Here is a 144,179-nt window from a genome sequence, read left to right on the forward strand (position 1 = left end):
GCGCTAGCTCGAACCCAGCAAACCACCTTTGTACTGCCCCGCACCACGCTACAACGTTCCAAGATTTGGTTCCGGCGAGCGACAGCAACGTCAGACCGGAGGAGCGAAGGACAAACACAAACACGCGATGCCGCCCGCTGCTCTCCTGCCCTCCATTTTGTGACCGTCCGCTCCGCTAGGTTGCGCGTGCGGTGCACTGTACCGGCGCACGTCGGACGGGACGGACTGATTCATCGGTCACGGAGGAGACACGAGAGAAGAATCGCAGTCGCCTGCATTGGTCGCAGAGTGGCCGGGGACGGGCATGCTGTAGTCATGAGCTACATTCAGCTGTGTGGGGGGTTCCAATAGCTTACGGAGGAGAGGACACCAACATCTCAATCCTGTGTCATGTGACAGATTCCATCATCCAGGAGAAAAAGGTAGTACATCGTCCCCGAAGATCCCGGCCGCGGGACCACGCCTACTCTTCTCCCCCGACTCAACTGACCCGAAGTAAAAAAAACAACAACTTACCAATAGGCAATAGCTATCGCCAACAACAGACGGTTCATCGTATGTCGTGTACTTACGTGGCACAAAATCATTTGTCGTAGACTTGCGGCATGGTTTGGCTTGTTTTGTGTAGTCCGGCACAGGGAGGCAATCTTATCATTGCGAGCAAGCCAGGTTCCTTCCATTCATTCAGGAGAAAAAAAAAGAGTAGAAAGGCCGCGAGGAAGAGGAGAGAAAAACACATCCAAGTTGAACGAGCGTGTGGCCACGCAACGCACTCGTCCTCTGGACCTACCTAGCTCGACGATTCTTGCTCAGTGTCAGTGGGATTCCCTCCGTCCTCGCATCGAGTCGAGCCTTCACGCTACCCTACCTTCCCGGTGCAGCCACACCGTGCCACCGTGCATGCACTCCTCGCTCGCCTTTTGTAGGAGAGGAGACACGTGTTAGAGATGCAAAATGGCCGCTGGACGGCGCCTCCTGTTGGCGTCGCAGGTGGGTGAGGCGGCGAGCGAGGAAGAGAGGCTAACACGTGAGATCGAGTCGCCAAAGAAGAAACTTCTCTTTTGTGGCTGGGTTCGGAAGCTTCTGTACTGCGTGCCGACGCCGTCATACGGCTGAGACCTCGATGCAGTTTATTTTCGTTTATTTATATTTATTCTTGTTTCCACGAGGACCGCGGAACCACGACTAGCCGGAACGGAACGGGTCGGGTCGGGCAGAGGCACCGAGGACCTGCCTCCCGAGAAACTAACCTGGTGGTCACCGTTGACTTAAAGCCCCGTCGTTCCTCGGTTACTGCGGCATTTTTTTTCAAGAAACACAAGATTTGCTTGCTCTGTTTCTAAATATAAGTCGTTTTATAGATTCCAATAAGGAACTACATACGGGGCAAAATGGGTGAATCGACGCTATAAATATAAGTCGTTATAGAGATTCCAACCCATTAGAAAAATGGAAGCCACCATCTCTTTTCTCTTTAATTACCAACACATAATGAGCTAAGTGCACGTAGAAATTAAGGAGACCATGTGTAGAATGTTATTGGTCTTGATTACCATGTGATGAGGGAGAAACCTTTTTTTCTACTTTAAAATGCATTGCGAAGATAGAAGTACACTCTTTTGTGGACAAATTTTAAAATCCAAACATACACTCTTCACCAGACGGAGGGAGTAACATGGAGGGGAGACGAACCCTTCATTAACGGGAGTGATGCCACTGCCGTAACCTGGGTTGGTTGGTCTCGTGCCTCTCCGACGTCCGACATCAGCGGTGTGTGCGTGCGCTACGAATCGAACAGCTTACGGACAACAACGCAATCTTCTACGTAAAAACATCGTGGACGTGTTTGGTTACCTGCATCGTTTTTTGCCACTTTGCATACTTGTTTCAGTTGGGCCTGCCTGAGCATGTGCAAGCAAAAAAAAAAAACATCTGCATGTTGATTGGTTGCATGCATCCCCTCTAGCCTGCATTTGCTAAAACAGAAGGCCTGCTGTTTGGTTGCAGACTTGCTTGAGGGGAAACACAAGTCCGGTTGTTTGGTTACATCGAGGACAATTGTGTGGTAACCTCCTCCTCGATGTGGTGGGCATACCAAAGGCACACATGAACTACTAACAACTAAACTAGTAGCAGCAGAACAATTTTAGGCACAAACACAAGTCTTAACCACGCATTACAAGTTTTAAACTAACATTGCACGATAAGTTTTAAAGGAATTCCAAGTCTTAAAGCAAGAACCAACAAAGAACGGGCAACATGAGCTTAGGCGGTCGCGGCGAAGGCGTTGCCGTGCTCCTTGCACTTGGTGACCACCTCCACGCCCTCGTCGTTGAAGACGGACACCTTCATGGTGTCGGGGTCAGCAGCTTGAACATCAGCATGAACCCGAGCATGATCTGGTGAACGGCGGCGAAGGTGGCCCAACCCTGATCAAGGGTGACCCTACCGTTGATCACCCTCACTGTCACCCCCCATGCGCAACCGGTGTTCGTTTTGAGCTTGAACTCTGTAGGGATGGGGGGGGAAGTAATTAGTGAAATCCAGAGGCAATGGCAGACTGTCCAGCTTTGGCGCAAGGATAACCTTGTAGAAGTGGTTTGGTCCTGGGGTAGTGGCCATAGTTCCTACGCTTGGGGCTTGGGTGATCCTGCATCGGCATCAAACGTTCATAACGTCTGTATCTGCTCCTGCAATAGGTCCGTCACCTAGCGGTGCATCAAGGACATAATTCTTCTGTGCAGCAATGAGGATAATCCTCAGATCACGGACCTAGTTCGCATCGTTGCTACTATCATCTTTCAACATAATTTTTCTCTAGGAACATATCAAAAATAAACGGGGAGCTACATCACGAGCTATTGATCTACAACATAGTTATGCAAATACTATCAGGACTAAGTTCATGATAAATTAAAGTTCAATTAATCATATTACTTAAGAACTCCCACTTAGATAGACATCCCTCTAGTCATCTAAATGATCATGTGATCCATATCAACTAAACCATGTCCGATCATCACGTGAGATGGAGAAGTTTTCAATGGTGAACATCACTATGTTGATCATATCTACTATATGATTCACGATCGACTTTTCGGTCTCAGTGTTCCGAGGCCATATCTGCATATGCTAGGCTCGTCAAGTTTAACCCGAGTATTCTGCGTGTGCAAAACTGGCTTGCACCCGTTGTCACTACAGGAATCAGCTATTTTGCCGTCTGCCACGGCGGACGGCAAAGGCATGAACGGTGGACGGCAAAGGCCTTTGCCGTCAGCCGCGGACGGCAAAGGCCTTTGCCGTCAGCCGCGGACGGCAAAAGGCTCCGGCAAAGTAAGGTCCGGCAAAGAGCTACTTTGCCGTCTGCTTCCGGGCGGCTGACGGCAAAGGGCCTTTGCCGTCTGCAGCGGACAGCAAAGAGCCTGCAGTCTTTGCCGTCTGCCAGCAGACGGCAAAGACTGCAGGCTCTTTGCCATCTGCTGGCATATGGCAAAGAGACCAAATAGGCATTAATTCTGTTTCTTCTTATACCCATTCATTTTCACAGAAAATCAAACACACATATATATACATGGTAGCAAGTTTCATCCATACATAGTACCAATATAGCATATCCAACACATGTTACCAATAGTAGCAAGTTTCATCCATACATATACATAGTTTCATCAATATTACACAGTTTCATCCATAGTTAGCAAGTTTCACAAAGTCAAAACAAAAACTAAAGACAAGCACTCCATATCTGAAATTAGAAGAAATGACCTAAAACTAAATATCTATTTTCCTAAAAACTATCTTATTACTAAGATCTTCTCTGGATCTTCTTCTTTTCTTCCAACCTACATAACAAAAACACTAAGAAAGAGAGAATGGGTTAGGAGTAGAAATGTAGCATTTCACTTGGTGAAATGCATGCAATGCTATAGGAGCCATCACTTGAGATCAACACCAGAAAGTACTAAATTTTGAGAGATATCTAGATCCTGCAACAGTACATTAAGAGCAAATTTTGTCACTAAATAAGCATTGCAATTATCATAGTACAACAAGCAAACAAACACAAGAGTCATGTCCATAAAGCAAATAGATATACAGGCAAGCATAGGTGCAGAGAAGCACATATAGAGTTAGTAATAAACTTGGATAGATTGTTCAATACAAGCACATTGTAATAGTACCCATAATAACTTAGATAACTTAACTACTTCTAATTACTCAGAAGTAAAGCTGATTGTCCCTATTTTCAGTAAGTGATCATGCAAGAAGACAATTTCTTTTTATGGGTCTCAGTACCACTAGAAGGTCTCAGGACACAAGTTGCTCTTGCAGAAAAGATAAACAAACACATGCCACATATATTACCAATTTCATGGAAACAATAATGTTGGTATCTTTTCATATGCAGAGCCCTTTCTTTCTCCTCTTGGCTTAAGCCATAAAATCCACATGAGGCACCTGCAAGTCACTCCACTGTTGTTATGCTGTACAGTTCAACAAACACAATGACATAAGCACATCTTTTTCAAACAGGAAAATAGAGGGCTGAATTGTGGAGAGCAAAAGGGCGGCCTTGAAACTGATTGAACTAAAGGGTAGAGTTAGTATTATCAAGGCCAAAACCAAAAACAATCCCAGTTCTAACAGATGACATACACAACGTACAGACAAAAAAGGGCCATCTAAAATGTCTACTTGTTCTAGTGGCCAACACGGGATAACAGGCAAAAACATCCACAAAGTCTCTCCTAAACCTCATAGCATTCATTGACAGCTGTCTTGTCAGGTGTGTTCTACTTGTTCATAAAGCATCAATGTCAAGAGCAACATGGATAATGCTGGATACATGGAGAACAGAGTCATATAACATTTCCAGTATCCAAATTTACTGCATTTAAAGCTAAGCTGAACATCTTGTAGGAACAAAAAAGAAAAAAAATAGCTGAGTCTGAATCTGACCATGCTCCAAGACTACACCGACCAGCTTCCTCAGATTTTGACGCGATAGGAGACGGATTGCCATTAGTCGACCAAAACTCTCTGATAATGCATCAGCAAAATTTTCCTAATTATCACGTCTTTCCTGCAAGAAGAATGAAGAACAATCTCTTGGATTACAGTGCACTCACATAGTCGAAGTCAGAAAAATGTAACAGATACATGTCCTGCCACTTTGAGTTGTACTAATAGATAAACTCAATGCAGAGTAATGATTTGAAGAGAACAAAGGCCTGACTTATATATAACACAAATAGGTCTGCATATGGATGTAATCAACATTCAGAAACACGAAGTGAAATTCTTGCAAAATCATAGGAATTGCTAATGATGCTATGAACAGCTTTACTAGGCAAAACAAAGGAGCGCCGGAGGTAGGGGTAGGGGTGTGGGGTTGGACCTGGGGCCGAGCACGGCAGAGAGGGTGAGAGGCGGGGTCGCGCTGGCCTCGTCCGTGCCCTTCCATGGTGGACTGCGCGCCGAGCCGGGAGAGCCGGGTGTGTGGATGGGTGGAGGGCGAGGGGAGGGGGGGCGGCGTTGGGTACGCTTCCGGCTGGAGGAGACGAGGCGCGGTGGCGTGCCGGCCGAAGGAGAGCAGAGGCGCGGTTGCGAAGCTCGGCCCGGAGCTGGTCGGGGTCGGGGGCGGGCAGCCTGAGCGAGTGGGGCTCCGGGTCGGAGGGGTCGTCGATCCTGAGCCCGCGCTCGCACTCGGCGATGACCTCCTCGTAGGCGCGGTTGTCGCTGGCGGCCTCATAGAGGAGGAGGGCGCGGAAGTGGGCGAGCTCGAGGGAGTCGGGCACGAGGTCGACGGCGCGGCGCGCGGCGAGGAGGGCGGCCTGGTGGTGGCGTGCGCGGGCGGCGGGGTCGGTGAGGACGGCGGCGGCGCGGGAGTGGACGGTGTCGTGGGCGCGAAGGAGGAGCGGCGACCCCAGCGCATCGGCGAGGCAGAGGAGGGCGCCGGCGGGCGGATGTGGGGGCGGAGTAGGGTTTGGGGGGGGATGCGCTTCATTCGGCCCATCGGGGGGGAATGAGATCCACTGGTCAGATCCGAAGATAGCCCCCCTCTTTGCCGTCTGCTGGTAGACGGCAAAGAGGGGGTGGACCATTGCAGTGTACTGGCATCCGCGAGCACTTCTTTGCCGTCCGCTGGCAGATGGCAAAGATTCTTTGCCATCTGCCAGCAGACGGCAAAGAAATAATAGATGACAAAGACCTTCTTTGTCGTCTGCTAATTCTTTGCCGTCTGTTGTTTGGTAGCTGATGGCAAAGACCTTCTTTGCCGTCTGCAAGCAGACGACAAAGAACTGGCAGACGACAAAATCCCTGATTCCAGTAGTGTGTATGTGAACGTAGAGCTTATCAAACTCGATCATCACGTGGTGTCTCAGCACGAAGAACTATCGCAATGGTGCATACTCAGGGAGAACACTTATACCTTGAAATTTTAGTGAGTGATCATCTTATAATGCTACCGCCGTACTAAGCAAAATAAGATGCATAAAAGATAAACATCACATGCAATCAAAATAAGTGATATGATATGGCCATCATCATTTTGTGCTTTTGATATCCATCTCCAAAGCACCGTCATGATCACCATCGCCACCTGCTTGACACCTTGATCTCCATCGTAGCATCGTTGTCGTCTCGCCAGCTATTGCTTCTACGACTATCACTACCGCTTAGTGATAAAGTAAAGCAATTACATGGCGATTGCATTTCATACAATAAAGCGACAACCATAAGGCTCCTGCCAGTTGCCGGTAACTTTTATAAAACATGATCATCTCATACAACAATTTATAAATCATCACGTCTTGACCATATCACATCATGGCAAGCCCTGCAAAAACAAGTTAGACGTCCTCTACTTTGTTGTTGCAAATTTTACGTGGCTGCTACGGGCTTAGCAATAACCGTTCTTACCTACGCATCAAAACCATAACGATTTTTCGTCAAGTGTGTTGTTTTAACCTTCAACAAGGACCGGACGTAGGCACACTCAATTCAACTAAAGTTGGAGAAACAGACACCCACTAGCCACCTGTGTGCAAAGCACGGCGGTAGAACCAGTCTCATGAACGCGGTCATGTAATGTCGGTCTGGACCGCTTCATCCAACAATACCGCCGAATCAAAGTATGACATGCTGGTAAGCAGTATGACTATTATCGCCCACAACTCTTTGTGTTCTACTCGTGCATATAACATCTACGCATAGACCTGGCTCGGATGCCACTGTTGGGGAACACAGTAATTTCAAAAATTATGCTACGATCACGCAAGATCTATCTAGGAGATGCATAGCAACGAGAGGGGAGAGTGTGTTCACGTACCCTCGTAGACCGAAAGCGGAAGCGTTAAGTAACGCAGTTGATGTAGTCGAACGTCTTCGCGATCCAACCAATCCAAGTACCGAACGCACGGCACGACGGCATGATGATGGTGATGATGAAGTTACCAGCGCAGGGCTTTGCCTAAGCACTACAATGATATGACCGAGGTGTGTAACTGTGGAGGGGGGCACCGCACACGGCTAAAAGATCAACTTGTGTGTCTTTGGGGTGCCCCCCTGCCCACGTATATACAGGAGGGGGCAAGAGGAGGCCGGCCTAGGAGGGGCGCGCCTATAGGGGGAGTCCAACTAGGATTCCAATCCTAGTTGGAGTCCCCTTCCTTTTCCAATAGGTGAGAGAGGGAAGTAGTAGGAGAGGGAGAAGGAAAGAGGGGGGCGCTGTCGGTGTCAAAACCGGCGGATCTCGGGTAGGGGGTCCCGAACTGTGCGTCTGAGGTCGATGGTAAAAGGAGACAGGGGACACAATGTTTACCCAGGTTCGGGCCCTCTCTATGGAAGTAATACCCTACTTCCTGCTTGATTGATCTTGATGAATATGAGTATTACAAGAGTTGATATACCACGAGATCGTAATGACTAAACCCTAGAGGTCTAGCTTGTATGACTATGGTCATGAATATCCTCCGGACTAAGCTCTCTGGTTTATATAGACACCGGAGAGATCTAGGGTTACATGAGGTCGGTTACAGAAAAAGGAATCTTCATAATCGGTCGCCAAGCTTGCCTTCCATGCCAAGGAGAGTCCCATTCGGACACGGGGGAGAGTCTTCGGTCTTCGTATCTTCACAGCCCATCAGTCCGGCCCATGGCTAATAGGCCGGATGCCCGAGGACCCCTTAGTCCAGGACTCCCTCAGTAGCCCCTGAACCTAGCTTCAATGACGAGGAGTCCGGCGCGCAGATGTGTCCTCGGCATTGCAAGGCGGGTTCCCCTTTCTGAACTCCAAGATAGTCTTCGGACGTAATGATTGTATCGGACCTGACCGTCGAGAGTATAATATTCCACAAGTCCAAACCGCTGACAACTTTTTTACAACATGACATCACGTCTGCCCGGTCATTATTTCGAACCGTTTTTCGTCTACCGCTCCACGTTTCGAGGCGCAGTTTTCCATTGGCACGTCTTGTCGAAGTAGAGATCGTGTCCCCTTATTGCGGGAATCTCATCAATACGGGTATGGGTAACCCAACCGTGTCGTTTACACAGCCCTTGGGAATAGGCGAGTTTTAAGGCGAGTGGGGAGGCGCTTGATATTCATGGCCTTTATAAGGGGATAAGGATTCCCATTCTTTGTTGGAAATATGCCCTAGAGGCAATAATAAAATGGTTATTATTATATTTCCTTGTTCATGATAATTGTCTATTGTTCATGCTATAATTGTGTTATCCGGAAATCGTAATACATGTGTGAATAAATAGACCACAACATGTCCCTAGTAAGCCTCTAGTTGACTAGCTCGTTGATCAATAGATGGTTACGGTTTCCTGACCATGGACATTGGATGTCGTTGATAACGGGATCACATCATTAGGAGAATGATGTGATGGACAAGACCCAATCCTAAGCATAGCATAAAAGATCGTGTAGTTCGTTTGCTAGAGCTTTTCCAATGTCAAGTATCATTTCCTTAGACCATGAGATCGTGCAACTCCTGGATACCGTAGGAGTGCTTTGGGTGTACCAAACATCACAACGTAACTGGGTGACTATAAAGGTGCATTACGGGTATCTCCGAAAGTGTCTGTTGGGTTGGCACAGATCGAGACTGGGATTTGTCACTCCGTATGACGGAGAGGTATCTCTGGGCCCACTCGGTAATGCATCATCATAATGAGCTCAATGTGACTAAGGAGTTAGCCACGGGATCATGCATTATGGTACGAGTAAAGAGACTTGCCGGTAACGAGATTGAACAAGGTATTGGGATACCGACGATCGAATCTCGGGCAAGTAACATACCGATTGACAAAGGGAATTTATAAGGGATTGATTGAATCCTCGACATTGTGGTTCATCCGATGAGATCATCATGGAACATGTGGGAGCCAACATGGGTATCCAGATCCCGCTGTTGGTTATTGACCGGAGAGTCGTCTCGGTCATGTCTGCATGTCTCCCGAACCCGTAGGGTCTACACACTTAAGGTTCGGTGACGCTAGGGTTGTAGAGATATTAGTATGCGGAAATCCGAAAGTTGTTCGGAGTCCCGGATGAGATCCCGGACGTCACGAGGAGTTCCGGAATGGTCCCGAGGTGAAGAATTATATATAGGAAGTCCAGTTTCGGCCACCGGGAAAGTTTCGGGGGTCACCGGTATTGTACCGGGACCACCGGAAGGGTCCCGGCGGTCCACCGGGTGGGCCCACCTGTCCCGGAGGGCCCCATGGGCTGAAGTGGGAGGGGAACCAGCCCCTGGTGGGCTGGTGCGCCCCCCATGGGCCTCCCCCTGCGCCTAGGGTTGGAAACCCTGGGGGTGGGGGCGCCCCACCTGGCTTGGGGGGCAAGCCCCCCCCTTGGCCGCCGCCCCCCATGTAGATGGGATCCCCAGGGCCGGCGCCCCCCCAGGGGGCCTATATATAGTGGGGGGAGGGAGGGCAGCAGTACCCTAGCCCCTGGCGCCTCCCTCTCCCTCCCGTGACACCTCTCCCTCCCGTTTGCGCTTGGCGAAGCCCTGCCGGGATCCCCGCTACTTCCACCACCACGTCGTCGTGCTGCTGGATCTCCATCAACCTCTCCTTCCCCCTTGCTGGATCAAGAAGGAGGAGACGTCGCTGCTCCGTACGTGTGTTGAACGCGGAGGTGTCGTCCGTTCGGCGCTCGGTCATCGGTGATTTGGATCACGACGAGTACGACTCCATCAACCCCGTTCACTTGAACGCTTCCTCTCGCGATCTACAAGGGTATGTAGATGCACTCCTTCCCTCTCGTTGCTAGTAAACTCCATAGATGGATCTTGGTGATGCGTAGAAAATTTTAAATTTCTGCTACGATCCCCAACAGTGGCATCATGAGCTAGGTCTATGCGTAGTTTCTATGCACGAGTAGAACACAAAGCAGTTGTGGGCGTAGATGTTGTCCATTTTCTTGCCACTACTAGTCTTATCTTGTTCCGGCGGCATCGTGGGATGAAGCGGCCCGGACCAACCTTACACGTACGCTTACGTGAGACAGGTTCCACCGACTGACATGCACTAGTTGCATAAGGTGGCTAGCGGGTGTCTGTCTCTCCCACTTTAGTCGGAACGGATTCGATGAAAAGGGTCCTTATGAAGGGTAAATAGAAATTGGCATATCACGTTGTGGTTTTGGCGTAGGTAAGAAACGTTCTTGCTAAGAAACCTATAGCAGCCACGTAAAAACTTGCAACAACAATTAGAAGACGTCTAACTTGTTTTTGTAGCATATGCCTTGTGATGTGATATGGCCAAAAAGGATGTGATGAATGAAATATATGTGATGTATGAGATTGATCATGTTCTTGTAATAGGAATCACGACTTGCATGTCGATGAGTATGACAACCGGCAGGAGCCATAGGAGTTGTCTTTATTTTTTGTATGACATGCGTGTCATTGAATAACGCCATGTAAATTACTTTACTTTATTGCTAAACGCGTTAGCCATAGAAGTAGAAGTAATCGTTGGCGTGACAACTTCATGAAGACACGATGATTGAGATCATGATGATGGAGATCATGGTGTCATGCCAGTGACGAAGATGATCATGGCGCCCCGAAGATGGAGATCAAAAGGAGCAAAATGATATTGGCCATATCATGTCACTATTTGATTACATGTGATGTTTATCATGTTTTACATCTTATTTGCTTAGATCGACGGTAGTAAGTAAGATGATCCCTTATAATAATTTCAAGAAAGTGTTCCACCTAACTGTGCACCGTTGCGAAGGTTCGTTGTTTCGAAGCACCACGTGATGATCGGGTGTGATAGATTCTAACGTTCGCATACAACGGGTGTTGACGAGCCTAGCATGTACAGACATGGCCTCGGAACACATGCAATACACTTAGGTTGACTTGACGAGCCTAGCATGAACAGACATGGCCTCGGAACACGGAAGACCGAAAGGTCGAGCATGAGTCGTATAGAAGATACGATCAACATGAAGATGTTCACCGATGTTGACTAGTCCGTCTCACTTGATGATCGGACACGGCCTAGTTGACTCGGATCATGTTTCACTTAGATAACTAGAGGGATGTCTATCTGAGTGGGAGTTCATTGAATAATTTGATTAGATGAAGTTAATTATCATGAACTTAGTCTAAAATCTTTACAATATGTCTTGTAGATCAAATGGCCCACGTTGCCCTCAACTTCAACGCGTTCCTAGAGAAAACCAAACTGAAAGATGATGGCAGCAACTATACGGACTGGGTCCGGAACCTGAGGATCATCCTCATAGCTGCCAAGAAAGATTATGTCCTAGAAGCACCGCTAGGTGAAGCACCAATCCCAGAGAACCAAGACGTTATGAACACTTGGCAGCAGCGTGCTGATGATTACTCCCTCGTTCAGTGCGGCATGCTTTACAGCTTAGAACCGGGGCTCCAAAAGAGTTTTGAGCGACACGGAGCATATGAGATGTTCGAAGAGCTGAAAATGGTTTTCCAAGCTCATGCCCGGGTCGAGAGATATGAAGTCTCCGACAAGTTCTTCAGTTGTAAGATGGAGGAAAACAGTTCTGTCAGTGAGCACATACTCAGAATGTCTGGGTTACACAACCGCTTGACTCAGCTGGGAGTTAATCTCCCGGATGACGCGATCATTGACAGAATTCTTCAGTCGCTTCCACCGAGCTACAAGAGCTTTGTGATGAACTTCAATATACAGGGGATGGAAAAGACCATTCCTGAGGTATATTCAATGCTGAAATCAGCGGAGGTGGAAATCAAAAAGGAACATCAAGTGTTGATGGTGAATAAAACCACTAAGTTCAAGAAAGGCAAGGGTAAGAAGAACTTCAAGAAGGACGGCAAGGGAGTTGTCGCGCCCGGTAAGCCAGTTGCCGGGAAGAAGCCAAAGAATGGACCCAAGCCTGAGACTGAGTGCTTTTATTGCAAGGGAAGTGTTCACTGGAAGCGGAACTGCCCCAAATACTTAGCGGACAAGAAGGCCGGCAACACCAAAGGTATATGTGATATACATGTAATTGATGTGTACCTTACCAGTACTCGTAGTAGCTCCTGGGTATTTGATACCGGTGCGGTTGCTCATATTAGTGACTCAAAACAGGAGCTGCGGAATAAGCGGAGACTGGCGAAGGACGAGGTGACGATGCGCGTCGGGAATGGTTCCAAGGTCGATGTGATCGCCGTCGGCACGCTACCTCTACATTTACCTACGGGATTAGTTTTAAACCTCAATAATTGTTATTTAGTGCCATCTTTGAGCATGAACATTGTATCAGGATCTCGTTTAATTCGAGATGGCTACTCATTTAAATCCGAGAATAATGGCTGTTCTATTTATATGAGAGATATGTTTTATGGTCATGCCCCGCTGGTCAATGGTTTATTCTTAATGAATCTCGAACGTGATGTTACACATATTCATAGTGTGAATACCAAAAGATGTAAAGTTGATAACGATAGTCCCACATACTTGTGGCACTGCCGCCTTGGTCACATTGGTGTCAAACGCATGAAGAAACTCCATGCAGATGGACTTTTGGAGTCTCTTGATTATGAATCATTTGACACGTGCGAACCATGCCTCATGGGCAAAATGACCAAGACTCCGTTCTCCGGAATAGTGGAGCGAGCAACCAACTTATTGGAAATCATACATACTGATGTGTGCGGTCCAATGAGTGTTGAGGCTCGCGGTGGCTATCGTTATGTTCTCACCCTCACTGATGACTTGAGTAGATATGGGTATGTCTACTTAATGAAACACAAGTCTGAGACCTTTGAAAAGTTCAAGGAATTTCAGAGTGAGGTTGAGAATCAACGTGACAGGAAAATAAAGTTCTTACGATCAGATCGTGGAGGGGAATATTTGAGTCACGAATTTGGCACACACTTAAGGAAATGTGGAATAGTTTCACAACTCACGCCGCCTGGAACACCTCAGAGAAATGGTGTGTCCGAACGTCGTAATCGCACTCTATTGGATATGGTGCGATCTATGATGTCTCTTACCGATCTACCGCTCTCATTTTGGGGCTATGCTTTAGAGACTGCCGCATTCACCTTAAATAGGGCTCTGTCGAAATCCGTTGAGACGACACCGTATGAATTATGGTTTGGGAAGAAACCTAAGCTGTCGTTTCTAAAAGTTTGGGGATGCGATGCTTATATCAAGAAACTTCAACCTGAAAAGCTCGAACCCAAATCGCAAAAATGCGTCTTCATAGGATACCCTAAGGAAACCATTGGGTATACCTTCTACCTCAGTTCCGAAGGCAAGATCTTCGTTGCCAAGAATGGGTCCTTTCTGGAGAAAGAGTTTCTCTCGAAAGAAATAAGTGGGAGGAAAGTGGAACTTGATGAGGTGATAGTCACCCCTTCCGAACCGGAAAGTAGCGCAGCGCGGGAAGATGTTCCTGTGGTGCCTACACCGACTGGGGAGGAAGTTAATGATGATGATCATGAAGCTTTGGATCAAGTTACTGCTGAACTTCGTAGGTCCACAAGGACATGTTCCGCACCAGAGTGGTACGGCAACCCTGTCCTGGAAATCATGTTGTTAGACAACGGTGAACCTTCGAACTATGAAGAAGCAATGGCGAGCCCAGATTCCGACAAATGGCTAGAAGCCATGAAATCCGAGATAGGATCCATGTATGAAACGAAGTATGGACTTTGACTGACTTGCCCGATGATCGGCGAGCCATAGAAAATAAATGGATCTTTAAGAAGAAGACAGACGCGGATGGTAATGTGACCATCTATAAGGCTCGACTTGTCGCTAAGGGTTATCGACAAGTTCAAGGGGTTGACTACGATGAGACTTTCTCACCCGTAGCGAAGCTGAAGTCCGTCCGAATCATGTTAGCAATTGCCGCATTCTATGATTATGAGATATGGCAAATGGACGTCAAAACGGCATTCCTTAACGGCTTTCTTAAGGAAGAATTCTATATGATGCAGCCGGAAGGTTTTGTCGATCCTAAGAATGCTGACAAAGTATGCAAGCTCCAGCGCTCAATCTATGGGCTGGTGCAAGCATCTCGGAGTTGGAACATTCGTTTTGATGAGATGATCAAAGCGTTTGGGTTTACACACACTTATGGAGAAGACTGTGTTTACAAGAAAGTGGGTGGGAGCTCTGTAGCATTTCTCATATTATATGTGGATGACATACTATTGATGGGAAATGATATAGAATTCTTGGAAAGTGTAAAGGCCTACTTGAATAAGTGTTTTTCAATGAAGGACCTTGGAGAAGCTGCTTATATATTAGGCATCAAGACGCCTCATTGGTCTTTCACAAAGTACGTACCTTGACAAGATATTGAAGAAGTTCAATATGGATCAGTCCAAGAAGGGGTTCTTGCCTGTATTGCAAGGTGTGCAATTGAGCACGGCTCAATGCCCGACCACGGCAGAAGATAGAGAAAAGATGAGTGTCGTCCCCTATGCCTCGGCCATAGGGTCTATTATGTATGCCATGCTGTGTACCAGACCTGATGTAAACCTTGCCGTAAGTTTGGTAGGAAGGTACCAAAGTAATCCCGGCATGGAACACTGGACAGCGGTCAAGAACATCCTGAAGTACCTGAAAAGGACTAAGGATATGTTTGAAGAGCTCGTCATAAAGGGTTACGTCGATGCTAGCTTCGACACATATCTGGATGACTCTAAGTCACAAACCGGGTACGTGTATATTTTGAATGGTGGGGCGGTCTGTTGGGAATCGTAGCAGAATTTTAAAATTTCCTACGCATCACCAAGATCCATCTATGGAGTATACTAGCAACAAGGGGAAAGGAGTGCATCTACATACCCTTGTAGATCGCGAGCGGAAGCGTTCAAGTGAACGGGGTTGATGGAGTCGTACTCGCCGTGATCCAAATCACCGATGACCGAGTGCCGAACGGACGGCACCTCCGCGTTCAACACACGTACGGAGCAGCAAAGTCTCCTCCTTCTTGATCCAGCAAGGGGGAAGGAGAGGTTGATGGAGATCCAGCAGCACGACGGCGTGGTGGTGGAAGTAGCGGGGATCTCGGCAGGGCTTCGCCAAGCTTCTGCGAGAGGGAGAGGTGTTGCAGGGGGAGAGGGAGGCGCCAGGGGCTTTGGTGCTGCTTCCCTCCCTCCCCCCACTATATATAGGCCCCCTGGGAGGGGGGCGCCGGCCCTGGATCCCATCTACAAGGGGGGGCGGCGGCCAGGGGGGAAGCTTGCCCCCCAAGGCAAGTGGGGCGCCCCACACCCCTAGGGTTTCCAACCCTAGGCGCAGGGGGAGGCCCAAGGGGGGCGCCCCAGCCCACTAAGGGCTGGTTCCCTTCCCACTTCAGCCCATGGGGCCCTCCGGGATAGGTGGCCCCACTCGGTGGACCCTTCTGGTGGTCCCGGTACAATACCGATAACCCCCGAAACTTTCCCGGTGGCCGAAACTGGACTTCCTATATATAATTCTTCACCTCCGGACCATTCCGTAACTCCTCGTGACGTCCGGGATCTCATCCGGGACTCCGAAAAACTTTCGGGTTTCCGCATACTCATATCTCTACAACCCTAGCGTCACCGAACCTTCAGTGTGTAGACCGTACGGGTTCGGGAGACATGCAGACATGACCGAGACGCCTCTCCGGTCAATAACCAACAGCGGGATCTGGATACCCATGTTGGCTCCCACATGTTCCACGATGATCTCATCGGATGAACCACGATGTCGAGGATTCAATCAATCCCGTATACAATTCCCTTTGTCAATCGGTATGTTACTTGCCCGAGATTCGATCGTCGGTATCCCAATACCTTGTTTAATCTTGTTCCCGGCAAGTCTCTTTACTCGTACCGTAATGCATGATCCCGTGACTAACTCCTTAGTCACATTGAGCTCATTATGATGATGCACTACCGAGTGGGCCCAGAGATACCTCTCCGTCACACGGAGTGACAAATCCCAGTCTCGATCCGTGCCAACCCAACAGACACTTTCAGAGATACCCGTAGTGTACCTTTATAGTCACCCAGTTAAGTTGTGACGTTTGGTGCACCCAAAGCACTCCTACGGTATCCGGGAGTTGCACGATCTCATGGTCTAAGGAAATAATACTTGACATTGGAAAAGCTCTAGCAAACGAACTACACGATCTTTTGTGCTATGCTTAGGATTGGGTCTTGTCCACCACATCATTCTCCTAATGATGTGATCCCGTTATCAACGACATCCAATGTCCATAGTCAGGAAACCATGACTATCTGTTGATCAACAAGCTAGTCAACTAGAGGCTCACTAGGGACATGTTGTGGCCTATATATTCACACATGTATTACGATTTCCAGATAACACAATTATAGCATGAACAATAGACAATTATCATGAACAAAGAAATATAATAATAACCATTTATTATTGCCTCTAGGGCATATTTCCAACAGTCTCCCACTTGCACTAGAGTCAATAATCTAGTTACATTGTGATGAATCGAACACCCATAGTGTTCTGGTGTTGATCATGTTTTGCTCTAGGGAGAGGTTTAGTCAACGAATCTGCTACATTCAGGTCCGTATGTACTTTACAAATATCTATGTCTCCATTCTGAACACTTTCACGAATGGAGTTGAAGCGACGCTTGATATGCCTGGTCTTCCTATGAAACCTGGGCTCCTTGGCAAGGGCAATAGCTCCAGTGTTGTCACAGAAGAGAGTCATCGGGCCTGACGCATTGGGAATCACCCCTAGGTCGGTAATGAACTCCTTTATCCAGACTGCTTCCTGTTCTGCCTCTGAGGCCTCCATGTACTCCGCTTCACATGTAGATCCCGCCATGATGCTTTGCTTGCAACTGCACCAGCTTACTGCCCCTCCATTCAAAATATACACGTATCCGGTTTGTGACTTCGAGTCATCCAGATCTGTGTCGAAGCTAGCGTCGAGGTAACCCTTTACGATGAGCTCTTCGTCACCTCCATAAATGAGAAACATATCCTTAGTCCTCTTCAGGTAATTCAGGATATTCTTGACCGTTGTCCAGTGTTCCATGCCGGGATTACTTTGGTACCTTCCTACCAAACTTACGGCAAGGTTTACATCAGGTCTGGTACACAGCATGGCATACATAATAGACCCTATGGCCGAGGCATAGGGGATGACACTCATCTTTCCTCTATCTTCTGCCGTGGTCGGGCATTGAGCCGTGCTCAATTGCACACCTTGCAATACAGGCAAGAACCCCTTCTTGGACTGATCCATATTGAACTTCTTCAATATCTTGTCAAGGTACGTACTCTGTGAAATACCAATGAGGCGTCTTGATCTATCTCTATAGATCTTGATGCCTAATATATAAGCAGCTTCTCCAAGGTCCTTCATTGAAAAACACTTATTCAAATAGGCCTTTATACTTTCCAAGAATTCTATATCATTTCCCATCAATAGTATGTCATCCACATATAATATGAGAAATGCTACAGAGCTCCCACTCACTTTCTTGTAAACACAGGCTTCTCCATAAGTCTGTGTAAACCCAAACGCTTTGATCATCTCATCAAAGCGAATGTTCCAACTCCGAGATGCTTGCACCAGCCCATAGATTGAGCGCTGGAGCTTGCATACTTTGTTAGCATTCTTAGGATCGACAAAACCTTCCGGCTGCATCATATACAATTCTTCCTTAAGGAAGCCGTTAAGGAATGCCGTTTTGACGTCCATTTGCCATATCTCATAATCATAGAATGCGGCAATTGCTAACATGATTCGGACGGACTTCAGCTTCGATACGGGTGAGAAAGTCTCATCGTAGTCAACCCCTTGAACTTGTCGATAACCCTTAGCGACAAGTCGAGCCTTATAGATGGTCACATTACCATCCGCGTCTGTCTTCTTCTTAAAGATCCATTTATTTTCTATGGCTCGCCGATCATCGGGCAAGTCAGTCAAAGTCCATACTTCGTTTTCATACATGGATCCTATCTCGGATTTCATGGCTTCTAGCCATTTGTCGGAATCCGGGCCCGCCATCGCTTCTTCATAGTCCGAAGGTTCACCGTTGTCTAACAACATGATTTCCAGGACAGGGTTGCCGTACCACTCTGGTGCGGAACGTGTCCTTGTGGACCTTCGAAGTTCAGCAGTAACTTGATCCGAAGCTTCATGATCATCATCATTAACTTCCTCCCCAGTCGGTGTAGGCACCACAGGAATATCTTCCCGCGCTGCGCTACTTTCCGGTTCGGAAGGGGTGACTATCACCTCATCAAGTTCCACTTTCCTCCCACTTACTTCCTTCGAGAGAAACTCTTTCTCCAGAAAGGACCCGTTCTTGGCAACGAAGATCTTGCCTTCGGATCTGAGGTAGAAGGTATACCCAATAGTTTCCTTAGGGTATCCTATGAAGACGCATTTCTCCGACTTGGGTTCGAGCTTTTCAGGTTGAAGTTTCTTGACATAAGCATCGCATCCCCAAACTTTTAGAAACGACAGCTTAGGTTTCTTCCCAAACCATAATTCGTACGGTGTCGTCTCAACGGATTTCGACGGAGCCCTATTTAAAGTGAATGCGGCAGTCTCAAAAGCATAGCCCCAAAAAGAGAGCGGTAGATTGGTAAGAGACATCATAGATCGCACCATATCCAATAGAGTGCGATTACGACATTCGGACACACCATTTCGCTGAGGTGTTCCAGGCGGCGTGAGTTGTGAAACTATTCCACATTTCCTTAAGTGTGTGCCAAACTCTTGACTTAAATATTCCCCTCCACGATCTGATCGTAGGAACTTTATTTTCCTGTCACGTTGATTCTCAACCTCACTCTGAAATTCCTTGAACTTTTCAAAGGTCTCAGACTTGTGTTTCATTAGGTAGACATACCCATATCTACTTAAGTCATCAGTGAGAGTGAGAACATAACGATAGCCACCGCGAGCCTCAACACTCATTGGACCGCACACATCGGTATGTATGATTTCCAATAAGTTGGTTGCTCGCTCCATTGTTCCGGAGAACGGAGTCTTGGTCATCTTACCCATGAGGCATGGTTCGCACGTGTCAAATGATTCGTAATCAAGAGACTCCAAAAGTCCATCTGCATGGAGCTTCTTCATGCGCTTGACACCAATGTGACCAAGGCGGCAATGCCACAAGTATGTGGGACTATCGTTATCAACTTTACATCTTTTGGTATTCACACTATGAATATGTGTAACATCACGTTCGAGATTCATTAAGAATAAACCATTGACCAGCGGGGCATGACCATAAAACATATCTCTCATATAAATAGAACAACCTTATTCTCGGATTTAAATGAGTAGCCATCTCAAATTAAACGAGATCCTGATACAATGTTCATGCTCAAAGCTGGCACTAAATAACAATTATTGAGGTTTAAAACTAATCCCGTAGGTAAATGTAGTGCCGACGGCGATCACATCGACCTTGGAACCATTCCCGACGCGCATCGTCACCTCGTCCTTCGCCAGTCTCCGCTTATTCCGCAGCTCCTGTTTTGAGTCACTAATATGAGCAACCGCACCGGTATCAAATACCCAGGAGCTACTACGAGTACTGGTAAGGTACACATCAATTACATGTATATCACATATACCTTTGGTGTTGCCGGCCTTCCTGTCCGCTAAGTATTTGGGGCAGTTCCGCTTCCAGTGAACACTTCCCTTGCAATAAAAGCACTCAGTCTCAGGCTTGGGTCCATTCTTTGGCTTCTTCCCGGCAACTGGCTTACCGGGTACGGCAACTCCCTTGTCGTCCTTCTTGAAGTTCTTCTTACCCTTGCCCTTCTTGAACTTAGTGGTTTTATTCACCATCAACACTTGATGTTCCTTTCTGATCTCCACCTCCACTGATTTCAGAATTGAATATACCTCAAGAATGGTCTTTTCCATCCCTTGCATATTGAAGTTCATCACAAAGCTCTTGTAGCTCGGTGGAAGCGACTGAAGGATTCTGTCAATGTCCGCGTCATCCGGGAGATTAACTCCCAGCTGAGACAAGCGGTTGTGTAACCCAAACATTCTGAGTATGTGCTCACTAACAGAACTATTTTCCTCCATTTTACAGCTGAAGAACTTGTCGGAGACTTCATATCTCTCGACCCGGGCATGAGCTTGGAAAACCATTTTCAGCTCTTCGAACATCTCATATGCTCGATGTTTCTCAAAACGCTTTTGGAGCCCCGGTTCTAAGCTGTAAAGCATGCCGCACTGAACGAGGGAGTAATCATCTGCACGTGATTGCCAAGCGTTCATAACGTCTTGGTTCTCTGGGATGGGTGCTTCACCTAGCGGTGCTTCTAGGACATAATCTTTCTTGGCAGCTATGAGGATGATCCTCAGGTTCCGGACCCAGTCCGTATAGTTGCCGCCATCATCTTTCAGCTTGGTTTTCTCTAGGAACGCGTTGAAGTTGAGGACAACGTGGGCCATTTGATCTACAAGACATATTGTAAAGATTTTAGACTAAGTTCATGATAATTAAGTTCATCTAATCAAATTATTCAATGAACTCCCACTCAGATAGACATCCCTCTAGTCATCTAAGTGAAACATGATCCGAGTTAACTAGGCCGTGTCCGATCATCACGTGAGACGAACTAGTCAACATCGGTGAACATCTCCATGTTGATCGTATCTTCTATACGACTCATGCTCGACCTTTCGGTCTTCCGTGTTCTGAGGCCATGTCTGTACATGCTAGGCTCGGCAAGTCAACCTAAGTGTATTGCGTGTGTTCCGAGGCCATGTCTGTACATGCTAGGCTCGTCAACACCCGTTGTATGCGAACGTTAGAATCTATCACACCCGATCATCACGTGGTGCTTCGAAACAACGAACCTTCGCAACGGTGCACAGTTAGGGGGAACACTTTCTTGAAATTATTATAAGGGATCATCTTAGTTACTACCGTCGTTTTAAGCAAATAAGATGCAAAACATGATAAACATCACATGCAATCAAATAGTGACATGATATGGCCAATATCATTTTGCTCCTTTGATCTCCATCTTCGGGGCGCCATGATCATCTTCGTCACCGGCATGACACCATGATCTCCATCACATGATCTCCATCATTGTGTCTTCATGAAGTTGCCACGCCAACGATTACTTCTACTTCTATGGCTAACGCGTTTAGCAATAAAGTAAAGTAATTTACATGGCGTTATTCAATGCCACGCAGGTCATACAAAAATAAAGACAACTCCTATGGCTCCTGCCGGTTGTCATACTCATCGACATGCAAGCCGTGATTCCTATTACAAGAATATGATCAATCTCATACATCACATATATTTCATTCATCACATCCTTTTTGGCCATATCACATCACAAGGCATATGCTGCAAAAACAAGTTAGATGTCTTCTAATTGTTGTTGCAAGTTTTTACGTGGCTGCTATAGGTTTCTTAGCAAGAACGTTTCTTACCTACGCCAAAACCACAACGTGATATGCCAATTTCGATTTACCCTTCATAAGGACCCTTTTCATCGAATCCGTTCCAACTAAAGTGGGAGAGACAGACACCCGCTAGCCACCTTATGCAACTAGTGCATGTCAGTCGATGGAACCTGTCTCACGTAAGCGTACGTGTAAGGTCGGTCCGGGCCGCTTCATCCCACGATGCCGCCGAAACAAGATAAGACTAGTAGTGGCAAGAAAATTGACAACATCTACGCCCACAACTGCTTTGTGTTCTACTCATGCATAGTAACTACGCATAGGCCTGGCTCTGATACCGTTGTTGGGAATCGTAGCAGAATTTTAAAATTTCCTACGCATCACCAAGATCCATCTATGGAGTATACTAGCAACGAGGGGAAAGGAGTGCATCTACATACCCTTGTAGATCGTGAGCGTAAGCGTTCAAGTGAACGGGGTTGATGGAGTCGTACTCGCCGTGATCCAAATCACCGATGAACGAGTGCCGAACGGACGGCACCTCCGCGTTCAACACACGTACGGAGCAGCGAAGTCTCCTCCTTCTTGATCCAGCAAGGGGGAAGGAGAGGTTGATGGAGATCCAGCAGCACGACGGCGTGGTGGTGGAAGTAGCGGGGATCTCGGCAGGGCTTCGCCAAGCTTCTGCGAGAGGGAGAGGTGTTGCAGGGGGAGAGGGAGGCGCCAGGGGCTGTGGTGCTGCTGCCCTCCCTCGCCCCACTATATATAGGCCCCCTGGGAGGGGGGCGCCGGCCCTGGATCCCATCTACAAGGGGGGGGGGCGGCGGCCAGGGGGGAAGCTTGCCCCCCAAGGCAAGTGGGGCGCCCCCCACCCCTAGGGTTTCCAACCCTAGGCGCAGGGGGGCGCCCCAGCCCACTAAGGGCTGGTTCCCTTCCCACTTCAGCCCATGGGGCCCTCCGGGATAGGTGGCCCCACCCGGTGGACCCCCGGGACCCTTCCGGTGGTTCCGGTACAATACCGATAACCCCCGAAACTTTCCGGTGGCCGAAACTGGACTTCCTATATATAATTCTTCACCTCCGGACCATTCCGTAACTCCTCGTGACATCCGGGATCTCATCTGGGATCTCATCCGGGACTCCGAACAACTTTCGGGTTTCCGCATACTCATATCTCTACAACCCTAGCGTCACCGAACCTTAAGTGTGTAGACCCTACAGGTTCGGGAGACATGCAGACATGAATGAGACACCTCTCCGGTCAATAACCAACGGCGGGATCTGCATACCCATGTTGGCTCCCACATGTTCCACGATGATCTCATCGGATGAACCACGATGTCGAGGATACAATCAATCCCGTATACAATTCCCTTTGTCAATCGGTATGTTACTTGCCCGAGATTCGATCGTCGGTATCCCAATACCTTGTTCAATCTCGTTACCGGCAAGTCTCTTTACTCGTACCGTAATGCATGATCCCGTGACTAACTCCTTAGTCACATTGAGCTCATTATGATGATGCACTACCGAGTGGGCCCAGAGATACCTCTCCATCACACGGAGTGACAAATCCCAGTCTCGATCCGTGCCAACCCAACAGACACTTTCAGAGATACCCGTAGTGTAACTTTATAGTCACCCAGTTACGTTGTGACGTTTGGTGCACCCAAAGCACTCCTACGGTATCCGGGAGTTGCACGATCTCATGGTCTAAGGAAATAATACTTGACATTGGAAAAGCTCTAGCAAACGAACTACACGATCTTTTGTGCTATGCTTAGGATTGGGTCTTGTCCATCACATCATTCTCCTAATGATGTGATCCCGTTATCAACGACATCCAATGTCCATAGTCAGGAAACCATGACTATCTGTTGTTCAACAAGCTAGTCAACTAGAGGCTCACTAGGGACATGTTGTGGCCTATATATTCACACGTGTATTACGATTTCCAAATAACACAATTATAGCATGAACAATAGACAGTTATCATGAACAAAGAAATATAATAATAACCATTTATTATTGCCTCTAGGGCATATTTCCAACACAGTCAGCTGGTGCAGTTGCAAGCAAAGCGTTGTGGCGGGATCTACGTGTGAAGCAGAGTACATGGCGGCCTCAGAGGCAGCACAAGAAGCAATCTGGATGAAGGAGTTCATTACCGACCTAGGGGTGATTCCCAATGCGTCGGGCCCGATGACTCTCTTCTGTGACAACACTGGAGCTATTGCCATTGCCAAGGAGCCCAGGTTTCACAGGAAGACCAGGCATATCAAGCCTCGCTTCAACTCCATTCGTGAAAGTGTTCAAAATGGAGACATAGATATTTGTAAAGTACATACGGACCTGAATGTAGCAGATCCGTTGACTAAACCTCTCCCTAGAGCAAAACATGATCAACACCAGAACTCTATGGGTGTTCGATTCATCACAATGTAACTAGATTATTGACTCTAGTGCAAGTGGGAGACTGTTGGAAATATGCCCTAGAGGCAATAATAAAATGGTTATTATTATATTTCCTTGTTCATGATAATTGTCTATTGTTCATGCTATAATTGTGTTATCCGGAAATCGTAATACATGTGTGAATAAATAGACCACAACATGTCCCTAGTAAGCCTCTAGTTGACTAGCTCGTTGATCAACAGATAGTCATGGTTTCCTGACTATGGACATTGGATGTCATTGATAACGGGATCACATCATTAGGAGAATGATGTGATGGACGAGACCCAATCCTAAGCATAGCGCAAAGATCGTGTAGTTCGTTTCCTAGAGCTTTTCGAATTTCAAGTATTTTTTCCTTAGACCATGAGATCGTGTAACTCCCGGATGCCGTAGGAGTGCTTTGGTTGTACCAAACGTCACAACGTAACTGGGTGACTATAAAGGTACACTACAGGTATCTCTGAAAGTGTCTGTTGGGTTGACACGGATCGAGACTGGGATTTGTCACTCCGTATGACGGAGAGGTATTGACCGGAGAGTCGTCTCGGTCATGTCTGCATGTCTCCCGAACCCGTAGGGTCTACACACTTAAGGTTCGGTGACGCTAGGGTTGTAGAGATATTAGTATGCGGAAATCCGAAAGTTGTTCGGAGTCCCGGATGAGATCCCGGACGTCACGAGGAGTTCCGGAATGGTCCGGAGGTGAAGAATTATATATAGGAAGTCCAGTTTCGGCCACCGGGAAAGTTTCGGGGGTCACCGGTATTGTACCGGGACCACCGGAAGGGTCCCGGAGTGCCCCATGGGCTGAAGTAGGAGGGGAAACAGCCCCTGGTGGGCTGGTGCGCCCCCCATGGGCCTCCCCCTGCGCCTAGGGTTGGAAACCCTGGGGGTGGGGGCGCCCCACCTGGCTTGGGGGGCAAGCCCCCCCCCCTTGGCCGCCGCCCCCCATGTAGATGGGATCCCCAGGGCCGGCGCCCCCCCAGGGGGCCTATATATAGTGGGGGGAGGGAGGGCAGCAGTACCCTAGCCTCTGGCGCCTCCCTCTCCCTCCCGTGACACCTCTCCCTCCCGTTTGCGCTTGGCGAAGCCCTGCCGGGATCCCCGCTACTTCCACCACCACGCCGTCGTGCTGCTGGATCTCCATCAACCTCTCCTTCCCCCTTGCTGGATCAAGAAGGAGGAGACGTCGCTGCTCCGTACGTGTGTTGAACGCGGAGGTGCCGTCCGTTCGGCGCTCGGTCATCGGTGATTTGGATCACGACGAGTACGACTCCATCAACCCCGTTCACTTGAAGGCTTCCGCTCGCGATCTACAAGGGTATGTAGATGCACTCCTTCCCTCTCGTTGCTAGTAAACTCCATAGATGGATCTTGGTGATGCGTAGAAAATTTTAAATTTCTGCTACGATCCCCAACATTCTTCACCCACGCCTTCTCTTTCTCTCTGCCCTTCCATCCTCGAGCTCCAGCGCCCAAGTCCTCATCTTTCTCCATCTCCGGAAAGCATCCGACCATGTCCGGATCCGGAGGTCAAGGCAAGTGGATGGTCTCCTCGGTCAAGGAGAAGGACATTGCCGAGCTTCGGGCGGCCGGGTATTTGGCGAAGGAAATTGCCCACCGTCTTCCAGCCCAGGGGCAAGTCGTCCCCACCCCGTAGCCTACTGAGAGGGTAGTTTTCCTCCCCCACTTCGTCCGTGGACTAGGGTTTCCACTTCACCCTTTCGTCCGCGGACTGATGTATTATTACGGGCTAGATTTCCATGATCTGGCCCCGAACTCCTTCCTCAACATCTCGGCGTTCGTCGTCGTGTGTGAGGCCTTCCTCCGCATCCAACCCCACTTCGGGCTGTGGCTTAAGGTCTTCAACGTGAAGCCGAAGGTGGTGGACGGCCAGCACGCGGAGTGCGGGGGCGCCATGGTGAGCAAGCTGGCCAACGTCCCCTGGCCAAAAGGCACTTTCGTGGAGACGATAAAGGAATGGTAGAAACAGTGGTTCTACATCACAGAACCCCGCGGCACCAACTGGGCCTCAGCCGCCGAATTTAACTCCGGCGCTCCCATGCGACTTACCTCCTGGGTCGAGAAGAGCCCAAACTGGTGTTCGCCAGATGAGCTGGTAGCGCTGCAGACGCACATTCAAAGCATGGTGGACAAAGATGTCAAACTTGTCGATGTAATCCAGGTGATGCTAGTTCGCCGGATTCTCCTATGCCAAAGCCGAAGCCGCCCTCTATGCGAGTTCAATCTGAAGGAGCACCATACCCTGAAGAGGCTCTTCGAAACCACTCACGAAGACGCCTGGAAGTTGCTCTTTAAGGGCAACGAGAAACCGCCGGCCACAGATTCGGACCGCGGGCACGACATTAACCACCTCGCCAACCAGGTATGTTATTTTAACGCATCCCTACTTGCTTGTTTCAAGGATGATATCTAAGATTTTATTATCATTGCTTCTTCAGGACTGGATGGAGAGGGCGAAGCGGATCCAGTGTTCGGCTCCGCTGCCTGAAGAACTAGTCATCCCGCGTTTAGCGAAGATGCTGGTGCTGGCGCCCTATAAGGCGCCGGAGAAGAAGGCCAAGGGGGTCCGGAGTGGCCCCCGTCGCAAGGGCGCTTCGGATGCGACATCCGAAGATAAGACCCGCTCCTCTGCCGCCGAAGATGACGACGATGAGGAGAAGGGGGAGGAGGAGGAGGAGAACAACCCTCCCCCTGATGAGGGAAGGAAGAAGAGGGCGGCCTCCACGAACCTGGAGGCGGGGACGTCCAAGAAAGGGAAGGGCTCCCTCGCGGATAACTCCGCATGGGAAGTCGACAGCAATCCGGAGCGACGCCCCCGCACTAAGCCTCAAGCTGCATCGTAAGTGCTATGACTCCCGCATACCCATATGTCCAGCCTCTCCTCTTCAATGTATTGACATGGTTAATTGTGCTATTACAGTCCGGCTCACGACAACTTCCAGCGATCCTCATCAGGGGGTTCGTTGGATTCAAAGGCGATGGCCAGCGAGTCTCCGCCGGCCGTTGACTCTCCCAAGGCCAAGGACGACACTGAGGTGCTGTCTGGAAGGGCCGCTCCAGTCCGGGGAGAGGCTCAGGCCGCTGTCAGGGAGGCGCTAGAGGGCGAGACCTCTACCGCCGGACACATGGAGGAACAGATCCCCATGGAGACGGGCGAGGAGGGCCGTATTCAGTTCGGCCCTCAGCCGGATACGATTCCGGAGACCAATATGGCTCCGGAATCCGGCGAGCAACCTCCTTTGAAAGAGGGGGGTGCGCCAATTCCACCGGTGACCCCTGTCCAACCAAGGGCACCGGATAATCTGATGGAAGCGCTTTGAGGCGCTTCCATTGTGGACGAGCATCGTATCCTTATGGGTATGGTGATTGAGAGGGTCCAGTCCGCCAAGAGCGGACTGACCGAAGCCTGCGGCAAGCTGCTGACAGGTTTTGAGGTAAGCGACGTAAAAATCCCAATATAGTCAGTAACCCCAGAGACACTGTCCGGTGTTTGGAAAGAAAGGCCGGACAGAGGATCAATCCTCTATTGCAGGGAACTAACGAAATTTGTATTAAATGACTACGCAGGCGTCGCTGCTGGCCGCGGCCTCACACACTGCCGAAGTCTCCGGACTGAAGCAGAAACTGGAGCGGGCCGAGGAGGAGCTCGGCCAGGTGAGGAGACAGCTCCAGGAGAAGCAAGGTATGTGATAACCCGCTATATATTCGAAAAGAGTAAAATGATGTGAGTTGACCGAAGTGTCATGATATGTGTAGGAGCCACGACCGAGGTTGAGGCCCTGAAAAAGGCCCTGGCCGAAGCCGAGGGGAAGGTCGTCAAGGAGCAGGCTGCCCGTAAGAAGCTCAAGGCCCGGGTCAACGAGGTCCAACAAGAGCTCCAGGACACGGTGAAGAAGTGCGAGACCTTGGAGCGTGATGCGTCGGCTCAAGAGATCGAACTCGCCAAGGCTCGTCAAAGCGCCGAAATGGCCCGGAATGAGGCACAGGGCGCCCTCCAGGAGATCCAGGAGGCCATGAAGATCGCGGTGGGTAAGGCTTTTAGTATGTAAAGCAAGTATGTGGAGAGGAAGTATCTTTTACTAACTCAGATTCGGAGTTCTCCAGGGGCCTTTGCGGATCTGCCACGCAGTGTGTCCGACGCCGCGGAGTTCTTCCGGGCCAAAAAAAGGAGCTCCACGAAGAAGCTGTTCTGGTCGCAATATCTTGCGCCAGAACATCCGGTGCCCTTCAGCGATCAGCTAAAACAGCTGGTCGAGCTACACAGGGTGGCCGAACTGGCCATGAAGGATTTAATAATCTGTCTGTGGCCAGCCGAAGCTATACCCAGCAGCTACTTCGGCCTTGTGAAGCGGCTGGTGGATGCCTGTCCTCGGCTGGGCGTCGTCAAGCGATCAGCCTGCATCGAGGGCGCGCGGATGGCCTTCGCGCGAGTCAAGGTGTGGTGGGCGAAGATGGATGCCATTAAGCTCGTGACCGAGGAGCCGCCCAAAGGCAAGGAGTACCGCACACCTGAGCGGTATTTTGGGGACGTTCTGGAGGGGTCCCGCATTGTAGCGACGCAGTGTTCGCAAGACATTATATTTGAATGAATATGTTCGAATTGTCCCCCCTTGTATAATGAGACAAAGTGGTTATGTAATATAATTTATGTTTTGAAAATTTTACTTCCTGTGCAGCCGTGTTGTATGAAATCTGAGGGTTGGCCAGTCGTCGGCTTCTACCCCCACGTAGGTAGTAGGGAGGTTTTCGGGATGGGATCTAAACAATCTTGATCCAATTATATGGTCCTTGAAGGAGTTGTTTAGCGCAACGAACCAGGCAATCGGACTATGCGGCTTTAACGCCCTCACTTAGCCATAGGAGTTTGACAAATAAGAATGTTGGCGCAGCCTCTAGTATCGAACTAGAGTGCTATAGGCACCCGATCGGAAAGTGTCGATCCTTCGCGTAAAGCGGTAGAAACCTCCAATGATTTGTAACCTCCGAACAGCTGACCGGCTCTCGCCGTATCATGACAGTCAGTTTTCGGCTTTCTCTACTGAGGTGCTCATTTGGATAAACCAAGGCACAACCGCAGTAGTTCTCCCTTTACTAACTTAGCCGATATAGCGGAACGTAAGGTAGCAAGCACAGGAGCCGGGCAACCCAACTATTGACCAAAGACATGATTCAGAGCCGATGCATATAATGCTAAATTCGGGGCGCCAAACATTTCTATAAGAAGTGTTCGGACTTTGCTGTCGTATTGTGGGGCGCTGGGGAGCCCCTGGCAAATATGAAACGTACCAAGGTGTACGGGTTCTAAAAGATAAGTTATCAATGGGAAAAAGGAAAACAGAAATAGAGCAGAGGTAATATCTGGGGCCCTTAAACTTGGGCCACGAACTGTTTCCATTAGAATTGGATTAATGCGTCAAAGCGCATTGATACAAATAGTGCGATAAGCAACCGGCTATTTAACATGCCATAACCAAAGGCGAGCTGCGTGTGGGTCCTGACAACAGGTAGAGTGATCATTGAATTGACCTCTAGAGCTTCCCCCGTACGTCTGTGCTTCTTGCCATCTTGGTATATTTATCCTTTGACATGACCGGTAATCAGGCCGTCAAAGAAGGCCTATGTAAAAGAAACCTGAAAAAAGGAAAGAGGAAAATAGAGAAAGTATATGTGTGTTCGGGATCGGTCGAGCCGAACTGTGGATCACAAGCTAGCTGTGCCTCCGTCGATGCCCATGGAATTTCGAGTGCGTAATTATGTACGCATGGTACGAATGCCACTACTTGATCGGGACTGCGACGGAGGCCAAATTGCTAGTCGAGCTCTTGACGAGCCGAGCTGCCCTATTGCTGCGTAGTCCAGGCCCTCTTAACGGTGTCCAGGGGCTCGGTAGCCGGATTACGGTTCTGCTTGAGAAGGCCGCTCTGTACTTCTGCTGCTAGGGCGGCGGTGTGCTCCTCTGTACGGAGGGAGCGTTCTGTGTTTCCGTTGACCGTTATGACGCCGCGTGGACCGGGCATCTTGAGCTTAAGATAAGCATAGAGCGGCACCGCGTTGAACCGAGCAAATGCGGTCCGTCCGAGCAGTGTGTGATAACCGCTGCGGAATGGAACGATGTTGAAGATTAAATCTTCGCTTCGGAAATTGTCAGGGGATCCGAAGACAACCTCTAGTGTGATTGAGCCCGTACAGCGGGCCTCTACACCTGGTATGACTCCTTTGAAGGTGGTCTTTGTTGGCTTGATCCTTGATGGATTAATGCCCATTTTGCGCACTGTGTCCTGATAGAGCAAATTGAGGCTGCTACCACCGTCCATGAGGACTCGTGTCAGGTGAAATCCATCAATGATTGGGTCGAGGACCAGTGCAGCTGAACCGTCATGAAGGATACTAGTCGGATGATCCCGACGATCAAAGGTGATCGGGAATGATGACCATGGATTGAATTTTGGGGCGGCTGGCTCTATCGCGTAGACGTCCCTGAGTGCGCGCTTGCGCTCCTTTTTGGGGATGTGTGTAGCATATATCATGTTCACTGTTTTGACTTGAGGGGGAAACTTCTTCTGTCCCCCTCTTCGTCATCGTCCTCACTTTGTGATCCCTTTTCCTTGTTCTCGGCGTTTAACTTGCCGGCCTGTTTAAAAACCCAACAATCCCTGTTGGTATGATTGGCTGGTTTGTCTGGGTGCCATGTATCTGGCACGAACGATCGAGTATACGGTCCAAGCTGGATGGTCCCTGACTGTTCCTTTTATACGGCTTCTTCCGCTGACCGGACTTGGAGCTACTGAATCCAGGGTTGACTGTAGTGTCATCGGTATTATCGTCGTTGCTTCGGCGTTTCTGTCTGTTGCGTCGGAGCTTGCCGTTACTGTTTTTGACCTCGGAGGGGCCTGCCTGCTGGCTGTGTTTTTGCTGCGAGCCAGCCAACTATCCTCACCCGCGCAAAAGCGGGTCATGAGTGCCGTGAGGGCCGTCATAGATTTCGGCTTTTCTTGGCTGAGGTGGCGGGCAAGTCATTCGTCGCGGATGCTATGTTTAAAGGCCGCTAGGGCTTCGGCATCCGAACAGTCAACGATCTGGTTCTTTTTAGTTAGGAACCTAGTCCAGAATTTCCTGGCTGACTCTGCAGGCTGTTGAACTATGTGACTTAAGTCATCGGCGTCCGGTGGCCGGACATATGTACCTTCGAAGTTGTCAAGGAAGGCTTCTTCCAAGTCCTCCCAGCTACCGATAGAGTTTTCAGGCAGGCTGTTTAACCAGTGCCGAGCTGGCCCTTTGAGCTTTAGTGGGAGGTATTTGATAGCGTGGAGGTCATCTCCGTGGGCCATGTGGATGTGGAGAATAAAATCCTCGATCCATACTGCGGGATCGGTTGTTCCGTCGTATGATTCGATATTGACGGGTTTGAACCCTTCGGGGAATTCGTGATCCATTACTTCATCAGTGAAGCAAAGAGGGTGTGCGGCGCCTCTATATCGGGCTGCGTCGCGACGTAGCTCCGATGGAGTCCGTCTACGGTTGTCGGCCCGGGCGTGACTAGGTTTGTCACGTCCGAATAGGTAGCCGTCGTCGCGTGTCGAGGAACGTCCTCGCGATCCGTAGATCGATCTAGTGTATCCTGCTTTGCTGTCCAGGTCCTGCCGAAGGCCGTATGTATAACCCCGAGCTATTTTGTCTCCGTTTTTTCGTGGCGGTAGGGCGGGCTGCTGTTCGGCATGAGTTGCCGCTTTATCCCGACCGCGTGGTGGTCGGTCCGCCGCACTGTCCCGACCGCGTGGTGGTCGGTCGGCCGCATTGCGCGAGGGAGGTATGGGCTCCGGCGCCTCCTCGTCGAACTGAGGTAGCAGTCTGCATTTCGGGTAACTCTTGACTGGGCGCTTGAGGCCATATTGTTCGGCTGCCAAGACATCCGTCCATCTGTCAATGAGCAGATCTTGGTCAGCTTGAAGCTGCTGCTGCTTCTTCTTCGGGCTCCTTGCCGTGGCTATTAGCTGGCGCTTGAAGCGCTCCTGCTCGAGGGGTTCTTCAGGCACGATGAAATCCTCGTTGCCGAGGCTTTCCTCCTCCTCGGAGAGCGGATGATAACTACCATCCTCCAAGTCGTTGGGCATGGCCTGTTCGTCGAGACTGACTTGCCCGTTTTCTCGTTCCTCCTGTTCGGATGTTTCCTCAACAGGGTCTTCATTGTTTTCGGCTTCGTCCGGAGTATTATTTTCTCCGGTGCCAGTATTGCTATCCTTTGAACGACGTGACTTAGAGCGGCGTCGGGGACGCTGGCACTTGGGGTGTGTCTCAGGAGGTTTATTCTCAACTGGATTTTCTTTGTCATTGTCGTTAGTTGCTTTGGGTGTATCCACCATGTACACATCGTACGAAGAAGTGGCCGTCCAGCATCCAGTAAATGGCGGGTTTTGGCCCTCCTCCTCATTGGCATCGTCGTCCATACCGTCGATGTCTTCGGAGCCGTAATCAAGCATGTCGGTTAGATCCTCGATAGTGGCTATGAAGTGGATGGCAGGTGGGTAGCAAAATTTTCCATCATCAGCCGCTAGTTCGCACCGGACATAGTTCGACTGCGAGTCTCCCGCCAGGGACATGCTCTTTAACGAGTTTAGCACATCGCCCAAGGGCAAGTGCTGGAAGATGTCTGCGGCGCTGAACTCGAAGATCGATAGACGATCAAGCTCGGTGTCCGCGGGCGCACATGGTTCAGAATTTATAGCCGGAGACGAGTACGGAGTTCCGGTGACGCAGATGTCCCATGAGTTGGAGTCTGTGTGCGGCTCCGATGCCGCGGAATCCGTGGCCTCCGTGGTGGGGTTGAGCTTCCCATCCTCAGATGGCGCGATCTGCTCCGGATCTAAGGCCAGAGAAGTTACGGGAGCAATATCCTGAGTGTGGTCCGATGAAAAATTTAGATCGTGTGCATTGGGGTGACAGGGAGCGGCCACTGCGGTCTCGAATCCAGCGAAGATCAAGTCTCTACGGATGTCCGCAACGTAGTTCAAGCTTCCAAATCTGACCTGGTGGCCAGGGGCGTAGCTGTCGATCTGCTCCAGATGGCCAAGCGAGTTGGCCCGCAGTGCGAAGCCGCCGAACACGAACATCTGTCCGGGGAGGAAGGTTTCTCCCTGGACGGCATCGTTGTTGACGATTGAAGGGGCCATCAAACCTCTTGAGGACGGCACAGTGGAACTCTCAATGAAAGCACAATGTCGGTGTCAAAACCGGCGGATCTCGGGTAGGGCGTCCCGAACTGTGCGTCTGAGGTCGATGGTAATAGGAGACAGGGGACACAATGTTTACCCAGGTTCGGGCCCTCTCTATGGAGGTAATACCCTACTTCCTGCTTGATTGATCTTGATGAATATGAGTATTACAAGAGTTGATCTACCACGAGATCGTAATGACTAAACCCTAGAGGTCTAGCTTGTATGACTATGGTCATGAATATCCTCCGGACTAAGCTCTCCGGTTTATATAGACACCGGAGAGATCTAGGGTTACATGAGGACGGTTACAGAAAAAGGAATCTTCATAATCGGTCGCCAAGCTTGCCTTCCACGCCAAGGAGAGTCCCATCCGGACACGGGGGAGAGTCTTCAGTCTTTGTATCTTCACAGCCCATCAGTCCGGCCCATGGCTAACAGGCCGGATGCCCGAGGACCCCTTAGTCCAGGACTCCCTCAGGGGGGCACGCGGCCTCCCCTTGTGGCCCTTCTCTCTTTTCCACTAATGCCCATGAAGGCCCAATACTTCCCCCGGCGAATTCCCGTAACTCTCCGGTACTCCGAAAAATACCCGAACCACTCAGAACCTTTCCGATGTCCGAATATAGCCTTCCAATATATCGACCTTTACGTCTCGACCATTTCGAGACTCCTCGTCATGTCCGTGATCTCATCCGGGACTCCGAACAAACTTCGGTCATCAAATCACATAACTCATAATACAAAACGTCATCGAACGTTAAGCGTGCGGACCCTACGGGTTCGAGAACTATGTAGAAATGACCGAGACACATCTCCGGTCAATAACCAATAGCGGATCCTGGATGCTCATATTGGCTCCTACATATTCTACGAAGATGTTTATCGGTCAAACCGCATAAAAACATACGTTGTTCCCTTTGTCATCGGTATGTTACTTGTCTGAGATTCGATCGTCGGTATCAACATACCTAGTTCAATTTTGTTACCGGCGAGTCTCTTTACTCGTTCCGTGATGCATCATCCCGTAACTAACTCATTAGTCACATTGCTTGCAAGGCTTATAGTGATGATCATTACCGAGAGGGCCCAGAGATACCTCTCCGATACACGGAGTGACAAATCCTAATCTCGATCTATGCCAACCCAACAAACACCTTCAGAGACACCTGTAGAGCTTCTTTATAATCACCCAGTTACGTTGTGACGTTTGATAGCACACAAGGTGTTCCTCCGGTATTCGGGAGTTGCATAATCTCATAGTCAGAGTAACATGTATAAGTCATGAAGAAAGCAATAGCAATAAAACTTAACGATCATAATGCTAAGCTAATGGATGGGTCTTGTCCATCACATCATTCTCTAATGATGTGATCCCGTTCATCAAATGACAACACATGTCTATGGCTAGGAAACATAACCATCTTTGATAAACAAGCTAGTCAAGTAGAGGCATACTAGGGACACTCTGTTTTGTCTATGTATTCACACATGTACTAAGTTTCCGATTAATACAATTCTAGCATGAATAATAAACATTTATCATGATATAAGGAAATATAAATAACAACTTTATTATTGCCTCTAGGGCATATTTCCTTCAAGCCCTTGTCTATCTGCATTATGAACATCACGCAGTTCAATGGTTAGCATTCATTCATATCGGCCTAACGCTCCTATATTAACCCACCCCACTAACCAAGCACCGCACTCAAACCCCCTCTATTTCACCACCTCTCCTCTTCCACCTCTCTGTTTAACCAGCTCCCCCTCGCCATGAACTCCAACTCCAACCTCAACCCTTTCTCCTGGGGCATTGGATGGAGGGCCTTCTTCCTTGGGTGCTCGCTCGGTGACTGCAAGAAGTTCGAGCACACCATGGAAGTGTGCTCGAACTTCAGCAGCATCGATGTTCGATGACATGCACAAGGAGGCTGATGCTATGATGAAGAAGGCTACACCGGACGAACTGAAGACACTAATTCCGGACCTAGCCAAGGGCGCGATGTCAGTGGACATCCTATGCTGGACCATGAATCAGGCAGACTCCGACGAAGCTGGGCAGCGGGCAAGATGGGCCAAGTACAGTCAGTACAAGGCGCCTCAAGACCAGCGTGTCACGGCGTACTGGAGTAGCACGTTTGGGTCGCCGGAGGCCGACAATGACGAGGTGCAGATGGTGGCCAGGGCGCCGGCGGTAGGCGAACGTGCAAGACCCATCGTTCTTGACAAAGACGATGAGGATGAAAAGAAGATGGCTACCCACCCACTGCCCCCCCTGCGCGCGCGCTCGGCGCGACTCTAGGGTCGTCGCGGCTAGACAAGAAAGTTTGTACCCCAATCCCCCCCCCCCGATGTAATCGAAAAACAACCTATGAACCCTACTAGCCATCGATGCAGAATCGATTGATGGCAATCCTCCACCCTGATGTGTTCAATCCCCTCCCTAACTCTTCAATCGCGTGCTCTAATCTAATCTAGCCTGAGTCGAAGGCAGTGAATGTACAGAGAGGTCGAGGTTTTACTGTCATGGCCGATGCGCTCCGGTGGAGGTCTGCAGTCGCTCTGGTGGTTGCTGCCGCCGTCTTGGATCGATTCGCACTAGAGCTCAGGTGGTCGCCGCCGCCGGTGTGAGTGGGGAAGAGGGGAGAGCGGTGAGGGAGGTGAGGATAATATATGACGACGCGTCTGGAAACAACGCGGTGTCTTGGGACCGCACCCACACGTGCAACTGCCCACGCCCACGTGCCTAGGGTTGCACCGCGCGGGCCTGGCTCCACAAAAATGACCGATTTGAGCCTTCCTCTAGATGCAGGCTCAGAGGTGTTTTAATCTTCGTGCTATGCAGGCCCAAAATGAATGCGGGTATCTAAAAGGGTTATTGTCTTCCCGCATCGCACGGGTCTGACTGAGGTATATGCAGCCTACCAGACGCGTTCCATGTTACACGGATTTCGTCGTCCATGACGAGAAGAGAAAAATGATGAGGATTTTTAAGAGCAACTCTAGCAGACCCCGCAAAAGGCCTCGACCTGTAAAATAACCGCCAAAATGCGGGTTGGCGCGGAAAATCCCGCCCGAACAGACCCCGCAAACGCGGCCGGCCCGCAAAAAAATTTGAGGGGCGCGGCAAAATCTCGGCCCCAACCCACGGATACGCGGGTTTCCCCCTCGCCCCTGCGGTGTCCCGTATCCCAGTGAAGTGGTTGGGGGAGGGACATTTCAGCCCGCGCGCCTTTCCCCATCTCCTTTCGCCGCCCGCCTTTGGTTCCGCCCGTCCGCCGCCGGTGATTCCGGCCAAATTTGCGGGCAGAATCGCGCCGCGGGGGCGTCCCCCACCCGCCAACATTGATACGCTGCACCCCCCCCCCTCCCGGATCTGGTGAGAAGAGCCTCCCCTCGTCGCTGTCGCCGTCGGGGATCGACCGCCGTCGAGCCCGCCCCTCATCGCCGCCCGGGATCATCCGCCACAAGAGCCACCGGTTAGTGTTTGTTTTGTGCTTTGTGCCGAGCGGTGTGCCTAGTTGATTGACGCGGCGTGCGACTCATGTCCATGTAGATGGAATTGAGCCCGTGCGAGAAGTTCTTGCTCTTCGATTCGTCCGATTCGGACAACTCGGATGTTGAGACGATGCTTGCGACCATTCGGTAGCAGACACTAGTGATGGCACTTGCCGTGAAGGAGCACGAAGACGAAAACCGGAAGAGGCGACGAGGATCGACCTCGAGCGTCTTTGCATTCCTCAGAATCGCCATCTTGGGAACGAGATGTTGATGCAAGACTACTTCGCGGAGAATCCAACGTATCCACCGCACCTCTTCCGGAGAAGGTACAGAATACGCTGATCCCTCTTTGTGAAAATTGCTCAAGCTTGCAAGGCAAATTGTCGGTATTTTACTCAAAGAAGAAATGTTGCGGGCTTAAAGGGATTTAGTGCATATCAAAAAATCTCCGCAGCTATGCGGGTGATTGCATATGGCGTTCTGGCTGACTATGCTGATGAGTACCTTCGCATTGGTGAAGATACCACAATTGAGTCAGTCCGTAGATTTGCCAAAGTGATCATCCGTGTCTTTGGTCCTGAGTATCTTCGGGCACCCAACGAGGATGACACAAAGAAATTGATGTCATCTAATGAGAGGAGTGGTTGGCCTGGCATGCTAGGTAGCATTGATTGTATGCATTGGACTTGGAAAAATTGCCCGAAGGCATGGCAAGGAATATATTGTTGCAAGCCTCGTGATGCAATAATTGTGCTAGAGGCCGTAGCATCCGAGGATTTATGGATTTGGCATTGATTCTTTAGCATGCCGGGCACTCTCAATGATATCAATATGTTGCAACGGTCTCATTTATTTGCTAGGCTTGCTAGTGGTGATGCTCTTGCTTGCAACTATACTATCAATGGGCATGAATACACAAAAGGGTACTATCTTGCAGATGGTATATACCCCCTTGGTGCACCTTTGTCAAGAGCATCAAAGATCCCAAAAACTAGAAAACATTGTGAATTTGCAAGGGTGCAAGAGGCAGCCCGAAAAGACATTGAAAAAGCATTCGGGGTTTTGCAATCTAAGTTTGCCATTGTTCGTGGCCCTGCTCGTTTTTTGGACAAGAGGACCTTGAAAAATATCATGACATGTTGTGTTATCCTTCACAATATGATTTTCGAAGATGGGAGAGGAATGAACTTGGAGTTCTTCTACGACAATGTGCGTAGCCGTGTCAAACGTGCTAGAGACCCTAACCGCATTAGAGCTTTTCTTAAGACCTACAAAGAGATTGAAAATGCAAACACCCATTTTCAACTTCAGGAGGATCTCATTGGCAAAGGGCTGGACAGTAACAAACTCATTTTTCTATTCATTTGTATTTGTATCCGGGACAAGTTTTGTATTGCATTATTTAGTTTGCTTCAGTGATTTAAATAATTATTTGTAATGTCGATAATTATTGTATTATGTTGGTATTGAATAATTATTTGTAGTGTGGATGTTTTTTTATTTTTGTGTTGTGGATTTGTTATTTGCGGGCCGGTGGGATGCGGGATGCAGTGGCACAAGAGCAGACCCCGCAAAGCCGATCCATAAAAAAAGTACATTCCGCGAATATCTTTTTATATGAGTCCGTTGGGGGTCTGCATCTGCGGCCGTCCGCGCCAACCCGCAAAGCCCGGTTTTCGCAAACTGCAAACGCGTTTTATGGACCGACGGGATGCGGGGTGTGGTAAAGATGCTCTAATGTCGGGGAAGGGCCGGGGTACAACGTCTGGGAAGATTCCGGCCGCGGCGTTCCTCCTCAGCAGGGCATGCATCCGGTCCAACGAATCTGCAGTCCCACACACGGCACTCTGCTCACCAATCGTGGTTCGTGGGACCCACTCATGCCCTCGCTTATTTTGTGCGTCAATCGATCCACCCACCTCGACGCCTCACGCTGAACGAATCACCTCCGCCACCGCGTTGACTCTTCGTAAAGTTTTTTTTTATTCGTAAAGCTTTGTGAGTACTCGCTTTACGGCGAGTGTGGATTTTTGGAGGCTGAGCTCCGGTGAGCTCGGTATTATGAAAATATCAAAAAGCATATTTCAAAGTTTGAAAAGCATCTGAAAAAAAACGATGGAAGGATAAAATTTCATCAAAAAATGTTGTGATTTGTAGGCAGTACAAGAAAAATAAAATTCTGGCCCAATAACAAAAATAAAAGGCCCATTTAAAATGCGTATTGTCTTTTTTCTGTACACCACATGTAAAAGTATAATGCTGTGAAATTTTGCACATACGTACTATACATGTGCACGTGTGTTCAATAATAAATTAGGATTTTCTGCGCTTCAAAAAAATAAAATTTGAATATGAGCTCACTAGAACTCATCCTTCGTAGGCATTTTTCGCTTTACGGCTTCCTTTTTGATAAAGGCCTCCTTTGTTTTAGATAAATTTTATAAGAATTCTAAAGAATAGAAATTTTGATTTAGTTGTAGGAATGGATTTCTATTCCTATTCCTATGTAGGATGAGAACCATTCCTTTAAATTTTAAAGAAAAAAAACTATTATCCTAAGCTTATTGAAAACAAATCCTATGCATCAAATGGTATCTTTTTTCTGTAGAAATAGAAATTGAGATATATGTCATCACCTTTCCTACGATTTTCCTGCCCTATGATATTCATAACATATGAACCAAAGGAGCAATGTGGCACGCACTGTACTAGCTTATGACTTATATGTTAAAAATTTAAATGCCACTTATGTGATTTTCTGAAATACTCCCTCCGTAACATAATATAAGATGATTTTTGACACTATCTTATATTATGTGACGGGGGGTTCTTATATTATGTTACGGAGGGAGTATTAGGTAATACTCACAAACACGACAAACTTTACGGAAAATCAGAAAATGTGGCATGAATTTCTAAACAACAACAAAGGGGCCAACTGTCTAACAGTTAGAAAATTCGACTACCCCCCCCCCCCCCCCCCCTCCCCCCTTCCCTTCCCACCCACCCACACAACCTTTTGTTGTTGCTTTAAAATTCATGTTTGTATTTCTTTCCCAAACATCCCCCTCTATTCTCCCCCCCCCCCACGTACCACCCCCCGCGACCGACGGTGTTGCCACGCACGCCTCGTCCCTCCTCCCTTCGTCGTCGCCCCCGACCTTCCCTCTAATCCTCCCCAAGTACCAGATAACTCCGGTGAGCATGCACCTTACCTCCCACCCGAATTGTCAACCTCCGACCCCGCCTCTGTTTTTTTCTCGAATATGCACTAGTGTGCATATTATATATTAAAGAAGAAAGGCAAAAGCATGCCTCCACCAAGATTACAAGGGTTTCGTTACAATGGACTACTCATTACTCGCCCACCACTCTAGCCGAAGGAAGAAGGGGTCTACATTCCCTTTGAACTTGCCGGCTAGCGACCATAACCTTCCCTCCGGCCTAACCCTACCGATAAGTCCAACGATTGAAGGCGATGCCCCATCGAAAACAATCGCATTCCTATGCTTCCACAGCTCCCAAAGCACTAGTAGAAAGATAGTATGGAGATCCTTCCGATTGTTGTTGTCCATCCCCTGGTTGTCCCTTAGCCATAGGGCAAGCGAATCATGTGCCATCGGTGACCATTCCAGCTTGCCCAAAGCCTCGCATACCACCACCCATACCGATCTCGCAAACCACACACGTGAGTAGCACATGATTGATGGTTTCATCCTCCTGGTCACATAAGGGGCATGCATCCTGGTGTGGTAGCCCCCTCCTTGCAAGGCGATCCGAGGTCCAACATCTGTTTCTGAGCGCAAGCCAGGCGAAGAATTTGCATGTGGATGGGCCCCTATATTTCCAAGTCAGCTGGGCCATTGGGTCAACAGTCCGGCCCCAGAACTTCGCTGCGTACGCGGATCGTACGGAATAATGACCGTTGGGCTCCCATGACCAGGCAACAGAGTCCGGCACGTCCATCTGCGGCTCCCATGTGCTCACTCTAGTCCATAGCTCCAGGAATTCATGTAGTTCATGTACCCCGATGTTAGGGCCAATCTCCATTGCCCAAGCCCCATCCTCAATGGCCGGGGCAACCATCATTGTCGCCTTGATCCGTGGTGGAATTCTGCTGTATATAGTTGGGGCAATCTTCTTGTGCCCTCCTGCCTCTGTTTGAGGCGCTGCGGTGTCTCTAGCTTCGAATTTTTTCCGTGTGAGGCCTCATTGGCGTCCTCATGCGCCTTGTTGCGCTCGCCGCGACGCCGTCATCTTAGGCATCGGGGCTACGTCTCCTCTTCTCACCCAAACCAACTAATCCAAAAAAAACAGGCAACTTAATTACGAATAGCTATTGTGAACAAGAAAAGATTCGCTGTATGTCATCACGTACTTACGTGGTACAACGTCATTTGTCGTAGACTTGCGGCATGGTTTGGTTTGTTGTTTTTCAGTCCGGCAAAGGGTCGGCAGGTCCGAGAGAGGAGCTGGAGGAGACAAGAGCCGAAGCCAGATGTCAGCAGCCCTGACAGGCCGGCCCCCACGTCCAGCGTCTCGCCTCCACCTGCACCAGGACTGCGACCACAGCGCACCCGGAGGCCCAACACGCGAGTCACTAGACCGGCCTGGGTCCAGTGAAGCCCAGCAACTGCACTACTTATGCATCAGCTCGCTACACTCAACCCATCCAGTGGATCAACGGCGGCGGCACCGGCTTTCCCTTTTGTTCCCCTTCTCTCTGTATGAACCCTAGCTCGATCGAGATCCTTGTAATCGCCACTGCCTGTACTCTGAGAGATTGTTGCCAGTTAAATATATAGATCCCAATCCTTGCTCCTAACATCTGGTATCAGAGACCACCCACTACCCTTCCACCCTCCCGATCTGGCGTTGTTTGTGGAAACAAGGCGCCTCTGACAAGCTCGCGGCCAGATCGAAGCCATGGATCCTACCATGAAGGAGTACATGGAGAAAATCACCAGCTCCATGGACGAGTTCCGCGTCGAGCTCCGCAACAACACAGCAGCGGTGCACGCGAACACCGCCAAGCTGGACGATCTACTCACTTGGCGGCCCGATCTCGAGCGTCATGTCGCCAAGCTCTCCGATGCGGTGGCGGATCTGCAGCAGGGGCGCACGCCTGCGGCGGCGGCGTCCGGTGTGGCGGCAACGGGCCTTCCTCTCCGGGAGCCCAACCTCCACTCGATCGGCGCGCAACCAGAGGCCGCGATCCGAGTGCAGGAGCTGCCTCACGGGTCCATGGACCACGGCGACGCATTCCTTCACCGGGAGAAGGCGCCGGTAACTCCGCCGGCGTCTCTCCCGGGCATAGGTGAGTGCCCGAACCCATCAGCTGTTCCAGCCCTTTCACCCTTCGCGCACGCTAGCCAGCTTCTTGGAGGCCTGGGATAGTCACATCCCTCGATCTGTTTTCCTCAATTCTCTGGTGAAAATCCTAAGCTATGGAAGACCTTGTGCGAGCAGTATTTTGCAATGTTTGCAATTCACACCTCTTTTTGGGTCCCGATGTCCGCGTTGAATTTCACCGGCCCTGCATCGGTTTGGTTGCAATCCATCCAACGCAAAATATCTGAGTATGATTGGGAATCGTTTACAGCATTGCTCTGTACTCGATTTGGGCGTGATCGCCACCAACTCTTAATTCGTCAGTTCTATACCATTCGTCAAACCTCTTCAGTGTCTGATTATATAGAGCGTTTTGAGTTGATTATTAATCATCTTGCTTCATACTCTGACACAATTCATCCTTATTATTATTTGACTCGATTTGTCGAGGGGCTCCGTGTCGACATCCGAGCCGTGGTGCTGATTCAGAGGCCGGCTGACCTGGATACAGCGTGCTCGCTTGCTCTGCTCCAAGAGGAGGTGACCGAGAGCGTTCATCGGCCGCGTTCGCCACCACCAATGCAACGCGCAGCTGACGCCACTCTTCGGTCAGGAGTTCCTCTGCCTCTACCTCCACCACCAGCAAGACCTGCTCCACTTCCGGCTCCTAATGCAGCAGTGGACCGTCGTGGCATCGATGCTGCCCCGAGTGGACAGTTCCAAGGTCAAGGCACTCAGGGAGTACCGTCGTGCTCGAGGGCTGTGTTTCAAGTGTGGCGAGCGGTGGGGGCATGATCACACTTGCCCCACCACTGTCCAGTTGCACGTCGTGGAAGAACTGCTGGAGTTATTTGGCATCGACACCGTGTTTGATACAGGGCAACAACAAGCATCAGAACCGGAATGCGATACAGTGATGGCCATTTCTCGCCAAGCTCTCACAGGAGGAGTTTCGCCTAAGGCGTTCCAACTGCATGCCTGGATCCAAGGCCGGGAGATTCTTATGTTGGTTGATTCAGGAAGTTCCACTTCTTTCGTGGATGAGCAATTGGCCACACAGCTCACTGGGGTTGTGGCTTTGCAAACACCAGGGCGTGTCCGTGTGGTAGGGGGTGGTGAACTAATATGTTCTTCAGTTATTCCTCACTGCAATTGGTTTTCTCATGGCCATGAATTCACAACTGATATGAAGGTGTTACCTCTTGGCACTTATGATGCAATCTTAGGCATGGATTGGCTGGAGGATAATAGCCCAATGACTGTGGACTGGCAAGCTAAACGGATTGAGCTGCGTGTGAAGGGCAATATAGTGTGTCTGTCTGGTCACCCGTCTACAACCACTTGCACTGTGATCAACAGCTCGCAGTTACACAGTTTATGTCGTCAGGGAGCCATCTCTCACATGGTGCAGCTACATCACGTCGAGTTGTCGGCTGAAGAACACGCAACAATTCCTCCTTCAGTCAAAGAGGTAGTTGATCAGTTTGAGGATGTCTTCGGGGAACCCACCAGTCTACCTCCTCGGCGCAAGTCTGACCATCACATTCAACTAATCCCAGGTGCTCAACCTGTCAACATCAGACCCTATCGCCACAAACCAGAGCACAAGACAGAAATAGAAAAGCAAGTCGATGAACTGTTGCAGTCAGGCGTGATACGAAGAAGCAAAAGCCCCTTTGCTTCTCCAGCTATCTTAGTAAAGAAGAAAGATGGTACATGGCGCCTTTGCATAGACTATCGTCACCTTAATGCTATGACGATAGTTTCAAAATACCTTGTGCCAATCATTGAAGAGCTGTTAGATGAACTTCACGGAGCCAAGTGGTTTTCCAAACTGGATTTGAGAGCCGGCTACCATCAGATACGGTTAGTGGAAGGGGATGAACACAAAACGGCCTTCCAAACTCACTCAGGGCATTTTGAGTTTTTGGTCATGTCATTTTGCTTGGCAGGTGGACCAGCAACCTTCATTGAATCCATCCAAGACACTCTGCAGCCTGTGTACCGTGTTTGTGTGCTGTCCTTTTTCGACGACATCCTGGTATTCAGTAAAAGTTTGGAGGACCATGTTAAACACTTGCGCCAAGTTTTCCAGTTGCTCCAACGAGACCAATGGAAGGTCAAACTCTCCAAGTTTTCGTTCGGCCAGCAATAGCTCTCTTACCTGGGTCATGTGGTCAGCGCTGAAGGGGTTGCAACCGAGCCTAGCAAGATTACGGCAGTACAAAATTGGCCGATTCCAACTGATGTTAAGGAAGTACGATGTTTTCTGGGCTTAGCAGGATACTACAGGCGTTTTGTTCGCCACTTTGGGATCATTGCTCGACCCCTTTTCAATCTGTTGAAGAAAGGGACACCCTTTGTCTAGACTGAAAGCACAGCTGAAGCATTTCGTCTACTGAAACAGCATCTCATATCCGCTCCAGTTCTTGCTCTCCCGGATTTCACCAAGCTGTTCGTGATTGAAACGGATGCCTGCGATGCTGGGATTGGTGCTGTTCTGCAACAAAATGGTCATCCAATTGCTTTCATGAGCAAGGCCCTGTGCCCACGGTATCGCGGACTCTCAACCTATGAGAAGGAATACTTAGCCGTGGTGGTGGTCGTCGACCAATGGAGACCTTATCTCCAGCACAACGAGTTTGTGATACACACGGATCAAAAGAGCCTAGTTCACCTGGAGGAGCAACATCTGACGACGCCATGGCAGCAAAAGGCCTTCACAAAACTCCTGGGCCTCCGTTACACCATCAAGTACAAGAAAGGAGTGGAGAACGGCGCAGCTGATGTTCTTTCTCGAGCCACTCATGCAGACTCTCTGAACTCCATTTCTTCCTGTCAGCCAGCATGGATGGCAGATATCATTACCAGTTATATCACTAATCCTCAGGCACAAAAGCTCCTGGAACAACTCGCAGTGCGCCCTGATCCCAAAGGTTATTTTGCTCTGGACAAAGGTATCCTGTGCTTTTGAGGGCGTATTTGGCTCAGGGGCAACACCTCCATGCAACAACAGATCATTGCAACCTTTCACGATACACCCATGGGGGGGGGCATTCGGGCTTTCCTGTGACTTATCGGCGCGTACGTCAACTGTTCGCGTGGCCAAAAATGAAGACTCACATCCTCCAATATGTGAAGTGTTACCAAGTATGCCAGCAAGCCAAACCTGATCGAGCACCCTACCCAGGGTTGCTGGAGCCCCTACCTGTGCCTAAAGAATCATGGGAATTCATAAGCATGGATTTCATTGATGGTTTGCCTCAGTCAGGAAACGACAACTGCATATTGGTTATTGTGGACGAATTCACCAAGTTCGCCCACTTCCTGGCTCTCTCTCACCCTTACACAGCGTCAAAAGTGGCCCTCCTCTACATGAATCACATCTATCGGCTGCACGGATTCCCAGGGGCAATCATATCAGACCGTGATCCCGTCTTCATAAGTCACTTTTGGCAAGAACTCTTCAAATATGTGGGCACCGGTCTGCGAATGAGTACAGCCAATCACCCACAAACCGATGGACAAACGGAACGGGTCAATCAATGTCTTGAGACATTTCTCAGGTGCTTCACTCAAGCCTGTCCTCGCCGCTGGAGTTACTGGATTCCCTTGGCGCAATATTGGTACAACTCTTCATTTCACTCAGCTATTGGTATGTCTCCCTTTCGAGCTATGTACGGGCACGAACCGCGCCAATGGGGCATTACAGCAGCCTCGGCATGTACCGTTCCCGCTCTTCGTTCATGGCTGGATGAGAGAGCCGCGGTACAACAGCTAATCCAACAACAACTTCATCGCGCCCGCAACCTCATGAAACAACAAGCCGACAAGAAGAGATATTTCCGTGTCTTCAACGTCGGCGATCAAGTCTTCCTCAAGCTTCAACCTTACATCCAGACGTCTGTTGCAACGAGAGCTAACCACAAGCTCTCGTACCGGTTCTTTGGGCCTTACCGCATCATCTCTCGTGTCAATGAAGTCGCCTACAAATTGCAACTGCCTGGCCATTCTCAAGTGCACCCTGTCTTCCATGTGTCCCAGCTGCGACGTGCTCTGCTCCCAGGTACTTCCTCGTCTACTGAATTGCCTGAATATTCTGACATTCCTGCTGTGCCAACTTCAGTCCTGGAGCGGCGTTGGCGCAAACGCCGCGGTGCTATGGTGGAGCAAGTTCGGATCCGCTCGTCCAATCCTGCAACTGTGCCAGATTCCTGGAAAGACAAGGAAGCTCTACGCGCTCGTTTCCTGCAGCGGAGGCTTGGGGGCAAGCCTCGTCTCAAGGAGAGGGGGATGTCAGCAGCCCTGACAGGCCGGCCCCCACGTCCAGTGTCTCGCCTCCACCTCCTGTACTCTGAGAGATTGTTGCCAGTTAAATATATAGATCCCAATCCTTGCTCCTAACACCACATGCCGGTGGACGTCCGTCAGCTCGATCGTTCGCGTCGCGTGTGGTCGGCGTTGCAGCTCCCCACCATCGACAGGCCACCACGGACGATGGGGGAGAGCGCCCTTGCTATGTTCCAAGACCTCCGTCTGTCTGTCCGGCGACAGCGGCGTCGGACCGACAGCCGCCCTGACCCCACCCACTGGAGTACTACTACTGTTAATGTACAACTAACTAACTCCTCTAAACGGGATCTGGGGTACGGCCTCACCACCTGTCTGACAAAGATTTGACAGAGCAAAACAGTCACCAGATCAATTTGGTTGCCCATACATACATACGGTCTCCGTGCATCTGGCCATTGATCAGACCCACGGTGTACGCCTACTATGTTATGTTTGTGGTTGGAACAGGGTACGGACAAGAAGGGAGGCAATCCTATCTACTCCCTCCGTCCGAAAATACTTGTCATCAAAATGGGTAAAAAGAGATGTGTCTAGAACTAAAATACATCTAGATACATCCCTTTTTGTCCATTTTGATGACAAGTATTTTCGGACGGAGGGAGTATCATTGCGAGCAAGCCAGGTTCCTTTTCCATTCACAGAAATTAAAAAAAAAAAGAAGGGCCTAGAAAAATCTCTTGTTTCCCCGTAGACACGAGCCGCGCGATCTAGGTTCAACGAATGTGGACCTACCTAGCTCGATGCTTCTTGCTCAGTGGGATCCTGTCGTCGCCTCGATCGAGTCTTCATGCATGCCGCCTACCTTCCCGGCGCAGCCAGCACCACCAACAAGGTAGTAGACGGTACCGTGTGTGCACCCCTCGCTCGCCTCCTTTTTCAACAAGGAGCGTGGTATGGTATACTCGCTTTTGACTTGCGACGGGCGTGTTGGAGATGCAAAAAAGCCGCTGGACAGCGCCGACATCAACATGCATGGAATGTAAGTACGTACGAGGTGAAAACTAAAGCGCGTATCCATATATTTGTCGAGGTGAAAACTAAGGCGGCGAGCGAGGAAGAGGGACTGACACGTGAGAATCGAGTCGCCAAAGAATAAAGCGAAAAGGAAAAAAGACAAGGAAGGTGACAAGAGCCACTCTCGTTTTCTGTGGCTGGCTTCGGAAGCTTCTGTACTGCTGCCATCCCATCCCTCCTCTTTAAAAATGAGCCCGTTGTTTGCTACGGCCCTCGGAGCACGGTGAGGCCAAATGATCCTGGGTTGGCCTCGGCTTGGCTTTTTCTTTTTTTGAGGTGAAGGCTTTGGCATGGCTCGGGTGGGCGCAAACAAGAGCCGCGCAGGTGCGTGTGCTGCGTCACGATGCCGCCGTACGGCCAGAGACCTCGATGCAGTTTATGTACTCCCTCCGTCCCGAAATATTTGTCATCAAAATGAATAAAAGAGGATGTATCTAGATGTATTTTAGTTCTACATACACCCCCTTTTTGTCCATTTTGATGACAAGGTTTTTCGGACGGAGGGAATTGTTTTTCTTTAAATGAGCTTATTTATTGTTGTTTCCACAAGGACCGCGGGCGGAACCACGACTAGCCGGAACGGAACGGGCAGAGGCACCGGACCTGGTGGTCACCGTCGATTTATAAAACTTCGTTGTTCCTTGGTTCCTGCAACATTACAATTTTCGTTTGGAAATCATCAAAATTATTATAAAAATTCATCTTAAGTACTTCCTCCGTCCGAAAAAGCTTGTCCCTCAAATGGATGTATCTAGCACCAAGTTGTTGAGAGATACATCCATTTGAGGGACAAGCTTTTGGTGCTAGATACATCCATTTGAGGGACAAGCTTTTTCGGACGGAGGGAGTACAAAGCATCTCAAACATAAATAACAAACTGAGATTCCGAGACCACCAAACGACCACGGCTGAACGAGCCACTGACGGAGCCGACTTGACCTTGTCGACGACAGCCGGGAAGTCTTCATGCACGTGACCCTAAGGAACAGCGGCCTGGAGTTGCGGTACTCGCGGTTGGAACCCTTGCATAGATCTGAAGCACCCGCCACCAAATCTCGATACATAGAAACCCTAATCTCACCGTCTAAGGAGACGAAAGTAATCTATGCCCTAGCTCCGTCGACTACATCTAGACAGACACACACGAGGAGGATTGGAGCCCGGTAGACGAACTCGAAGAAGAAGCGTCACCATCAACTCGAGCGCCACACTTGCGAGGACTGAAAAAACCTAACCTAATAAACTACTAACCTAAGCGGAGGCATCAGGATTCTCCTCCCTGCCATCGGCAACCGAGCGGTAGGCAGAGGGGATGCGAATCCACGGGCTACTCGGTGAAGTTTGGAGGAGAAACTTTGCCCTAGCTGTCTACGGCTAAAGGAGGAAAAAACAAAGATATCCAAACACAACCTTGCGACATTACATTTTAACTACGTGTTTGTAGTATGTACTTCTCTTTGTTTTAAAGGAAGCTATGAAGCCATCATATGCATCTGGCTTCATTTATAAGCTTATAGATCTTCGAGAAGAAAAAAAAAGAGAAATGGTATTAGCCTATTTGTCACATCATGAATCTATAATGTCAGCAAAATTCAACTCCAAAATTGAGAAACAAAGGTATAACAAAAATTGATACCAACAGTGACAGTGGGCTTCCCCACAAAAAAAGTGGTAGTGCGATGTACTTAAAGCCCAACTTACATCATGTACATAAAGCGAAGTCTTGTACCCATTCACCCCCTATGTTCTCGTGACTCGGGCGATCAGGGTTTCTCGCCTCTTGTCGATGTTGGAAATATGCCCTAGAGGCAATAATAAATGGTTATTATTATATTTCTTTGTTCATGGTAATTGTCTATTGTTCATGCTATAATTGTATTGTCCGGAAATCGTAATACATGTGTGAATACATAGACTACAACGTGTCCCTAGTAAGCCTCTAGTTGACTAGCTCGTTGATCAACAGATAGTCATGGTTTCCTGACTATGGACATTGGATGTCATTGATAACGGGATCACATCATTAGGAGAATGATGTGATGGACAAGACCCAATCCTAAGCATAGCATAAAAGATCGTGTAGTTTCGTTTGCTAGAGCTTTTCCAATGTCAAGTATCTTTTCCTTAGACCATGAGATCGTGCAACTCCCGGATACTGTAGGAGTGCTTTGGGTGTGCCAAACGTCACAACGTAACTGGGTGACTATAAAGGTGCACTACGGGTATCTCCGAAAGTGTCTGTTGGGTTGGCACGGATCGAGACTGGGATTTGTCACTCCGTGTGACGGTGAGGTATCTCTGGGCCCACTCGGTAATGCATCATCATAATGAGCTCTATGTGACTAAGGCGTTAGTCACGGGATCATGCATTGCGGTACGAGTAAAGAGATATGCCGGTAACGAGATTGAACAAGGTATTGGGATACCGACGATCGAATCTCGGGCAAGTAAAATACCGATTGACAAAGGGAATTGCATATGGGATTGATTGAATCCTCGACACCGTGGTTCATCCGATGAGATCATCGTGGAACATGTGGGAGCCAACATGGGTATCCAGATCCCGCTGTTGGTTATTGACCGGAGAGGCGTCTCGGTCATGTCTGCATGTCATCCGAACCCGTAGGGTCTACACACTTAAGGTTCGGTGACGCTAGGGTTGTAGAGATATGTGTATGCGGAAACCCGAAAGTTGTTTGGAGTCCCGGATGAGATCCCGGACGTCACGAGAGGTTCCGGAATGGTCCGGAGGTGAAGAATTATATATAGGAAGTTCAGTTTCGGCCACCGGGAAAGTTCCGGGGGTTACCGGTATTGTACCGGGACCACCGGAAGGGTCCCGGGGGTCCACCGGGTGGGGCCACCTATCCCGGAGGGCCCCGTGGGCTGAAGTGGGAAGGGAACCAGCCCCTAGTGGGCTGGGCGCCCCCCCATGGGCCTTTCCCCATGCGCCTAGGGTTGGGAACCCTAGGGTGGGGGGGCTTCCCACTTGCCTTGGGGGGCAAGGCACCCCCTTTCCCCCTTTGGCCGCCGCCCCCCTTGAGATCCCATCTCCTGGGCCGGCGCCCCCCAGGGCGCCTATATAAAGGGGGGGAGGGAGGGCAGCAACACACAGCCTTGGGCGCCTCCCTCTCCCCCTGCAACACCTCTCTCTCTCTCTCTCTCTCTCTCTCGCAGAAGCTCGGCGAAGCCCTGCCGGAGACCCGCTACATCCACCACCACGCCGTCGTGCTGTTGGATCTCCATCAACCTCTCCTTCCCCCTTGCTGGATCAAGAAGGAGGAGACGTCGCTGCACCGTACGTGTGTTGAACGCGGAGGTGCCGTCCGTTCGGCACTCGGTCATCGGTGATTTGGATCACGGCGAGTACGACTCCGTCATCCACGTTCATTGGAACGCTTCCGCTCGCGATCTACAAGGGTATGTAGATGCACTCCTTTCCCTTCGTTGCTAGTACACTCCATAGATGCATCTTGGTGAGCGTAGGAAAATTTTAAAATTATGCTACGATTCCCAACAGTCGTCACCGACGCAGGTTTGCCTCGTCTCCTATGGCCTTTATGTAGGCGCGGTGGACCTTGGTCCTTGTCGACGGGAGGGCTCCTGCTCCGTTTTTAAGGGCGTGTCCGGGAGCCCTCCGTTCCCAGAAAATCTTCAACTCCAACGCCACAAATCCAGCCCCAGCTTCTCACGATCGATCCTGGAGTGAGCGATCCGTTCGGCGTCACGGCTTCTCGCTCGGGCGAGGGAGCGAGCCTCAAGCCCATGAAATCACCTCTTTGTGGCCCATCAGTAGCAGGCTGGCAATGCAAAAGGTTGGAAAAAGTTGGGCTAGGCCATAAGCCTGGTCGGGGAGGGACTGCTCGCAGGAGAGAGACGACATGCGAGCGAATCAGTACATGATGCTTGGTCGAGCGAGTCACTTGGCGGTGGCAGCACAAAGTAATTTTCTTCAACTCCCGCTTCCTAGTTTCTGTGGAGCTCAGTTTTTCCAACTCCACTGATCCTGCAATTTTGCACTGCGCCGGGTCGCCCGCTTCTATATGGAATAGCCAGGAGTTGACCCGTTCTGGTGCGCTCCAGTCCTGGAGTTGAGGATTTGGGAAGTCGGTGAGCTGCCGAACACGCCCTAAGTGTCACAAGGATCTCCACGCCTAGCCCTCATCCTGGTGGTGCGTGTAGCATAATCGGAGGGCATATGAAGGTAAGTCGCCTGCAGATCCCACATGATTCACTTCATTGACATTTGTCCTCTGTAGATCTATGTGGATCAGTCTTTGTTCTATGTGTTTGTGTGTCTATAGGTTGGATACTTTCGTTCTACGCTTCTCTTCATTGGCGATGGTTACTATCCTGGTGCACTGGTCTTGTGAGGCCCGAGCTTAGCATGACTACTTCCCGAGTGTCATCCAGAGGGGATATGAGGTCCTGTGTCTCCCCGATGAGAGGGCCATACCGTGATCGACCCAGCCTCTCGCTCCTCAGCACCTGCCTCGCGCCCTGGTTGTCCGCTTCCCACACAACCTTCCGGCCGGGCACCCACCTCCACCGTTGACGGGATTGGTTTAGATTATTTTCAGTTTTTTTTGGTGAACTTGGGATAAACTTTGAAAGTTCAAAAAAAAGAATAGCCATGTCGACGGGATGTTCGATCCAAACCTCGAAGGTTTTGCTCTTTGTCACTGTGGTATCCGGTTGTGGTTGCTGGTTGAACGCCAAGGACCAAGTGAAAAGTGGAGATTGTTTGTCACGAAATTGAAAAGGAGGATTGTATCTATTCTCATTCTCACATGGAAAACGGGGCGGAGGGAGCACGCCGTAACTTTTGCGGTTCGGTCCCCCTCGGCCGCATGGAACGCACACGGCTTGGAATTCTGAAATAAATTCAGGACCAATGGGAGCACCAAGATTTGATCTTTGGCGTGCTGGGATACCGCCGTGCGCTCTTGTCATTATAGTATCCGGCTATGGTTGGTTGTTGAACGCTAGTGACGAAGTGAAAAGGGGAGATTGTTTGTCACGAAGAGAAAAAGGAAGATTGTTGCTATCCTCGTTCTCACACGGAAAACGGGCGGAGCACGCCGTAACTTTTGCGGTTCGGCCGCATCTGAGCCTCCGCCGAGAGCCACGAGCTGTCCTTGGCCTGGCCTCGCCTCGGTTGGCCCCAACCCCAACGGAATTACCGCCGCCGCCGTCTCGTCAGAACCGGCAAGACGCCAAACCCGGCGCCCCTCCCCCCCTCGGCCACCCACCCCCACCCCACCCCACCCAGCTGGCCCCCTCTCCCAAACCCCAGAATCCCCCGCCCCTCCCTCCCGCCCGCCCGCGCCAACCCAACCCAATCCCGCGCGCCACACGCATGCCCGGCAGCAGGGCGGCGTCGACGGCGAGGACGACGACGACGACGCGGCGCCACCGCGGGCGCCGCGCGGGCCGTCCATGAGCAGGAAGGGCGACCGCGCCGACAAGAAGCCGCACCCGAGATCACCGCGCGGCGCCGGGGGCGACAGGGAGGGCGGCGGCCGGCAGCGGAGGGCGGACGGGGGGATGCGCATCGTGGTGCCGCTGCAGGGGGTGGTGCAGGGCCGCGGCGGGCTCGTCCTCGGCTCCCTCATCCCCTGCGCCCTCTTCTACTTCCTCCAGCTCTACATCAAGCGCAACCGCCCGCCGCCGGGCTCCCCCACCGCGGCCTCCTCCGCCGCGCCCGCCGCGGCGGGCCCGCTCTCGCCGATCCACCGCTCCCTCTCGCGGGGCCTGCTCTCCCCGCGCGCGCTCCCGGCCCTCTCCGCCCGCGGCGCCCTCGTGCGCGCCGGCGACGAGGACTCGCTCTACTACGCCGGCCTCCGCCGCTGCGCCGACGACCCCTACCACCCCGCCTCCAACCCCTCCGGCGTCATCCAGCTCGGCCTCGCCGAGAACCACGTCAGCGCCCCTCCTCCCTCCTCCCCCCATTCCTGCTCCGTTCTAGAAATCAGCGTCCATAGATAGATTGACGCAGTTGGTGCCTGCTGATGATTGTGCAGCTGTCCCTGGATTTGGTGAGGGAGTGGATGGAGGAGCACGCGGGGCCGGCGATGACGCCGAGCGGAGGCGCCGAGGAGAGGGACCTCACCATCAGCGGGCTCGCCACGTACCAGCCATACGACGGGATACTTGCCTTGAAGATGGTAAGCCTAACGGAACCAGCCCCTGATTCTCATTCTCATTCCTTCCATCCCATCCATAAAAAGGCTACCAATTATGTTAACTCCGGCAACGTCAAAATTAAGTGCTGCCGGAATCTTCCTTTTCCTGATTCCATCGACAGAAACAGCCAGTTTAACAATTCACTTCTCTTTGATTCGCATCAAGTTTTCTACAATCTGCAGTCGTTCGTTCCAACTTGTTTGTGTCCTTGGAGCTGTATGATAATTAGTTTGATAAATACACTTGAGAATTAACTTATTTGTGTCCACTGAACAATATGATAATTAGCCTGCGTCACATTGATAAATACATTTGGTATCTTCAGTTTTTGTCTTTCAACTATGCTATCTTTGGCATTAGTAGTACCACTGCTCTGATTTGGTAGCGTGGGCCTAGGCGGTTACCCACAGTTCTGGATCAGCTCAATCGAAGAACAGTAGTGTCCAGTCAATTATTGAACCTACAAATAATCGTAGCAATTCCGCTAGAATTTTGTGTGGTTAAGCCTGGAGTGAGGTATGATTGTTGACGTGATGTTGCGTAATTTGCTTCGTTTCCTCTTTTGAATTTTTGTGGCCATATACATGTTATCTGCATCTCACTGATATGTGCCAAAGAGTCGCTATCTCATGTCTGTTTGCTCTTGGTTGTCAATTTTAGTTTTCTTGGTTGCAATGATGCCATCTGTCAACTATTGACTTCCCAGACATTGTCATTTTGATCAGCTCATTCCTGAAACAACAATTGATTTTGAAGAGTTTCAGTTCCCTGATCCCGTGTCTTTGTAGCTGCTGTCAACTGTGTGAATCTGAACTGAAGGCATACTTGTAGATAGATCAGACCTTGGAGATTAATCTAGATGATATGTTGCTAAAACAGCGCACAACTCCTATTTTAGAATTGGAGCTGCCTTTTTGTTTTGCTTATTTTTCTGTCTTTTATTATAGCCTTTTAGTGGATGATTTCTATCGAAATCAGTTAAGGAATCTAACCAAGCCATTCTGCATTGTCATGCTTCTATGAAACTTGCCTCTTGACCTCATTTCTGGTGGTTATTTTTCAAGATTAATACTGAAACAATAGCGTATTTTAAAAGGTGCTGTCATGCTGATATATCAGAAAATAAATTTAATGATGAGCCCCTTGGGCACACGTCATGCAGAAATTGTGCTGAGATGCCACTCTGTTTTCCGCATTAATATGTTGTTGCTTGTCCTACACTATTAGCTAGATGGTCATTAAGTTAGCACAAAAAGCTCTAAGTCTTTATTAGTATAGTTTGAATCTGGCACCAGATAATGAAACTAGTTTCCATGGCTAACCTTTTTGTTTTTCCTCATGGGGTAATTTTCCTATATAAACTGTTTGATTTCATTTTCAGGCTGTTGCTGGATTTATGAGGCAAATAATGCAAGAGTCAGTATCCTTTGATCCATCTCAAATGGTGATAACATCTGGTGCAACGCCTGCAATGGAAATACTGAGCTTCTGTCTTGCTGATCCAGGAAATGCATTTCTTGTTCCGTCACCGTACTACCCTGGGTATGTCTATCTTCCTCGCTCTCAGGTGCGTTTATAATCATGGTTTGGTGTTCAGTGCGAAGTCCTGAATTTGTGACTTTGTTTCCGCAGGTGGGACAGGGATATAAAATGGCGAACCGGTATTGAGTTGATTCCTGTTCCTTGCCGTAGCACCGACAACTTTAACATCAGTATCACTGCTCTAGAAATAGCGTATAATCAGGCAAAGAAGCGAGGGGTGAGGGTTCGTGGGGTTCTCATATCTAATCCTTCCAACCCCACAGGAAGCTTTGTGCCCAAGCAAACACTGCGCGATCTTCTAGATTTTGCTACAGAGAAGAACATACACTTGATTTCTGATGAAGTATTTGCCGGTTCAACATTCGGAAGTGGTGAATTTGTCAGTGTGGCAGAGCTCGTGAACGAGCTAGAAGACTTTGACAGAGGCAGGGTTCACATAATCTACGGGCTCTCAAAAGACCTATCTCTTGCAGGGTTTCGAGTCGGAGTCATATATTCGTATAACGAAAGCATTGTGGAGGCAGCTGCCAAGATTGCCAGATTCTCATCTGTGTCGACCCCGACCCAGCGCCTTCTTGTTGCCATGCTTTCGGACCAGAAGTTTATTTCAAATTACCTGAAAGTTAACAGAGAGAGGCTGCGCAAGGCGTACAATCTGCTCGTTGATGCTTTGAAACAGGTGGGCATCGAGTGCTTCAAGAGCAGCGGAGGGTTCTACTGCTGGGCAGACATGAGCAAGTTCATCCGGTCTTACAGTGAGAAAGGGGAACGCAGGCTTTGGGACAGGCTGTTGGAGGAGGCGAAGGTCAATGTCACCCCAGGTTCATCTTGCCATTGCATTGAGCCTGGTTGGTTTAGGTGCTGTTTCACAACGTTGAGGGAGCAGGATATTCCTGTGGTGGTGGAAAGGCTCAGGAGGGTCACAGATGGCCACAAATCAAACCGCTGAAACGCCTAGAGAACTCCTTTTGGGCCTGTAGGGTGTCAAGAAATAACTGCTTCGCCAGGTGCTTCGAAGAAAACGCAGGAACACACAGGGAAAAAATGCCTACCTGTTCCGATAAGAGGGATTCCGTCTTGGCATCTACCATTGGGGTAGGTTTGAAACTGACAATTGTTGGAAACAGTCATGCCTTTGGTGGTGGAACAAAGAACAGGGATCATGTTCATATTGGTCATGTCCTCTCTGTTCCTGTTGAATCCAAGCACGGCAGCTCTTCGGAAGGTTGTAATTGTGTCGATTCTCATCTGCTTCCCTGTAGGTGTCACAGGCGGTAAATTGTCCGTCTTATGGTAGGCGTGGGCCAAGTCTTGTGTTCATTCGCCTGTTAAATCCTGTTATCCTCTTTTTTTTTTGGCAATTTTGTTCTTTGGTAACATAAGTTAGTGTCGAGGAATTCAGTTTCTTCTGTTCTTGTCATCTGTAAAGTATCCAGTTTGTGAATTCAGGTTCTTTCTCCTCTGGCAATTTTGTTCCTTGGTGACATAAGTTGGTGTTGAGGAATTCAGGTTCTTATCATCTGTAAAGTATCCAGTTTGTGACGGCGTTGTTGACGCACCGCATCGCGTTGCGTTGCGTCATCAAAAGTATAACTCCGTCCTAAAAAGATTGTCTTAGATATATCTAGGTACGGATGTACTCCCTCTGTAAACTAATATAAGAGCGTTTAGATCATTACTTTAGTTATCTAAACGCTCTTATATTAGTTTACGGAGGGAGTATCAAACGCTAAAATGTGTCTGAATACATCTGTATCTAGACAAATCTAAGACAAGCTTTTTCGGACGGAGGGAGCATTTATTTGTTCACTAGGTAGTATGATTTTTCAGTTTTGTTTCTTATGGACTAATGTTCCCCAACGGGAAAGCTCAGTGATGAAATTTACTCAAATTCGTGTGGGCTGTAGTAACCTAATTCTTTTTTTGACACTGTTGTAACCTACTCCTTGTATTTCAAAATAATTGAAGTTCTAGGACTGTCAAGTCAAAATTTAAAAAGTTTGACCAAGCCTATGGAAAAATGGGCTAATATCTAAAATACATTCCGTACGCAATTTAATGGCGCAAATTGGGTGTCGCAGATGTTGATATGTTGTTGTGTAAACTTGGTCAAAATTAATAAAGTTTGAGCTAGGACAAAACAAGAGCTTCGGTTTTTTTTAAACGGAGGGAACAAATTTTATTCTGATACTCACTTGTATTCGGTCACTTTTGTTCGTCTTATACAGCCATTTTTTTTGCGTGTGGTAAGTTTTACTGGTCAACCGGTACGTATGATCTCTTGAATAAAATCTGGGACCCATAAAGCGTGGGCGGCCCAGCAGCCCAAACCCACGAGACCCAGACCCGCAGACCGCCTTCCCCCACTCCGCTCGCTTCCAGGCCCCTCTCCGCCCCTCTTCGCCGCCGATTCGTCTCGCCGGCCGCCGCCCCCTCCGCTCCGCCACGCCGCCATGGTAAGCAACCAAACCCCAGATCCCTCCTCAGCCGGCCCCCTCCCCTCTATTCCTCCTGGCCCTGACCGAGCCGATTTTTTCTGCCCCGCAGTCGGTGACGCTGCACACGAACCTGGGGGACATCAAGGTGGAGGTGCACTGCGACCAGGTGCCGCGGACGGCGGAGAACTTCCTGGCCCTCTGCGCCAGCGGCTACTACGACGGCACCGTCTTCCACCGCAACATCAAGGGGTTCATGGTGCAGGGCGGCGACCCGACGGGGACCGGCAAGGGCGGCGCCTCCATCTGGGGCGGCAAGTTCGCGGACGAGTTCCGGGAGGCGCTCAAGCACGGCGCCCGGGGCACCCTCTCCATGGCCAACTCCGGGCCCAACACCAACGGCAGCCAGTTCTTCATCACCTACGCCAAGCAGCCCCACCTCAACGGCCACTACACCGTCTTCGCCAAGGTCATCCACGGCTTCGACGTGCTCGACCTCATGGAGAAGACCCCCACCGGCCCCGCCGACCGCCCCCTCGCCGAGATCAGGCTCAACCGCGTCACCGTCCACGCCAACCCGCTCGCCGGATAGGCAGGCTTCTTCTTGGCCGGCTGCTGGTTTGCTCCTCAGTCTCATGCCTCTGTTGCTAGCTAATCTAGGAATTGGAATCGATTTTACCTGTCTGATTCTGTAATATCATGCTCGTTTGGTTACCTGAATTCTACCTGCCTGCAAAAACATGATGCTAGTCTATACAAGAACATACTGGTGTGGTGACTGATGGTACTGCAAGTGTTTTTGGTTAAATGTTGTGCTGCTGGGTTAGCCATTCGTCTTGCTGGTTGCCACTTGCAACTTTTGATGTTTGAGCGAGGGAATGAATACAAGAATTGCTGTCATCCTTAAGTAGAATTTGTATGATTCAGCTGTGAGAGGGCTTGTCACCTGAATCTGAATTTGAATTTTACCTACCTTGCTGGTTGCGTACTGGTGTGTCCGTGACTGATTATACTCAAGTGTTTGGTTAAATGCTTTTGCTGGCTTGTGATTGTTTATGCCACCTGAAGCACGATTTGCTGCCATCAGCTCCAAAATTTACATGATTTAACTCTCAGAGGGTTTGTGTGGCACACCATAGATATGATGATTTAGCTGCTGCGACCTATGGCCTGTCATGATCTACTCCGTTGTACCCGCCAGTATTCACAGGAGGGGATGAGCATTCGCCGCAGCTCATCCAACCGCGCGGTGGTGATGAAGGGGGCTCCCTCGCCGGCACAGTTGGATCTCCAGCCAGCTAATAGGAAGATGTGCTGATGTTGGTGCGATTGCTTGTCTGGCTATAGAGTTCGTTCTTTTTAAGCATGCAGGTTGATAATGGTTGTGAAAAAACTGACAAGGATTTGTATTTGTGTGGCTTGGATTCAAACACCAGGTCACTTATAGAGGGTCTCTTTAAATAAGAAACTTCTTCAGGTCGATCAGCCCAATTGTTTTACAGATAATCCTACTTTGGCGATGGCTGCGGGCAACTAGGGATGTGACTTCAGATAAAATCCATTTGGGCTATCAGACAATCACTGGCAGATTTCTTTGCCGCATTGCCCATAATGTTGCTCACCAGGTTCTCAACAGTTCAGTTCAACCCGTCTTTGGTTGTTCCAATTTAGCTCATAGGCACACTCATTGCCCTGTTCTTTCTCTGTTATCTCTTCAAGCCCTACAGGGATGTGTAATTCACGCTGTACTGTGTTTTTGAGCTGAATGAAATTTGGCACCTTTTCCCGTTCAAAAAAAGGCAAAAAAAGAGGCAGAGAGGACATTACTTACAACTTCATCTAATCTATGCATGCTTTTGAAAGAGATATATGAATCATAATATATCGGCACAAGTAGACTTTGGGTAATGCCATAAATACATAGTACTAGAATCATATATCAGCAAAAGCAAACTATTCCAGGGTTACAAGTAAAGCTGCAAAACTTACTTGCCACTCAGTTCAAGCAAGCAAAAGCCACTACTGAAGCTGGACACTACAGGTATGCAAGCCAATCAGTCCATTCGCTTATCCCTAAATCTAGTCTCTTGCCAAGCAAGCACTGCACAAATAGCAGAAACGATTTAACGATACGAAATCTTCGACAGCGAAAAGAAGGCAGATGCGGCGGACATCAATTGCATGTCTCTTGTTCTTCAATGGTTGAAAGAGGCATTGTCTATCAGCTGCAAATTGCTGTCAAGTGCTCTTACATTTATCCTACGTAACATGGCATCGCACTTGCCATCTGCATTATTCTCTGACAAGCCCTGGTAATAGAGGGAAATGGTTCTTAGATAAAACAACTCAAAAGAAGTAGTAAACTGAAACAAACTGAGGAATAGAAAGCATGTGTCTCTAAGCCTCTCTGTTTCTACACGAAGCCAGAAATGTATTCAACTGAAATATACTACTCCCTCCGTTCGTCCGTAGTGGAATCTCTAAAAAGACTTATATTTTGGAACGGAGGGAGTAAATAGGAATGAGGATTTTAATTCACCATAATACAAAGTTTTTAATGAATACTTTTATGCGATACAAACAGCTACTTTTGGAGTGTCACTAAAAATCACTATGCTGATTGCTGAAGAGCGTCCAATTTGATTGAAATGCTCACGGATTCAACTCTTATTTGCAAAAGGACACAAACATGTTTCTGAAGTTACCTACGCAATTAAACATGCATCTGCAGTACAAGACCAGAAAATTACTGACCATAAACATTAGCATGGCATCTAAACTCATATATATCATTGCAACCATTTAGTGTCGACCTATCAATTTGCATGGTATGCATGACATCGTAAGTAAAATTTAGATTCAATAAGTTTGATTTATTAGTACAACCCAGCTGTTACAAGATGCCACTAGGTAGAAGCTTAACATTATTAGGTTAGAAATATGTTTCTGGTTTGGTTAGTGTGCTTGCCACATGGAAAGCCAGAGTCAGTTACAGTTGCAAATTCAAGCATGATTGTTGGGTCATTGCGAATATGATGATGCCAAAACAGCATTTTTTGGGGGCTAATTTACAAACATCAGGAGCAGTAGTATGATCCGAAGTCTCTAATTGCAAGTGCATCATGAGATAAAAACAAATAAAATTTTAAAATAAGCCACTACGGTAAATTTTACCGCACAAATCATAGCCATTCCACCTCAAATGGCACCAGGCATGATAACTTGGTGACACGACCAACCAACAGAACAAAAATTTAACATGCTGCCTCATGCACCCTCAGCTGAACTGTGACTCTCATCAGCCAAAAGCGAGAATTCATTACACATGATGCGTGCTGCACATCCCAACAGAATTAAAAAATGCTGCGAAGTGACAGTTTTTTGGAAAACTAGTGGTGTTTTGCTGCCACTAACGCTGTAACACTTGGTGCTTTATGCGATCTGCTGAATGGATCCCACCACAAACAAACTAACTAAAGCAATCAATGGTCAATGAGAAGAACACGGCATGCTGAGGAGAAGTAACTAGCAGAAGCAAATGGTTCAATAAGTAGCTAAAAATGGAGAAAATATATAGTTTTAAATGTGCAAGGGAAAGTAACCAATGCATGTCAAATCCAGCCTAACTCGCGCATACTGTCATGCTGATTACTATTTCAGTAGTATTTCTGCATGACACTGAAAATGAGGACAGCCATATTCACAAGATGAGAAACAAACACTTCTTGCTCATCCTGAAATTCACAGATTTGGAATTGCACAGATGTACTGACCATTAGAATAGCACCTAAACACTGACAACCAATAAGAATGTGTATTATAAAGGGTGAAAAGTAACTTGGCCACATCAGTGTTAATACAGGACCATTTGCCAAAGTAGAGAATGCTAATGTACACACTACCATATAACTAACACTTGCATCATATTGCAATTGCAATGTCATATGTATGGAAATAAAGTAATTAAAGACGGAGGGCAAGCTTACCACTTCAAATAGTTGGCGGGGACAAGGACGGTGGGAGATCGGCATACAGGCCGCCAGTTATGGCACAGCGACCAGTCTGACAGAACCACTCAATCTGAAATGTCTGGAGATTCAGTGAAAAATAATCAAGTACCAGCCTATTCTGTTGTGGATACCCAATTAGGAGCAAGTATCCACCAGATACACCCAAGATGACATAGCAATAATTCACCGGCAAAGGGATTACGGACTTGGATTGCCACTGGTTTGCGCCATTCTCATCCTTGTGCTGTACATCAAAAAAGAGATGGTATTGGAACGCACCAGCTTCATCAGATGCTCAGAGATAGTAAGCATCCCAAGCCTTCCATCTGCTGCCTCCACAATGGCCATGTCCCACTTACAAGGGCCAAGTGGAGGCGGGAGGTCAACAGCGGAGAACTCCATCCTTTGTGCATCGAGCACGAGCAGCGTGTCTTCCAGACAAACCTCCCAGCAGAATGTCGGCGTCGGCAAAGGTGGCTGCCGCGGCGGCAGAAGGGTGAGGCGGCTTGGCGAGGATGAGGCTGCCGCCGACAATGCCGAGGAGAGGCGGCGGGTGGAGGGTGCGGAACCGGCGGAGGAAGGGATGGCCGGTGATGACGCGACGGAAGGAGACGCAGGCCGCGGAGGCGCGCGCGAGGTCGGCGGCCGTGGGGAGGCGGATGAAGATCTCCTCCAGGAGTTCATCTGGGATCGCCGGCTGCGCCATTAGGGTGTAGGACGAGACTGGAAATCAGCAATTTGCAACGAGCAGAGGATGGGGAATGAGAGCAAGGCTACCAATTATACCTGGCCATGGGCAGCCCGGCCCGGATGGCCCGACCCGAAATCCCAGGCCGGGCCGAGCCCGAGCGTGCCATTGGACTGGGCTTGGGCCTGAAAATTGAGCCCGACGAGAAGATCGGGCCGGGCTTGTGAAAAACAAGACTCTAGCCGTAGTCGGGTCAGGTCGACCGGGCTGTGTCGGGCATTTTGGGCTCGGGTCCGATTTAGTAGGCCCGACGGTCGGGCTGGGCTCGGGCATGGGTTTTCAGCACCGGGCTTTTTTTGGCTCGGCCCGAGATATGCCCAGCTATACTCACAATCCTCACTGGTAATTAAGTATATGCAGTATTAGAGAATATATTGGCTATATTGCACACTAATATTTGGAAGATGACAATTACATGATAATATTTGGCAGGAGTAGGATATAATTAATTGGCTTGAGCTGGGTCTGATATAAGGTATGCTATTAATTAGGAGAAATTGCTAACCTTATTTAGCGCTAAAGATTGGTACAATCAAAGACTATTGGACAAACATGGTTGAACGGGTGAGACATGTTTCTTTTTATATTGATATAGATATAGACTAGCACAAATGCCCGTGCGTTGCAACGGGAGTAAAAATACCTCATCCACCTGTTTTAGTCACTAAAAATTGCCCGATCATGTTAATCATGTTCAGACTCATCGAGATCCACATGTTGTAGTCCAGTCTAGTTCAAATTATTCAATCGAACATTGCTTTGAAATAATCAAAATTGACTTTCCATCACAACAATCTGCAACAACAACCAATAAACAATAAGCTTTGACAACAAACAATCACAATACAAATACAGTAGCTAGTAACTTCTACCCATCTCTCTAATTGTCTCTTCCCTTTGTACAATAATGGCAACATCAGTACAAAGCAAAATGAACAAAATTGCTCCAAATCTGAATCCCAATCTATGTATTGCCATGTATAAAGTTTCCCCAAGCAGAGCGTAGGTGCCAAAGAATGAGAAGAAGCCCAAGAAAAAGCAAAAAGGAACACAACAGAGCATAGAACACCACACAGCAGCAGCACATGATCTCGGTCTGAAAAACGGGTGAGGAAGGAACTATTTACCTGATATAAAAAAGACAACTCCCTAGTGCATTAAAAGAAGCTATTGTGGCAATACATGAGTTTATGGTAACCTCATATAGTCATGCGAAAATCTCAAAGCATCTTTGCTTGATATACTCTTCAGGTGATTTGCCAAAATTAGGTGTGCCATTATGCTTGGCAAACTCAACAATCCACTTTGTGTAGTTCCTTACCTACTACAGTATTTGGCAAACTGAAAATAATGTGTAGTGGAGGGCACAAGTGTACGTCAAGGGGGATCATAAGCCAAAGTATGTTTAGTAAATCACCACAGAAAAGCAGAAACCTGAGTGTGCAAACAGAATTGTTGGCAATTGGGATGGGCTTTGATGAAGAACATTTCCGATCCACGATTTTAGATGACCAGCCAACCTACCCTTTTAGAGAAAAGTGGGCATGAGAAATCACAAATTACTTACAGCTTCTCCAGGCCTCTGACATAAAAACAACCCCAAAAGCAGTGATAAATGCTTCCCCCATGAAGCAGCAAGGACAACTTACCATATCTTTAACTTTCTTCTCTTAAGCTCATCTCCAACATAAATACTCTGAAAACAAATACACCAAAGATGTATTTTTACCTTTCCTGGAACTTTAGCACTCCAAAGCTTCAGCCAACCATTGTGTACTTCTACTGAAGAAGACGATCCACCTTTTTTATCCATGTTAATAATGAAATCTTCTTGCCTTTTCAGCTTGAACACGGAAGGCCTTGTATGCTTGTAGCAACTTGGTAGTGACGCAAGTCGTTGCCTACCTCGGGTGCGGACGGGGAAGGCCTTGGCGCCACGTTTGGGCATCATGCACAGCTCCTTCTGGCGCTCGTCCACGTCGAGCTCCACCAGCGGCTCCATGGCGTAGATTGTATGATCTGCTGCTGTGTCTTTCCGCATGGACAATTCAGTGTACAGCTTGTACACACAACACACAGCAGCTTGCTTCAGGAGCACTTTGAGGTCGTGATAGGCAACAGAATTATGTTTAGGCAAAATGTGTGTCATTCAGTTCAAGAAAACACCACTTTCATTTGGCCAACTATCAGATTTTGTTCTAAATAACCAAATTCACACACGGTTGTTCATGCCTGTGAGAAGGTAGCCAACATGAAAATCAAAATCACTTGGGTTTGATCTATCATCCATGCCACATATGCTAACTCAATGCAGTAACATGGAATGACTCCATCTACGGTTGCCTGATTTGCCACCATAGCAAACTCTCCACCACTTAGATCGACATAAAGGTGGTGACTGGAGTTTAGAGATTTTTCTTCATGGGAGTTATGCAGACGGACAGAGGAGAGTCTTGTTGTTAATTATGGGGCCATGCCCGGCGCTCCTACAGATCAGGGTCTCCTTCCCCGGCGAGAAGGGCTGCCTCGAGGGCCTGGAGTGGCTTGTTAGAATAGGCCAGCGACTTGGTGCTCCGGCGGCATAGACCAGACATGATGAGGATGATGGACGCAACCCTGCTTGGTGCTACTGTAAATTCTGTCAAGAAAATGCAATGCATCCCACTTTCAGATGGTTTGTTTAGCTCTATAACAGATGGCCCAAATATGATTGAATTAATTTATTAGCACTTAGCAGTCACTAAATCATGAAAAATAACACTGTTCTTAATCGAGAAGAATAGAAGAGAATTACTAACCTTCAGATTCTCTGTGCCATAGCATCACTATATGACCTCGGAAGAAGCAGTAAATTGGCATGCAGGAAGCGTGCCACGGCCATCAGGTGCAGCACATACACCACCTCATACCAAACACCCGCCACCCCCATGGCTTCCTCATGAACTCAAACTATGAACTAACTGTGAGCATCTTTTATCTTAGCCTCATCTCTGAACATAGATGTAACCTGTACTACCTCAGCATTGTCTTCCTGACTAGGACAGATCACTGCATGAAACGTCACACATGATTAATCAGTCAAAAAGGACTATCTGAAAAATAAACCAAAACATTGTAGGATTGTGTAATAACTTTGTTTCACCAGACGTGCTTTCCATGAGATAAATCCAGATTGTAGCACAAGAAACAAACACAGGTTTCCAGCTTCTGAGGGCAAGATTACCAACGTTTAAGGGATGGAAACCATCAGCATCCTTATCCAGGCCACTGCCACTAAGAATATTTTCCTCATCCATATGCTGATTTACACAATATCATCATATAAAAAGAAAGCTTGATGAGGCATTATACCAGCAAAACATGGACATAAACAATGTTGAATCTTGACCAACAACATGTACTGATAACAAAAACTCAAATCAAATACAACTGAAGTTGGTCGTCTATTACCATCAGAACTAATATACTCCCTATTATTCAGTTATATCAAAACAGTTGTCTAGTATGTAGACTAAAAAGGACTTTATGACATCAGTCTATGAACTAAACCAAACATAATTCTTTTCTAGGGCTGCATCCAGAAAGTAAAACACATTGCTTGTGGTAGTGTTAGCTGAACAAGCAGGCCATGAAGAGATGGATCTTCATTGAATGTTAACACCAAATCCATCACCCCACATCTTCGACGCAGTTCCCAGGCAACTCTGACAACAAAGAATTCATCCCAATTTCCTCACAAGTCTACAATTTAATTAAATCGCCCAAAGGATTGAAAGTCCCTTCTATTGCCTATCAGCGCAACAGCTAGCCCAGGAACGTGTCCAACTGCTTTTTTTCATTTGACGAGCTTGTTCAACAATCTACATCCTTATGTCCTCCGCAATTGACTTGCCATCAACAATGTTCACCACGGATGAACAATCAACTATGAAAGCAATAAAAGTGCAGCTCAGATGATAATAACACGGGATTCTGAAACTAGAATGAGATAGGTAGCTGTAGCTTCTATGGCAAACAAGCATGAATTCACGAGACCTCTATGGTTGTCATGGATGGGACACTCACCTCCATAACCCTGCTCCTATAGCCTCCTTTCCCATGCTCTTGCTCCCCAAGTCCCCATCCCCTGTCTGCCCGCCCCCACTCTCGCACGACCGCGACATCCCTGAATCCGCTCCTTGGCTCCGACGCTCATCGCCAAGGGGTGGAGTAAGATGCGGACAGAACGGCAACGTCGCACGGACTCCGACTTGGATCCAAGTCAGAGACGGACGACAGCAGGAGGTCGGAGGTCGAGGAGGCTTGGGAAGATTGGGGCGGATGGGAAGGGAAACAAGAACAGGGCGGCCGCAAGCCGGGCCGGCGGCGCCGCTGTACGCATTGAGGAGGGCCCTCGTGTTTTTTTTGTTTGCAAAAAAAAAAAAAAAAATTCTGTTCGCCCGTGCGTCGCAGGCTCCTTCTGCTCGCAACCGGATCCTCTAACATTGTGAAGCAAAGTCACGGTCCTACAGTGTTTGCCTAGTGTAAAATGAAGAAGGAAAGTTAGGGACTGTTAGTTGGTTGTTTAAAGTTGATATTTACTGTAGATATAAATAATTAAAATTAATTTTATTTCATCATCAATTTATTTGTATGTAATTACTATAAATGTACACAGTAGATTATCAATTTGCAAATTAATTTAAGTCGTTTTAGCCGTAATCATATGGATAGAAAGAAGAAAAGTTAGGATATTGTAGCTTCTCTTACTTTCCTTCACAATGTTAGAGGATCCGGTTCCCGCAACGAGGCGTGTTGTGCTCACCCGTGCATCTGCAGGCCTTTTCTTTTAGGGAAGGCCTTACGGCCGGCCAGCTTTATCCAATGCTTACATCATCCGCAAGTAAAATCGAAATAAAATTAGGGGGAGGGGGGGTGGGGGTGGGGGTCCAACCACACAGCCGGTTGATCATCCCGTTCTTGTTGAGCTAGCCTATGATCAGGCGTCTTCCTGTAAAAATGCCGCAACGGTGAGCGGGCAGAACCAATCAGTGCTTTATTATTAAAAAAGTAGCAAAAGAGCCCGTGCTTGCATCAGGAGAAAAAAATTCATAATTAACAAAGGCCATGACAACATTTTGCTGCATCACCGATAACATTTTGGCGAATTTCCTTAACATTTTTTAATACACGATTTAAAAAAATCATGACCATTTTTTTAATTCACAAACATTTGTTTTAGTTGTGAATATTTTTTGAATATGCGAACATTGTTAAAAATACGAACATTTTTTAAATCCACAAATATTTTATAATTTATTGAACATTTTATTTAAAAATTCTCTTTTTTTATTTTCAAAAGTTTTTTAAAGTACCAAATTATTTACAGGTTGTTTGGCACACCCCATTTCATTTCATTTGGATTTGGTGGAAATGAAATGAAATGAAACCTCCATGGGGATTTCATTTGGTTGGAATGGAAATCCAGTTGCAAAAATAATGTTTGGCTGCCACAAAGATTTCTAGATTGAAATGACTACCATATAATGTATGGCTGCCATTTGGCAAGAATTGATAAACCCACACATGGTCTAGCTTAAAAATGAACTTCATAATACACAAACATCATCTTTTGAAATATTTAACATTCATGTCAAAATGAAACAAGTTGTGGCACGCCATATTTCATATAAGCAGCTCCATAAAGAACTAATCCACATATTTAAATTCAATTACAACTGACATGTCCATCTCCATAAAGCACAAAATGTAGTCCGACACAAGCAAAACAAAGGTTCAAAGCTACAGTTTATAGCTTGACAACAAAAACTGAAATTTTGCATCTAAGTAAGGTGATATAGCTTGACTCCAGGAACCATTTCTTTTTTCATTACATCTGGCAGGCTTAAAGAGACTTGAACATGACTTCATAGACTGCCAACATGTCATCTTCTAGCTCAGAAAGAATCACCGCTTCCCGCTTTCTTATCTCTGTCTTTCACCTACTGAACTAGCAAATTTGAAATTGAAGCATCAGTTTGGCATCAATGAAAGGTAATGCATGCTCATCAGTTATACTGTTGAGGCATGAAACACACATCATGTTTTGACAGGATCTACATTTTGACAAAGCTATACAAGTGCAAACATACCAGCACTGTACAAGCAATGCCAAAGGTAAGAACAGAAAATAAAACAGCAAGGAATGAGCAAGCGTAATAACAAGAAAATGGCAGCGCACATAAGATAACCAGACAGGCAAAATTATACTGAATATACACTGATTTATGCAGACTTAGAGGTAGTAGTAGAGTGTACGCAGGCATTCCAGTGAACAAGTTTGCTCATTTATTTACTCATTGTCAGTTTGTTTGTTGTACCATTGTTTTGTTGATGATTTGCATATACTAGATGACTCGTTGCGCCAATGGCGCAAAGGCCGAGAGGGAGCCAAGTATTGTGAGAATATTTAGACATCCAAGTCGAAAATCAAATGTGGCCAACACTCCCACATCCTCTGCTTGGAAGCCGCCTTTTCTCACCAGATCTAACATAGATACATGATTCTTCGAGAGCAAATTTCAGAGAAAATATAAAGCATGGAAGGCTTTAAGTTCTACTATTGAGACCATACCACCATATCTTCATTTAGTTTCTTTGGAAATCTAAAGGTCTAAGAGGATGGTACATGTGAGAAGTTGTGAATCCACAACAAAAATCTAAACTAACTTCCAAACAAACATTTCAAGTTTGGAAGCCACAAAGAAGCAGCCCAGATCTCTCGTTGTAGTGCAGGTTCAAGAAAATGGGCTGAATGACCATCATAGCAACATGTAGAAGCAACAAAAACATAGGCTTGGTGTGTAACCGATCATGAAAGATAGCTTGGTCCGTTTCTCCATTGTTGGCTTATATTAAGCAAGAACATCAGCCTGCAGAGAAGAAAAATGGAGGACTGCTTTATTCTGCGGTACATCCACAATAGTACAGCAAATAAAGTAGTTAAATATGCGCTAAGATTTAAGACCTTTTAAAAGGTAAGTAGTGATCTAAAAGGTCTTGTATTAGTTTGAAGAGGGAGCACATAATAAGACTGTAAGCCAGTACATCAAAGTAATGACGGCTTCCAATTGATTTCATCAAACTAATATGACAAAGGGAAGGTGAAACTTCAGAAAACCATATAAATTGACCACGATGTCTTAATTTAAAACTCTGAAATGAAGTAATAAACATTAAGTCTGAATGTTGTCACTAAAAAAGCATAAAAAAAGCAGACCAGCCAGGAGTGCATCATAATCAGTGGTTCATCATGCGCAAACTAGGCAGCAGTAGCCTAATAACTTAGACGGAAAAAATGCAAGAAGTCAAAGCACAAGGTGGGAAATAGGACCGAGCATTGACAGGTAACCAAATAATGAAGGAATATCCCCATGAAAATCAAGAACGGTACATTAGCATCCAGAAGTACATAGAAACAAACATTCCGCTTGGCAGAGTGTGATCTCAGTATGATGTCAATAGCTGGGACTAAGAAGGTAACCACGTAGAGTGTCACACCTAAGGGCGTTTGCTTACGTCTCTAGTCTCTAGTAATACAACTCACTATTGATTGATTTAACTAAGGTATTCTTCAGCTGGGTATTTATAAAGGGAATTCACTATGCTTTTTTACCAGCGAGTAGAGAGCAACTGAAGGACTTATGTTTTTAAATGCAAGAACAAACCTCACCAGGCTGTTGTGCAGACTTATTGTCAGTGGAAGATGCTACAGCTGAGCAAAATTGGCTTGGGATTTCTTCTATGCCTGCTGCTCCCTCCTGCAGCAATTATTTGGAACAACAAAACAATTTACTGTGAGATGAGAGAAGGCACACTAAAGAAGCACATCCATAAGTGTATATCTAATAATATAGATGCTACAAATCAATAGAACTAAAATACTCCAGCAATTGGGATCAGCTAGATCTATGTCTACATCACCAAATCAGAAGTTTAGTTACATGTGGTTCGCTTGATAGCAGTTGCAGGTTTTCATGCGCTGAACTCAAGAACCGACCAGCAGCGACCAAATCTAAGCACAACCATCCCTCACAATTTGAATTCTACCCCAGCAAGTACAGACACGTCCTCTGCAACCTCATACAGGTACGAAAGCGTCATAAAGCACACCGCACTACGCCGCCACCACGACCTCCAAAACATGTATAACGACTGAAATAAGCGGACGCATTCTGTTCACACACAAGCATGACATATAAGTGGGACGAGGCCGAACAATACACGATGGCGTGCCAGATCCAGAAAATTAAAATGATCAGTAATTTAAACACCATGACAACACGTATAGGAAAGGAAATATGCATTTTAGCTAGACAGAAAGCAAGCTAACCTCGATGACAGAACAGAGATGAAACAAAGCAGAAGATCGGGACGCAGCAACACAAGAGATCGCAGAACCTAATAAATAAATGGACATGAAGTGGTCAGTGCACCGGCATGCTATGGAATAGACAGGTAAAAGAAGAGTCGTTCCCCATGTTGGGGATCGTTGCAGAATTTTAAAATTTTCTACGCATCACCAAGATCCATCTATGGAGTTTAGTAGCAACGAGAGGGAAGGAGTGCATCTACATACCCTTGTAGATCGCGAGCGGAAGCGTTCAAGTGAACGGGGTTGATGGAGTCGTACTCGTCGTGATCCAAATCACCGATGACCGAGCGCCGAACGGACGGCACCTCCGCGTTCAACACACGTACGGAGCAGCGACGTCTCCTCCTTCTTGATCCAGCAAGGGGAAAGAGAGGTTGATGGAGATCCAGCAGCACGACGGCGTGGTGGTGGAAGTAACGGAAGGGAGAGGTGTCACGGGAGGGAGAGGGAGGCGCCAGGGGTTAGGGTGCGGCTGCCCTCCCTCCCCCCCCTTTATATAGGCCCCTTGGGGGGGCGCCGGCCCTGGGATCCCATCTACATGGGGGGGGCGGCGGCCAAGGGGGGAAACTTCCCCCCAAGTCAGGTGGGGCGCCCCCCACCCCCAGGGTTTCCAACCCTAGGCGCAGGGGGAGGCCCATGGGGGGCGCACCAGCCCACCAGGGGCTGGTTCCCCTCCCACTTCAGCCCATGGGGCCCTCCGAGATAGGTGGCCCCACCCGGTGGACCCCCGGGACCCTTCCGGTGGTCCCGGTACAATACCGATAACCCTCGAAACTTTCCCGGTGGCCGAAACTGGACTTCCTATATATAATTCTTCACCTCCGGACCATTCCGGAACTCCTCGTGACGTCCGGGATCTCATCCAGGACTCCGAACAACTTTCAGGTTTCCGCATACTAATATCTGTACAACCCTAGCGTCACCGAACCTTAAGTGTGTAGACCCTACGGGTTCGGGAGACACGCAGACATGACCGAGACGACTCTCCGGTCAATAACCAACAGCGGGATCTGGATACCCATGTTGGCTCCCACATGTTCCACGATGATCTCATCGGATGAACCACGATGTCGAGGATTCAATCAATCCTGTATACAATTCCCTTTGTCAATCGGTACGTTACTTGCCCGAGACTCGATCGTCGGTATCCCAATACCTCGTTCAATCTCGTTACCGGCAAGTCACTTTACTCGTACCGTAACGCATGATCCCGTGACCAACCACTTGGTCACTTTGAGCTCATTATGATGATGCATTACCGAGTGGGCCCAGAGATACCTCTCCGTCATACGGAGTGATAAATCCCAGTCTCGATCCGTGTCAACCCAACAGACACTTTCAGAGATATCTGTAGTGTACCTTTATAGTCACCCAGTTACGTTGTGACGTTTGGTACACCCAAAGCACTCCTACGGCATCCGGGAGTTACACGATCTCATGGTCTAAGGAAATGATACTTGACATTGGAAAAGCTCTAGCAAACGAACTACACGATCTTTGTGCTATGCTTAGAATTGGGTCTTGTCCATCGCATCATTCTCCTAATGATGTGATCACGTTATCAATGACATCCAATGTCCATAGTCAGTAAACCATGACTATCTGTTTATCAACGAGCTAGTCAACTAGAGGCTCACCAGGAACATGTTGTGGTCTATGTATTCACACATGTATTACGATTTCTGGATAACACAATTATAGCATGAACAATAGACAATTATCATGAACAAGGAAATATAATAATAACCATTTTATTATTGCCTCTAGGGCATATTTCCAACACCCCATATAAATTAAAGAACGGTCCATTTACCTGAGTTAGAGAGGAGAAGCAGGCAAGCAGAGCAGCCAAGATGGATGAGCATACGAAGGACGAGCGGCCGGCAAAACCAAACACAAAAACAGAAACCAAATAGAGATCAATTTTCAGCTGAACCAGTAGATTCACTCCTTCAGGTATACATCCTAATTGGTCCTACAAAGAACACAAGAAATTAGAGGATGGAACTTGACTGCCTTCTGTATCATTTGAAGGATGAACTTGACTGCCTATTAAAATGATAAAACGCATGATTGCCGCGACACGTGTACTTTTTTGTGGGAAAACATGCTGTTAGGTGCAGAAGTAAAGAACATATTGCACGGATGCTTGTTGGCATGTGTAAAATCATCAGACCAAGACAGAAGAACCATGATTATCATATGTACTGGAACTAAGATTTACATAGTGGCAGCCATTGATCTAGTTACTCAAGGGTAGTGCTACTGTTAAACAACAACTCTAAAGAAAAGTTACTGAATCTACTAAAGTAGAAGAGAATTCAGTTATTTACCTGGGAAGCAACATCACTTCATTTCCAATAGAAATATGACCAGTTCATTTTCAAAGTAAAGATACTCATCCTTGAAAAGTGAAACAAAACTGCAGAAGAGCAAGGTGTCAAAATCAGATGAGAAATTAGACATTGATAGTTGAACTTGGCGAGCATAGCATATGCTAAGATCGGACAATATGATTAAACACAACAATGGAGCAAGTATCACAAGTAAACCAACACTGACACACTTCTGTAAAGATGGTCTGAATATTTCAAAACTAAGTCTTAGGGTTTGGGTTCAGGGATGTGAAACTGCACCAATCATCCAATTTACCGGCGGCGGCAACATACAGCCGGTCAAATGAAAATTCATGGAGTACTACTATCCAAACCACTAACTAAATCAAGACAGTGAATCTCAGACGAACACTCGGCAAGATCTGAAGATAGCAAGCATCTTCAGAGAAACGGAGAAAAGAACAATAGCTACAGCATGGAAGCCACCCTACTTGAGAGGTCGAGCTCAGATCCGTGCGGCTGCTAGTTCTTGCTGCACGCATGTGGACAGAGAAGGAGGAGATCTAGCCGTGGTCAGGGACCCTGTGTTCCTGTTGCTCGTGGCCGGAACACCGCCGGCGTGGGCGACAGGTGCGCTCGCTCGCGCTGGAGCTCGCCCTAGCCCACCTGGTGCGGTGCGGCTCGCCATGGCCTGCCGTCGCGCGGTGCGGCTGCGACCCTATCTCTTCCTGTTAAGCACGGAGGAGCTTTCTCATTCTTGCAACCTACGTACACGCAGAGAACGAAATAGTGATCATATCATACAGAAAATGCATGTAAGATTGTATCTTCAGGCACACATATATCTTCAACCGAAGCAAAGCAAACTCATACATATGCACATGATATCCCTGTAAGGATGTGACAAGAATATCGAGAATTAATATCAAGCAAGAAAAAAGCATGAGTTGCAGATTTAGTGAGGTGAGATGGGGCTGACCTGTAACTCACCAATTGTTGAAAGAAAACTTGTGATCAACTTCCTCCCTTTAGTAACATCCACCTCCAAACTCTGGAATCAAATCAGAAATCCAGATGGGAGGAACGAAAAAAATTGATGTGAATGATCTTTACAGAAAACGAAAAAAACCACGCTTGACATGTTTGTAAATAAAATAACAACATGTATGTAATCCGTCAGGGAAAATGATATTGCAAACAAAAATGTTAAATTTCTTCCTCTCTAAGGTGAAAATCCTCAAAAGGAGTAACCCCATGGTCCCATTCTAAATTTCTTGGGACATATATTTAATGACTAAAGTTTTCAAATTTCTCGGAATATTAATCATAAAGCTGAAGAATGCATGAAACAACGGACAAAATATATCTATCATAGGATTTCCTCAAAGAGAAAAATACAAAGAGAGTATTGGGATAAATTATCGAATCTGTTCAAGTGAAGAATGCATACCCAGGGGTTTTACCCCCCCCCCCCTCCCCGGCCTCCCCAAAGACACACACACATCATGTTCTTGCCTCTAGTGTACAGCTTCTTATGTGAAGGCTGTACCAAAGTACATGAGATAACATGAGGTTAGTTATTTTTCACAGTAATTATCTTAATTGTGAGACATCACTATGCAATATCTCAGAGCCGGTAAAAAAGAGTTACACATTATTGAGGGTTTGTGACAGGATGGTATGCCATCGACAAGTTAAGGTGATAAAAAATTTGGTGTATTTTCTCTTATGGGCAAGGAAGCAAGAGTTTTGCTATTACAAATTTACTATACATACATGTTGAAGTTTTTGCATACCTACAGCTTCGAACTGATTAGTTCATCCAATGCCCTCTCCTCCAGCTCATAAATCATGAAGCCGTGTTGGACCATTAATCTTCTCCTCTAGCAAGCACCTGGGTAAAGATACTAAATCAAACACACACAAAAGTGCCAATGAAACACAGATTCTGCGGCACAAACTGAAGGTACGACAAACATTTGCTGCAGTAGTAGTTTAAACACATGCTAATTGCGACGGAGAACAGGATGGTTCTCATCGTTCTCATTTAAGCCCAGTCATCTCATTCATGTCAAGGGTACTGTAAAACATGATTGTTAAAATTCAGAAACATCAAACTGAATCCTGACTATCACCAAAAAAAGAAGTGAATCCCTGCCACCGGAGATCTTGGCACAACAAAATCGAAGCCGCTCACATGGGCACGCTCCTTAATCTCCACATACCTGCTGCACGCCTCAGGGTCTAGCTTACCAGAACTGAGCTCTTCGCATCCACTAAACACAATCTGATACAAATAGACCATTCCACCACAGAGCTCGGGGAGAAACATGGCGGCGGCTCCTCGCCCTTTCACAATGAGCATGTTTGAGCCAATCAAGAAGGCAAAAAGGAAATGAACAAAACAATTGCAACTGAAGAAATCAGGATGCTCCCTGCAGATAACATATCTCAAGAATCCAAAAAAAATGAAACTACAGTCCATAGGGCAGGTTGCTAAGTATGTGTGGCAGCAAACAAGAACTGCATGATCAGATCATCCTCGATGGCCGGCATGCTGTCCTAATCACATAGCGGTGGTGCTACTAATTAAATTGATAACTATGATGCTTTTATCTAAATATGAAGACAACAAATGGTGTCATGAGACCGAGTTTACCTATGTGCGGAGGCAAACAAATATGGTTTTAGAATGGCTACAACCAAAACTACTTTTGTATTGACTAACAATAAAAAATAATTAGAATGATAACGTGAGAATGCGGTTAGTAGAATCATGTCTTGGAAATTATGCATTTTTTGTATTTTCTGCCTTTCGTGTCAATGTCAAACAGCATACACTTTGTACAATACACTAACTGGTAATTGTCAGACAAACAGGAAAATGACACCACTGAATATGACCTAAACATGAAAAGGTTAATTCATGGAAATTTAACAGACTATCTACAAGAAGCAATGTTCTCTTTCCATCTTTTGTATGTCCGTCAAGCAAGCCATGAGTAACAAAGATGGCAAGTTGGAACAGTACATGAGCATCTGAATATTTCAGAACTAAGTCTTGGGGGTTCAGGGATGTGAAACTGCGCACACGCGCGCGCACAAACAGAGTGAGCGAGTGAGTGCCTGGTTGAGTATTGGAGAGAGAGAGAGAGATGGGGATCGTACCGGATCCAAAGCAACAGGAGCCAAGCTGCGAGAAATCCATCGACGGTGGCTCAGATCCCGCGCCAACCCGACCAGCCCCTCGAACGGAATGCATCACGGGCCCTGCCTCTCGGTCCACCGCACGCGCCGCCGCGGACGTCCCGAGCCCTGCCTCTCGGTCCACAGCCCGCGCCGCCGCGGACGTCCCGAGCCCCGTGGAGTGCGCCGCCGGCCACGAGCGCCGCGACGGCGGTGGTCCCGCTCATGGAGTCGTCCATGGCCGCCCGAAACGCGAAGAGGAGGGAGGGGCTCGCGTCGCGCGGGGGGGAGGGGGACGGGGGAAGGAAGGGGCGGCGTCACCAGGAGGCTAGGGTTCGTGGGAGGGGATCGGGGAAGAGAGCAGCGTGGGTGGGTGGGGGCGCGAGTGCGGGCTCGAGCGCCGGCGGAGGCAGCAGCTAGGGTTTCTCCACGGGCGGGCTGCGTTTTATATGCCTGCGTGTGAAATGACTAAAATGCCCTCGGCAGGGCACGGAATTTACAGACGGTGGCATAGCGATTTAAAGGCGAAATGGAGGCAACGGTCGTGACTACGAGTCTAGGAGGGTTTATATGTTCAATAGGCTAAACAAGGTGGTCAAGTAGGGTTTGTTATCGATTATGAATAGGCGGAGCCAATGTCTGACAAAATGGAAGACCAGGCTGCTGCAAAATTGATGAGGAACAAAATTGATTTTATTGGATTAAATCACTATACATCAAGAATCATTGAGAATCAGCCAAACCCACAACCATAAGAGATCCAGTTTTATCAGGTTCAACAAATAGAGTGAACATGTACTACGATTCATCTATCAAAGACGTGTCTTTTTTGTTTGTAAAAACAAGCGCAGCATCAGCTGAAAGATGTAGGTTATCTATAAAACTGTAGTATGTAGACAGCAGACAATAAGGCTATCTGAAAATAAATTAGCAGAAGGCTATATGACTATCCATTTATTTAATTACAGCACTAAAACAACCATGAGCTTAAATTTGGAACATAAAGAAACAAAACATAAGCTGGTCCACTGTACTACCATGAGCTTAGCCATTCGTTTTGCTGCTTGCCACTTGTAATTTGTGATGTTTGAACATGATAGTGTAATGGTTACGCTGACTGAATATACTACAAGTGCTTGGTTAACTGCTGGTTTGTGGCCTTCAACTGTGGGTTTGCGTGGTATACCATTGGCATGATGATTTAGCTGCTGCAACCTGTTGTGATCTGCACCCCGTGTGTCGTACCCGTCGGAATCCGCACAGGGGAGGCCGGCACAAGGGACAAGCATTTGCAGCAGCTCATCCGACCGCGAGATGACGAAGGGGGCTCCCTTGCCGGCGCAATTGGATCTCCAGCCGGCGGACAGGAAAGGTGTGCTAATAATGTTGGTGCGATTGATTGTCTTCTGAGTTCTTCTTTTTAGCAAGCAAGTTGTTAATGGTTGTGAAAAAACTGACAAGGATTTGTATTCGTGTTGAGTACTGGGTTGGATTTAAACATCAGATTTCCAGTAGAAGTGATCTAAGCACCCCGTCACTTACAACTACTCCCAAGTTGTACTAAATCAGCGACGAGTAATATGGAACGAAGGGAGTAATAGATGATCTCGTTTAATAGTAAGATAAAAGGAAAACATTGGTAGAGAGAACTTGGTACTTCATCCAATCTATGCTTTTGTAAGAGGAGGACTATGAATGATATATCAGCACAAGCAAGACTATGGGTAATGCCATAAATGCATAGTACTCCCTCTGTTTCTAAATACTATAAGCCTTTTTAGAGATTTCAATATGGACTACATACGGATGTATGTAGACGTATTTCCGAGTGTAGATTCACTCATTGGAGTTTGATCTCAATATGGAGTAGAATCATATATCAGGAAAGCAAACTAAAGCCGCAAAACTGACTTACCACTCGGTTCAAACAAAGCCACCACTGAAGCTGGACATTACAAGCACTGCACAAATAGCAGAAACGATTTAACGATACAAAATCTTCGACAGTGAAAAGAAGGCAGATGCAGCGGACATCCATTCCATGTTTCTTGTTCTTCAATAGTTCAAAGGGGCGGTATCTATCAGCTGCAAATTGTTGTCAGATGCTCTTGCATTTATTTTTGTCAGTGCTCAATTAAGTCACATTTGGCCAAGTATGTAGTAACTTCTATTAAAGATTAACTGTTGAACATGCCATACCAAAAAAAGATCAGTCAAGAAATAAGGGAAACTGCAGCAGTCCATACATAATTATCAATCTGATACATTGGGGGTTCGTATTAATGTCTCGCTTATTGAAGATACAGCAAATCAAACCATGCAAAATTGGGAAAGGAAATTAAGAGGCAAACCACTACAAGCTTATTTTGAAACAGAACAGATGAAAACAAACATGGGAAGTAACACACACACGCAAAATGCAATCCAATGATTCCTAACGAGCAACCTTCTCCAATAATTGCACAAGTGGCTTTACTTATCTTCTTCAGCACTGTCCGTTGTGAGTTACCACAGGTTTGTTTGGATGTTTCGAAAGATCTGCTTTGATAGTAGTTGGGTTGCAGTTGCCAATAAGCTCAAGACGGCTGAGGCGTGGAAGGCGGCTGATTCCATGAATTGAGTTCATCTCTTTGAAGTCCCAAACTATCTTCTCAAGCTTAGGGGTGCTGTTGAAGTGGATGTCAGTAATGTCTGATCCTTCGATGCTTATGAACTCAAGATTTTTGAATTCGTCTTCCTGAAAGGTAAACTTGGTTTGGACATATGACTTGTGACGCAGCCTGAGACTGCGTAACCCACTAAGTTTGCCAAGGGAATTTATATCTTCTTCTCCCAAGTAAGTGTCACGCAGAGTTAACTTTGCAAGTTTGTGAAGCTCCTTGATCCAACGAGGCAATCCTCCCATGTTGCCACGAAGATTTAGACTCTGAAGATACTTTGGAGGTGCGAACGCTGTAGGCTCTGATGTGTTAATGTCTGTAGTCCTGTGGCCATCTGTTATTTCCACACACAGTGAGAGAGAGAGGAGGCTCTGGTTCAGCTTCTCAATTGCCTGGAGCAAGTGCTTGAAATTATCTCTCTTGCTTCGGAAGACAACACCCAATTTTCTAAGCTGCAGTAGCTTCCCGATCTCGACCAGACGATCTTCTTTGCCTGAAACATCAACATGGCACAGTATCTGCAGATTTGTCATGCTGCCAGTTCCAAGGGGCATGCACACTGTGGAAAATGACTCCACGTCTTCGTTTGGGTGTTGGGTGCACCCAGCAAGCATATGCTTTAGCATTGGAAGTACAACACTGCTTGTGCCAAATGATCTTACAGCTGTTTCCCGAATGTCCAGTGTTTCCAACTGCTGAAGTTTCTCTATCTGCTTGGGCAATTTGGTAATCTTAGTCCTCCGTAGGTTCAGATATCTTAGTTGAAATATTTCGCAGATGTTTTTCAGATGGTAATCCTTTAAACCATCAAAGCCTTCCAGATCCAGCACTGTAAGCAACCCCAGCTGAGCAAATGAAGGCAGTGTTTCAAGGAACTTGGTAAGGTCATCCAAGGTTTGACCATCTTCAGTATTAGTTGAGTGCTTGCGAATGTTCAAACAGGGGCTGGGGCCAGATGCCTGAAGTGTCCATAGGACTTGTTGCAGTTGGCCTCTATTGTGAATGGATATCCGATGACCGAAATTCGGTTGGAGATCTGCATCCACGAACTTCTCCTCTCTGGCAATATCGATGATGAACTTTGATATGAAATCATTTGCTCTGCAGCTTTTGACCTTCCCTGCAGCACCGATGTCCCTGCGAAGAATAAATCTTTTTGCAAGAAGCACAGTGAAGCAGTGCTCGGCTTCATCATGTGCAGCTGACCCATTTCTTCCGGCGATCAGGTTCTCAGCTGCCCATCGCCTGACTAGGCTTGTTCTTCGGATATTGCCATCATTTTGGGGGAAGATAGATAGATATATCAAGCAGTTCTTGTAATGAAGAGGAAGGCTGTTGTACCACGGCATTAAGATTTGCCGAATATTAATTGCCGGGAGATTCACTACTTAGGGCGTCACATAATCTCTCAAGCTCTCGTATGTTAGGATTGACATAGAGAACATGTAAGAATGCCTTGAGGCATTCGAGATTGGGTGCACATTTTGAGATAATAGACTGAATGACTGGCTTCAGGGTATCATTATTCTCAACAAGGGAAACCCCTTTCACAAAGAAAAAATCGATTAGAGGCTCCAGAGGCGGGAAGACTTTGTTTGGAGAGAAGGAACGGGCTATAGCATATGAGTGGGTGATCACCAGAAGTGCAGAATGACCACCAGCAGCAGTAGGAGGAAAGGCAGATATGATTTGGTGGCATAGTGATTCATCACGGACATCATCAAGAACAACTAAATACTTGGTTTGTTGCCAATCTTCTAAGTCCATCTGGTGAGATGAGATGGATTTGATTATGTGCTCAAATACCCAATCGACATGAGTTTCCCCGACCCTCACCCAACATCTGAAACCGAAGTACTGCTTTATCAAACTGTCCTCGTACACTTTCTGTGCATGATTCAGACTGTCATCACCTGATCGCTGTTGCACAATTCAGATGACCCTGGGCCCTGATGTCTTGTCACTTGGCTTAGTGAACCACAACAGTTGCTTATCCTGTCCTGGCATGCACCTCGTCTCTTGGACCAGTAATACACTCCAGCTGAAAATTCTGCCGTGGCATATTATCTTCTAGCTAGCTCAGCTGGCTGCTCTTTGAGGCCTGGGATCTTCCTCCTGGACATCGAGCGCAGCGCCCATTTCCTTGAGACCGCTGTTGTCAACCCAGGCCTCCTCTTGCCCCTCCCCTGCCTAGACGTCCCGGCAACTGAAACTGAGTTGGGCTATCTCTCATTCCACTCCTCCACCGGAATTTCCTGCGATGGCATCTCATCTTCTAGCCCAGTCAGCCCGTTGCCCCTCAGTATATCCGGTTGTATCCCCTCTCCTTGTTCAGTCAACCAAGATACCAGCATCTCTTTATCACCCTTCAAAATCTCATCTGGGCATTCATCTCTGTAGCCCAGCAAATATCGTATCCTGGGGTCTTCCTTCCCATCGGCATTCTCTCCACTAACTTCATCAAGTTGGCTTTTCCGATTCCCACCTGTAGGATTTTCGATGCCGTACCTATTGCGCCTTTCACCCACTTGTTCAACCCTTCTTCTGAGCCTCCTGATATCTGTGGCGAGCTCGTGACGAGTAGTCAGTGTGGACATAAGCCTTACGAACCGGAACAAAGGACCTAAACGGCCTCTGTAACGTCCGGCACGGGCACTGGCACCGAGCTTATTCACATAGATGTCGATGCAGTTTTGGGATTCGCGGGCGACTAACCTAATCTGCCTCATCCACACCTCTGTTTGGCTGCCCGTGCAGTCATCTTCCATCATGTTTTGGAGGAATACATAAACACTCTCCATCTCGTCCTTGATGTACTGGACGTCGTCGTAGACGCCACCCAGCAGCTTTGCCTCGTCTGCAATGACCCTAGTGAGGCGTCCCAGTAGCGAGTCTAAGGCGCCGTGCGCTGAGCCGATGGCGAGGTCGGCCATCTCTCTCTGTACCTGCCCGGAATGAACATCAGCAAGAATACAACCAGAAAGTAGGGAATATGAACAGGAGCAACCAAAAACGTGAGGAGCCTCTCACCTTTTCGCCGGATGAATTGACGCTGCTAGCAACGGGGATCAGGACGCCGCGTGCTACATACAGGGAAGAAGAAGAAGGGAAAGTGCAAATCGATGCACGACAGATCTGGCTAATCGGTCTTGAGCTAGATTGCAAAACTGGTGTGGACTAATGATGGATGCCAGCTCTACATACACGGTCTTACAGCTAGCACATGGACAAGGCATAAAACCATCCGCCCGCTTGTTTGCTTCAGCCGCAAGCAGAAAAGTACGCACGCCATTAATGAACTCGGGAGAGCATCGGTCATCGTACATCCATTGTTGGCGCATCTTCCACTAGTAGAAAACAGGGCTTTGGTCACAGGGCAATATTCACATTAGTCCCGGTTCAGTAACGAACCGGGACTAATGTGAGCATTGGTCCCGATTCGTGCGGCTAAGGCATTAGTCCCGGTTCATCTGAGCCCTTTAGTCCCGGTTTGAGACACGAACCGGGACTAAAGGGTGCGATGCGCATTAGTACCGGTTCGTGGCACCAACCGGTACTGACCTTTAGTCCCGGTTCGAGCCACCAACCGGTACTCATGGGGTTTGAGGCATTAGTACCGGTTCATGGCACGAACCGGTACTAAAGGTCCCATTTTCAAACTCTACACACACACCCCCCCCTCCTCCTGGATTGCCTTTTCAGTTTTGTAAAAAGCAAAAGAAAATGATAAAAACTTCAAAAATTAAAATCCTTCCAGATGTAGTTATATTACTACATGTACTAGTTAGGAAAATTTAAAAACTTAAATTTGGACATGTTTTGCAAAAAGTGTAGGGAAAATGTAAAACGGCTATAACTTTTGCATACGATGTCAGAAAAAACGTATAATATATCAAAATGTTCAGCAAGATTTTGACTGCCTACGGCCTGTTTGCAAATTTTTAGAATCCTCAAATTCTAAAAGGAAAAAAAAGTTATGCTCAAATTTCAGTTTTTTTAATTTTTGTTTAATCTAGTCAAACTACATATTCAAGAAGTATTAGTGTTACTTAATAATTATTCAAGAATATTAGTGTTACTAAATAATTATTTCAGTTTTTTTGAATTTTGGTCAAATCTGGTCAAACTGTGATCAAACAATGGTCAAACTAATTATTCAAGAATATTAGTGTTACTAAATAATTATTTCAGTTTTTTTGAATTTTGGTCAAATCTGGTCAAACTATGGTCAAACAATGGTCAAACTAATTGTTCAAGAAATATTAGTGTTACTAAATAATTATTTCAGTTTTTTTGAATTTTGGTCAAATCTGGTCAAACGGTGGTCAAACAATGGTCAAACTAATTATTCAAGAAATATTAGTGTTACTAAATAATTATTTCAGTTTTTTTGAATTTTGGTCAAATCTGGTCAAACTGTGGTCAAACTACTTATTCAAGAAATATTAGTGCTACTAAATAATTATTTCAGTTTTTTTAAATTTTGGTCAAATCTGGTCAAACTGTGGTCAAACTATGGTCAAACTACTTATTCAAGAAATATTAGTGTTACTAAATAATTATTGTTTTTTAAAACAATAGTTTCAAACTCAAACAATGAAATGTGTGACTTCATGCTCAAGCTAAATTCCCGAGGGTTAATAGGATTGACATCTTACTATTGTCAGGAAAACAACAAGTGCAGACTTGGAAACGAGGGAGAATAGAACCCGGAAGTTAAGCGTGCTCAGGCTAGAGTAGTGAGGGGGAGGCTTTAGTAACGACCCTTTAGTCCCGGTTCCAGAACCGAGACTAAAGGCCCTTATAAACCGGGACAAAAGACCCTTTTTCTACTAGTGTTCATTACACAACACCGAAAAGACCAAATTAATACAAGTTCATACATAAAGTTCATACAACACTTAAATGCAACAAACAAATAACTCTCTAGCTAAAGCATTTAAATGCAACAACAAATGCGATCAAGATCGCAACTAAAGTAACAATTGATCCAACAGCATAATGATATCAAGCCTCACTATCAATAGCATATTTTCTAATCTTTCTAATCTTCAAGCGCATTTTCTCCATCTTGATCTTGTGATCATCGACGACATCGGCAACATGCAACTTCAATTCCATCTTCTCCCCCTCAATTCTTTTCAATTTTTCTTTTGAATACTCGTTTTCTCTTTCAACTAAATTTAAGCTCTCGACAATAGGGTTGGTTGGAATTTCTGGTTCATATATGTCAACTTGATGGGCATAATTTGTCATAAACACGAAATGCAACAAATAATTTTAAAAGAGAATATTCCACATCCGAATCATAACACGGACGAGGGCCGACGGTGACGGATATAAAAACCATGACACTATGTATAACAAACAACGTACGGGTAAGATAATTATACGAGTAACTATATATCCAAATCACACAAACATGAATTTTTTATATAAAAAAGATAAGAACAAGAGGCTCACCACAAGGTGGTGCCGGCGACGGAACGGTGCGGGCGATCGACGGTGGTTACGACGGAGATTTAGAAGGCACTAAGTAAACCACACCTACATATGCAAACTAAGTGTTATTTTGACCTCAAATTGCATATAAATCAAATACTACCACATATATATAATTCCTCCCAAATTACTAAAACCCACAAATTAATCACTATATAACCCATTGCAAGAGCTAATTTACCAATGAGAGATGAAAGGACAAAGTTGCTAACCTTTGTGATCATTTGAATCGATGGGGGCCTTCAAATCTTGACAAATTTTGGGCAAAATGTGTGATGAGCTCGAGAGGAAGAAGGGAAGAACAGAGAGGAGAGGGGAAAGGGGGAAGAACAGAGCGCGGGTGGACGAAGGGTTTATATAGGATGACCTTTAGTACCGGTTCGAGGCATGAACCGGTACTAAAGGTGCTGGAGGGGCCCCAGACTGACAACATCCTGCCACCACTCTCTTTAGTACCGACTCGTGGCACGAATCGGTGCTAAAAGTTCGGCACGAACCGGTACTAATGAGAGCGGCCCGTCTAGCCGTTGGAACCGGCACTAATGGCCGGCTCAAATTCAAACCGGGACTAATGAGCTGAACATTTGACCCTTTTCTACTAGTGCAAACACCCAAATAACAAGAAAATGAGAGAACATGGTAAGCAAATTCAAAACATCTAAAACTTTTTTTCAACAAACTTTGTTGTGCGTTCACCTACTTCCAAGTTTCATGAGGAAAACGCATTCATAAACGCTATGGAAAAAAAAATCAATGCTTCAAAATGGTTGTTTTATTATGCAATTTATTCAGCTCCTACCATTGTTATTGTCTATACTCCCTCCGTTCCCAAATATAAATCTTTTTAAAGATTTTATTGCAGACTACATACAGAGCAAAATGAGTGAATCTACATTCTAAAATATGTCTGTATACATCCGTATGTAGTTCGTTTTGAAGTCTTAAAAAAATTATATTTAGGAATGGAGGGAGAAGCTAAGCAACCTCCTCACCAGTCGTGTTCACCAAAAAAAGCCGACGTGGATAGTAAGCCCCACAGCGAAAAAACTGGAGTAGGGGAATGGTGTATGAAAGGAGTGGTCAATGTTAGGATGTGGACCTAATCACCAAAGGTTATTTTCCTTTTGTCCAAGAAAATATCAAATATATTTTTTGCAGGTTAAAATATCAAATATATTGACCGGCTCCGACAAGGGAAGGGCAAAGACGGTGGCGCGCATTCAGCTCACTTCAGTGCTTATAGTCGTTGCTAGGTGGTCTACAGATCTGAATGTAATTTTTATTATTTCTGGTGTTCGATGTACTGCCATGATTGAAGATGAATAGATCAAATGTTTACTCAAAAAAAATATTGACTAGATAGAGTGTGACTAGGTGACCCAAGTGTCCAAGCAACACTAATAATCAGTAAACTAGCTACGACCACACTAAGCACAATACAACAGAGATGATGGAAATAATCGACAGGCAAGTTTAAGGAGGCAAAGTTTTTTAGGGTAATTTTCACTAGAGAGGGTTGCTTGGCCTCCATCGCGTTGCAGCGATGCCACTCCTCCTTGGCTTTGAGGGCAGTCTCCTCCTCCATTTACTCCTTGTGTAGGATCCACTCTGTCTCCAAGAGCGGCACCCAGTCTGAATGTGGGCCATGCGACAAGGCGATGGGGAGGAAGTGGACGTTGTGGGTGCCAATGAGGAAAGTGGAAGTTGTGGGCGGCATTGGTGAGGAAAGTGGAGACATGAAGAGAGTGGCCACGAGCAATTGGTACGTGATGGTTTTCACTAATTGGCATGCTTACCGGTGCCTTGGCCAGCTGGTTGCCTACGCCATTGGTGGGGAGAGGAGATGGGCCATGCCGGAGGCTGGCGAGGGAGGTGAAACTTCCCTCCCTCGCAAGCGGTTCGCGGATGGTGCACCTCCTAACCAACGCCCCCATCCTCCAAATACGAAGGCTTATGGCAACTCAGGGCCCATATGACGACTCTACTAGAGTGAACTTTTCGGGCAAAATCGCCATCTCGACGGTTATTATGCTTTTTGGGTAGATATGGCGACTTTGCTAGAGTTGCTCTAAGTGCCCACTGACCACAAAGGCATGTCATCCTTGTCCTTTAGATTTGGAAAAAAATCCCAAGCTCAACCAGTGAAGGTAAATCTTGAGATGATCTATATACTGCCATTACAAATTGTAGCCATGGCCACAGTAGTTGACATCAACCAAAAGGTGAATCTTGATACGATCTCTAGCCATTACAAACTTTAGGCAGCTAAATCAACAAGATTGGAAGCTTTTTGTGGACGCCAACCTCCTAGAGTCTTCACGGTTGCACACTAACAAGCTTAGTAGAGAACCCGGAGGAAGGGGGTGTCAAATTTTGTTTGGTTAGATATTGGATCTAGCAACTAGGTTTACTTTCCTCACTTAGATTGAAGATTGTAGTGTATAGGTTGGAAAGAAGCTTTGAGTTATTTTAAGAGTATGGTGGAAAACTCTTATTGAGAAGTCACTTTCCTGTGGAGAAGAAGGGGTGTATTTATATATGCCCTTCATATTTACAAAACTTTCATGGCTTTCGTGACTAGTATGGAGTCTCCGGAGAATGTGGGGTCTAGAACTCCATATTTGTTGATACGGTGCAAGAGGCATGCATCAGTAGCCCCCTTGAATTTTTTTTAAAGGATATTTTGGTCTAATATTAGATAATTATTCATCCTTTGCATCAGGGTATAAATATTCTAGTACGTTAGCCAGTGATTTTACTTTCTTATGTTAATGTGATTGTGAAAACAAGTATTCACAAAAAGTTCTACGCATGGTTTACCTGCCCAATAAATTTTAGGATTTTATTTGGTAAGCACTCAATTGGTTTACCACAGAAAACATAATTTTATTTGGGCAATCCCGATCAATGAAAGGCAAGATCTGGCTCAACCGCGGCACTGTCCACGCCAACCCCCTCACGGGATAGACATTCCTTGGCTGGTGATTTGACCCCCTCATGCCTATGGTGTTAATCTAGGAACTGGAATCAATTATAGCAATCTTCTTCTGTAATATCATCATCGTATAGTTACCTGAATTCTACCTACCTGCAGGAAAATCGTAGCATACACATACTGGTGTGGTGACTGATGATACTGCAAGTGTTCGGTTAAATGATTTGTTGCTGGCTTGTGCGGTTCTTCATCCAGCCGAAGAGTGTAGCTGCAAGAATAGTCCCCGCTTGATGCTTTGCTGTAAGTAGACTAGCCATTCGTTTTACTTATTGCAACTTCTAAATTGTGATGCTGAACGAACGAACAAACAAACGGATACATGATTTGCTGCAATAGGTTTCCGAATTTACATCATATACAACTGTGTGTTTGTTGCCTTCAACTGTGTGACGTATTACTGAATGCAACTTCTAAATTGTGATGATGATGGACTAATACACGATTTGCTGCATAGTTTCTTTCCTTCCCCTTCTAAATTGCGAACGCCGTGCATAGTTTCTTTCCTTCCCCTTCTCCGTACTCTTGACTGTACAACCCTAGCTTGTAGCTGTACCTATAATTGAACCTTGGTGATGTTTTAACCCCTTCCTTAATGAATGAAAGCAGCAATTTGCCCTGTTTCGTCAAAAAAAAGAAGAGGGTTTTGTGACAGGGTTTGTGGCCTTTCAACTGTGGGTATGTGCCGTCCACCATTGACATGGTGCTTCAGCAAGTGCCCCCTTTGATGCACCGTCATACCTGCTGGAGGGGACGAGCACATTAGCCATAGCCCAACCGGCGAAGCTGGCGTCTGACCCACAGCGACAAAGAGGACTCCCTCGTCCGTGCAGTGGATCCTCACCAAAGTTCTGTAATATGATTTTTCTCGGAATGGATTGTCCCGCATTTTTGCATGTACATGTGCAGCCAAGATAAAATTTGTTCAGCATAAGCAGACTTTGGGTGTACCATTCATACTAGAATCATACATCACACCAAAAGCAAATTATTTCGAGGGGTTACTGAAGCCGCAAAACTTCAGTTCAAACAAGGCCCTGAATATAGTAGTAATAAGATAGTAGTCTAGTCTTTTTTCGGGCATAACACAACTAACACAAGAAAGAAGGTGAATGCAGCAGACATCCATTGCATGCTTCTTCAGTAGCTCAAAGAGGCGGTATCTTCTCTCAACTGCAAATTGTTGTCGAATTGGGTAACCGCTTTCACCCTTTTGAGAGCTCTTACATTTATTCTGCTAAACTTGCCAGTGGTCCTTGCCATCTGCGTACTCTCTCGACAAGTCCTGGCTATAGAAGGAAACGGTGCTTAGATAGGACAACTCAATAGAAAAATATTAAACTGAAAAGGACTTGAGGAACTGAAAGCTTGTGCCTCTCTTTTTTATTAAAAAAAGAAAGAACTATATTCAACTGAAAATACCAAATGGGGGTCAAAAAGTCATTATGCCAAAAAGGCGAGCATCCATTTTTATCGAAATGCTCTAGACCTTTATTTGCAAAACTACACAAACATGTTTCAGAAGTTACCTGACAAAGAAACATGTAACAGCGTATTTGCAGTTCAAGGCCAGAAATATTACCGGGCATAAGCATTACAATGGCATCTGAATTTATATATGCTATGACAACCATTTTTTACGCACCTACTAATGTACATGCAATGCAAGACAGAGGAAATATAATGTGACATTGCCAACTGACAAAACATAAATTTAACTTGCTGCGTCATGCACCCTGTGATGCTAATCAAGCTTAATGTGTGCATACTGTGATGCTAATTAGTACTCCCTCCGTTCCAAAATAAATGACCCAACTTTATACTAAAGTTAGTACAAAGTTGGGTTATTTTGGAACGGAGGGAGTATTTCTGTATGACACTGAAAATGATGACAGTCATATTCATAAGATGAGAAAAAAAAAAACTTGCTTATCCTGAAATTCACAGATTTCAAATTGCACAGATGTACTAGCCATTAGAAACAATAACAATTAATATGAGTGATTATTATAAGGGGTGGAAAGTAACATTGCCAAAGTAGAATGATAATTTACACTACCAAAAAAAGTAAAACCTGCATCATATTGCAATGTCCTATGCATGCTAAATAAGTAATTACAGATCGAGGGCAAGCTTACCACTTCAAATAGTTGGTGGGCACAAAGACGGTGGGAGACCGGCATACAGTGTGCCAACTATTTGACAATCAGTCTGACAGAACCGCTCAATCTGGAAAGTCTGTAGATTCAATGAAAAATAGTCTACTACTTGTGTATGCTTACGTGACCCGTGTAGGAGTAAGTATCCACCAGCTACACCGTCGATGCCATAGGAATAATTTGCCGGCAAAGAGATCACAGACTTAGACTGCCACTGGTTTGCGCCGTTCTCATCCTTAGACTGCTCTTCATACAAGAGATAATACACACCAGGCTCAGAGACGGTAAACATCCCGAGTCTTCCTTCTCCTGCCTCCACAATGGCCATCTCCCGCAGACAAGCGGCTAAGTAGCCCAGATGAGGGCAAGGCGGAAGCGGGAGGTCAACGACGGAGAACTCCATCCTGCGTGTGTCGAGCACGAGCAAGTTGTCAGCCTCATAATTATGCCAACAGAAGCATCCATGGGCATAGTGCCGCCTAAGCGCACCCGAGTGCGGTAACACATCAAATGTAACAGGATCAGGGAGCCATTGCCCTGTGCAAGAAGAGAAGACAAAGAGGACGAGCTTGGTTGTGCACCACACTAAGCACATCACTCTGAAGTCTCTGAATGATGAGTTCTCGTCGTCGCCAGGAGGAGCAAGGAAGGACTCGCATTTCGAGATGTCGGGCGGACGGACTTGACCGGCGAGATGGTCGGGGAGGGCGGGCAGAAGCAGGTAGCGCCGGTGCAGCGGGTCGCAGACAGCGAACGCCCTAACCAGGCCCGGGCGGTTGTAGTCGACGCCGGGCCCCTCGCGTTCGGGGGAGTAAAGGGCGCGGCCGTCGCGGTCGTCGCGGCGGCACCAGCGGTCGCGGGACGGGGGGAGGAGAATGGCGCACGACAAGTTGACATCGGCAAGGGTGGCTGCCGCGGCGGCGGAAGGGTGGGGTGGCTGGGCCGGGGTGAAGCCGCCGCAGATGATGCCGAGGAGAGGCGGCGGGTGGAGGGTGCGAAATCGGCGGAGGAAGGGGTGGGCGGCGACGACGCGGCGGAAGGAGACGCAGGCCGTGGAGGCTCGGGCGAGATCGGCGGCCGTGGGTAGGCGGAGGAAGATCTCCTCCAGGAGTTCATCTTGGAGCCGCTGCGCCATTAGGGTTTGGGACTTTGGGTAGGGCGGAGGACGGAAGTGAGATTTGGTCACAACCGAAACTAAATAAAAGCCTGACCCGAATTATCTTTGGGCTGTAAAATCATGCCTGGCCCGGTCAGCCCGTTGAACCTGGACTGGGCTCGGGCCAGGCTGTACATACCCACGCCTTCACAAACAATGAGATGTGACGAGCACCCAACAAAAGAAATTATGACTCCCCTGAAAAATGTGACAAGCTAGGGAATTTTTTATTTTTCGCCATGCCTTTTCTCACACTTCGAAGATTTTCCCTTCTCCTCGACATGGATAGTTTGCCATCACTTTCTTATATAAGCGTAATGAATTGTTCTTTCTTCCCATCGTGGCGCTTCTTCCCAGCACGTGGCGACCAACCCCTTCTTGATGCACATCACATTGCAATACTGTCCTCATCACACGTTGTCCAAGGCAAGCAACAATTGTGCACTGAAACAAGGGACTCTGAAAATCAATATGGACGCGACATTTCTTGAGCAAGAAGGGTGGGGAGGCGGAGGAAGATCTCCTCCACGAGTTCACTTTGGAGCCGCTACGCCATTAGGGCAGAGGATTGAGATTTGGTCACAACCGAAACTAAATAAAAGCCTGGCCCGAATTATCTTTGGGTGGTAAAATCATGCCCGAGCCTGTCTGTACATCCCCAGGTCTTCACAAACACTCAGATGTGAGGACCATGTCTCAAAGAAACTGAGATGGGAGGAGCACCCCACAAAAAAATGACGGGCAAGGGATTTTTTAATTGTTCTTAGATTAAACCGCTCGACTCTGCCAAATCCAAATCCTCCTAGCCCATCATTCTTATTGCCTATGTATGTCGCCTCCTCACTGATACGTCCCCGTCGTATCTTTCCAAACACTTTTGCCTTTGTTTTGGACTCTAACTTGCATGATTTGAATGGAACTAACACGGAACTTATTTTTGGAAAATATAAAAAATACTGGAAGAAGAATCCATGTCGGGGGGCCTCCACCTGTCCACGAGGGTGGAGGGCGCGCCCCCTGCCTCGTGGGCCCCCTGACGCTCCACCGACCTCAACTCCAACTCCATATATTCGTGTTCGGGGAGAAAAAAAATTAGAGAGAAGGATTCATCGCGTTTTACGATACGGAGCCGCCGCCAAGCCCTAAAACCTCTCGGGAGGGCTGATCTGGAGTCCGTTCGGGGCTCCGGAGAGGGGGATTCGTCGCCGTCGTCATCATCAACCATCCTCCATCATCAATTTCATGATGCTCACCGCCGTGCGTGAGTAATTCCATCGTAGGCTTGCTGGACGGTGATGGGTTGGATAAGATTTATCATGTGATCGAGTTAGTTTTGTTAAGGTTTGATCCCTTGTATCCACTGTGTTCTGAGATTGATGTTGCTATGACTTTGTTATGTTTAATGCTTGTCACTAGGGCCCGAGTGCCATGATTTCAGATCTGAACCTATTATGTTTTCATGAATATATGTGAGTTCTTAATCCTATCTTGCAAGTCTATAGTCACCTACTATGTGTTTTGATCCGGCAACCCCGAAGTGACAATAATCGGGACCACTCCCGGTGATGACCATAGTTTGAGGAGTTCATGTATTCACTATGTGTTAATGCTTTGGTCCGGTACTCTATTAAAAGGAGGCCTTAATATCCCTTAGTTTCCGCTAGGACCCTGCTGCCACGGGGGGTAGGACAAAAGATGTCATGCAAGTTCTTTTCCATAAGCACGTATGACTATATTCGTAATACATGCCTACATTACATTGATGAATTGGAGCTAGTTCTGTGTCACCCTATGTTATGACTGTTACATGATGAACCGCATCCGGCATAATTCTCCATCACCGATCCAATGCCTACGAGCTTTTCACATATTGTTCTTCGCTTATTTACTTTTCCGTTGCTACTGTTACAATCACTACAAAACCTAAAAATATTACTTTTGCTACCGTTACCGTTACTTCCATATTACTTTGCTACTAAATACTTTACTGCAGATACTAAGTTATCCAGGTGTGGTTGAATTGACAACTCAACTGCTAACACTTGAGAATATTCTTTTGGCTCCCCTTGTGTCGAATCAATAAATTTGGGTTGAATACTCTACCCTCGAAAACTGTTGCGATCCCCTATATTTGTGGGTTATCACTCACCAACCATGTTCGTCAGCAAAAGCTGAAATGGATAGTCGTCGCCATAGCAAGAAGAACATGACTTGTGGAAATGTTTACACAAGAGAGTGATATGTGTTGGGATTGGAACCATGCAGGTATTTCCCACCTGTCCAGGAAAAGACATGTGGACACATACTTAGATACTGGAGGATCAGAGATGTCCACTAGAAAGGGAGTGAATATGCGACCGAAATTTTTAACCAATTTGTTGATTTATAGAAATTGGGTATGTAAGCTCTCTAAAAAAATTAAGCAAAATAAGATTAACAAGTAAATACTATCCAGGGCTACACTATACACAAATAAAAGAGAGGATCTAAATAACCAATAGAGGAGCACACAAAGACAATGTGTTTTTTAAACAGTCACAACTTGTTTTCCCCTTCCGCAAGGCTAGGGTTTCTCCTCCTCTCTGGCGACTCCGCCGCCTGAGAGTTTCCCGTCCCGATCGACCCCCCTCCCCTCGAGTGGGAACTTCGATCGACCGTCCTTCGATCCTCCTCCTCCTTGGAAGCGATGGATCCCCCTGCGGATGCCCTGTCGGGCACCAGTGCTGGCGGCGGCTCCTTTGGAACGCCAGATCTTGGCGATTTCATGGAGCAACTCAACCTGGAAGATGAAGTCTTTGATGACCTGGTGATAGATGAGGCTGATCCGGAGATCAATGACAGCGTGAGATGGCTTGCGCTGGCTAGGGTTCACACTGACAAATCTTTCAGCCAGGCGGCCTTCTACAAAGGATATGCGTGCGGCTTGGAACCCTGCGCAGCCGGAGAGGTTTCAGCCTGTTGGTCCGAAGCTATTTGTTGTGCAGGCATCATGTTTGGGAGATTGGGAATCTATGATGTATCAAGGGCCATGGCTCTTTAGGAATTTGCTTGTGTTGATGGTTCCATATGATGGGTTCACAAAGGCAGAGGAGGTGCCAATGTTGTTCATGCCAATTTGGCTACAGATTCACAAGATACCAGAGGGGTTCTGCAAGAAGAACATAGTGGAAAATCTGCTCAGGAACTCAGGCAAGATTTTGGAGATGAGGCTAAACGGAAACACCCGTGGTGATTACATTAGGGTTAGGGTTCGGCATGACGTTCGTCGCCCTCTCACCATGTTTGTCAGTATTGTGAGGGGGAAAGAGCGCCAAGTTTACTTGGTGCGATATGAGAAACTGGCGCGCTTCTGCAGCGTATGTGGATTGATTGGTCATGATTGTAAGGAGTGCGGATCAGGTGTGCATGAGAAGGACAAGAAATATGGTACTTGGCTCTATGCAGATGGGCTGAATAAGCCACCGTCCAATGAAAGTTTATCGAGGCAAATCTTGAGGTGATCTGACCTTACTTTATCGAGGCAAATCCACATGCCTGGATGCTCTCAGTGGACTCTGCCCGTTTAGGAGTCCACTCAACTCCAAAGTAACGAGCTTAACGAAGAACTCTAACCATTTAGGAGTAAAATCACCAAAATATGAGTTACATGACACAAAATTTATATCATTGGAAACTTCTTCTGAATGCTTATCTAATGAAGCATTTTTTGTTGTGGCATATAACTAATAACTAGGGTTAAAGTTTTTCTTAAAGTATGTGCTAGCCTTATAAATCTGCATACTGGTGTGGTGACTGATGATACTACAAGTGTTTGGTTAAATGCTTTGTTGCTGGCTTGCGATCATTCATCTACCTGAAGAATGGGTTTGGAAGAACATCCTGGCACGTCTGCAAGTGTCAGTTCAATCCTCTGCCGGTTGTTCATCTGCCTGAAGAATGGTGTTGTAAGAACATCATGTCTATCATCAGTTCCAGAATTTACAATTCAAATTGATAATGGATGTGGAAAACCTTCACTGACAGAGGACTTTTTTTTCCAGAGAAAACAAAGGGAGAGGGGTCTGGGTTATAGTTTGTCCAACTCCACCTGATAGCATCTATCTAGAAATGAAGTTACAGTAATTACTGCATCCTCTATGAACATCTATGAATAATGATTCGCTCGATATGGATTGACGCATTGCTATCGGTGCTGGCATCTTACAAATGAACTTTTGCATGAGATGAGCATGCCACCATACATTCAACACAGATTTTGGGTTACTAAAGCCGCAAACAAACTCAGTTCAAACAAAGACACTACTGAAGCTGGGCACTACAAGTAAGTGAGCCAATCAGGCGGTGGATACATAATAAGCTAGTCTCTTGCAAGGCATAAAAGCACTGCACGAGTAGCAGAAACGATATGAAATCTTCAACAGGAAAAACAAGGTGGATGCGACGGACATCCAGTGTATGCTTCTTGTTCTTCAGTAGCTCAACGACGCATCGTATTCTCTCGGGCTGCAAATTGTTGTCGAATGCAAACCGCTTTTTCCCTTTCAAAAGCTCTTGCATTTGTTCTCCTTAACATGACATCAGTCACGCTTGTGAATCCTTGCTATTGGTATATTTCTCTGGAGAGGCCCTGGTTATAGAGGGAAAGGGTGTTTACTGTTTAGATACGACAACTCGAAAGAAAGTAGTATTAAACTGAAACAAACTGATGAATAGAGGCTATGTGTCAGCAAGACTCTCTTTTCTGTATTCAGCTGAAATACTAAATGGGAGTGTGGATTTTAACTCTCCATGATACAAAGATTTTCATGAATACTTGTATGTAATAGAATGATTGAAACGCTCAAAGTCAACCTTTATTTGCAGAACTACACTCACATGTTTCTGAAGTTATCTGACAATGAAACATGTAAACGCAGTTCAAGAACAGAAATATTACTGGGCATAAACACCAGCATGGAATCTGAATTCATATATGAGATGACAACTAGTATTCGGTATTCACCTATCAGTTTGCACGTTATGCAAGAAAGCAGAAATTAAATGTAGATTTAATAAGTATGATTTATTAGTACAACCAAGACGTTATAAGCTACTACCTATCATTATTAAATCAGAGTGATAGACTTGTAAATGCATGAGAGGCAAGATAGGAGCCATCATTACACAAACGGGCACTGAGAAAGCGACACCAAGTATCACGTCATATTGAGACAAAAGAACCAAGCGCTGAGGTGCAAATTTTAGTGAAATTAGGGAATCAGTAGGGCGTTGCATTCCAACCCCACTTCTCTCTTCCAAAGGAAAATCAGAGTCTCTAGTGCCTTTGGTCTTCTAGGGCACATCTAGATGTGCCCTGGTTATTGGTGCACATATAAGTCACTCAATCAAGCAGAAGAAGGAAAAGAAAAAGGAAAAAGAAAATGTCCACACGAATCTCCGTGTAAGATCAGTGACTTAGGACTTAAATGTGCAATACTTATGGCATATCTAGATGTGCTTTAGCAAAACTGTTTTAAATTTAGTGAAACTCGCATCGTCTTGCCATCTATTCGGACATAGCAGTGGACTGCATTCCATAACAGTTTTCAGTTTCCCATTAGGCTAGACATATGTTTGGGAATCGAATGTAGTGTATGTCTCAGCTTTTCATGCCTCAGTCGATGTAATAGGCTGGTTCGGCTAGAGTGTTTCCCACGTGGGAAGACAGCGTCAGTTACAGTTGCAAGTTCAAGCATAATTACAGATTGGGTCATTACGAATATGATGATGGCAAAACAACATTTTTTTTCGTGGCCTAATTTAGCAGACATAGTTATTCCACCTAAAATGGCACCAGACATGATAACTTAGTGAAGATAAAAATGGGGAAAATACATGTCAAATCCAGCTTAACTGAAGGGAAAGTAGGCAATACATGTACAAGAAAATAAAAGACTCAAGAGAAAGTAGGCAATACATGTCAAATCCAGCTTAACTTGTCCATATTATGATGCTGATTACTGTTTCTGTATAACACTGAAAATGAGGACAGTCATATTCAAAAGATGAGAGACATATACTTCTTGCTTATCCAGAAATTCACAGATTTCGAATTGACACTAACCATTAGAATAGCACTTAAACACCAACAAGCAATATGAATAAGTATTATAAAGGGTGGAAAGTAACTTGGCCACATCAGCGTTAATTCAGGACTGTTTGCCGAAGTAGAGAATGACAATGTACACACTACCATATAACTAACACTTGCATCATATTGCAATTGCAGTGTCATATGCAAGCAAAGTGAGTAATTAAAGATCGAGGGCAAGCTTACCACTTCAAAGTGTCGGCGGGGACAAGGACGGTGGGAGATCGGCATACAAGTCGCCAACAATGACATAATCACCAGTCTGACAGAACCACTCAACCTGCAAAGTCTGGAGATCCAGTGAAAAATAGTCTACTATTGCCCTGTTGTTTTCTGGGCGCCCAGTTAGGAGCAAGTATCCACCAGCTACACCCCTGATGCAATAGCGATAATTTTCCGGCAAAGGGGTCGCGGGCTTGGATTGCCACTGGCTTGCGCCATTCCCGTCCTTGGACGACTGTACAGCATACAAGAGACGATTTGGGTGAATTTAAATTTAACCAACTAGGAGTATATTGTCGTCGATCAATTAGGAATGAAATTATGAATTGCATTAATTGAAATTGATTTAGAGACAAATTGCATTAATTCATAATTGAGTTTGACAACAATGTTAATTTCATATTAAATCAGGAAATCACGTTGGCAACACTAATTGCTTTCCCTCCCCTTAAGTGGAAGCAATGTGTTCATGCACCAATGACTGCCAACACTCCAGCGACAACACCCGACTGAGCTGCTCAACCGATGGTGCAATGCAAACAGAGATAGCACATGAAGCTCGACTGCTCGACCAGAGCGGTTGGAAAGCGGCATCGCCGGGACGGCAAACCCCTATGTGACGACACGTCATTTTAGTGGAGAAATGAGGACGCCATTGCAGGTTTGCAGCTGATGCAAAGTGATAAGGGTCATACCGATACATGGCATAACTCAGATTCCTAGAAGGCCAAACCTTAGGCAACATACGTGCAACGAAAGGGAAGAGTCGCTGGATAGGGATGCAAGGCATGACCGCAAGGCCAGCTAAGCAAGTCATGGCTCTGCTGCTCGATGTCAAAATCACGGGAGGGGGGCTGCCGCTCCCGCGCAGCGTCGGCCGCCGCATGAGGGTTTGCTTGTGAAAGGACGAAGGAGCGACACCAATTTTTTTGGGAAGGAAGAGCGATGCAGTTTAACACCAAACGAAGAGTGCTACAACAGAAAGTTCATTGGGCCCAAATTAACACCAGATGGTCAAAGTTGTCATCAGAGTAGAGGATGGGCGTCCAAGGAAGATAATAGTGGAAGCAGGGAAGGCCGCGGAAGCAGGGAGGGCTCTAGAGGTAGATGAAGGGGAGATGCTCACTAATGGAGAGAGAGAGAGAGAGGTGTTGTGGGAGAGGGAGAGGAGACATTGCCGCGGCAAATTACTTTTTTGAGTGAGGCGAGCAGCTGAATTATCTCTATGACCAGTTAGTTGTTTCTAGTCTTTTTCGGTTAAGCATAAGCTTTCAAGGAAAAGCAGTCTAAGCAAGACATAGAGTTTCTTAGCTTGGGCTCAAATTAGACCGGATGAACAGTAAAATGAAAAAAATATGAAAATTAAAAATAAAATCTTTTTTGCAAACATTGAGAAATATCTTGTGTGCGTGCAAAGTTTCATCATACCACAAAAAAACATTGTGAGATAAAAACACAGATGCATTGTGAGATAAAAACACAAAAAAAAAACATTAAACCACTATGGTCAACTTACTGCACAAATTGAAGCTATTCCACCTAACATGCCACCAGAATTGATAACTTGGTGATGATGCCAGCCGGCAAAACCCAAATTTAGAATGCTATCTAATGCGCCCTCAGCTGACTGTGAGTCTCACCAGCCAAAGGCAAGAATTCATTTGACATGATGCACACTGCACAGCCCAACAAAATTTAAAAATAGTGCAAAGTACCATTGTTTTGATAAATAGTGGTGCTTGCTGCTACTAATGTTATTAACACTGGTGCTTTATGCAATCTAATGAATGGATCCTACCACAAAGTAACTAACTAAAGCAATCAATGGACATCTAGAATGTGAGCATGCTGAGGGGAGAAAGAACTAGCAGAAGTAAACTGTTCAATACGTAGCTAGAAAAGGGGAAAATATGTAGTTTCAAATGTACAAGAAAAAAGACTAGCGGGAAAGTAGCCAATACATGTCAAATCCAGCTTGACTTGTCCATACTGTAATGCTGATTACTATTTCGGTATGACACTCAAAATGAGTCATATTCACAAGATGAGAAACAGATACTTTTTGCTTACCCTAAAATTCACAGATTTCGAATTGCCCAGATGCACAAACCATTAGAATAGTACCTAAACACCAACTAGCAATATGAATGAATATTATAAAGGATGGGAAGTAACTTGGCCACATCAGCGTTAGTTCAGGACCGTTTCCAAAGTAGAGAATGATAATGTACACACTACCATATAACTAACACTTGCATCAGATTGCAATTGCAATGCCATATGCAAGCAAAGTAATTAAAAATCGAGGGCAAGCTTACCAGTTCAAAGAGTTGGTGGGGACAAGGACGGTGGGAGATCGGCATACAGGTCACCAAAAATGACTTTTATCACCAGTCTGACAGAACCACTCAACCTGGAAAGTCTGGAGATTCAGTGAAAAATAGCTGATTGGCATGTCGTCTTCTGGATACCCAGTTAGGAGTAAGTATCCACCAGCTACACCCATGATGCCATAGCGATAATTTTCCGGCAAAGAAATTACTGACTTGGACTGCCACTGGTTTGTGCCATTCGCATCCTTAGACTGTACGGCATAAAGGAGATGATCTGCACCAGGTTCAGGATGCTCAGAGATAGTAAGCATCCCAAGCCTTCCTCCTCCTGCCTCTACAATGGCCATCTTTCGCACATCAGGGCCAGGTGGAGGCGGGAGGTCAACAGTGGAGAACTCTATCCTGCGCGCATCGAGCACGAGCAACTTGTTAGACCGGAAAACCTCCCAACAGAAGCAGCCATGGGCGCAGAAGCGGTGCAGCACCGCCCCACATCGAAACACGTCAATTGTAACAGGATTAGCGAGCCATTGTCCGGCGCAGGTAGAGAAGACGAAGAGGAAGAGCTTGGTTGTGCACCGCACCAAGTACATGACTCTGAATGACGACCAGTCAGCCCCAACGTCGTCAGGGCCAGGAGGAGCGAGGAAGGGCTCGCACTCCACGATGTCCGGCCTATGGACCTGACCGACCAGAAGGTCGGGGAGGGCCGGCAGCAGGAGGTAACGACGGTGCAGGGGGTCGCAGACGGCGAACTCCGTGACCAGGTGGCTAGGGTTGTAGTCGCCGCCGGTCCCCTCGAGGGCGCGGGAGAAAAGGGGTGGGGGGAGAAAGGAGCACGACAAGTCGGCGTCGGCAAAGGCGGCTGCCGCTGCGGCGGAAGGGTGGGGCGGCTGCGCGGGGATGAGGCCGCCGCAGAGGATGCCGAGGAGGGGCGGCGGGTGGAGGGCGCGGAACCGGCGGAGGAAGGGGTGGGCGGTGATGACGCGGCGGAAGGAGACGCAGGCCGTGGAGGCGCGCGCGAGGTCGGCGGCCGCGGCGAGGCGTAGGAAGATCTCCTCAAGGAGTTCATCTGGGAGCGCCATTAGGGCCGGCCGGTGGATGAGATTTGGGGGAGCTACAGCCTACAGCAGCAGGAATCGAAACAAGTTTGTGTATGAGGCTTGGAGGAATCAGATTGACGGCTAAACCTGAGCATGGGCCGGGCCGGGCCGGGCTTCTATAAGTCGGCCCTTGAAAATACCAGACCGAAGCCTGAATTGTCCTCTTTTTTCAAGCCCAAGCCCAGCCCAAAGTCAAACCAAAAGACTAAGAGGCTGTTTGGTTTGTGACTATGGTTGCCCCATGTTGCCACACCTAAGGTTAGGCAACTTTGACCAACTTAGGAGGGTGTTTGGTTCTAGCCTTACCTTAGGCGATATACTTTTTGCCACACTAGGGCCCCACATGACATACACTCAAAAAGTGTGGCAAGATTCCCTTAGGCTTGCCAACTTGTGGCTCTCATTTTGAAAAACTAACCTTAAGCAAGTGTGGCAAGAAATGTGTGGTAAAATGTGGTACTCCTAGGCCTAGAACCAAACAGCCCCTAAAAGCGCAACCTGAAGGATGTCTTAGACCACCAAAAGCCTGCCTTGAAATTGAGAAGCCCGAACTCGGACCGAACTACCTTTTGGGCTACAAAATGAGGCCCAACACACTAGGCATGTGTGCAACATCAGTGGGGGAGCCAGGGACGAAGCTAGAACAAAGGGTTGTTGGGGTCATATCTATGGCAATGAGGTCATCGTTAATAAATAGATAGTGTTTAGTAGTAAATTAATGAAGCATTTCCTAATTTCATTGGGGTCAATTGACCCCAATGCCTACAAGGAAGCTACGTCCCTGGGGGAGCGATGAGTGGTGGTCAAGACTATTGCGCTCGGTGTGGGGGTGAAGGGGCGGGACAACATCTTTGCCCTACTCTCGACAAGAGCAAGAGCAACAAGGTGGGGTTGCGCTCCTCGCGCCAACCGTTCGAGCGGGCTACATTGGTGTTCAATCCATCCACCACTCTTTGCTATGATAGGTGTTCCAGCATCTGTCCGAAAATAGTGAAGCATGTTAGAGTGATACTCGTTGAAATGACATTTAAGCCTCTAGAACGGTTTTGGTATAAATGAAGTGATTAGGGGACTAAAAGGTTGTTTACAAGTTTCATCAACATGCATTGCTCCATGGATGAAAAGAAAAGGTGGGCAAAGACCCCTAAGGAAAAAGTAGAGAAGAAGATTGTTAGTTTTCATTTATGTATTTTACCTTATGCATTAGTCAAAGGAAAGACTAACTATTAAGAGTGGCAACATGATGAATAGGAGTGTGGAGACAAACAACTTTTGAGATTATATACACATCCAAGTTTGAGAGGAAACCACTAGATAAGCTAAAGAGAAGCACCATACTTGAATCCATGATTTGCTCTCAATGTAGGCTGGAGGTGCCGTGTGAAGGTTCTGGACGGCGAAGGATTTCAACCCGTGGCAAGTGTGAATGTCATCATCAAGCTCAAGTGGAATGCTCGATGGAAAGATATATGTTAGTTACATTTCACTTTTTTTACCGGTCTCAAGGTGCTTTCTGGGACAATGGATTACATGATGTTGATTTGAGAGGGTTATCGAATTAGTAGCTCGATCACGTTATCGTGGATTCTTCAAACCTCTGCATGTATTGCATCCTCCTTTTGAGTTCATATTGGGCGGTTTCTTTATTCAAGGACCCTCGGAAATTGTTGTTAGCATTAAAACAGGCCCAAAATCATCACAAACAGAGTTCGCAGGAGTGAGTTATGTCATTTTTTGTGGGTGTGTTACTCCTTGTGTGTTATTGTGGGCACGAGATTCCGGGTCTCCCTCCAGGTGGTTCTAGGCTTAGGGACGTAGTCTGTGTGCCAATTCGGGCCTAAAAAGCCGCCCAATGGGAAAATTCTCTGATCCTATAGATAAGACTCTTATCCTAAGAGGTCATAACATTGATTCTATAGATAATGCCGAAAAAGTTGCCCAATGGAAAAAATGTGATCTCTTTCCTCCTCCCCAGAGCCCTAATTGCCTCTAAGTGAGGGAAGATTGTTGGTGGATCAAGGAGTCACTTGTCGACCTCCCCCAATGTGAGCTCTTCTTCTTGATCTAGGAACTGGAATTTTACATATCTTGTCCTCTGGTATCATCATCCTGCAAGAACATGCTTGTATATTATTCCTTCGTCTGAAATTACTTGTCGCTCAAATGGATGTATCCAGATGTATTTTAGTGCTAGATACATCCGTTTGAGCAACTAATTTCAGACGGAGGGAGTACATACTAGTGTGTTGACTGATACTGTAAGTGTTTGGTTAAATGTTTTGTTGCTGGCTTGTGATTATTCATCTTTTTCGAGGAAGGGTGAATTTTATTAACTCAAAATGGAGCATAAAGAAGATACAAACACGATGAGCACACATTCGGCCTCTGCATAGCTAGAAGCCTAGAATGCACACAGCCAACACCAACACACGCATACAAACACACCGATAACTAGCAAAATCATATGAGACCAAAGCTACGTGTAGGCGAGGGGAAAACCCTAAGGGATCAGATCTGCAATCGGCAAACTGCGACAATGACCATATCCGCACCAACCATATCATGACACCACATGGACGATGAGGTTCTTCAACAACAATGCCTTCAAGAAGGGAGCAACGCTAAAGCACTGCCGTCACTGGATCCAGCCACGAAGGCCAGAATCTAGGTTTTCACCCTGCAGAATCAGTCCGGGCATATTCAAGCAATGCCTTCAACAAGATAACGACGAAAAAAAACATCGCCATTGCCAGGTTTTCACCTCGGAGTTCGAGACCGGGTGCTTGAGTAGCACCACCGACTCAGGTCAGACTTAGGCTTTCACCCCGGAGCTCGAGTCCGGGTGCTTGAGTAGAACCACCATCAATGTCACTTATGTGTTGTCGCTACCACTTTTCCGCGATCTCAGCAGCTATATGCGATGTGCTACCGCCACCGCTGCATGTGATTGTTCGTCTACCCGAAGAATGTTGCTGTAAGAACATCATGACACAACTACAAGTGCCGGCTCAATCCTCTCCCGGCCTGCAGATTCACCATTTGACTTGTAATCTTTTGACGTTAAATGATCGCTCTGCTATCATCACTTCTAGAATTTAACCATTCAAATGGATGTGGAAAACCATCACTTCTAGAATTTAACCATTCAAATGGATGTGGAAAACCGACGAAGATTGGTAGTATTAGTGTTCAATACTAGGAGAGGGTGGATTGGATTTAAACATCAGCTTTGCAATAAAAGCGATATAAGCATCCTCCATGAACTTCTACAAACATCTTACAAATGCATTTTGCATGAGATAAGCATGCCACCATATAGTTCAGCACAAACTACTGAAGCTTGACACTATACAATTAAGTGAGCCAATCAGGTGGTGGATACATAATAAGCACAAGTAGCAGAAATGATATGAAATCTTCAACAGGAAAAAGAAGGTGGATCCGACGGATATCCACCGTGTGCTTCTTGTTCTTCAGTAGCTCAAAGGGGCATCATATTTTCTCGGCATCATATTTGCCCTTTCAGAAGCTCTTCCATTTATTCTCCTTAACATGGCATCAGTCACACTTGCTTGAGTCCTGGCCATCAGCATATTTCTTTGGACGAAGTCCTGGTTATAAAGGGAAAGGGTGTTTACTGTTTAGATGCGACAACTCGAAAGAAAATATTAAACCGAAACAAACCGAGGAATATAAAGCATGTGTCTGCAAGCCTCTCTTATTTATAAAAAGAAAGGAATGTATTCAACTGAATGACCAAATGGGAATGAGGATTTTAACTCGCCATAATACACAATTTTCATGAATACTACTCCAACCGTTCATAAATATAAGATGTTTTGGATATTTCAATACGGACTACATACAGACTGAAATGAGTGAACAAACATAAAAGATGTGTCTATATACATCCGATTCAGAAAAAAGTTAGAACATCTTATATTTGTGAACAGAGGGAGTACTAGTTTGCAATACAAACCTCTACTTTTGAACTGCCACTAAAAGTCATTATGCTGAAGAGTATCCAATTTGATTGAAATGCTCATAAAGCCAACTCTTATTTGCCAAACTACACAAACATGTTTCTGAAGTTATCTAGACAACTAAACATGTATTTACAGTTCCAGATTAGAAATGTTACTGGGCATAGACATCAGCACGGCATCTGGATTCATGTGTTATCGCAACAACTTAGTATTCACCTATCATTTTGCATGTTATGCAAGACAGAGAGATAAAATGTAGATTAAGAAGTTTGATTTATTAGTACAAGCAAAGACGTTATAAGCTGCCACTAGGTAGAACTGCAGAAGCCTATCATTATTTAATCAGAGTGATTGATTTGTAGATGAATGAGAGGCAAGATAGGAGCCGTCATTACATAAACTGGCTCTGAGAATGTCACACCAAGTATCACGCCGTATTGTCATAGGAGCAACAAGAGCTGAAACTAGGGAATCACTAGGGCATTGCGTTGCTGGGTACAGTTGGTTGTGCCACCAACCATCCAGGTTCCAACCCCACTACTCTCTTTCAAAGAAAAATCAGAGGTTGTGCCATCTATTCGGACATAGCAGTGGAGTGCAGTCCACAACAGTTTTCATATTTCCCATTAGGCTCAACACACGTTTGGGAATCGGATGTAGTGTATGTCTCAGCTGTCCATGAGTAAGACGTTGGTTTGACTAGTGCGTTTGCCACGTGGGAAGACCAGCGTCAGTTACAATATGTCAGTTGCAAGTTTTTAGCATAATCACAGATTGGGTCATTCCAAATATGATACAACAACAACAAAGCGTAATTACAGATTGGGTCATTACGAATATGATGATGGTGAAAAAACATTTTTTTTCCCATGGCCTAATTTAGCAACATCATGAGCAATAGTATGATCCCAAGTCGCTACTTGCAAGTGCATCATGAGATGAAAACACATAAATTTGAACATTCAACCATTGTGGTCAATTGACTGCACGAAAAATTATAGCTATTCCACCTAACACCACCAGACTTGATAACTTGGTGATGATGCCAGCTGGCAAAACCCAAATTTAGCATGCTATCTAATGCAACCTCAGCTGACTGTGAGTCTCACCAGCCAAAACAAGAATTCATTAGACATGATGCACACTGCACAGCCCAACAAAATCCAAATATAGGTGGTGCAAATTGCCACTTTTGATAAATACTGCTGCTTGCTGCTACTAAAAGTAATACTTAGGACTGTATGAAATGTGCTTAATGGATCTCACCACAAAGTAACGAACTAAAGAAATCAATTGGTGAGAAGAATGTAACAATTCTGAAAGGACCTAGCAGAAGCAAATGGTTTAATAATTAACTAAAGACGGAGGGGAAAATGTACGAGAAAAGACACTGAAGGGAAGGTAGCAAATACACATATCCAAATCCTGTGCGTACTATTCACAATAAGACTGTTGATTACTGTTTCTATATGACACTGAAAATGATGACAGTAATATTCACAGGATGAGAAACAAATACTTGCCTATGCTGAAATTCACAGTTTTCGAATTTCACAGATGTACTAAACTACTAACCATTAGAATAGCAACTAAATAATGACAAGCAATATGAGTGAGTATTATAAAGGGTTGAAAGTAACTTGGGAGTTGGCCATGTCAGCGTTAATTCAGGACCGTTTGTCAAAGTATAATGATAATGCACACTTGCAAGAAGACCAACACCTGCATCATATTGCAATGTCATATGGCTGCAAAATAAGAAATTCAAAATAGAGGGCAAGCTTATCACTTCAAAGAGTTGGTGGGGATAAGGGCGGTGGGAGATCGGCATACATGTGACCAATCATGACATAATCACCAGTCTGACAGAACCATTCAACCTGGAAAGTCTGGAGATTCAGTGAAAAATAGTCTACTGTTGGCCTATCATCTTTTGGATACCCAATTAGGAGTAAGTATCCACCAGCTACACCCTTGATGCAATAGCGATAATTTTCTGGCAAAGAGATTGGAGGCTTGGGTTGCCATTGGTTTTCCCCATTCCCATCCTTGCATCGTGTGGCATACAAGAGATGATATACACCACGTTTAACTTTATCAGAGATAGTAAACATCCCAAACCTTCCTTCCTCTGCCTCCACAATGGCCATGTCCCGCATATAAGAGCCAGGTGGAGGTGGAAGGTCGACAGTGGAGAACTCCATCCCGCGCGTGTCGAGCACGAGCATGTCGGCACCATCACAAGTCTGCCAACAGAAGCATCCATGGGCGTAGTAGCGGCGCAACGCCGCGACGCACCCAAACACGTCAAATGTGATAGGATCAGCGAGCCATTGCCCAGCGCAGGAGGAGAAGACGAAGAGGACGAGCTTGGTTGTGCACCGCACCAAGCACATGACTCTGAAGTCTCTGAATGACGAGTCACCAGGAGGAGCAAGGAAGGGCTCACGCTCCACGATGTCCGGCTGATGGACCAGGTCGGCTAGATGGTCGGGGAGGGCAGGCAGCAGGAGGTAGCGGCGGTGCAGCGGGTCGCAGACGGCGAACTCCGTGACCAGGTCGCTGGGCCTGTGCATGCTGTTGCGCGAATGGCTGCCCGCCTTGAAGCGGGGGCTGAAAAGGGTGCAACCGTCGAGGACGTCGCGGCGGTACCAGCGGTCGGGGGACGGGGGGAGGAAGGGGCAGGAGAAGTCGGCGCCGGCCAAGGTGGCCGCTGCGGCGGCGGAAGGGTGGGGCGGCTGGGCCGGGGTGAGATCCCAGCAGAGGATGCCGAGGAGAGGCGGCGGGTGGAGCACGCGGAATCGGCGGAGGAAGGGATGGCCGGTGATGACGCGGCGGAAGGAGACGCAGGCCGTGAAGGCGCGCGCGAGGTCGGCGGCCGCGGGGAGGCGGAGGAAGATCTCCTCCAGGAGTTCATCCGGGAGCGCCATTGGGCCGGCGGAGCACGGGGATCTGCCACTACCGTAAACCACGATTTGGATGAATCGAGATGATATCAGCCATTTTAGCTACTTTATTAATTACGTTGTTGGTAAATTAGGAATAAAATTATGAATTGCATTAATTGAAGTTGAGTTAGAAACAACATTGATTGTATTAATTTTTAATTGATTTTGACAACAATGTTAACTTCACATTAAATTAGGAAACCAGGTTGACAACATTAATGATTTTCCCTCCCCTTGATCTTATCCCAGTGAAAGAAATGTGTTCATGCACCAAAGACTGCCAACCGTCCAACAACAACACCTGGCCGAGCCGCTCAACCGAAGGTGCAAACAAAGATAGCACACGAAGCTCGACCAGAGCAGTTGGAAAGCAGCATCGCCCGGGACGGCAACCCCTATCCCTATGTGACGACACATTATTTTAGTGGAGAAATGAGGACGCAATTGCAAGTCTGCAGCTGTTGCAAAGTGATAAAGGTCATTCGTACCGATACATGGCATAGCTCAGATTTCTGAAAGGCCAAACCTTCGGCAACAAAAGGGGTGAGTCACTGGACTGGGAAGCCGCGTCGTAAAAGCTCCCCAATCGAGACTGCAAGGCGAGCTAGCAACTCACGGTTGGCTCTGTTGCTCGAGGTCAAGGTAAGGATGGAGGAGTGATGCCGTTTTTTCAAGGAAGGAGTGATGCAGTTTAACACCAGACAAAGACGAAAATTACTTGGCGTGGACGAGCTCGCGCGCTCTCTGTATCGTCTCACGTTCGTTCGCCTAGGGATGCGGAACCTCCGTGGTGTTGCAGCTGGCAGACGAAGGTATAGTTAATGCGTGTACGCGACGGCAAGAGACGCCGTGGTAGCCTACGTTGGTGACTGACGCCCAAGGGTGCTGACGGGGTTTCCTGCGGCCCGTTTGTTTGTCGTTTCATTTGGACGGGCGGCCCACCAGATGTAGCTAACGCGGGGGGTGCCTGGGGAAAAAGGCTCAGCTGCAGCGAGATAAGGCCAACTCCACCGCGCGACCCCATCCTGTCCGGCCCCGTCCGTTTGGGGTAAAAGGGACAAACGAGGCGGCCCAGCACGCGACGGCCCGGACCCATCTTGTCCGTTTTGTGTCCGGGCCGACCCATTTCGAGCGCAAACTTGCCAGGATCCATCAGGGAGCCGCTGCCGTCTCATCGAGGATAGATCCGCCGGAGACGCGGCGGACACCAAACGGACGCGCGCCTCATCCGCGTCGGGGCCGCGTGGCAGGCGGCCATCTATCTCCCACCCGCCCACATCAATGCGCACGAGCGGGCGGCCCCACCTGTCATCCGCACATCGAAGGGTCGCCGTCCTTCTTTAAGTGGAAACCCTGGACCGGTCGTCGTCCACACTGCCCCACGCCACCCCGCGGCCTCCTCGAAACCCGACAGCGCCGAACCCTACCCCTCCCTTGTCCTCGAGCTCGCCGGCCGGCCACCACGAAGCCATGGGCTTCTGGAACCGCAAGGGGAAGCACGACCGTGAGGCCGGCTCCTCCTCGAGGCGCCGCCGCGGCTCCGTGAAGAAGGAGGAGCCCGCGTCACTGCTACCTCTTGAGCACTGCGTTGGTTTTCCCTTGAAGAGGAAAGGGTGATGCAGCAAAGTAGCGTAAGTATTTCCCTAAGTTTTTGAGAACCAAGGTATCAATCCAGTAGGAGGCTACGCGCGAGTCCCTCGCGCCTACACAAAACAAATAAATCCTCGCAACCAATGCGATAAGGGGTTGTCAATCCCTACACGGCCACTTACGAGAGTGAGATCTGATAGATATGATAGGATAATATTTTTGGTATTTTTGTGATAAAGATGCAAAGTAAAATAAAAGCAAAGTAAAAGCAAAGGAAATAACTAAGTGTTGGAAGATTAATATGATGAAGATAGACCCGAGGGCCATAGGTTTCACTAGTGGCTTCTCTCGAGAGCATAAGTATTCTACGGTGGGTGAACAAATTACTGTTGAGCAATTGACAGAATTGAGCATAGTTATGAGAATATCTAGGTATGATCATGTATATAGGCATCACGTCCGAGACAAGTAGACCGACTCCTGCCTGCATCTACTACTATTACTCCACTCATCGACCGCTATCCAGCATGCATCTAGAGTATTAAGTTCATAAAAACAGAGTAACGCCTTAAGCAAGATGACATGATGTAGAGGGATAAATTCATGCAATATGATAAAAACCCCATCTTGTTATCCTCGATGGCAACAATACAATACGTGCCTTGCTGCCCCTACTGTCACTGGGAAAGGACACTGCAAGATTGAACCCAAAGCTAAGCACTTCTCCCATTGCAAGAAAGATCAATCTAGTAGGCCAAACCAAACTGATAATTCGAAGAGACTTGCAAAGATAACCAATCATACATAAAAGAATTCAGAAGATTCAAATATTGTTCATAAATAATCTTGATCATAAACCCACAATTCATCGGTCTCAACAAACACACCGCAGAAAGAAGATTACATTGAATAGATCTCCACGAGAGAGGGGGACAACATTGTATTGAGATGCAAAAAGAGAGAAGAAGCCATCTAGCTAATAACTATGGACCCGAAGGTCTGAGGTAAACTACTCACACTTCATCGGAGGGGCTATGGTGATGATGTAGAAGCCCTCCGTGATCGATGCCCCCTCCGGCGGAGCTCCGGAATAGGCCCCAAGATGGGATCTCGTGGGTACAGAAGGTTGCGGCGGTGCAATTAGGTTTTTGGCTCCGTATATGATCGTTTGGGGGTACGTAGGTATATATAGGAGGAAGGAGTACGTCGGTGGAGCAACAGGGGGCCCACGAGGGTGGAGGGCGCGCCCTAGGGGGTAGGCGCGCCCCCTACCTCGTGGCCTCCTCCTTTGTTTCCTGACGTAGGGTCCAAGTCTCCTGGATCATATTCTTCCTAAATATCACGTTCCCGAAGGTTTTATTCCGTTTGGACTCCGTTTGATATTCCTTTTCTCCGAAACTCTGAAATAGGCAAAAAAACAGCAATTCTGGGCTGGGCCTCCGGTTAACAGGTTTGTCCCAAAAATAATATAAAAGTGAATAATAAAGCCCAATAATGTCCAAAACAGTAGATAATATAGCATGGAGCAATAAAAAATTATAGATACGTTTGAGACGTATCAAGCATCCCCAAGCTTAATTCCTGCTCGTCCTCGAGTAGGTAAATGATAAAAACAGAATTTTTGATGCGGTGTGCTACTTGGCATAATTTCAATGTAATTCTTCTTAATTGTGGTATGAATATTCAGATCCGAAAGATTCAAGACAAAAGTTTAATATTGACATAAAAATAATAATACTTCAAGCATACTAACAAAGCAGTCATGTCTTCTCAAAATAACATGGCCAAAGAAAGTTATCCCTACAAAATCATATAGTCTGGCTATGCTCTATCTTCACCACACAAAGTACTTAAATCATGCACAACCCCGATGACAAGCCAAGCAATTGTTTCATACTTTTGACATTCTCAACCTTTTTCAATCTTCACGCAATACATGAGCATGAGCCATGGACATAGCACTATATGTGGAATAGAATGGTGGTTGTGGAGAAGACAAAAAGGGAGAAGATAGTTTCACATCAACTAGGCGTATCAACAGGCTATGGAGATGCCCATCAATAGATATCAATGTGAGTGAGTAGGGATTGCCATGCAACGGATGCACTAGAGCTATAAGTATATGAAAGCTCAACAAAAGAAACTAAGTGGGTGTGCATCCAACTCGCTTGCTCATGAAGACCTAGGGCATTTTGAGGAAGCCCATCATTGGAATATACAAGCCAAGTTCTATAATGAAAATTTCCCACTAGTATATGAAAGTGACAAAATGAGAGACTCTCTATCATGAAGATCATGGTGCTACTTTGAAGCACAAGTGTGGTAAAAGGATAGTAACATTGTCCCTTCTCTCTTTTTCTCTCATTTTTTTATTTGGGCCTTTTCCTCTTTTTTTTATGGCCTCTTTTTTTCGTCCGGAGTCTCATCCCGACTTGTGGGGGAATCATAGCCTCCATCATCCTTTCCTCACTTGGGACAATGCTCTAAAAATGAATATCATCACACTTTTATTTTCTTACAACTCAACAATTACAACTCGATACTTAGAACAAAATATGACTCTATATGAATGCCTCCGGCGGTGTACCGAGATATCAATGAATCAAGAGTGACATGTATGAAAGAATTATGAACGGTGGCTTTGCCACAAATACGATGTCAACTACATGATCATGCAAAGCAATATGACAATGATGGAGCGTGTCATAATAAACGGAACGGTGGAAAATTGCATGGCAATATATCTCGGAATGGCTATGGAAATGCCATGATAGGTAGGTATGGTGGCTGTTTTGAGGAAGGTTTATGGTGGGTGTATGATACCGGCGAAAAGTGCGCGGTATTAGAGAGGCTAGCAATGGTGGAAGGAAGAAAGTGCGTATAATCCATGGACTCAACATTAGTCATAAAGAACTCATATACTTATTGCAAAAATCTACAAGTCAACAAAGCAAAGTATTACGCGCATGCTCCTAGGGGGATAGATTGGTAGGAAAAGACCATCGCTCGTCCCCGACCGCCACTCATAAGGAAGACAATCAATAAATAAATCATGCTCCGACTTCATCACATAACGGTTCACCATACGTGCATGCTACGGGAATCACAAACTTTAACACAAGTATCTCTCAAATTCACAACTACTCAACTAGCATGACTCTAATATCACCATCTTTATATCTCAAAACAATTATCAAGCATCAAACTTTTCTTAGTATTCAACACACTCATGAGAATTTTTTACTATTCTTGAATACCAAGCATATTAGGATTATTTAAGCAAATTACCATGCTATTTAAGACTCTCAAAATACACTACAAAAGAAGACACATCCGTGACATTTTGGGCCGAACGAATTTTTTTTTGTCATACATATGACACTTCTATGACGATAATTGTGACAAAACCCGGTATCGTCATAGATGTGGTGGGCTCGTACTTCTATGACAAAAAATCATGACAGAAAATGGGCTTTTCGTCCTGGGCGGGCCGGAGACGCAGCTGCATGACATTCTTTGGGCCGTCCATGATGGAAAAAACCATGGTAGAAGCGAGGGGGAGGAAAATTTCGGGGAGTTCCCGGTTACGGTGGGAGGTCGGGGGCCGAGCCATGCGCGTTTCTCTCGTACACGTACGCGCGTGTGTGCGAGGCGTTGGCTCTAACTGAACCCAAGCGAGGCGTTGGGCTCTAACTGGACCCGAGCGATTGCACTGCAGGCAACGCGTTACTGAATCCGAGCGATCGATCGATGGCTGTTAACTGAACCCGATCGAGCGATTCCTTCGCTATTGCTGCTAACTAAAGCCGATCGATTGGATGAACAGTGAGCGTTGCGGGGGGGGGGGGGGGGGTTGGATGAACAGTGAGCGGTGGCGTTGCCTCTGGATGAACAGGACCCCGTGGTGTGGAGGGCTGGATGAACAGTAGACGGTGGAGGTGTGCCCATGGAGGGGTGGTTGAATAGGACCCCGTGGTGTGGAGGGCTGGATGAACAGTAGACAGTGGAGGGGTGCCCGTGGAGGGGTGGTTGAACAGTAGTCGATGGAGTAGCGCGCGGTGGAGGCTGGATGAACAGGAGCCCGTGGAGGCTGGAGGAGGTCGACGGTAGCCCGTGGAGGATGGAGGAGGTCGACGGTGGAGATGAACAGTATCCCATGGAGTCCCGTTTTGCGGACGCCACACCCCTCCCGATCAACAGGACCCCCGTTTCGACCGTAGCGCTCCAACACAAGTCCGTTTCCTCCGTTTTGCGGTACGCCACACCCCTCCCGATCAACAGGACCCCCGTTTCGACCGTAGGAGGTCCGTTTCCTCCGTTTTGCGGTACGCCAGACCCCTCCCGATGAACAGGATCCCGTTTCGAACGTGGCCGGGCGAACACAAGGCCGTTTCCTCCGTTTTGCGGTACTCCAGGCCTCGTTTCCATCGCCTGTTCCGTCCAAGCCCTCCCGATGAACACGACCACACATTCCGTTCCGACCCAGCCGGTTGGCTCCCACGCGTTCCGTTGCCTCCCGATGAACACGACGCATTCCGTTGCCTCCCTATGAACACGACGCATTTCGTTGCCTCCCCATGAACACGACGACGACGCTGGACCAAGCCATGTACACGAGCCCTGGCCGTACGTATGCGCGAGTAGGCGTTCGAGACCCTGCCCATATGTACGTACGTGGCCGTATTTTCTTTCTTGCACCCTGGCCGCTGTACATACGTGTACATGCTACGTGCGCGCCTCTACTACGACACGTACGCGCCTCTACTACGACACGTGCGCGCCTCTACATCGACCAGTATATATGTACGTACACGTTCGCGACCAGAATGACAACGCTACGTACGCTTCGACCAGGTGGGTCCCGACTGTCAGGCACTTCCTTGCCTGCGAAGATGTAGCTGGTGGGTCCCAGCAGTCAGGGGGGCGAATAGTTTTGTTTTTTTTGCCCGGACGCACTTCCTTGCGTGCGAAGGTGTAACTGCTGGGTCCCAGCAGTCAGGGGGGAATCGTTTTGTTTTTTTTGCCCGGACGCACTTCCTTGCGTGCGAAGATGTAGCTGGTGGGTCCCAGCAGTCAGGGGGGCGAATCGTTTTTTTTTCGGACGCACTTCCTTGCGTGCGAAGATGTAGCTGGTGGGTCCCAGCAGTTAGGGGGGCGAATCATTTTTTTTCGGACGCACTTCCTTGCGTGCGAAGATGTAGCTGGTGGGTCCCAGTAGTCAGGGGGAAACATTTTTTTGCAAAATACGGTGGCCCGTCCGGTGGGTCCCCGCTGTCAGGTGGAGGAATAATTATTTTGCGCGTAATAAGGAGGCACTTCCTTGCTGCGGCCGTGGACCCAGCTGTCAGCCTCTCCACGTACAGTCCATGTCCGATGGAAGCCATTCCTTGACCACGTTGACCACGCCGCGCCGAGAGCACCAGGGCGGTGGACGACGGCGAGGCCTAGGAAGGGGATGACGCGGAGCCGGGGAAGACGCGACAGTGGATGCCCACGCGTAGAGGAGTATGAGGGTTCACCCGTTCGGATGCGGTGTGAGGCTGCCGTTGCCGCAAAATAACAGGGGGTGTGGGTGCGTAGAGGGATAGCCTGGCCAGCGGTGGGAGTAGTAGGGGGCGGTGAGGCCTCCGCGGCATCACAGCCGGCAGGAGCAGGCGGCACGACCGGCGCTGCTTTGGGCGGCTGGAGCAAGAAGACCAGAGGTTGAAGAAGCACTATGGCCATTGTATGGACATCGTACGGTCACTGGAGCTAGAATCGTTCATATATTGACTAAAGTTGACAAAGGCCTCCGTCCCAGTCAACTTAGTAGGCCCACAAGTCAGCCTCCCACCAAGGTGGGTCCCAGCTAGCAGGGGGTATTCATTTTTTTTGTGCATAATAAGGAGGCACTTCCGGTGGGTCCGAGCTGCCAGCGGGGGGAACGTTTTTTTCGCGAAATACGATGGCCCGTCCTGTGGGTCCCAACAGTCTGGGGGAAACGTTTTTTTCGCGAAATACTGGTGGCCCGTCCGATGGGTCCCTGCTGTCAGGTGGAGGAATAATTATTTTCCGCGTAATAAGGAGGCACTTCCTTGCGGCTGCCGTGGACCCAGCTGTCAGCCTCTCCACATACAGTACTCTTTCGATGGAAGTCGGTCGTTGACCACATTGACCACGCTGCGCCGAGAGCACCACGGCAGTGGACGGCGGTGAGGCCTAGGAAGGGGACGACGCGAAGCCGGGGAAGACGCGGCAGTGGAAGCCCGCGCGGAGAGGAGTACGAGGGTTCACCGGTTTGGCTGCGGTGTGAGGCTGCCGTCGCCGCAGAATAACAGGGGGTATGGGTGAGTAGAGGGATGCCCTGGCCAGCGGTGGGAGTAGTAGGGGGCGCTGAGGCCTGCGCGGCAGCATAGCCGGCCACGGGAGGCGGGAGTAGGCGGTCCCGCCGACGCTGCTTTGGCGGCTGGAGCAAGAAGATCAGAGATTGAAGAAACACGACGGCCGTTGGATTGACATCCAACGGTTACGTCTGCTAGAATCGTTTGTTGACGTATATAAGAACTAAAAAAATCTTGCATACGCGTCAACTAAACAGGCCCACAAGTCAGACCACTCCCTCTTTTTTTAATAATTTATATATAGCTCATGGCAACTATGCAATTTATTGCAGTCGTTTTTTTTGGTTGGCCAGGGCCAATTTCGCATATTTCTGTGGGTTCCAAACTATTTTTAATACCGAAATGTCGAGCCAGATTTAAAGTACTTTGAAGATATATTTAAATTAGGTTAATGCCCAGTGAAATAGGAATCTGAAAATGTGAAAAAAATCAGAAATTATAAAGTAATTGCCAATTTGTCATCTGTTTTTATATTTACAACCCATTTCATATTACTTTCAAGATTTGCAGGCGTCTTGAAAGAGTTGGAGCCCATCAGGGCGTAGAAAAATAAGTAGGCCTGGATTGGGTATTCTTTAGAAAAAATAAACTGGGCTCATTTTCACAAAGAAAAAATAGCTGGGCTGGTCACATGGTGAACATAAAATATAAGCCTGGGCTAGATGGGCCACAGCCCAGTTCAAACCCTGCTCCGTCTCAACAATACCAAAAAAAATACTGCTCGAGTAGCTACGTCCCAGGTGTCAGCCGATCTTGTGCTGTTCTCTTTTCTATTGACTATATACGCTCACAATGTCGTGGGTCCCAGATGTCAGGAAAACACTAGGAGGAAGCATTTTATTTTCCCATACGCTGACGTGGTGGGCCCCTACTGTCATCCTCTCCACGTACTTCTGCCGATTCCTGTTGTTTGTTGACCATGTTGATAACGCGAGAGGGCGGCGCCGCGGCGAGCGCACCAAAGCGCGCGAAGGACGTCGGCGTTAACGATTTAGGAGACGGTGGGGCGGCGATGCGTGCGCTGAGGCGCAGCCAGCCCTGGGAGGCGGAAGCAGGCGGCCCCGCCGGCGCTGGTTTGGTTTTGGCGGCTGGAGGAAGACAGGACTGAAGAAACACGACAGACTATAAAAGCAGCAGGAGTACTTAACAACCTTAACTGAAACCAGCAGGGGCACTTAACAACCAAAGCTGAAAGCAGTATGAGTACTTATACAGGTTCAACCGTACAAAGCACGCCTCGAACAGTGCTACTTTGCCTACAGTTAACCAAGGGTGAGGCCGCCAAGCCCCAGGACAAGGCCCAGGCGCCACCCCGCGCATCCACAACCTTCTGAAAGCGGCTTCATCTTGCAACGTGGTCAATAAACAGGATATTCGCTTTAGAGCCATGGAAAAGCATGAACATAATCTTTTGTCCTATTCTCCAAGATGGACGGGCCTTCATTATTTGAGACCACCCATGAATAAGTATCTTTTCACCTCCAAGGGGAATTGAGTAGGTCGACATAAACATCATGTTGTGACCAAGCGCAAGTCTGACCCGACCATGGTCAGGCATCTGTATAGGAACAATAGAACTCGGCAGTTCCTGTTTCAAGAAGATCACAGCTGTAAACTGTGTATAAGCAATAGTTTATGAACAACATATATAACAGAAAACAGCTCGTACCATAAGTTTCAACGAGTGCAGCAGTGGCACACATATCCCACGTGGCCTTCCACCATTGAAACGCCCCACAAGGACCTCAAGACGATCAATAAAGTGTAGGAACTTGTGGATGTCGATCCAGTCAACTTCAGTGCCATTAGTAACAGCCGAGTTATTACAGAGTAACAAACGAGCAGACTGCTTAACTCTGAAAAAACCTACACGTGCCACCAATTATAAGAAAATATTAGTTAGAAGTAGCATCTTTGTGAGAGATTCGTTGCTACTTCTAAAGTTAAATTGTGATTACTTAGACAGAATAGGTGGATTAAGAAGTAATCGAGGCAACAAGCAAGAACCAGATACAAAACTAACATGGATGAACAATTGGAACGACGTCGGGTGGAAGATCGCAGTGAAGATGAGACCAGGTTCTGCTATTTCCATCAACATTCATGCGCCAACTTTCAGTCCGTAACACTTGAGAAAGTTTATCCAAGTTCGGCCATAAAAAAAGCAGCGATCTTCTTGGTTCATGAACCCAACTCGGAACTTATATCCATGGCTTGTCTTCACTGTGACCATTCAACTAGTGTATTCAGTTATGGCAAGGCCGAGCATCTTGAGTACATGTGTTCTGGCAGAGCAAATAATACACTGCAGGAAAAATAATATGAGAACACAGCATGTTCAAAAAAACCCCACCCTCCCGGATAGAAAAGAGGATTCTAGGAACATACTGTGCGCATTTCAAAATGCTGTGTTAGGATGAGAAGGAACAAGTGTGGCGTCTCGCCGAGGGCGCAGAAACCTGTAGGGTACTCGCACTTTGGGCACTGCAAATGAAACACACTAGATTTAGTAGGAAGAAAAATGCATCAACGGCGGCGGCTGTCATCCTAGGATTACCTGCGACCAAGGGACTTGGATTTATCGGGGATGGATGAAGAATTCGTACCTGGTTCTCCATGAGAAAACCCTATGCAATCGCCGAGAGGGGGTTTTCTCTGAACAAGCAGATGAGGGAGAAGGGGATTCAGGCCCAGTGAAATATTGCCGCTTCGTCCGTCCAGCTTACTGCTAAAGCTGGAAAGGGGGGTTGTGATTTGACGGCTCATTGGGCATTACTGCGGCGCTACGACCGGGGTGTGTCTACCGTGAAGTTGCGCACTCTAATTTGTGCATATGGCACGTGGACCCCGTTGCCGGTTGCCCCACATATCAGCGAAAGGAAGTAGAAAGACAAGAGTAACTAGTTACACATAAATATATTTTTTGACAGAGAGATACTCCCTCTGTAAAGAAATATACAAATCTTTTATATCACAGGCTCACCTTGCCGAGAAATATACTCCCTCTGCAACGCACGGGCATTATGGGGGTTCAGCTTTTTTTATGGGGGTTCAGCTGAGAATATAATACTCAGATAGGCTCACGGTTCTGGACTTTGGGCCGCAGGCGGACCCTGCATGTTTGGGGGCCCATGTGTTCTACCTCAGCGCTTTTCATATTGCAAGCGATCGGTACGGCGCTGGTTTTAGATGCTGTCGCAAGGCGAATACACAAAATTGAATAAAGCACGGCAGCTGTTGGAATGAAATCGAACGACAGTTCCTAGCCAGCAATCAGAGTTGCAATTCTATCAACGATATACCATGTGATAAATAATACTGTCATACTACTTATACACACAGGACACTTGTTTCACCATGCCAGATTATTACATCAAAATCTCTCGGAGGATAGATCAATTCGGCAGTTGCGTGCTGCTACTGAAGAATTTCAAAGTTGATTTGGACCAGCTCTCCTTGCCGAGAAAGTTCGATTTTGACATCATCCCCTACCGCAAGATATGATTTAGATTTGAACCTTGACCATCCTTTAGCATCAATCATCGTGCGACCATCCTTTGTACTTACGGTATATTGAGCAGGTTCATTCACACCAAGGCTGCGCATGGTAAGAGAAACTTGGCCGCGGTCGTCCGGATTGTTGAACGACTCCCTCGTTGCTCTAGGAATTCTCTGTTTGCAAACAAGAAGACATACCCAAACAGTTAGATCAACACAGTGAATCATGTGAAACAACATGGAAAGAAAAAAGAACGAAGCACTTGGGCAGCCAATGCTTACCAAGAAGGTGGACATGTCGGTTTTTGTAAGGACTTTGGTATATGAAGTGCGAACTGCAGCCCAGTCTGTTGCCGGTGCAACTGCACGGGCCGGAGCAGATGCAAGTGCAAGTGTTGGTGCAGGTGTCGAAGCCGCTGCTGCTGCCGGAGATGGTGCTCCTTGTAGAGCTGGTGCCGGTGTCGGAGCAGGTGCCGGTGTCGATGCCCGATCCTCCGGCAGATCAGACTGATCCGCTGACGCGGTCGGTGCCCAATCCTCAGCTGGATCAGACTGAGCTGTTGCCGCAGTCAGTGCTAGAGCAACTGCCGGTGCTTGATCTGTGCGAGACAGCGACGATCGTGTCTGGTCTGCTATGATCAGCTTTCTAACTTGACTAGGATCTGTGACCGTGATCCAGTTTTTTTTCTTCATTTCTTTTAAACGCGAGAAGGACTAATTGTGGCGTTTTTGTTAAACCAAACTGCAGTTCATCATAGGGATTCAGCTTGTACTCAGACAACAGACTGATCCAATTTTTTCCAGTAATATAAGTGATGGACAGTGCCTTCGTTACTGACACGACATAAGAAGTGAAACCTGCAAAAATAGCCATCGTAGAGCAAACCAAACGGTTTATTCTATGATGAATGTCACATGGCAAAACCTGCATCGTAAAATTGCAGGAAAAGAAAGAAAACATGACATTAAATCAATAAGATTTAGACAGTAAATCAATAAGATTTACTTGATGTGACACGAGTGAATCCTTACCAGGAAATCACTATGTTGAAGTACTAAACAGAAGATTGATCGTCCAACTACGTGTGGCATGCAGGGGCCCCGCCTACTCCCACAAGCAGGACAGTCCAAAGGTCGTGACAAATTGTATGGACCGAACATCCATGGGACTGGAAATCCTGGTGGGTGCGATAAACCCTGCAATGCATACAGATATTGGAGTGTAACCATAATTGATAAACCGTCCTCACAAAAAATATGATCTGGATACTTCAAAATATACATACTGAATTGAGTGGACAGACATTAACATAGACTGTTCACACACCAAAAGCGGCAGTACTAATAAACAATAGAGGGTTCACAAACACAAATCAAGTACTGAACAATAGTACTTACTACAGACAAGCAAAGTTGCACTAACTAAACTCTGCAGACTATTTCTTGCCACCGACCTACGGGATGAACCCCGCATAACTGACTAGGCCATGGACTTCGTGTGAGATGTCTACATGCACCATCACCATCTTGTCAACCTTGGAGAACCTAACAGAGTGGTCTTTCCACTCATAAACATGATGATGAAGACAGGCCGCATCAGATTTGTTGGGAAGCTTTACAAGAACCACACCCTTCGTAATCGAAGGCACAACCAGGAAATTGTTGTGGTCAAGTACAGCCTCGAGAACACGCCTGACAACAATGCTACAGGAAAACACTAGTTCAGGACACGTGGCGACAAGGACACAGCAGCTGGATAGTTCAGCAGTAGAACTCATCATCAGGTCTTCAAGTTCACACGGCATGACTTTGAGAACTTCATCTCCACCGCGGACCTGGTTCTAATTCAAACAGAAACCATATTTTATTACTACCTCCGTTCAGAAATATAAGATGATTTTCGATATTATACTCCATATATGACTACATATACACACAGAAATGAGTGAACAAAGACACTAGAACATGTCTTCAAAGGCATGAGAGCAGAGGGATTACATGCAATATCCATAACACAAGTTACTGAGGCAAATATACCCTCTTAAAAGGTAGCATTGATGTTCATAAAGTACTCCCTCCGTCCCAAAATTCTTGTCTTAGATTTGTCTAGATACAGATGTATCAAGTCACATTTTTGTATTAGATACATCCGTATCTAGACAAATCTAAGGCAAGAAATTTGGGAGAAAGGGAGTAGTTGAAAGTAATCTATAAGAAATCAGTGTCAACCTCTCGCATGTTTTGGTCAAAAGAGGAATTTAGAACTGTCATTTGGCACACTAAAATCACATGCAAGATCACCCAGAAAGTTTTACTACCAGTACTAGTACTGCGTGTTAGATGAAAAAACACGATCAAGATTGAGAAAAAGATCGTCAACAAGAGACATTACCTGGACTTGCTTAATGAGGGATCCCGGAGAGGGGGGCTTGGACAGGGGGATGGCTTTGAGCTTGTCTGCGGTAGTCTCAGCGGGGTGCTTGCGCTTCTTCGTACCATGAGCCTCGACGGTTTTGGCCAGAGCCATAGACATCACGTAGGCCGGTGCTCCGGCGTCCATCCAAGAGAGGAAGCTGAGAGAGAAGAGTGAAAGGAGGAACGAGATGAGGGAGAAGCGAAGCGAGTGGGGGTTTTCTTCAAGAGAGGAAGCTGAGAGAGAAGAGTGAAATGATGGTTGCTTCGTCCGTCCAACTTACTGCTGGAAAGGAGGGGGTTTTGTGATTTGACGGCTCATTGGGCATTACTGCGGCGGTTCGATCGGGGTAGTCTACCGTCACTCTACTACGGAGTAATTTAGTGCATGGCTGGTGGACCCAGGTGCTGGCTGTCCCACACGTCGGTGAAAGTGAGTAATTTAGTGCATGGCTGGAGGAGGATCCGCACGGTAGAGCGTGTCCACTGTTTTTCTGAAGAAAAAATGATTACAGCAAGCGTTTCCACTCTTACGACGGAGGAGTGCGAAACACGACAGCCACTTGAACATACACAGTGCTCCTACTACTAGGCATGTGCAGTGGTTCACACTTCAGTACTACACAATCTTGTTGCTAGTGTAGTAAGATATGACGATAACAAATGATGTTGTGCGCATGTCAACTACTCCTATATGTAACATAGTACCGCTTTTTTGACTGTCCGGTCAAGAATGAACGGTGAGATCAATGTTAACAGAACTAGGTCCACAGCGCACGGAGAGTACGGTGCTACAGTACTCCACGAAACATGAACCATATGAAGCACGAATAGTGTTAGGCAGGGTGTATGAAGGGTGCACGGGATGGGAGCAAAAGTTCCCTTCTCGACCCACTTTTGGGTGTTTGGCAGAGTGCATGAAGGGTGAATGAGTCCACACTAGTAGGTTGACAAATATACATGAAGAGGAAACAACTATATTGAGATGAGAATGCAACCAAACACACCCACACGCTTTGTGCTACAGTGACTGATCTGCACCGTCTGAGTTTGATCCAACAGTCATGTTGCGCCGAGACATGGACATGCCCATGCAGAGGGCGGCTAAACACCACGGAAGTCCCTCTGCTTCTCGAGGCGCACGACGTTGGTGATGCAAGGTGCAACCGCCCGCAGAGCCCGCTCCTGGTCGACGGGAGCCAGCTCGTCAAAGACGGCGTCCAATGGCACGAATAGATTCCGGTGACGGAGCCCTGAAAGGATTCGCCCGGCAACGGCGACGGCAGCCCGCAACCCCTCCTTGTCCAGCTCAGCCCCCACCATCGCGCGGAGACGGCTCAACTCCTCGGAGATATAGGTGAAGAAGGAGACCAGGTCAGGAAGCCGCAGCTCGTTGAAGTTGACCGGGTGGTCGAACGGGATTAGCCCGACGGCCGGCATCGTCACGCTGGCACGACGGTAGGCATCGCGCAGCCGCAACACGTGCGTGGCAACTTGGTTCACCAAGTGGCTGAGGCGATCCTGGACCTCGTCACGATCGGCCCGCTCGCGCTCCAGCCGGCTCCCCTGACGGCCTATCGTATCTCCCGCTTTCTGCAGCAACGCCGCCGACGCCTCAAGCATCTTTGTGGTGGACGCCTGCCGCTTTTGAAGCTCCGTGAACTCCCGCACATAACGGAGGAGCATGGCACTCCTCTCCTCCTTGAGCTCACGGAGCTCCACGTCCTTGGCCCTGAGCTCCGCATCCTTGGCATGGAGCTCCTGTGTCAGGCGCCTCACCTCGGACTCCGTGATCTGCTGCGCCGCCATGGCACCAGGTAGAAGCAATGGGGAGAGGAAGCAAAGGGGGTGAAACGGCTGAAAGGCAATGCAATCTACGGGAAGGCGGAGGGAGCGGGGAATCTTTTGGTTTTCACCACGGTAAAACACCAGTCGACGACTTCTCACATGAGGGAGCAGTGGGTTTTTACAGGCGGAGTCATCGTGACTAATTGCTGCCGCGCCTGCTCCCGTCAATCAAAAAATTCAAAATCCTGCCGCGCCTGCTCCCGTCAATCAAAAAATCCTGCCGCACCCAAACACTAGAGCAACGCCGCGGTGGATATTTAAATTTACCTGCCGGCAAGTAGATAAAAAAGGGTGAAAAAACAAATGTGGCGGCGGCCTAGCTAATCGGTCGAACTAGCCCAACTAGCTAGCCACCGTGCTTCACTGATGTACTCGGCAGGAAAGGTGGTGTTTCGTGATTTGACGACTCATTTACTTGCTTCGGCGCTACGACCGAGGAGGACCCAGAAAACGTGCGGTAGGGCGTCCCACGTCGGGAAGAATATATGTGTGCACCACCCGGGAGGACCCCGAAACCGCGCGGTAGGGTGTGCCACGTCTCGGCACGGAGGAAAAATGTGCGTGTAAAAATATACTGTATCAGACGTAGTACCTATGGTTCGACCTCGGGACCCAGCCAGTCGGTCGAAAACACCCCACTAGCCACACAGCTTCATCATGCAAACGTGGCACGGAGGATAGATGTGGTTAGCTCCGTCTCGACCAGCCACAACATCTCTTGTTCTAGGCGATTCTTCTATTTTTCAAGTTTTTTTTAGTTGTAATAACACCACGGCAAGCTAGCGCCGCTCTTCGTGTGTGCCCGTGCAAAGGTTAGACGATGGAGAGAAGAGAGATTGAGATCGCAGACCTGGGACCCACCAGTAAGTGAGACAACGGTCATGCACGTGTTGACGAGGCACTCCCTCTACTCTACTCAACGCAAGTACTGTATAAAATCAAGTTATGGGACAAATCCAACAACCGTTCGTTTTTTCAGGCTATCGACTTACGCTTTGTAGTCCAGGTTGCCAGTTCGAATCTCGTCTTTCAGATTTGTTAGTTTTACGTCCAAATTTGATTAATGACAAGTGGGACCCCCGTGTGTTGTTTCGATATTTCAGTGTAGGATTGTTTTTCTTGAACAAAACTTTGCGCGGTTAGACAAGTAACGGCACGAGTTACACGTATTTTGCAAGTTTACGAACAAAAATGACAGCGGCATAGAATATCACATCCACCCCGCAGCTTAGATACTATGGTGATACGAGTTTTTACACCGTTGGAAGTGAGATCCAATGGCTTGGGAGTAGTCTTTGTAATTATGCGCAATTTCCAAACTCTCCAAAGGTTTTTTTTGCAAATAAAACATTCAGGCCTCGTGTGTGCCGCTGCATCTTCGATCCAACGGCTCCCCGGTGCTCATATTAGGTGCTCCCCGTAGCTTAATTACCCGCTACGGTGATATGAGCATCTAGGTCGTATGATCAGTGATCAGATGGCACATGCGTAGTACTTGTACTTTCTGCGCATTTCCCAAACTCTATCAGCTGTATATTGCAAAAACATTCAAACCTCCTACTGTGGGCCGTTAGATCTCAGTGAACTCGTATCACCATAGAATCTACGATGCGGGAGCACCTCATACTCTCCCGTGCGAGAAAACATAAGGCGCTATCGCAGCTTGGATGCTACGGTGATACGAGCTTGGATGTCGTTTGATCTGAGATCCAATGGCATCTGAGCAGTCTTTGTGCTTGTAAGCAGTGGCCGAACTCTTTTGGGGCTTTTCTGCAAAAAACCATTCGAACCACCGAGGAGGTGTTGGGTCACAAATCCAACACCTCCGAAGAGCTTGTATCACCAAAGCATCTAAGGTGTGGTAGCACATGATATTCTTACATACAGGAGAATATGATGTCCTCCTTCATCTTAGATGCTACCGTGATACGAGCTTCGAGGTCGTTGGATATGGGATCAAAGGGCATCTAAGTAGTTTTTGTACAAATTGTGTGCAATTCTCAAACTCATCAAGGTTTCCTACAAAAATATTAAGACACATCATGTGAGCTACTATATCTCAGATCTACAAGCTCCAAGCAACTCGTATCGGCATATAGCATCTAAGGTATGGGGGCACATGATATTCTCCCGGGGAGGAGGGGTGGGGGGTGCACAACCAATCGGTGGTTGGGAGGGTGGGGACAAATATAATCTAAACAACCCTAAACAGAGCTCCACAATTTTATCTAAGGTCGAGGGGTTGACCCCCGACAATCATAGCTCCGCCTAAACACAACATTTGCATGTACTGTAGTACTAGACTTAATATTCATGTTTCAGTTTCATGTTCATTTTAAATATTGAGCTGAGGACCATGGATGTCTTACATTTTACTCCCTTCGTTCCTAAATATTAGTCTTTTTAGAGGCTTCAAATGGACTGGCACATACGGATGTATATAGACATATTTTAGAGTCTAGATTCACTCATTTTGCTTCGTATGTAGTCACTTGTTGAACTCTCTAAAAGACTAATATTTAGGAATAGAAGGAGTATTTTTGAATTCGTGTCATACATGCATGGTTTGGAAAAATAGATGCACTATACTTATTGGATTGTTATTGTGTTCATGTGTGTGTGTCTGTGTGTGTGTGTGTGTGGTCATATGCTTGATACATACAAAGTTTTCTCACCTCCATATTGTTCATCTTTTAAATTTGAATTTGCATTGGAAAACTTACTAGGGATACCATGAAATGTGAAATCCACGTTGAGATCACTATATCACAAACTCACTCTAATTCAACAACTCGTCATAAATCAATTACCACGTTGAGATTAGTATTTGCAAGGAAAATACGGGTATTGTAATACACATAGATTCGTTCAGCAATTTAAAAGGTTCCTTTCGTATTCTCGAATGGTAGGACCCAACGGCGTACCAGCCAGACCTTGGCTCGTGTTGATCCTAAAAAAAACCGGGCTCGTGTCCTTCGGTGGCATGCGTGGTATGCACATTAGGCAACCCCAACCAGTCGAGCCTCAGCGTTTCAAGTCGAAATATCTGGCGGCCAGAATTCCAGCCCTAGGAAATTCCCCTCATGTCCCCGGTCCATAATGACTACCGATGAACAATGGAGGGATGCTTTAGTAACTAGACAACGTTACCTACCGTGCCGAGCACGGTTCAATTCCCTCGGTCGCCGCTCGTCAAGGTCACCCATCAACTGCATTGCCTAGTACTACTACTACTACACCAGGATGAGCACAGAATTGAGCCCGTTTGTTCGTGCCTAGTACTTGAGTTAATATATCAGGCAATGCACTGGTACGGAGGGATTATCCTTTTACTCTACATATATAACTTGTCTGAAGTCTAACTAAGCAAAATGTTTGACCAAATCCTTTCTTAAGAAATACAACAGGACAGATGTACGGCTTGAAAATTTATTGCATGATGCAGGTTATGATATTGTTTTGAATCTTGGATCTTAAATGTCAGAAAAATCCAAAAGTGAGCATAAATTCTTGAAACTAAGCATGGTCACGTGATATGGCACAAATATTACTTCGTAAGTTTTTTCTTCAATTTGAGACAAGCTGCTTATGACAAGTTGCACAAATGAAGAGCCAAGGTATTTTGGAACAAAGACCTGTCACGTTAAGGCGAACGCTTTCACTATTGAAACCGTGGGCATTTACGTGCCGCCACGAGTCCCCGCTTCTCATCGGCAGGTGCCGTCCGAGCAAGCGTGTGAGTCGACGGGATGCGTGCAAGCAGACCGCTGCGCCGGCTGTCAGGGAGGCGTGCGAGCAGACCGCTGTGCAGGCTTACCGGGAGGCGAGCCCTTTGACCAGGCTCCGCCGCCCACCGTCGTCCCAACTGCTCCCACTTTTAATGTCGTCGGCGCCGCAGTTTAAAATCAACCCCGCACTACCCGGTATCGCTACAATCCTCTCTCTTCCTCTCCAATTCTCCTGTCGTCTACCTCCAACTAGCCTGACCTAAACGTACGCCATGCCGCATCACGATGGTCTGCCCTTAGTGTTCCAGTTTCCTGAGGAAGACACCCAGCCGGAGTCTCAAGAACATAAGGCGCTTTGGGACGAGCTTGAACTGGCCTTGCGGGAAGACGCCGCGCCTGTCCCCGCTCCCGTTCCGGCTCCCATCGCCCCGACTGCGCCAGCGCCCATCCCCGTGGCATTGATGGGCTGGGAGCCGCACATTGTCCCCGAGCTTGATCCCACGGGGTTCCACGAGGTCCCCGCCAACTTTCACGCGCCCGTGCACCTGCCAGCGCATGCACTGACGCGCACGCCCGTGCCGGTGCCCGTGCACCTGCCAGTGCGTGCACTGACGTGCGTGCCCGTGCCGGTGCCCTTGCACACGAATCTCTCCGCGGCGCGTTGACAGCGCCTGTCCCCGTGCGGGTGCGAGTGCCCCCCTCAGCGGCATGGATGGCTGTCGTCGACCGCTTCCTTGCACCAACGCCAGTCGCCTCCTCCCGCCAGTTGACTCGCTCCGAAGTCCAGAACATTTTGGCCTTCCTTGAAGCTAGGCCAATGTCCAGGAGTACGCCAACAACGGCGCAAGACGCCGCCATCGCCGTCGGTCAGTGGCCCGACGACACACAGAGCACGGCAGAGGAGCCGCTTCCCACCGCGAGACGCCCCCGCCGCCGCCGCGTAATCTAAATTTGCCATGAAAAACGTTCGGATTGCCATGCTTAAAATCCGAACGTTTATCATTTCCGTTTATTTTATATCGATCTTCGTATAATTTAAAGTCGGAGTCAGACTGAACGAAATGTATGGTTTGATCGATTGAATGTTCTGCTAGAGCCGTATCAAATTAAATATAAAATGTCATCAAGCCACATGTATTCCTTGTCATCCAACGACCTAGACTAGACTGCTTCAATGTCGAGCGCTCAACACGTTTAGCGTGCAGTTAATTTCATGCCAAAAATAGTGCTAATCACATGACAACACGCAAATAATATCCTAGTAGTTAATATCCTCATGCACTTAATATACTTCCAAATTAACGTGCATTGCACGTACACACTGACTAGTGCTGCTAGTACGTGAAACTGGTGCCGTGACTTGTGAACGCATCCAGATATGGTCAACGGCAACATCGCCCGCGAGTTCTTCCTGTTTGCCCGTGCGTCTAAACACAGAAGGGGAGGAGAGAGAGAGAGCACATGGAATCCACCAGTAAGTGAAGGCGAATAGTACTAAAAATAATATTACATGTTATCCATTAATTAGGTTATGGTAATATAAAAACATTATGTGAACAAAGGGGGTACAACAAACATTGCTATTCTACGTATGTTGCCTATTGACGTGCGGCTTGAAGGCCCGGTCGCATGTTCGATCCTCGTCCTTTATTTTTTGAATTTGTATATGGGTCCAAATTTGTTTCATGACATGTGGGCCCCTCGGTGTGTAGTTTGTAGCACTTTGATTTGTGGGTCGAAATTTGTTCCATTCCAACTGGACTATCGGTGTGTAGTTTTGTAGCTTATTTATAATAATTAAAGAGAACAACATAGTTTTGTCAATAATACCATGGTGCGACGTTGAAGGCAAGAAAGGACGTGCGAGAGAGCGATGACCGAGCCAGAGGGAAATCAACTAGGGGCGTTGCGTGGGTTGCAACGGTGTTTGGAGTAGTTGTGGGCCAAATGCTACGAAAATATAATCTAAACCGATCGGAATAAATGCCTACACAAATTAATCCAAGGTTGGAGTGCCCCTCGCAATGTAAATAGCTCCGGCTTTGCGAGGGATGGAGAGTAGTAGCTTCAACGCGTGGAAGATACGGTATGAGAAAGCGAGGTCAATCGAGAGACATATAGATAGAGAGACAAAGTGAGTGTGGTCCGACATTCATTGAACAAATATATATGCTCTGGAGAGATATTGTCCGATTGAGCTTTTTGGCAAGGGTGAGGGCTGTAAGATAGAGCTTGAGAGATGATCCAATCACAGACGTGTAGATATATTTTGTGAGTGGGAGGAAGCAAGGTCAACCGATCACATAGGGTCGCCGTGCGATCGAAAGAGTGAGACGGGTTGGAGAGAGTGACCTAGATAGACGATGTGCGTGAGAGAGTATACAATGTGAATAGGTCGAATTGGGCTCAAACATGGTGATATATCGTTTTTGTCCAAGAAAGAGCGAGGTCAATCGAGACATACGGAGAGAAAGAGAGAGAGATTGAGTGAGCGTGGCCCACCATGAGGTCGAAAGAGTGGCGGCGGCTTGGATGGCCTGACCTAGATAGACAATTTGCGTGAGAGAGTATAGAGTGTGTCGATCGAGGCCCGAACAGGGAGATATATCATTTGTGTGTGAAAGAAAACGAGGTTAAACGAGACTCAGATAAAGAGAGCGAGATTGAGCGAGTGTGGCCCGCCGTGCGGAAGAAAGAGTGAGACAGTCTCGAGGGAGTGACCTAGATATATAATGTGCGTGCGTGCGCACGAGAGGTTGGGGGGGCTAGATAGGCAATGCATGTATTTAGCGCGAGAGGGTGAGAGGGAGAGGGGGGAGAGAGAGAGAGCTCGGCATGGGGTGCAATGGCGGGTGTGTGAGGTAAATACATTTGGTAACAGAGTGGAAAAAGGGGTTGTGTAGTTGAGAGACTTAGAGATCGAAACATGGAGAGAAAGAATGAACGTGTGTTGGAAACCGATAGCTTCCTAAGGTGGTTAGGAGAGGAAGATTGACCGATACAGGAAGTATGTAGCGTTTGTGCGGGGGGGGGGGGGGCTAAAAACAACATTTGAATGTACATAGTACGAGACTTAATATCGATGTTTCAATTCGGTGTACATTGTAAGATTTGAATCGAGGACCAGGCATACGGGTAATTATTTCGAATTCGTGCCATACTAAGTTTCGAAAAGTTGACATTGACTCAGTTTGTTGTGCTATTTTGTAGGTCATGTTTGAATCCATCCAAAAGTTTTCTCACTACCATGGTGTTCATCATATACATATGAATTTGTATTAAAAAGTAGCGTGGATACAGTGAAATGCGAAATCCACGGTAGAATTGGAGATCGCTACGTGACACACACTCTAATTCAAATAACTAACTACGTGACACACACTCTAATTCAAATAACTAATTATGTGACACACACTCTAATCCACGTTAGCGTGGGTACCGTTTCGATTTTTTTTCAAATAACTCCTCATTAATTAATTTATAGTACTCCCTCTGTTCACTTTTATAAGACCTTGAAGACATTTCAGACAATTTGCAAAACAGTTTATTTTAAGTTGTCTGAAACGACTTACAAAAGTGAACGGATGGAGTATCTCGTTTCGAATGACTAATTATTGCAAGGAAAACACGGGCATGGTAATACATACAGATTCGTTTGCAAATGAAAGAAGATTCGTTTGCATTCTCAAATGTAGGCGCACCAGGCAGACCAGGGTCGTGTCGGGGTGGACGCTGCTTCGGTGCCTTAAAGGCAACTGCCTTTGGGTCACTAACATGTGAGCCAGCCACCTGTTGGGCCCACATGTCATGGACACAAAGGCAGGTGCCTTAAGGCACCGAAGCATAGTCCTGTCGGGGTGGTCGCGTGTGTCGGACGGACATGTAGCACCCAGCCACCCAGCCCCCCTCCCCCCAAAAAAAGGACGACGACAATATAAGTTCGCGCTTCCACGTTTCGGATTCAAATATCTGGCGGCCCCAATTCCAGCCCTGCAAAATCTCTCTTCTCCACCGTCCCCTTCCGCGCCCAGATTGCTCAAATCCCTAATTCGCCGCCAACCCTCGAATCGCCCCTCGTCTCGTCTCTTTCCCCACCGTTCCCCACCTCTGTGCCGGACGACGACGACGAAGACGACGGTCGCGCTTCACCACCGCACCGGAGCTACCTCATCTACGCCCTCGTCCACCGCACCGGGTGGTCCACCAACAACGTCAGCCGCCACAACCGACGTGCCTCACAGACACCGAGTTCCACCACATCGGGTGCGCTTCACCGACGCCGTCTCCCAGCTCACCGGGGCTACTTCACCGAGCACATCGTCGCACCTCCGCCCCCCGAGGCCATTGGGGCTTCACCAACGGTCTCGTCCACCGCATCGTAGCGCTCCGCTGCCACTCAAGATCTGCATCCTTGCACGGCCAGCCAACGCCAGCGCATCACCCTCAACAGCTCTGAAGTGACCCGCACTCTAGCTAGGCGAGCATGCCCAAACGCCGGCCCGAACTAGGTATCCACACATCACTCCCTTGTGCACTGTTCCGACGATGTTTGGATATCCTTTCACTGCTCTCTTAGCTTACACGCCTATGCAACTCTGACTTTAACTCTTGTTTCTTCTGGAGATATCATCTGAAACAGGCAAATCCATTTTTTAGCGAAGCATGACGGCGCTACGGGATCTAGTACACATCCTGCACACCCGTATAACCTTGTAAGTATCTGTCCTCCGGTACAACATCAAGGTCGATTCCTCTTATTTGATCAACCATTCGCCGTGTCAAAAATGTAGAGGGGGATGCAAGGAGCACAAGGCATGCACATCCAAGCAAGTGGTAACATGGACTTGTACATGGAACATCCCAAGCGCAAGCAGAGCTGCAGTGAGCCTGTACAACGAGCTAGCGTAAGTTCCTGCATTTCATTTAATTCGTACTGGCATTCGTGTATGATTTGTGTGCAGTGGCTGATCCATGAATTCAAGTTACCAGGGCCGAACATTTAACTTAAAAAATACGAAGGCACTTGCACTCCGGAAATCAACATAACTTGAGAAATGTGAAGCTACATGCAATTTGAAAACTAGCTAATGATCCAAAGTAGTTCAGATTATAAACACTAAATGATGCAAGCACCAAAAAACAAAAAATGCAACATGGTGTACAAGGACTACAAACATGGTCTGTACCTACTTGAATTATTCGTTCTCTGGCTGAAAATATCGAAGTGTAATTGCATGTATAACCAGTGCGCAAACTGCATATCAATATATCTATCCTGCACAAGTATGCCAATAGTTTCAAACAACAGATTAGAAAAGTATTTATGCTATGTTTTCATGATACGGGGACTTTATGGTAGATGGCCTCGACGTTTCCTCAAGCTATGAAAATGCACTATAATTTGCTTGTCATCAATGCCTGCAAATCTCTGTCTCTCTCAACATAGTAGATCATCATTAGACACTAAATCCTTCAATGAGCTTGCAAAATGCTTGCATTAGATCCCTAATTGGACACTATATGTTCATCACCAGGAGCATGTAAAATGTTTGCATCAAATCCTTCATTGGCAGTCTGTTCATTAGACACTTCAGGCTCAAGAACAACATGAGCTTGTATGTTTGCACCGGAAACTTGATTAGATACATCAGATTCAGTCAGTTCAGTATTGATTGGGGGAGTTATAAAATAAGTAGAAATTGGTTTCATTTTCTCATAGATTCCCTACATACAAGCAGTTTTACAACACTGTCAGGTTTAACTATTGGCCAGAAATTGAAGAGTTGAATTAGATATAATCAGGGATGTGATGTACCTGCTCGTTGCGCATGCTACTCTTGCAAGCTGCGACTGGCCGTTTGCGCAAGCTCGATGCCATGCCCGTGTTGCCGTCGCTGCCTCCCACGCAGGCTACACCCAGGGTTGGATCTTCATCTTCTTGTCCTTCCGTTCGCTTGAAGCCCGGCGACCGCCCTCCAACGAGGGCGCGAGGAAGTGATGTGTCGGTCTGTCCAGCGGCGGCTAGGTTAGGAGCGAACCAGACTGGAGGCTGGAGCGAATGAATTGGGATTTTTCCTGCTGTCGATCGATATGGGAGGCGCTCGTTTGGGCCGCGAGCCTGCTATAGGGCCTGCCTTGCACTTATGTTATTGGCCCATCCAAATTGAAACATTTTTCTTCATTTTTTACATTGCCTGCTCGTGCGTTGGGATGAACAAAACTAGCGTGGGCCAACCTGGACGACTCAAACTAGGTGCACACTTTCCAGCCACCTGAGGCGGCCGCCCATACCAGCCCCTATGGTGGCGTCGCCCCTTTTTGCGTGTATGATTGGATAGTGAAAAATATTCCAGTGGCGCTTTTGATTTACCCACGGAATGGTTGAATTGCTTGTTTCTATGAACTAAGTTCGCCAATGATGTGAAGGATGCCAGTCTTTTCATCCTATTGTAGATTGCTTAGATCTCGATATGCCAAAAGTAATCGCATGAAATATGCAGTAAAAGCCAGTGTGATGTGTTTGGCTACAACTAGTCTGACTACACGTCCTCATATAACATATCAAAGACGCACCATCTTACCAGATTAACCATTCGACTTACCCATGCAGTGTGGGAAGAAAGAAGTATTGGGACTGCGTAACCAAGCAATTGATGCCATGGACTCCTTCGTACAACCTTGTAAGCGAAAAAGAAGTTGCAGTGTGCCTGTACAAAGAACTAGCGTAAGTTCAGTTACCTGCTTCTCGGAATTTTAGTTAGCCACTTATTGCAAAATTGTTCAATTACGTTGCTTGGCTTAATTTAGTTTGCTACTGATTACATAATGGCACCGCCTGTTAATCATATTGTAGACTGCGCCTATCTATGTGTGATACTTACTGTTAAGAATTACCTGTTTGCCTTAACTTAAATATCTACTTGTTTGTTTAACTGCTTTGCTGCTGCAACAGCGGGTTACAATGATGTTAATAACTACTTTTCAGCATCCAATTGAAACTCTTTAATTCCTTGTTTGTTTAACTAGTTTGCTGTTATAACTCCCAGTTGAGATGTTTTGCTAACTTCAACTTTTCTGAATCCAATCGGAACTTTAATGGCAAAACAGGTTAGCCCAAGATCAAAGAGCGAGGTCCACATGGACGTTGCATCATCCCACAACAGTGGCACCGGCCCAATCGTGCATTATGAATTGCCAACTACTAATGCTCTAGAGGCTAAACTAGTGGTAGAAAGAGATTTTGCTTCTGCACTTAGAGATGAAGTTGACATGTTGAGGAAGCAAACAGCACAATCACAAGCAGTACTCAAGACAACCATTAAATATTTGGTGGATTTCAAAACGAAGCAAGCTGAGACTGACCAGATTGTTAAGGTCCTAAAGGAAAAAAGGAAATTAAATTCCTACTTGGTAAATCATAGGTGAAATGTTCTTTCCATAGTTGAATAACCTTTGTGTTGTCTGTTCATGTAATCAATCAAACCATTTGTTTTAGAGATCATGTAATAATTGTTTTTTTGTTTGGTTTGTAATTTTATTTGAGCACAAGTCTGTATTAATTGATAAGACTCGGAGACATTTCATTTGGATTGCTGTGCCAGACCTACAAATATGCCAATCGGGCTGAATGTGCATTCAGCAATAGTAGTAGTATAGATGGACCATAAGTGGCACGCATCGGAAAGGGCCAAGATGCTGGCTAAAAAAAGGATGCTGTTGTAGCCAAAAAAAGTACAGCGGCCTGGCTTATGTATGTTAGTTGATATTATTGATCCATATACTCTATAAGTGTTTATATGTCTGTTAGTTCTGTACATTCTTGGTTGATTGACTCGATATTTGAATCTTGATACATCGCTTGTGTACATATCTAAATGGGAGTACACATTATGCTGCGTGTGACATTTGAGTTGGACATGAAGTGTTCCAAATATTCGAATTCACCTTAAACTGGATTCTAGTTTCTGAATTTGAGTATCGGCATTTGTAAACCATATTCATATATGACAGTGGAATACATCTTTGTCGTCCTTTTGAAGATATATAAAAACACATAGAATGATTTATAAAGATTCATATAGGAATACAAAATGGATTCGAATTTAGTTGCCAGGGTAAACGTGGATGCTTATTGTCCCAATATTCGAAAGAAGCAGCAAAATTTGCACTCCCACGTCGGCTGCCCGAAGCCAAGTGTTTGGGAGATGGAAATTACTTTCTACCCATTACACAGACAATCCATCGGCCCGATTTCCACTGCTCTAAATAGGGGTAGGTTAGTAACTTCAATTAGACGTGACACGACCGCCTCTGAGCCCATTCCGACACGGTGGGCGTCAAACATGGGCGACAAAACTCATTTGATTCAAGCTCGTCCGAAAGACCTCTGTTTCTCCCTCCATTCCCCATTCATACACGGTGGGCAGCAAAACAAACTCGACTCGGCCGAAATCGATGTAGGCAAATATTTTCAATAGGGGCAGGTTTGTAACTTCACTCAGACGTGACACAACCGCCCTACCTGTCAGCCCCGTTCATACACCGTGGGCGCCAACCATGGGCGCCAACCACCCTCTCCTCGCCCGAAATCGCTCTGGGCAAATATTGGCGAGATGCGAGATTACCGTCCTATCCCCAACCGACGAGACGTCCAAATTTTAAACGGGGGCTAAGTTCGTAACTTCCCCATATTTCAGACAGGCGCGTCCCAAAAACATGGTTCCCCGTACCTCTCCCTCCATTTTCCCATTCATACACCGTCCGCGCTAGAACACCCCATCCCCACACCAGCCTCCGTCCGCCACCCCATCCATCGCCGCCGTCCTCCACCACATCCATCGCCACCGTCCTCCACCATGCCGGAGCGCCTACCAAGACCGCGTCGTCCACTACTAGAGATGGACGTTTCTCATCCACGGCGATGGACCAATAGCCTTGCATCGCGTCCTCTCGCTTCATCGGCGCCGTCGTCCTCTTTGTCGGGGCCGCTCACACGACCTTCTCTTCCACCGCAACGGGACTTATCCCCCGATGCACCCGTCTACCGTCGCAGATCTGCTTCAATGCCACTGACAGCCATCGCACCCCGGATGCCTACACGGCGCTGCAAGAGAGGTGGTACTTCATATCTCCTCAACTTTTTGATCTCAACCAGAAAATAGATCTTAACTTGGTTACTCTACTTTCTTTTCAGCTCTTAGAATTTAGTTCTTAGTTCGAAGCAAACAATGGATGCTAAATATCATTTCTCCGGTTTGCAGCTTCAAATTTGCCATGGCACAGCCATAATACGGTTTAATTGATCATGCTTAGGGTTTAATTGATCATGTTGGTTCCGTGGTGGTTTCTTTAATAGAAATCGGAGGGGAAACCCTTTTTTGCTAAAAAAAATATGCTTAGAGTTTCCCCCTTTTATGATCACTATACGATCAGAATACGTGCTTCGTGTCATAATAACACTGCTCCACCCATCAAGCCAAACAAAGTTGTTTAATTGGTCAGCTAAATGTTCCTAAATTAGTTTCGAAAATGCATGTTCGCCGCTCGGGTGTGTATCACTACAGGGTGCCCACGGTGGGCCGGCCCACCCTGGGATTTTGGGTTGTCCCAGGCCCCGATTCCCCTCTGTTCTGCTGCGCGCTTCCGATCTCTACTCGCCCCCAGCCGCCTGCCTCGCCGGTGACTTGCCGTCCCCGGACGGCATGACTCTAGGAGGAGACGCCGGACTAACAGGAGGCCAGGAGCCGCTCGCCCAACAGCGTCACCGCTGCCCGGGCGCGCCGCCGTGCCTACCTTCCCAGTCCGTTCAGGGCTCAGGCGTGCAGCACCCACCAAGCCAACCCAATTTATCCTGAGATACGTCCTCAACACTCAGCAGCCACTCCTCATCACCCATTTTCTAATTGATTCATTACTCATTAGGCAGGACTGTCATTAGGGTTTGTTCTGTGCTCAGTGCTACCTACACTTAATGGTTTAGATGTATTTCGGTAATCTTTAGTACCTCTAAAGTTCACAGGGTTTTCAAAATTCCGGCCCTCGGAACAGAAACTAGTCATTTTGGATTGTTGGTCGTAGTGACATTGACCCAGATTACTACTGCAAGCCAGGTTTGTTGACAATTTTACTTGTCTTTCTTAGTCATTCGATATAATATCCAATTATTCACGTCGATTAGTTGCAAACAATAAGTGCTAGACAAACTTCTTCATTCAGATTTTGGACGGTCTCTTACTGTAGTTACAATTCTGCATACTTGTCCTAGTAAGCTCACAAGTAAATGATTGATTCACTACATCTATGCTTGCCTTGTCATATTTGTTGTCAATATTCTTTTAGGGTGGACCACCCTGTTTCTAAATGCTGGAACCGTAGACATGAGTGAATAGTATTTCTCTATGTGATCTCTTCCATCATGTGTGGGTAACGAACACTGCATTGTATAGAAAGAAAGTGTCATTTCCAGCTTTTACATAGGTTTCGATCTTTTACATGGAATACAATCTGCCTACTTGCTTTGTGTCGCACTACCAACACTCCACCCTTGAAGCTAAACATTACGCCACTCATAATTGGTTAGTTTATTTGTTCAAATACGAATTTCATATGATTCTAATGTTCCTACTTCAGTTTTGAAATGTGTGCCTGCCTGTTATAGAGACATAAGGGGTTTGTATTTCTGTGTGTGGTCTGGTCAGCACGGTTGGGGAGGTGAACTTTGCATATGCAGGGGTTTATAGGGAGACACTCTCCGAGTTGAATCTGCAATGCATTCCATAGATAACCTGACTACTTTTTATGTTTTCATGAATCTTAGATTCTGAACAGCATCATAATGATTATGAGCTTGCACGCATGAAAAGAATAAAGCAGAACAATGCCATGGCTGTCAAACTTGGCATTAAGGGACTGAAATCAAGTCTGGATGCAATGCAATGCAAACGCTCTCCACCTACAGATTCATGCTCAGAATATGATCCTAACAGTGATTCTGAGCTAGAGGGAGACCTAAGTCAATGTAGCTCCCTAGTGGAGGAGTCAGAGGAAGATGCCCTATCTTATTCACCCATCAAGGTACTTGCTCTAACTTTCCAAGGTTACATTGCTCGCACATATCTTGCAACTGATGTTTTGCATTGCTTCTACTTTGATGAACTGCCATTAGCTTAGTTTACACATCGTGTATGTGAATACGCCCTGCCTATCCATTTTCAGTACATATTCCATCTGTCATCATACCATATTTATCCATTCAAATGTTGTTCTTGCGTATTAGACGTTCAAAAGGAAGAGGGCGATAGCTGATCGTGGAGGAGCACAAGCAAAGTATTTGGAAAAGGTAGTGGCACCTGATAAATCAAATAGCCCATTAGGTGTAGTTGCAATATCACCTGAACCACAAAATACCCCAACTCTAGCAGACTCTAGCCCTACTACACTGGTCATTTCTGATGCCCCAACTCAGCAGACCCCAACTGCAGCAAACAGTATGATTATGCCAGTTGACATAGCACCAGCTGTACGACGCAAAACCCCCATTCCAGCAAAGAGTACACCAAATCCAGTTGCCAAATCCCTTTTCGAACCAGAGAGAGCCCCAATTGCAGCAAATAGGACCCCTGTTCCATTTCTTCCTAGTTTAGAAGACGAAGCTTATGTTGTTGTCAGGAACTTTGTGCGCATCTTTCCTTCATGGAAAGATTATACCGCAGACACAGAACAATTTCCAGTCTTCCTCCGCAACTTACGCGTAAGTAATGTACTAATGTTATTCATGGTCATTACTGCATATGTTTCTGCTGACAGAAGACACAAGATTTCATTCTTTTAAATAGGCGAGGAGCAAACTGGATTGTGATGACGAGCAAGGGTTGGTTGCGCTTTTCAAGCATTCGTTGATGAAGTATTGTTCCTACCTGAGGCAAGCGCACTTTGATGGCAAGCCTCTGAACAAAATTTCTGTAAAGTCTCCGGTGCTACATTTATCCGACGGTGACTGGAATAATCTTGTTACACATTGGTCTCGGCTGCAGCGTAAGGTACTGTCTATGATATCACATCACAATTTGAACTACATTTCTGCATTTGCCTTAATGTCTCACTTGTACGAAAACTGTTAGCAGAAAAACATTCGTTCTCAAGGGACCACAGAATCTCGCAACTATACTGCACACTGCATTGCTCTTGTGAGTACCTCTTGCCCTGTATGACCATACTTACTTTCATAGTTGTTTGATTATGTAGCATCACTGCACATGTTAGCCTCGTAATCATCCATTTGGTGGACATTATAAGATCCGTATGGACTCTTACATAAATTTAGAATCAACCCAATGCTTTTGAAGAGGTTTAGCTCTGCAGTCCTCTTGTAAGGACTGAACGTGGTCTATCACTGTACTTACATTAACAACTACTCCCTCCATCCCATAATATAAGAACATTTTGTACAGTACACCAGTGTTCAAAACACTCTTGTATTATGGGAAGAGGGATTGGTTCATTTTGTAGCATTCTGCATCTTATCTCCCTCGCCCACCATTTACTAAAAAAGATCAGATCTATATTTAATCTTACCAACAAGTAGAATACACAGACAATGCCAGTGCAGAAGTGTAGCCCATTGCTCTTGTCAGTACATTTTGTCCTGTAACGCTTGTACTTCCAGGGATTGGTAGTTGATTATGTAGCATCAATCTGCATCTTATCTTCATTATCCTCTATCCCTTCCAGTATTATCATATCTGTAATTACTCTCTACAAAATGTAGAGTACAGGCAATGCTTATGAAGAAGATTCTGTGCTGAAATTCTTGAGTTATCCTTCCCTTGACATGGAGAAGGGCATTATAAAGCCGGTGTTAAATGTTAATGTAAGTCAGTCCTTCTAAAGCCTTTATCCTCAACTGCTGTTTAATTTGCTCATACTCCCTATCGTTTACTGCTGTTTAGTTTGTTGTTTCTACCATGTTCGTAAGAACCGTAAGTTCTAAGTTTTACTTGTAAAACCAAATTCCTTATTCATAACATGCACATTACTTAATACTCCCTATATGTATGCTTGTTTTTGTGGATCTATAATCCAGTGTGTGGTGAAGCAGCCCACGTTTGCACCTTGTCATCTCCTGTTTTATCTTACTGATGTGGCTGATGATATGAACAACATGCTATGCACATTATCCAAAATAGATACAATGATTTTCTTTGCCCTTCATCTATGCTTGTTATGTTGACATGGTAATCCAGTAGTGTGGTGAAGCTCCCCGCATTATGAACAATGCCAATTTATGCTATTGATATTTTGAACTTACTCTTTATTTTCTAATTTGAAATTGGATAGAATTGACAGAACAGTTATCATCTTTGTTTATACACGTGCAAAACCTGTCATCTCTCTGCTTTGTTTCAGGGTGATATGCCTGATGGCATGCACAAGTCTGCTGAAGGCTGTGAGACAAACCCAACATATATTGCAGCAAAGAAGGCAAAACATCTTGAAGATAGCGAGACAACCCCAAAGTCTTGTCTTGATGAAGTGTTCACGTTACTTGAGACTAACAGTCAGACAAGCTCACATAATTCGTTGTCTGAATCAGTTCGACTTCTTCAGTCCCAAGTTCTAGCAGAAAGGCATTCTGCAACTCAACTTCGACTTGAAGTCCTATCTCTAAGAAAGATTGCGGAGAACACCAATGAGAACCTCATCGCTAAACAGCTACACCTGGAAGCTATGACCGACATGCTAGGCCGGTCTCACGGCCTTGCTTAGCAGCTTGCGCAGCAGTTCCCCCGCAAGGCTAACCTTTCTTGAACTGTCTTGGAAGTGGTCTCGGTTCAGTATTATTTTGTTACGCTGCAATGGTGCCTAGTTTTTGCAATCTGCTTCTTCGTTGCGCTTTATAATCACTGGTGGCGAACTTCGATGCCCAGTGGATGTAATATACCTTAAATCCTTTATTGTATAGTGTAGGTTTATTCTTAGTTACTATGCCATAATTTCTTTATTGTATAGAGTAGGTTTGTTCTTAATTCCTACTAGTTACTGCCATCATTCGCTATCTGAAAAAAAATCAGATGTAGTCGACCGGACCGAAACATTCGACTCTAACGGGCCAGGTTTTTAGTGGGCCACAATTGGGCCGGCCTGCGTCTTTCTTGGGCCCGAATGATTGGGGCCTTCACACATTGCGCCAGGCCCAAACTTACACCGGCCTATATTTTAGTTGGGCCTTTTGTCGACCCAGCGCTTAGTTTGGCCCATGTAGCGTTGGGCCATTAACAGGCTGAATATTGTACTGGCCTGTTACGGCCGAGATGAAACCACGGGCCTTTAGCAGGCCAAAATGCATGTTGGGCCTCAATTTTCACTAGTCGTCGACATGCCTTCAGTAGGTCGAAATGTAGACCGGGCCGTTTTGGGCCCAGTTAGCTCACGGGCCGTTACCAGGCCGAAACATATCTCGGGCCTTAGTTGGCCCACTGATATCATGGGCCTTTAAGAGGCCGAAAGCTTAGCACAGGCATCAACAGGCCGAATTACGCGACAGGCCTTTAACAGGCCCAAAGTCACGTTGGGCTTAACTGTTGCCACCTTTAGCACGGGTCGTTAGTGGGCCCGATGTCCCGTCAGACCATATATGGCCCATGGGCAGCACGGGCCATTCCCAGGCCGAAAGTCACACCGGGCTGAAATGGGCCCATGTCTACATCAGGCCTCTAACAGGCCGAAAGTCACTGGGCTGTAGTTGGGCCCAAACATTCGGCGAACAATTAATGGGCCAAATCTGGCTTCGGGCCGCAAATGGGCCCAAATATTGGGCGAACAATTAACGGGCCAGGTCTGGCTTTGGGCCATAAATGGGCCCAAATATTGGGCGAACAATTAACGGGCCAGATCTGGCTTCGGGCCGTAAATGGGCCTTTATTAAGCAGGCCGTTATTGGGCTGGCCCACTAGTACCTGATTAAGTTCTACGGGCCTTTGACTAGGCCGGCCTTTTTAACCTATATGGGCCTCTGTTGGGCCCAGCCACGTGTCGACGTATCATAGGCATGTCTCCTCCAATGGACGGGCGACATCTGGCCCACTGACAAGCTGACAAGTGTTCCCTTCGGCCAATCAGAATTTTACACGTGGAAAATTCCTATTGGTCAGGGCTGTTAACGGGTTATCGGATCCAAAATCCGACCCGATAGCTTAAAGGCGTTCCGTTACGGTGGATGCCACGTGTCGGTCACCCTTGACGAAAGCACTTCTGTGACGCGCGATTTATCATCATGGAAGTGGACACTTCCGTGATGATAATTTTGGCAATGTCATGGAACACTTCTACGACAGCACAGGTATGACTATCTTGATTCTGTCATAAATTTGTCATGGATGTACATGCATGACAGAAAACGCGACCTACTGTGACAAACACGTATCATCACAGAAGTGTATTTTTTTGTAGTGATAATCTAAGTGAAGCATGAGAGATAAATAGTTTCTATAAAACAAATCCACCACCGTGCTCTAAAAGATATAAGTGAAGCACTAGAGCAAAACTATATAACTCAAAAGATATAAACGAAGCACATAGAGTATTATAACAAATTCCAAATCATGTATGGCTCTCTCAAAAGGTGTGTACAGCAAGGATGATTGTGGTAAACTAAAAAGCAAAGACTCAAATCATACAAGACGCTCCAAGCAAAACACATATCATGTGGTGAATAAAAATATAGCTCCAATTAAAGTTACCGATGGAAGTAGACGAAAGAGGGGATGCCTTCCAGGGCATCCCCAAGCTTTGGCTTTTTGGTGTCCTTAGATTATCTTGGGGGTGCCATGGGCATCCCCAAGCTTAGGCTCTTGCCACTCTTTGTTCCATAATCCATCTAATCTTTCACCCAAAACTTGAAAACTTCACAACACAAAACTCAATAGAAAATCTCGTGAGGTTCGTTAGCGAAAGAAAACAAAAGACCACTTCAAGGTACTGTAATGAACTCATTATTTATTTATATTGGTGTTAAACCTACTGTATTCCAAATTCTCTATGGTTTATAAACTATTTTACTAGCCATAGATTCATCAAAATAAGCAAACAACACACCAAAAACAGAATCTGTCAAAAACAGAACAGTCTGTAGTAATCTGTAACTAACGCAAACTTCTGGAACTCCAAAATATCAGCCAAAATAGGACGACCTAGACAATTTGTTTATTGATCAGCAGCAATTGGAATCAATATTTTATCACGTTCTGGTGATTTTTAACAATTGTTTTCGTGAACAGAAAGTTTCTGGAAATTTCTGCAAGATCAAATAACTATCATCCAAGAAGATCCTATAGGTTTAACTTGGCACAAACACTAATTAAAACATAAAAACACATCTAACCAGAGGCTAGAACAAATATTTATTCCTAAACAGAAGCAAAAAGCAAAAACACTAAAAATAAAATTGGCTTGCCTCCCAACAAGCGCTATCGTTTAACGCCCCTAGCTAGGCATAAAAGCAAGGATAGATCTAGGTAGTGCCATAGTAATAGGATAGATCGGTGAAACTCATCTCATACTCTCTACGTTCTGCAGCAAGTTTTCTTTGAGAAAGCAAAAGTAATCAAAAGGGCTAAATTTAATGGGACAAAAGTCCCAAAGATCAATTTTAGGAGGTATAGGTTCCTCCTTCGGCCCTTCGTATTGCACAACCAATTCATCATTATAAGCATTCTTTTGACAGAACTTGGTGAGCCTATACTCGAGAGAATATCCTAGCTCATTATTTCGAATAGCCAAATCATCATTAAGTTCAGAAATTCTATCAACTAGAACATTGGTAGGGACCCTTTTTCTAAGGTTTTCATTGAAAGCAACATAGTCTAGAGATTGAAAACGCATTAT

At 46.9% G+C, this 144,179-nt stretch overlaps 7 protein-coding genes, 1 long non-coding RNA gene and 2 pseudogenes across 22 annotated transcripts; 3 read left to right on the plus strand and 7 right to left on the minus strand.

Moving 5' to 3' along the window:
• Window positions 1-3,631: 3,631 nt before the first annotated feature.
• LOC141026553 (uncharacterized) lies at window positions 3,632-5,326 on the minus strand. The gene is made up of 2 exons (XR_012188810.1): window positions 4,366-5,326; window positions 3,632-3,842 (listed from the first exon to the last, which is right to left on the minus strand). It is a non-coding gene; the product is annotated as an uncharacterized lncRNA (long non-coding RNA).
• Window positions 5,327-42,023: 36,697 nt separating this feature from the next.
• On the plus strand, window positions 42,024-46,832 carry LOC141026721 (uncharacterized). The gene is made up of 7 exons (XM_073503563.1): window positions 42,024-42,414; window positions 42,781-42,968; window positions 43,021-44,140; window positions 44,381-44,469; window positions 44,836-45,385; window positions 45,995-46,083; window positions 46,206-46,832. The coding sequence occupies exons 1-7, from the start codon at window positions 42,024-42,026 to the stop codon at window positions 46,830-46,832; spliced, it is 3,054 nt and encodes a 1,017-aa protein (XP_073359664.1).
• Window positions 46,833-52,859: 6,027 nt separating this feature from the next.
• Window positions 52,860-57,065, plus strand: LOC109744292 (1-aminocyclopropane-1-carboxylate synthase 6). Its single transcript, XM_020303397.4, has 4 exons — window positions 52,860-53,717; window positions 53,819-53,962; window positions 55,363-55,523; window positions 55,614-57,065. Exons 1-4 carry the CDS (start codon window positions 53,235-53,237, stop codon window positions 56,470-56,472), a joined length of 1,647 nt encoding a protein of 548 aa, XP_020158986.1. The 5' UTR covers window positions 52,860-53,234; the 3' UTR covers window positions 56,473-57,065.
• A 764-nt stretch (window positions 57,066-57,829) lies between these two features.
• LOC109744303 (peptidyl-prolyl cis-trans isomerase CYP18-1) lies at window positions 57,830-58,865 on the plus strand. Its single transcript, XM_020303410.4, has 2 exons — window positions 57,830-57,979; window positions 58,071-58,865. Exons 1-2 carry the CDS (start codon window positions 57,977-57,979, stop codon window positions 58,548-58,550), a joined length of 483 nt encoding a protein of 160 aa, XP_020158999.1. The 5' UTR covers window positions 57,830-57,976; the 3' UTR covers window positions 58,551-58,865.
• A 927-nt stretch (window positions 58,866-59,792) lies between these two features.
• Window positions 59,793-67,178, minus strand: LOC109744304 (uncharacterized). 13 transcript variants are annotated; one of them, XR_002228274.4, is made up of 5 exons: window positions 66,782-67,178; window positions 65,849-66,015; window positions 65,515-65,764; window positions 61,945-65,354; window positions 59,793-60,267 (listed from the first exon to the last, which is right to left on the minus strand). XR_002228274.4 is itself a non-coding variant. In XM_073505964.1 (5 exons), exons 1-3 carry the CDS (start codon window positions 66,877-66,879, stop codon window positions 65,673-65,675), a joined length of 321 nt encoding a protein of 106 aa, XP_073362065.1. In that variant the 5' UTR covers window positions 66,880-67,163; the 3' UTR covers window positions 59,793-60,267; window positions 61,945-65,354; window positions 65,515-65,672. The 13 variants fall into 13 exon arrangements, 4 of the variants coding, with proteins under 4 accessions (XP_073362065.1, XP_073362066.1, XP_073362064.1 ...); XR_012190361.1 differs by having other exon boundaries at window positions 65,944-66,015; window positions 66,782-67,164; XR_012190360.1 differs by having other exon boundaries at window positions 65,940-66,015; window positions 66,782-67,164.
• An 11,694-nt stretch (window positions 67,179-78,872) lies between these two features.
• LOC123493384 (disease resistance protein PIK6-NP-like) lies at window positions 78,873-82,196 on the minus strand. The gene has a single exon (XM_045231804.1). The coding sequence runs from the start codon at window positions 80,658-80,660 to the stop codon at window positions 79,137-79,139; it is 1,524 nt and encodes a 507-aa protein (XP_045087739.1). The 5' UTR covers window positions 80,661-82,196; the 3' UTR covers window positions 78,873-79,136.
• On the minus strand, window positions 78,895-82,246 carry LOC109744294 (disease resistance protein PIK6-NP-like; annotated as a pseudogene).
• Window positions 82,247-90,448: 8,202 nt separating this feature from the next.
• LOC109744295 (uncharacterized) lies at window positions 90,449-91,106 on the minus strand (annotated as a pseudogene).
• Window positions 91,107-95,320: 4,214 nt separating this feature from the next.
• On the minus strand, window positions 95,321-100,963 carry LOC109744302 (uncharacterized). Of its 3 annotated transcripts, none has more exons than XM_020303408.4 (4): window positions 99,791-100,934; window positions 97,437-97,707; window positions 97,077-97,135; window positions 95,321-95,747 (listed from the first exon to the last, which is right to left on the minus strand). In XM_020303408.4, exon 1 carries the CDS (start codon window positions 100,888-100,890, stop codon window positions 99,841-99,843), a length of 1,050 nt encoding a protein of 349 aa, XP_020158997.1. In that variant the 5' UTR covers window positions 100,891-100,934; the 3' UTR covers window positions 95,321-95,747; window positions 97,077-97,135; window positions 97,437-97,707; window positions 99,791-99,840. The 3 variants fall into 3 exon arrangements, with proteins under 3 accessions (XP_020158997.1, XP_020158996.1, XP_020158995.1); XM_020303407.4 differs by lacking the exon at window positions 97,077-97,135 and adding an exon at window positions 98,989-99,148; XM_020303406.4 differs by lacking the exon at window positions 97,077-97,135 and having other exon boundaries at window positions 99,791-100,963.
• Window positions 100,964-104,129: 3,166 nt separating this feature from the next.
• LOC109744296 (uncharacterized) lies at window positions 104,130-107,847 on the minus strand. Its single transcript, XM_073505196.1, has one exon. The coding sequence runs from the start codon at window positions 107,822-107,824 to the stop codon at window positions 106,685-106,687; it is 1,140 nt and encodes a 379-aa protein (XP_073361297.1). The 5' UTR covers window positions 107,825-107,847; the 3' UTR covers window positions 104,130-106,684.
• Between the last annotated feature and the right edge of the window lie 36,332 nt (window positions 107,848-144,179).

This window comes from Aegilops tauschii, chromosome 7, assembly GCF_002575655.3.
Source record: "Aegilops tauschii subsp. strangulata cultivar AL8/78 chromosome 7, Aet v6.0, whole genome shotgun sequence".
Taxonomy (NCBI): domain Eukaryota; kingdom Viridiplantae; phylum Streptophyta; class Magnoliopsida; order Poales; family Poaceae; genus Aegilops; species Aegilops tauschii.

Bases quoted from the DNA above. Each gene is read 5' to 3' on its own strand.
- LOC141026721 (XM_073503563.1), top strand. From the start codon at position 42,024: ATGGATCCTACCATGAAGGAGTACATGGAGAAAATCACCAGCTCCATG. The intron at 42,969-43,020 runs GTGACCGAGAGC...TGCAACGCGCAG, and splicing joins TTGCTCTGCTCCAAGAGGAG to CTGACGCCACTCTTCGGTCA. The intron at 45,386-45,994 runs GTATCCTGTGCT...GACATTTCTCAG, and splicing joins TTATTTTGCTCTGGACAAAG to GTGCTTCACTCAAGCCTGTC.
- LOC109744292 (XM_020303397.4), top strand. From the start codon at position 53,235: ATGAGCAGGAAGGGCGACCGCGCCGACAAGAAGCCGCACCCGAGATCA. The intron at 53,718-53,818 runs GTCAGCGCCCCT...ATGATTGTGCAG, and splicing joins TCGGCCTCGCCGAGAACCAC to CTGTCCCTGGATTTGGTGAG. The intron at 55,524-55,613 runs GTATGTCTATCT...TTGTTTCCGCAG, and splicing joins CCGTCACCGTACTACCCTGG to GTGGGACAGGGATATAAAAT.
- LOC109744304 (XM_073505963.1), bottom strand. From the start codon at position 62,674: ATGGCGCAGCCGGCGATCCCAGATGAACTCCTGGAGGAGATCTTCATC.
- LOC123493384 (XM_045231804.1), bottom strand. From the start codon at position 80,660: ATGCCGTGGTACAACAGCCTTCCTCTTCATTACAAGAACTGCTTGATA.
- LOC109744302 (XM_020303406.4), bottom strand. From the start codon at position 100,890: ATGGCGCTCCCAGATGAACTCCTTGAGGAGATCTTCCTACGCCTCGCC.
- LOC109744296 (XM_073505196.1), bottom strand. From the start codon at position 107,824: ATGGCGCTCCCGGATGAACTCCTGGAGGAGATCTTCCTCCGCCTCCCC.